The sequence below is a fragment of the Mugil cephalus genome, chromosome 9 (genome assembly GCF_022458985.1).
Source record: "Mugil cephalus isolate CIBA_MC_2020 chromosome 9, CIBA_Mcephalus_1.1, whole genome shotgun sequence".
Classification (NCBI taxonomy): domain Eukaryota; kingdom Metazoa; phylum Chordata; class Actinopteri; order Mugiliformes; family Mugilidae; genus Mugil; species Mugil cephalus.
Window position 1 is genome coordinate 3697907 of NC_061778.1, and position 126390 is coordinate 3824296.

General features: G+C 42.0%; 10 protein-coding genes and 1 pseudogene across 10 annotated transcripts; 3 read left to right on the forward strand and 8 right to left on the reverse strand.

Annotated features, from left to right (window-relative positions):
• Nucleotides 1–11250: 11250 nt before the first annotated feature.
• Nucleotides 11251–69727, reverse strand: tyw1 (tRNA-yW synthesizing protein 1 homolog (S. cerevisiae)). Its single transcript, XM_047595068.1, has 16 exons — nt 69580–69727; nt 69222–69343; nt 68943–69074; nt 68533–68634; nt 67611–67805; nt 67233–67529; nt 65115–65237; nt 55704–55836; nt 51922–51974; nt 51726–51844; nt 47766–47875; nt 43277–43454; nt 40108–40243; nt 34404–34514; nt 22004–22171; nt 11251–12627 (listed from the first exon to the last, which is right to left on the reverse strand). The coding sequence occupies exons 1-16, from the start codon at nt 69641–69643 to the stop codon at nt 12406–12408; spliced, it is 2265 nt and encodes a 754-aa protein (XP_047451024.1). The 5' UTR covers nt 69644–69727; the 3' UTR covers nt 11251–12405.
• Nucleotides 69728–70735: 1008 nt separating this feature from the next.
• On the forward strand, nt 70736–74610 carry sbds (SBDS ribosome maturation factor). The gene is made up of 5 exons (XM_047594764.1): nt 70736–70995; nt 71177–71306; nt 71412–71612; nt 73001–73165; nt 73717–74610. The coding sequence occupies exons 1-5, from the start codon at nt 70868–70870 to the stop codon at nt 73840–73842; spliced, it is 750 nt and encodes a 249-aa protein (XP_047450720.1). The 5' UTR covers nt 70736–70867; the 3' UTR covers nt 73843–74610.
• Nucleotides 74611–75023: 413 nt separating this feature from the next.
• Nucleotides 75024–77245, reverse strand: LOC125013859 (claudin-4-like). The gene has a single exon (XM_047594767.1). It carries the CDS (start codon nt 76618–76620, stop codon nt 75943–75945), a length of 678 nt encoding a protein of 225 aa, XP_047450723.1. The 5' UTR covers nt 76621–77245; the 3' UTR covers nt 75024–75942.
• Nucleotides 77246–77994: 749 nt separating this feature from the next.
• On the reverse strand, nt 77995–104209 carry LOC125013260 (claudin-4-like). The gene is made up of 3 exons (XM_047593749.1): nt 103086–104209; nt 79051–79167; nt 77995–78841 (listed from the first exon to the last, which is right to left on the reverse strand). The coding sequence occupies exon 3, from the start codon at nt 78818–78820 to the stop codon at nt 78185–78187; it is 636 nt and encodes a 211-aa protein (XP_047449705.1). The 5' UTR covers nt 78821–78841; nt 79051–79167; nt 103086–104209; the 3' UTR covers nt 77995–78184.
• Nucleotides 80467–85777, reverse strand: LOC125013266 (claudin-4-like). Its single transcript, XM_047593753.1, has 2 exons — nt 85065–85777; nt 80467–81434 (listed from the first exon to the last, which is right to left on the reverse strand). The coding sequence occupies exons 1-2, from the start codon at nt 85541–85543 to the stop codon at nt 80762–80764; spliced, it is 1152 nt and encodes a 383-aa protein (XP_047449709.1). The 5' UTR covers nt 85544–85777; the 3' UTR covers nt 80467–80761.
• On the reverse strand, nt 86353–90284 carry LOC125013263 (annotated as a pseudogene).
• Nucleotides 90866–94232, reverse strand: LOC125013262 (claudin-3-like). Its single transcript, XM_047593751.1, has 2 exons — nt 93757–94232; nt 90866–92040 (listed from the first exon to the last, which is right to left on the reverse strand). Exons 1-2 carry the CDS (start codon nt 94230–94232, stop codon nt 91290–91292), a joined length of 1227 nt encoding a protein of 408 aa, XP_047449707.1. The 3' UTR covers nt 90866–91289.
• Nucleotides 95085–98627, reverse strand: LOC125013265 (claudin-4-like). The gene is made up of 2 exons (XM_047593752.1): nt 97853–98627; nt 95085–96111 (listed from the first exon to the last, which is right to left on the reverse strand). Exons 1-2 carry the CDS (start codon nt 98332–98334, stop codon nt 95427–95429), a joined length of 1167 nt encoding a protein of 388 aa, XP_047449708.1. The 5' UTR covers nt 98335–98627; the 3' UTR covers nt 95085–95426.
• Nucleotides 101090–102219, reverse strand: LOC125013261 (claudin-4-like). Its single transcript, XM_047593750.1, has one exon. The coding sequence runs from the start codon at nt 102108–102110 to the stop codon at nt 101487–101489; it is 624 nt and encodes a 207-aa protein (XP_047449706.1). The 5' UTR covers nt 102111–102219; the 3' UTR covers nt 101090–101486.
• Nucleotides 104210–108670: 4461 nt separating the features above from the next.
• LOC125014110 (claudin-4-like) lies at nt 108671–114594 on the forward strand. The gene is made up of 2 exons (XM_047595158.1): nt 108671–109291; nt 113581–114594. The coding sequence occupies exons 1-2, from the start codon at nt 108801–108803 to the stop codon at nt 114242–114244; spliced, it is 1155 nt and encodes a 384-aa protein (XP_047451114.1). The 5' UTR covers nt 108671–108800; the 3' UTR covers nt 114245–114594.
• A 1383-nt stretch (nt 114595–115977) lies between these two features.
• LOC125014177 (claudin-3-like) lies at nt 115978–117384 on the forward strand. Its single transcript, XM_047595243.1, has one exon. The coding sequence runs from the start codon at nt 116146–116148 to the stop codon at nt 116791–116793; it is 648 nt and encodes a 215-aa protein (XP_047451199.1). The 5' UTR covers nt 115978–116145; the 3' UTR covers nt 116794–117384.
• The last annotated feature ends 9006 nt before the right edge of the window (nt 117385–126390 follow it).

Here is a 126390-nt window from a genome sequence, read left to right on the forward strand (position 1 = left end):
CGCAGCGATACACAGAATTATTACTGTTAAGGCTGTGATCCTGGATTCCACAAACACGGGGATATTACTGTCTGAGAAGAAATGAATTGTAGAAAATGCCACAGTCTGGTTAGTTGCACTTTCAGACTGAGTTAAAGTGAAACCGAACTCCGACTCTGGATCAGTTTTAGTATGAATGCGATGGATGCAAAGGCCTTTCCCAGCATGCATTGGCAAAAGGCAGGGAACACCCAGGACAAGTGGTCGGTCCATCACACAGAGACAGTCCAACACTTTCACACTGAGATTCACACTTCTGGGCCGTTTAGAGCTCAGTGTTAGTTTCCTCCCACAAAGACAGGAAGTGTTAACTGGCAACTCCAAAATGTCTGCGTTATGATTCCCGCTGCGAGGAACCAATGAATAATAAATACACACATGATGTGGGGGAAAAAAAAGGCAAAAAGGAATAAAAAAAAAAGTTCAGCCCATTCGGCTGCATGAAGGGCAGGTGGCTCCAGACCGGTCGGTCGGTATCTGGGGAGGTGAACGGCAAATTTAAAAGTTGCTCTAATTTCACGGTGGCAGGAGGCGAAGGCTGATTGAACAAAGTCAGCATGAGGCAACTGAATAATGGGGAACTTTATATTTCATAATGTTTTATATAAGACTAATATTTTAGGCCTTTGTACACGGATCAGCCACAACATTAAAACCACTGACAGGAGAGGTGAAAAACTAACCTAGACCAGACACACACACAAAAACGCTTTAGGAACAACTCAAAAAAACACGAGGAACAGTTATGCTTGATTAAGTTCTGGCATATAATTTCAGCTGCTTCACACCAGATTATTAAAAGTACTTTTAATTATATCATTCATCCCGTTACTGTGTCTATACTGGTGTTGTACAGTTTCTTTTGTAATAGACTTTTTGTTTTATTAATCTGAGGTTCATTTTAAAAGACAGAAAACAAAACAACGTGAGCCGTGCGCTTCCAGAACCATCATCATCAGCCTAATTAAAGTGGTCCTGCTTTAAGCTTCTGTAAATTCTCATGTCACATGTCAGTTACTGGCTGCCGCTGCTTTATTTAGAGACAACACAGCAGAACAAATCACAGTCATGTGGAGCACAATCGGCTTGACAGGTCGACCAGTGGCCCGGTGCAGCGGCACAGAGGAAACTAGCCACCGCTAGCATTCAAACTTCCTGCTCCCTGAAGACGGAACGAAGCCTCCGGGCTAACAGACGGCTACACGTCCTCTACTCTGTTTACTGATGATGGGATTCAGATTGAAATGATTTCAGTCGGACGTGGACTGAGCTGCAAACCGTAAAGTCGTCTCAAAGTAAATCTTGAAGCCAGTGGATAAGATGCATTGAACACTGCACACACACAGATACAGAAAAGAAAAGAAAAGACGTCCTGAGGCAGTTAGGTGTTAGTTCCCCTGCTGCTGGATCTGTAGCGTGAGCCAAAAGAAGATATTTCATACCCTACCACCTTCAGAATATTTACAGTGAGTGAGTTTCACCTGTCATTTATCCTCAGAAATGAAACATTTGAGTTGCTGCTGATTTTTCTCCAACAACCGGTTGCATTATATTATCGGCCTCGTTACAAGTGACTCAAGCGTTTCCTTTTCGTAATCAGTCAAATGCATTTCAATACATGTTGCCCTCCAGTTTATTTTAAGAGCATTATATTTAGTCAAATATCACCATACTTGAGTACTCCTGCAATCAATCCAGTTATTTTTCCTAAGTGCTTCCAGCATATGTTGAAGTGCACCGCGTCCATCAGTGGTGTTTCTTTAGATGGAGCCTCCTTTCAACACGTTGTAAGATTCATATTTTTTTCTTTTTCTTTTTAAATAAGTCAATGAATCCATCTACGCACACGCTGCCTTCAGACTCCACTCTGACATTTCCTCTACTCTGACCACAGCTGCTGATCGGAGGCCATGACGGCCGCCTTCCCGCGCCTCGGCTTTCTATATTTGCTCGGCCGTATTCCTGCCAAGCGGATTTCTCACAGACGTAGCGCACATGCATAGCATGCACGGTTTCTCCCGACAACAACGGAGCGAATGTGAGGCATCTGTGCTCTCTGACTGGTCATGTGTGCACGTCCATGTGCAAAGAAGAGAGGAGAGGAGAGGAGAGGAGAGGAGAGCTTCACGGTGCTGGCGGCTGACAGTCATCTAGAAAATGCTCGCACAGAAAGCTCAGCCTTAAAGGAATCAAATCAATCTGTGAATTAATGCAGGTTTTAAATATTACACATATTTAAAAGAGTCAGAATCAAAGAAACGCACGCAGGTATCAGGACAGAGAGAAGATTAAAGACTTGTCCGACTCATTCTGCTACGAATCTCCTCCTGAAACACTGAATTAAAACCTTTCTGCTGACTGATGACGGTTAAAAGATGAACAGCTTTTCACAAATCGGTAGAAAAACGCGTGATGAGCATGATGTATATTCATCACTTGCTGAAACGTGCAAACTTCGTAACTAGAGTACATATGTGCAGACATCTCACTATATCTGCTCGGCTTTTTTCAATATAAAATTCGTATTGACGTAATTGATGTGTACGCTGATCAGGCGTAACATTATGACCGCCTTCCTAATATTGCGTAGGTCTCTGAGGGGAGTGGCCTGTGTGGATCATCTCACAGATTCTTCATCAGTTTGGGATGTAGTGACCTCGGAGGCCTAATGTTTGAGCTGAGAGGACGTCAGAAAGAGCACAGGTGAGCCGCACGTGCGGCCGCCTCTCGCAAACTTTCCATCCGTTTGGACGAGCGCGCGCGACGCCATAATGTGTTGCATAACAGACGCAGCTCCAGTGTAATGAGGCGTAGCGCCACTAGACAGCCAGCCTGATGCACTGTTCAGTAAACAATATCAAGTTCACATTTCTATATCACCCGGCTTATAGAAATATTTTGATATTATACGGAGCCGCTGCTGCATGTGTGAGTCACCTCTGCTTTCTCCTTGGCAACCTGTCTGAAATCCATACATTCAATGAGGTTCAGGAGGCCGTGTGCCAAACCACGGGAAGCAAGAAAAAAAAAAAAAAACCTACACGCTGAAACGTTTTCAGTGGGAGGAAACCTCAGAGAACACACAACCCACTGCAGGCGAGTATAGCTGCAGTACACGCACACACACGCGTACTACATCTCAACTAAAGCGTCGCACAGCTTCCCATGACACACAATCTGTGTAATAGAGTCAACAGCTGTCAGTTTCAGACCCGGTACATCTCCCTTAGAGCCAATTCACGTGTCACGGGTCTTTATTTTCGGTCCGTCCGTGTGATGGATAATAACCGGATCAGTGTGGTTCTGCACACACACGGTGACCTGGCTCCTCGCCCGCGGTTCACTCATCAATCAAGCTCAACGGCACACGGCAGACCTGCGCCACATAAAGGTTACAGGAAAACACGGTTCGCCTGATACCCGCCGCCGGCCTGAGCCTCTCTCTGCTGGACAGAGACATCTCAGATGTAAGGAGTGAGGTGAAAAGACGTCTTTGTTTTCTGCGCCTCCGGGTTTATTTGTCTTCTCTTATTTCTATTAGGTTCTTTTTTTGCATGAAAGCAGCGCCGCGACTACTCAGAATTCATTCCTTGGAATGGATGGAAGTAAAGAGCAGATGACGGCTGTTTATTTTTATTTACTGATTAACTGTGCAACACAACCGATACGTCTCAGTCCCCTTCAGTGTAATGACGGGACTGGCAGATGTAAATGGTAAATCTTGATTGCAGCGTTCAGGTTTGTCGCTATGGGACATCCCGTCATCTTCTGAAATGCTGAATGTATAAAACAAATATAATAAACGATTTTTTTCTAGTTTCCCCACTAAAAACAAGTGTTTGTTGTAAAAAAAAAAAACAGACATAAATTGCATCCTAAAAACCACCTGTATAACTGTACAGATGTATTAAATTATAAGACATTACCATTTACTTCCATTTATTGTTCACTAGTACAACCTTACATGTCATACCACGTAGAATTATTTCTTTGTTGGGTTCCCTACTCAATGTCTCCATCATTTTTGGGGGGTCCTTGGCCTGAAAAACGTTGAAGACCCCTGGTTTATTTCGCAGGTTAGACATTTATAAGTCACTGTAATTGTACATGTTTATCCTGAATATCTGTATTTATTCTACTACTGCTACTACGACCTGGGATCTGTGTTGACCACAAGAAAACAGGTAATTAAAGCATGCTAATAAGACAGTGAAGCGCTTAACCTCGGGACTGATCTCCTAATTGCTCTGGATGGTGTAAAACGTATGCATGGACTGCGTCCTTTTATTCATGGAGGTTGTGAAACAGACCGTATGACGGCTGAGCTCGAGGAAAGAAAGAATGATCCAGGACACGCAGCAGGCAATTAGCACATATCACTCCTAAACGCTGCACCCCCTGCACGCATTTCAGCGCTCATTATTGAGACACATTCTCCATGATTCATCGCGTTGCTGTTTGATTTAGCAGCAGTCAGTTGTCAAGTGAGAATTCATGGCGCCATTAGAATGCGCGCTCCTCATTCGTTCCTAGAAAATAACGCATCAGTATGCAAAGCGATGCCTTCGTTAGACGTTCATTTCGCTAATAGAGTCACTTTGTTTAAAGACGGGATTAGCATACAAGATAATGAAGCCCACAGCACCTGCCTCCCTGAAAGGCCCCGGTCCCGGACTCAGCAACGACCCCACCGCCTTCTTCTTCTTCTGGGGACAAACGTCAGCTCACAGGCAGATGCGATTTGTGGGTTGTGCCCTGCAACGGCACCAGATGATAAAGGACGCAAGAGAATTAAGTTAGTGAACTTCCACAGAACAAGAGGTCAGGTGCGTTTGTCCGTGTTTGCTGGAACATTCGTGTTGCTGAACAACAGCTGAGCTCCGCTGATGAGGAAAAAAATAAATAAATAAATGAAATGCAGTTCAGGAGAAAGAAGCTTTCACACAGCTGGAGCGGACGAACTGTGGCTCCCAGCTCCAATATCTCAGAGTAGTGTGAATTACGCTCCACGCTACTGATGCACCAATCAGGCATAACATTATGACCACTGTGAAGGTCTCTCTTGTGCCTCCAAAACAGTTGTGACTCAACAGAGAATGGACACGGACGCTATGAGGGCGTCCTGTGGTGTCTGGAAACTAGTGACGTGCGGATCAATACAAAAGTAGCGATATTTCCGATACCAGGTCTTTATGCTCCAAAATCAAGTCTCAAATCAAAATATCGATACTTCTGATACTTAAGTCATCCGAGGTAAAGAAGGAACTCAGCGGAAAGTAACTAAAACAACTGAGTTACGGCAACAAATAAACCTTTTGAAAAACCTCAGGTTAAACCACAACACAGAAAACGAGGCATTTATGATGAAAAGGACAGAAGAGGAGAGAACAGGGTCTACGATGATTAAGATGCAAGATGCAATTAATGGTCTTTTGATGGTATTTTACTTATTTTTTTAGTGTTTGAAACAGGATTTTCACATATTTTATATGACTGTGTCTCTGTTTGGTTTTTCTGTTGTTGTATTAGCTTGAATATATAGTAAATGAGGCCACTACCTCAATATACTTCAGAGTTTAAAACAAATAAATAAATAACTCTGATGTCTTGTATTCTTTATCAAGATATGATTGATATCATTAGGGTGTGTTTACACAAAGTATCGGTATCGGTATCAGTTTGGTACCACCGATAGTAGCCAAATCAGTGGTATTGAACATCACTGGTGGGGGGATGAATCATGTCTCTCTCAAATGTTCATATAATAATCTTGTGAGTTTTTAATAATGAAAGTTTTTTTTTTAATTTTAACTTTGTCATAATTCTTCCATTATAAAGTCACAGCAGTGGTACAGGATTAGCTCGCTGCTGACTGGCAATCTATCCAGAGCTTCCCAGAATCCTGGAGCCGGACAAGGAGACCGCCCACATTATTCAGGAGGGGTGCTGCGTTACACACACACACACACACACAAAGAAGCTGTAGAGTCTGATCTGGAGGTGTAAAGTAGTCGGATGAACCCCACAGATAACATCCTGCAACACATCTACCAGACATCTGCAAGAACCATTATCACTTCCACATACCCTTGAGCCTGAAGCACATCACTATTAGGAATACACACTCACAGCAGCACCTTCATAAACACTGTATGCAGATTATTATAATTCACACGTGTTTACATCCATACGATAAGGCTGAAGCTGGACACACAGATAAAAGTAACAGATAAATAAATAAATAAATGACAGAAACAGACATTTCTTATCATTTCTGACTCAAATAGACGACATGGCGCTTGTCTTTTTTTTTGCTCTGATCCTGTGGGAGATATCCCGCAGAGATATTTTTGGAGATTCCACTTCTTACAAACTGATCCAGAAAATCTCAAAAACCAAATGCATTATTTTCTGGTTGGAGAAGTAGAAGCTTATTGGTGATTCACGGCTGTGTCAATCATTGTCAGGAGCAGACAGGAATAGAGCAGAAAATGAAAGTACTTGCTGTAATGTTGGATGAACTGTCGTCATGGTCTGGTAGTACTGTGTCCAACATGGAAAGCGTCTTAGCATTGATTAGAAAGTGCTCTCCTTATTTGACAGTCATCAGTTTTCTGTCATCTGCAACACTGTTCAGCTACATCAGGGGTCGGCAACTTTCAGCACTCAAAGAGCCATTTGGACCCGTTTCCCACAGAAAAGAAAACACTGGGAGCCACAAAACCCCTTTGACATCTAACATGAAGATTATATCGTTTTTACCTCTATGCCAGGCCTATGTATAAAAAACTATAGTGTGTCGCATTTATGAAATGAAAGAACTGCTACAGAGAAAACGAAATTGTATGTATGCACACATAACAGGGATTTATCCATGGTTGTCTTACCTGCGGTCGAAACGCCTGATAAACAGCGGGCTGGACCTGCCGACGGGTGTCGCACATCGGCAGTTGTGACGTATATTTTGAGCGACAAAAAATTAAACACATTTTATTTTAATGTTACAAGATCACCAAAAAATATATTTATTAGAATTATATGTATTATATTTAAAAAACTAACGACCTAAAAACAAATACGATTAATTGAAATACACGATAGCAAAGAGTATGTGTGCTGCAATGCACTGTGGGAGTTCATTGTTTTTGGTTGATGTTACAACCATGAGTGTGAGTGGTGTGGCATTCACTCCCATTCAGTTGTTGCGGAGCTCATCCCTATTTCACAAAGAAGTGAATTTTTGCCGCAATTCTGAGGTAATTGGGGAGAAAACGTGTACGTCATTAATCACTGTCTATGCTCGCCGCATGCAGACTCCTGAGCTACATGGTCTGCACCAACTAATTGCAACTGGCACTCAAAAAATCATAGATATGGTTACTCGTCTTTCCTGGTTCAGACACCTGCATATTTTTACTGAATACTAGTGACAGATATAACCATCATGCCAGCAGGTTACCTGATATCTCCAACTCCAAGAACTAATCTACTCACTAATGCTCCATTTTCTACCGTTCAGTGATGTTCCTGAACTTTTTGCCTACTCACATATTTCGCTCTCAAAACAAATTAACTTAAGACTCACCTAAGGCAGCAAACTATAAGACTGGAAATTCGTTATTGATATTGAAATTTGTAGAATTATTATTATGATAGTGGTGACTGAAGGTAGTTGACCAATGTATGGTATTAGTAGTAGTGCTATTGTAGTACACTTGTTCAATTATAGTGTTATTTTTTTAATTATATATAATGCATATATATATATATATATATATATATATATATATATATATATAGATATCTATATATATATATATATATATAGATATAGATATATATAATGCATACATATATATATACACACATACATGGCTTGGCTCCCCCTCCACCCTTGGTGCTTTTATAAAACATCAGCTGACAGGGAAACCAGTTGTGTCAGTTGGAGGGACTGAGTAGTTCCTAACAGAAGGATTGCTTTTAGTCAGGCAGCCTTTTCTATGAGAGCTGCTCATACCTGGAATATTATTCCAGTGCAGCTCAGGGAGAATGACACTTACCTTTCTTTTAAAAGAAATTTAAAATTATGGTTGAGAGATGGTCAAGAGTGTGATCATTTTCTCTGAAACTGTAATATATAGCATTATATGTACTGTTTTTAATTATTGTAGTGCTCATGTCACCTGCCCTAGAGACTATGGCTGAAAATCATCCAGCTTGGCTAAGCTGGCATATTTCAGAATCAGAGCAATGTAGGCAATAAGAATAAGTAAGAGAATGTAAAAAATATAAGAAATATATATATAACAATATGTACAAGTATACGTGAACCTGTGTTCAGAGTTGTTGCTCTACAGTGACATTGAATATGGGGTACTGCACAGTACTATTAGAATATATAATGTGACTTCCACTTGAGAACTACATTACTGCACAGAATGGAATGATAAATAAATCCCAGTAACCGGAATAGTACTGTAAATAGTAAAGTATTTTTACTTTATTGATTATGTCTGATATTTGATTTCCAGCTGATGTGATCGTCTCTTATTATCCCTAGGAACTGGTTTTCACAAACCCTTTCTATTTGCACCATCTATCATTAGTTGCACTTACTCTTTATATTTGATTTGATTATTTGATTTTTATTTGTTTATTTGTAAGATAATGGGGATCCATCCAATAAACAATAAACAAACCAAAAAAAAAAATCTAATTTCCTACCAAACATACTTTACACCTGCATCACATTTACTGAAAGAACTAGAGTACAGAGCATTTCAGACCAACAGAAGCAGTTTAACTCACCATCTGTCATTATTTGGGTCCTTCTTAAATTAACATATGTTTGAGTTCAATTCAATTCTCGAGGTCTGGGCTTCTCTGCTCTCAGTCTTTTAAAAATGCACACAGGCATAAGTGCACCGCTACAATCTCTCACCTAGTTTTCCCCATGGGCTCTGCAGCCATTACCCATCATCCCCTGGGACTTCTCACCATCTCCAGCAGGTTTTGTTTTCCTTTTTTTTTCGAGGATTTTTACAGTGAAAAGGATGCCTTTTTAAATTTCAACCAGGTTTTCTATATATTTATCATTTCTGGCAGAGGATGAGTGTGTTTTGCTTGACAAATAATAAAAGCCGTGCCCTTAGTTCATATTTAAAGATAAAACAACTTCAGCCTCTGTCATCTATGATTTACACCCTGACAAACATGTTCTCTCCTGTGCTTTACATAATCACACACAATTAAAAAAACTAAAGTATGCCAGCTTAAGTCAAAAAGAGAGAGTGTGCAACATCTATCTTTAAGTTCTTAACACATTAGTGCTCCTGTCATAAGTTTGATAAGTACGTCTTCCTCTTGCTGCACAGGGAACGCTCGTGCTTTTTGATTTTCGCCTCAAGTGTTTACTTTGAGGGAAACACCAACACCAGGAGTCATTAAATATAAATTACCAGAAACAGGACTTTTTTATAAGCTGTGAAATATTTTTTACCCCATTATGTGCAGCACAGTCAACTCTTCCCCACTACCCAGAGAACAACAGAAATTTAATTCTGCGTCAAAATAAGCCTCAGTGACTGATACTTCCATCTTCCTCGTTGCTTCAATAAAAGGTACCGATCAGCCACAACATTATGACCACTGACAGGAGAAGTAAATATCATTTAAATCATCTTGTGACAGTTCAATGTTCTGCTGGGAAACTTTTGGACCTGGTATTCATTCATGCTGATACAGAAATTAGATTCCAACTTTTTATTATCTATATTATTTAAGTGGATCAGGCTGTCTGTCTGGTGACGCTACACTTCATTACAGTTGAACTGCAACTGTTACGCAACACATTATCGCAGCGTGCACACTTGTGCAAATAATCCTATTGGATGGATGGCTTACAAGAGACAGCTGCATGCGGGCCTTATCCGTAATCTTTCTAACCTTTTCCTAAAACATGCTGAGCTCTGCATCTGGCTCCTTGTACAGACTGGAGCAGCCCAAATGTCTGTGTGCAGTGGAGAAATACTTCCTCTCAGCTCACACCTCAGGACTAAGTAGTTTAACAGTTTAATTTGATCCGATCCTGTTAGACCTGTCAACTTTAGTAAAAATGAAAGTTGTACACCAATCAGCCACAACATTATGACGAAATAAGTAACATTGATCATCTTGTGACAATTCAATGTTCTGTTGGGAAACTTTAGACCTGACACTCATTCACGTGGATCTAGACCAGACCAGACACAACCTCCACATAGCAATGACACTCCCGATGGCAGCAGGATGGAGCCTGACACAGACACACACACAAAAACACTTTAGGAACAACTAAAAAACAACGCTGAAGAACAGCACAAGGTGTTGACCTGGCCTCAAAATTCACTAGATCCCAAACGGATCAAGTATCTGTGGGATGATCGTAATGTTAGGCCTGATTAGTTTATTATAGTGGACTTTAATGGTCCTTTATGGACACAGTTCACCTTATAATGATGTTGCCATTCACAATGTTCATCATGAATGTGTTATTTAGCAATGTCACATTATTATTCCTTTAAATCAGGGGTCTTTAAGGTTTCCCAGGTCAAGGACCCCAAACTGACGGAGACATTGAATAGAGACCCCCTGCCTACTATATGTGTTCTATAATAAACTCAGCCTGGTGCTATTTATAAATATACAGTATCATTATCACTTTGCATTTAGATTTTCAAATAATACACAGGTTCAAATTTTCTTTTTTTTTTCTGCAGCAGTAAAGAAATTTTAATTTGTGGGGTAAAATTAAAAAATAATATATATAAAAAATGCCTTATCAACCAAAGATTGTGCGACCTCCCCCTGCAGTACCTCCCTGTTGAAGACCTGTGCTCTTGATTATTAACAGCATGTAGCCTCGTGGCGCGGGGAAGGCTGGGAACGAGGAAGTAAGAATAAAACAGTTAAGATGTTAAAAAAGAAAACGAGAAAATAAATCACATGGAGTTGCATTGTTAATGTGAGAAATTGTCTCCACATTTTACTAAGGCAGTTTCCGCATCATACTGAATACCTGAGATCATTTGTCCCAGAGGTAATTGTGAAGTGTATTGAAATAATTTCACTAATTAAACGAATGAAAGGACAGAGCAAAATAGTAACTCTCAGAAACACAGTGTGACACACGTACCTTAACGCACCGTAAGAAACACACAAGTGACAAAGCCAAATTATTCTAAACACATTTATTACAGTTGATACTTCCACACGCTTGATGTTCTCCCAACGGGGGAGGCAGTGCAACAACAGAGACAGAAGAAAACAAATCCAAACGGACTGAAACATTTATATCAAACACATTCAATCAAATAAAACAAATGGAATTGATTCTTTTTTTTTCCTACGTGTGGATTTAACGTCTTGCTCTGGCAGCTGGACTCGAGAGGACGTGCAGTGCATGAGTGACACCACCAAGTGATGTCTTCTTCCTGGAGACCAGACAGCTCTCAGTGTTGGACGAATGTTAGAAAAGTGGGAATGTGGCGTGTGTTTTTCATTTACGTGTATTCTTTCTTTTTTACCCATTTTATTCTAGTTTATATTTTAGGATTGTTCCTGGAGACTTATAACCAGCCGCAATATGTTTACAGTATTAGAATGTATGATTGTGACAAACCTACTTGTCAAAAGCTGCATATTTTCTACCGTCCCGGCTTAGAGCAGTGAAACCAGGCAAAGCAGAGAAAAAGAGCAAATGATTGAGCTTTAAAGAGACTTTCTCAGCAGCGTCACAGTCTCCATGCTCTGCTCTCACCGCCGGGTAAAAAGGTGTCTGGGGAGAAAAAAAAAAAAGATGTGTAGCTCCCCCGGATGATATGAGGGGAACTAAAAAAGGCGCTGTTCCGTACATGCTAATCACGGCTCGTGCTGTGCGGTTGCGTCACTCGGACCAAAAGAGAAGGTGGTGATGGAGCTGCTGCCAGGTTCAACTTCAACCCTGTTAATTCTTCCCAACTGGCGCCAGGTGATTATGAAAAAAAATCAAAGCCCTTGACATTTATAATGACGACCCTCAAAAAGTGCAACGCATCAAAGATCTATGAACGTGTATAAAGAAGAAGAGGAGCATTAAATTTAAAACAAGGGGGAATGTCATGGAAATAAGTGGGATTCAGGTGTTTTCTTTTAAGTTGATCTTTGGGGTGAAACCAATAAAATGCAGGATTTAAATCAAAGAGAAACGAGGGAAGTTGTGGACACTAAAAAAACAAAAAAAGTCTGAAGCTCAAAGACGACGGATATTAAAACACAGAGACCTTCGCTCTTAATCATTTTCTTAGCAATCTCTCTCTCCACGCTACCTCTCCAGCCGTCTCTCATCTATCAGCATCCCGAGATGTCTTTGGTCTTGTTGCGTCGCTGGAAGCGCGTGTCGACGGGGTCGAAACCTCGCTCCGCGGCTCCAAACAAAGCCCAGCTGGGAGTCTTGGCTACGTAGTCCAAGGCCGAGAAGCTCAGCTGTCCCCCACTCTCCTCATGGGCCTGGACCAGCTCCTGAAAACGGTCGTAGTCGATCCACGTCCACCAGTCGCCGTCCACCTTGAACTGGAAGCACAGAGAAACCAGGAGGTGGATGAGTAGTGATAAGCAGTGATTAGAGAGGATAATCATTCATTAGTTAACAATACAAAAAAAAACTATTCCTTTGTTTTGTTGTCGTCTGCGCAGCCTAAATCTGAAAACAACACAGCTACCGACCTAATATGATATAAGAATCTGTCGTGGAATGATGGGGAAGTTAAATCTCTCAGACTTTATCATTAAGCAGCATGAAATTTACAACCTGTTAAAAGACCTGCATGTATTTAATCTCTAATCCAAAAGGCGTTTAAAAAGGCAACTGGACTTTCTTGGAGTTTCTTGAAGACGTTTCTTGTTTCTTGAAGATGTTTTGCTGCTCATCCAAGTAGCTTCTTTAGTCCCAAGTCCTCTGCAAGTCCAGTTACCTTTTTCAACCTTTTGGATTACCAAGACCTGAATGACTGAGAACCTTCACAGACATATTTAATCTCTAAGTAACATTTCTTTAGGGGGATTCGTATCGATGCTCAGTACCATGGTGGCACCAGTGCTGATGCTAATGGTGGTAACGAGACCGAAGAGCAACACAGATTTTGGTGCTTCATTGCTGCTCTGTTGCTGTGCCGACGCTAAACCAGACGCCACGGCAGTTTTTCACCTGCACGGATGGAAGTGAAGCTTCAAAATGCCTAAGGTCAAACGGTCAAAAGTTTGTCTGTACTTCACCACAGAATATGCAGACTCAGCAACCTGCAATAAGTGCTCAAAGGAGATACTGTGCAAGCAGAGAGTTAAAAGCAGAGAAATGCAGCGTCTCTGATAGCCTGCCAGACCCCACGCCACTGTTTTTATTATGGTAATTATGACAGTTTGCTGTCAATTTTATTTTATATTGGTTGATTTATTTTTTAGTCTTAGTCATATTCTGCCCTTTGTCACTGGAATTTCTAGGTGAAGCCGGGTGATGGAGGGTGGAGGATCTCATCACTGCTTTTTGCGGATGATGTCGTCCTCTTGGCTTCATCTAACTACAACCTCCAGCTGAGTGCGAAGCGGCTGGGATGAAGAACAGCATCCCAGAGTCTGAGGCCATGGTCCTCAGCAGGAAAAGGGTGGATTGCCCACTTTGGGTCGGGGAGGAGGTCCTGCCTCAAGCGGAGGAGTTCAAGTATCTCGTTCGAGTATCTTGTTCACGAGTGAGGGCGGGATGGAGCTGGAGATCGACAGATGGAGCGGCGTCTGCAGTGACGCGGGCGCTTAACCAGTCTGTTGTGGTGAAGAAAGAGCAGAGCCGAAAGGCTGTGACGGAAAAATGGAGATGTATTTATATTATTTAAATTAACAATCTGTTCAACTTGCACGTCACAAAATGCCTTCAAATTAAAAAGGCACCATTTCTGGACAAAGTCTGGTATTGGATAAATCGACGCACAAACAGAAAAGTGACAGATGTGATGATGAAGAGCAGCTTTTTGCTCCACATCTGCCACCATCTTTAAATGGTCCCTTCTCCCACCAGCACTTCTTTTATCAATCACTGACTCTTACTTCTACATCCAACTCAGTAATCAGGCTTACCAAAGAGAAAAGAGTGAACTAACAGGGGAGAGAGGAGGAGGAACCTCCAAACAGCAGCTTGCATCTCTAAAAAGCCGACTAGTTTTCCCAGACCAGTGCAGAGGGTGAAGAGCATGACCTCTACTTTCCCAGCAGCAGCGCTGCTAGAATACCACGTTTCCCCACAGAGGTTGGAAAACACGAAAGCAGGCAAGGCAGCGTAAAACAAAAATCTTTATTCCAAAGTTTACAGCAAAGTTTGATCTTTAAAAAGGTCCTCGATGACTCGGACTCAGCCATGGGTATTGTCTGAACTTTTTGATTTGGCTTTAACTGGATGCAAACTGCAGCCAAGCGTGTCACCGGGGACGACCGCTGTGCTTTTAGGCATTTAAAAGCTCTTTCAGGTTTTGTGGCCGCTTTGGCCGGGCCCTCTTGAGTGTACTGAGGTTTTTAAAATTCTAGGACTGTAATTCAAAAAAAAAAAGGATAAGGAGTGGGCATGACAGCCGCTCAGAACGATACAGAATGCACTCATGAAGGCCTGACACACACTCGCTCTGTTAGAGACTTTCCTGTCTGCATTAAAGGTTCGAGCGTTAGCATTTAGACGCCTTGTGCATGCCTGGGACGTTAGCCACTGCAGTTTCTGCATTTCTAACGAGGCCTGAAAAGCAGCACCTATTGGGAGTTAATGTTTCTGGTAATAAGAAAGGATGAGACCAACTCCAGTCTCTGAGCAACGAAGCTCAAAACAAAGGAAGACGTGCTGTCTGGAACCAAAACTAGACAGCTCCAGAGTTTTAACTCACTACGTATTTCACCAAGGATCATGGACAACGCTCAGGACGGCGTCCTCACTGAGAACAAGAGGAGAAACGCGATGAATGGAATCTTATCTCTGCCTTTAAATTAAACGGAAATTAAACAGCACACTTCTTCTACTACAGACGCTGCTTTCTCTGCGAATGAGACGTTTCACAGAAAGAAAAATGCGGCCGTGCAGCAACGTGAAAGGCCTTCGATGAATGGCGCCTAGTTGTAATTTCAGCCCGAGACATTCTGACAGCTACAAGAGCTCCTACTTTGTGAAATGGACAATAGAACTGTCAAGAGACCACAGAACTGTCAGCAAACCCAGAGCAAAACCACCGCAGCCTTCGAGTTTAAATCAAATGTCAACACCAACACAAGTGAATCAACACACTTTGTGATTAAGAGGCTGGAATTGTCCTCGCAGACACGGTAAATGTTAATGGAGTTGACGTAATGGCCTACTTAATTTAATCTTGATCGGGAAGTCGGCGGCGGCACTGTCCTCTTAGACAAATAGGATCAAAACAGATGGAAGGTTGGTGAGGAAAATGGAAAGAGAAACATTGACCAATGAGAGGATCCCAGTGGCTGGAAAAGAACTGATGATGATATGACAATGCAGGAAGGATATACGGCAAGAAACAGAGACGCACACAAACCCACTGAATGAGACTGATGTCGGGTAATGCATCTTGAACTTTGTCGTTATGTAAGTTAACATTAAAACCTGGAGGAATTCTCACTGTGGATTTTATATATATTGAGGACACGGAAGACAGAAGACATAAAAATGCCTTCAGTTCCCAAAGTCTGCTGGATTACTGATGACAGCATTGTGTCGATAAGCACAGATACAGACACACACACACATCTGCAACACACATTTACACAGAAACAAGTGGGAGGTAAAAATACTGAAGGTTTCAGATTCTGATTAAACTTGAATTTTCTTCTCAGTTTCCTCCTCCGCTCTAAAGCATCTATGTCTTTACTCTAGTTACATTTAGGAAGAGATACACCAACACTAAACATTCTCTCCTGTTATTAATTCTGATAACTCAGACTGTCTACATGCACTGATCAGCCACAACATTAAAACCACCACTGACAGGAGAAATAAATAACATTTAAACCATCTTATGACAATTTAATGTTCTGCTGCAAAACTTTTGGACCTGGTATTCATTCATGTGGATGTTACTTAGACATGTAGCCCCCACCTAGACCAGACCAGACCCCCCCCCCACCCCACAGCAATGCTACCATCCCACCTAAAAACACGGTTTAGGAACAACTGCCTCTTAAAGAATTTACTCTAAAGTCCTCACCCTCGCCCTCCCCCTGGACCTGAGAACTGCCCCCTCATTAGTCTTCTACGTCCAAACTTAAAACCCACCTTTTCAGGCAGGTTTTCAACCCGTTTACCTGTTTCACCTTTAAAATTGTCATTTGTTTTGGTTGTATTGTTGGCACCTTGTGCACTTGTGCTGTGAAGGGTTGATATAGAAATAAAGTTTTACTCACTTACTTAACTAAAAAAAAAAAAACATGAGGAACAGAAGGCAATCTCTACACAATTTAAGCAAGAGGTGGTTTCATTTTCTCCCACATTAGGATGTTTAAAAGATGCAATACAATTAAGCTAAAGAGAATACGTGACTGAGAACGAGTCCATAAAGGGCAGTGAGCCCTGCACAGCTGAAGAGACTGTGATTTCACTTTAAATGTTATTGTCCTCACTCAGTAAGCAAAACTACATTTAACCACCTATTTATGATGGAGTCTCTCTGCTTTGGATTAGTGTGGGTGTTACTTAGACATGCAGCACATGCAACACCATAGCAGTGACACACAGACACACAACACAACACACAACTTCAGGAACAACTGAAAAAACAGCACAACAACGGCACAAGGCGGCCTCCAAATTCACCAGATCCCTAACTGATCAAGTATGTGTGAGATGTTCCACCACAGAGGCCCCCTCCCCTCAGCCAATAGGACCCACAGACCCCCACTAACAACACGGTGTTACCAGACACCACAGGACACCCTCTATTCTGATGAGTCACAACTGCATTGGAGGCACAAGGTGGTCATAATGTTAAGCCTGATCGGTGTAGAGTGTCCTGTAAAGATTTGTGAGTAGAAGAAGATCGATAACAGGATGTGAACGTCAAAAAAAAACATTAGAGGAATAATAATAACCACTCGTCTGCATTTAACACAAGTTAAGGTTCTAACAATGACGTCTGCCAACACACTTTTGACTTCACATGTGTGACCGATAGCTCTAATAACTTGACCTCGTATTTAAGCTGCTGCTTTACAGAACAGGAGGGGATTCCACTCACGCCCTAAGAACCTTTTAATTCATAGTCCTCAACAACCAATTGCTTTTATAAACGTGTGCACGCTGCTTGCAAGCGATCCACAGCGTTACAATTAATGACTCCAATATTCTTCATTAGAGCACTAAACAGTTTTATATTTTAACCGCCTTTCAGTTTATGCAGATGTCTCTCTCGGGTTACAATTCAGATTCATTATTACGTCTACAATAATTCACTTTCTCCCTGGCCTTTTTGTGAATTAAATTCTGCGCTTCTTTGCGCATTCATGACCTGCTGTCTTAAAAGTGAAATGTGTGAGCATTTGTAAAAAAACGTATTCGTGAATAGCCCCTTGAGATGTGCACGCGTTTGGTTAGAGAGAAGCAAACACAAACAGAAAGTGTGTTTGTGTTTGAACCTAAAGCCCACGTGCTCGTTTCCTTTAAAACACAGATGCTTGAAAAAGCCTCAGCGGAGCAGTGAGCGGTCATTTTTCACACACCGCCACCGTGCTACTTAACAGGCCGCGGAGCATCGCGCACTAATGCTGCAATCTACGTGACTAACAGCAGGAATTATTGGAAAGCGATGGAGAGAACGTGTGTGTATTAGGAAACGTAGGCCGGGAGGTGCAAACGAATGAAGGTGTCTGAAGGAGCCGCATAAATGGCTGCTGTTAGATTTGTGTTGGCAAGATAATGACGGGAAAAAAAGTAGAACGGCGAAGAGACGAGAAGCAGCAGAATGAAAGGGAGATGGTGAAAATTAGTTCAGTGAAATATTGATCCACGCTGGCATGTGACCAATGGACTGGAATTAAGTCAACAGCCCGCTTTTTTTTTTCTGGTCCCGGGTGAGTGTTTGAGATTGTGTGCTGTGCGTGCAATCACCAAAAATGTAATAATAGTCATCATGCACTCGCACAGGCTTACACGCCAGTCTGTGTGTAATGCATTTTTAGTATGAGGCATTCAGAACGTGTGTGTGCATTGTTTACAGATGAGCTAGCGCAGCCACGAGGCTGCACCGAATGCAAATACTGACAAGCTAACACACTAGCCAGGAAAACAAGCTGATGTGAACTCAGTGAAGCTGTTTAGCACGCTTACATTAGCTAATCAATAAAAACAATGAGGTTGTAATTGAGGTTGTGGTGCTGTAGAAATAAAGTGGAATTTTGTCATGATGATGAAACCTGAGGAAAAGTGGAGCTTCACGGATATTTGTGCAGTATTTGTTTAGACTGTTCCCTCAAAAACCACAGACATATCAGTAAAAATGTTAAATATAATCTTTGTGCAGGAATCCACACAGTAGTGGGAGAGATATTTTAATCTGGACCAAAACGACCATCTGAGTGACCAGGAAGAACTTTATGACTTTATGTAATCCACTCTTTTCATACAACCTTCTTCTTACTGTTTCTTTAGGCTGTCAGACAATTTTCCTAAATACTTTATAAGCACACTTTTGTTTGTTTGTTGGATGTGAAATTTAATTTAATTTCAACGTCATTTTTAATATTTTATTATTCCTGTAAATACTGTGTATATGGATTTGGTTTTGCGATTTTATTTTTAGTTTAGTTAAAAGTCCGACAGAGCGTGGCTCAGCATGCTGGAGAAAATCGATTTCCAATCTCATTATCTGGGTCTTAATCGGATAAGGAGAACTGCGATTTTAGTCGGAGTAACGCACTTAAATTGTCCAGTTAAAGTCAGATTAAGGTAATAATTCGTTTTTTTCACCTGCATGTTAACGTAGTGAGTGAAATTTCCCAGTTTGGGATGAAGAAAGTATCTATCTATCATTAGGGAAGTGTGATAACACTATTTTTCCTTTCAATCCGATAGTAATACTTGGTATCGGATTTGCAACTGCATTTAATACCTTTGCATATGATATAAAGAAGCTTCCAAATATCAGATTTCTCTTTAATCAGAACGATTAAAGAGAAATCTGAGCAAATCACATTAAAAAAAAAAATCTCTCTCAAACAGACAGAATTCCTTTTGGACCAGACAGAGTGGTTTTCAGGTTAGTACTCGACAGAACATTTCCCATTTATATGTATGTTTTTTTAAGACATAATCTACGTGATGGGCACTGTGATGTGTTTTCACCTGGACGTTGTCTGCCTGTCTGAATTTAAGAGCTTCTATCATAGAGGCATTTCCTCGCGCTTCCTCTCTCTCTCTATCTCTCTCAGATTACAGATTCAGTGTCATAAAAGTATAAATATTTCTTGTGAAATCGGACTTGGTATTGATACTTCGATCCATGCCATCCATGCATCCATCCATCCAGTAATCAGTTCTTAGTGGTTCTCTTGCTTAAAGCACTAAGCAAAATACAAATTCTTCCCAGATTAATAACCTTTGTCTGAGTGATGATAGCATCATCCTCTCCAGACTCAGACTCTATTACACACTGTGAATATTGTTGTTTTACGCTGACCAGTATCTTGCATCACATTTAACACAGAAAAGCCTCTTTCACACTGATATTGTGATATAATGCCACTAAGAAGATTCCCTCGTTATGTCGCCTCTTTCTCACAGAACCAAACAAACTCGCTATGAAAACATGGAGGTTTTTCTGGAGGGGATCAGTGTCCTGACGTGTAACACACCAGCACTGGTGTCTGGTTGTTGTTGTTGTGGCCCCGTTACTGTCTCCACCGTCGGCATGAAGCGCTAACAACCGTGCATTCACACAGGATGACGGGGTGGAATAAAGGAGCTGCAGTCTTGGCTCTTTCCCTTTCTCTCTCTGAGCCACGGTGGGCCCAGCATGAGCCTCCAGACACACATTCATCACAGAGGTAAACAAATCTGTAACCAGCCCCAAGAAAACAAATCTTCATTAAATAAAAACAAGGGAGGATTAGGAGTTAAATAAACTGTGATAATACGCGGAGCTCAGTGCACAGTTCATACTGGATAGACAATGTCGTTACTGGCTGTCTGCAAACTATTCCACGTCATAAAGAGCTACGACGGCAATTAATCATGATTCTTTAATTATCGACGGGCCGTTGTCTTGATGGGTGCGCCAGAGTAAAAACCACACTGATGGTTGCACATTTTAAGAAAAAAGAAGGGGAGATGGGAGAACAATTTAAACAAGTGATAAAACAAGACAAAATTTAACTACTAATTTAAAAACTAGGAGCCCACTGTGAGGCTCTGAGCCGCTTTGAAAGGAAAGAGAGAGGAAAGATGACCGAGTCTGAACCGAGCAAACCAAGTTCTCATTAATATGTGTGAAGGGATTCTACTGCAACATCCGCCGTCTGGGTCCAATTATAATGATGATACCTTGGGATGACATCAAATTTAATAGTGAAACTATTTATTGGTTAGTTTTGCTGTGGAAACACTGGTGTACCTCAATAATTAGAGTGTAAAGGAACCACCCCTGTTACCTCATAAACGTATGAATTCATATATGTGACCAAATAAGAGTCAATGAACTTCCAGCGCCTATAATAAAAACTTGATGTTTCCCCCTTTTATGGCCTTTATAAATTGGATATTGTCTTTTCTTCCAAGAAATGTACAAAAAAAAACAACAACTTTATGTTGATTAATGAGGAATATATAATAAATATCCAGCCCAGAGGTGCAGCCGGTGGGTGCTGCTGATAGTCTGAAAATTAATGAATCACCTGAGGGCAGTGCATGTGTCTCAAGTGGCGCTCGCATATTCTAGACTATAATAAGACCATGAGAAGCAAAGAACACGGCAAGCAGCTCAAAGTGTCTCTGCATGGATACATGATTCAGCTGAATCCATCATTAAGAAATGGGGGGTGGGGGAAATGTATAAATCTGCCCAGAGCAGGTCTCCCGCACAAACTGAGGGAAGCCACCAGGACGTCTACGAACCAAGGAGTTAAACACTTCAGCAGCTGAGAGGAGAGAATCTCTGCACACAATAACTGCTGCAGAGGCTCTTTACAGAGACTTTATGGGAGAGTGGCAAAGCTCATATTAAATCTTGACCACAGTTCACCCAAGTGCATGTGGGAGACGTCCAGTGTCAACTGAAAGTAGGTCGGATGAGACTGAGATACAGCTTTTTGGCTGCTAGACTAGACACAACGATTGGTACTGTGTTCAACAATATTAGTTTGTCTTCTGAACCAAGTTCATTGCAGGTAAATTCATTACGTGCAGGGAGTATTAATTACATCAAACACATAAGCCTTTCATATCAACATTTCTTATTTTTTCTTTTCTACTGATAAATTAAATGTCTTTCCTGCTAAACCGTCTAATGACAAAGATTCGACTTAGCAGCAATGAGGAGCGGGTTAATCTGACAAACTTTACATAAGGGAAGCTACAAATTACATTTTTTCTTCACTTTAATGAAAAAAGAAGACAATTATTTAGAATGGTGACAAATCATTTCTTTCCTATTCGACTAAAAATTCCTTATTCACCAGTTTAAATAAAGCACCACCAACCAGCTGTAAGGTATCACGGTAGAAAGACTCTGCAACAAACTGGTGCATCATGCAGGAAATGATGTTTAATTCAGGATTCGAAACCCAAAAGAGGGATATTTTTTTTTTTTTTTTTTTTTTTTAGGAGCTGCAGCCGTCCAGATGTTTAACTGGTGCAGGTCACAGATGTGTCGTGCCGTGTAGTTATGCACGACTCGCCCTCCGATGGTACAGGTCTTACCTTGGTGTGTGCGATGAGCAAACAGTTGGAGTGCTCGTGCTCGCAGGCGATCTCGTACTGAGGCAACATGTCGGCCAGCTGCTGGACGAAGGCGACCACCTCCTGGTGCCAGGGAACATTTGCCATGGTGAGACTGCTGGCAGAGCTCTCCCCACAGTACGTAACGCCCTGGACACACAAGAGCACACCATTAGAAGACATGAAGAGGAAAGACAGAGCTTTATAACATCTTTAACGGACGAATGAGAACATCAGACATCCAGTCCTATTACTGTGTACCAATCAAACAGCAGAAACACATTTTGACATTATTATTAATTTTGTAATTGCAATTTTGACAGATTTGCACCACCAGCCAGCAGTCCAATTACTTTCTGTTGCAATTCAATACCTTTTGCATATATGCCAATACTTGTATATTGTTTATTCTATTTTTATCTTATTATTTATATTTTACACAGTCCACTCTTTATTCTTGTTGTTTTACTGCAGCTGGAAACTCTGGGACAGATAGGATACGTTACACAACAGCTATTTTCTGTAGGTTAACGATACTTAAAACGTAACTGAGAATTCAAATATTAAGGAAGAACTATTAGTGAATACAAGCTCAGACACGGCACTTCATATTAACGTGAATTAACCGTCTCAAAACTTGAAGTCAGGACACTATATACCCAGATCCATATCCCTCCTTTTATCCTTGGGGTCAATTTGACCTCAATCATCATTCAAAAACAGTAGAGGGAAGGTCAACTCACTGGTAGCAAGGGGTCATTTATGTAGTCAACAAATTAACAAAGTGCCTGACACAAAAAACTTGGTCAACAACTTTATGTAAATCATTTTCTTGAGGGTAAAATGTGTTAGTAATATTTGAGGATAACAGGAGGGATGTACAGGATCTCAAAGGACACCTAACCTTGGGCTATTAATGTACTGAACCACGCTGCCAAGAAATCAGAAGAGGCTTCCAACACATAGGTCTCTGATGTGAATTTTATGCTTATGCCATAAAAAAAAATTACCCACGTAAAGAAAATGACATCGTATTTCATCTTTTTTTTTTTTTTCACCGCTGCACAAGGAAAATGATCAACTACTGCTAAATGCCATGATGATACTTCTCCACTCACTATTCAGCGAGTCTTGTGACTCATTATTGTGGCTCATTAGTTGGGCTTCGTTAGTTTTCAGCGTGCCGAAGCTGTTACCAACTCTGACAATGTACAGTGGATGAACAGGCTTTAAACGCAGCAATGACTCAACCGCTGGTTATCACTAGTGAACGTGGGAGAAACAGCATCTGTCCTTGGATACGAAAAAAAAACAATCAAAACTGAAGGCTGACTGATCAATAATGGTAAATCTTTGCTGCTGTTACGCCCTGGAACAGCAGAGACAAACTACTGACAGCAGAAAGCAATGAGGACATGTTGAAGGGTCTTTTTGTACGACCAGAAAGAACTTGAGACAAGAGCTGCATCAGCAATTTGATGTCCCATTATTTTTTTAAAAAAAAAATTTTGGACACTGACATAGACTTAAGTTTCTTAATAACTGTGTGGGTCAAACTGTTTGTGCTTTATTGGATTTTAAAGCCACACCATCACCACAGACCAAGCCAGTTAAACCAAGTCTGACCTTTTCTTTAATATCTTCTACTCACTATAAGAGCTCTTGAAAATACAGACCACAAACAGGTAGAGGTCACAGACACAAGTTACTTTTAATATGTAGAAGCTGAGTGGGTTTTGGTCAGATGTGATGCCTCACAGCAAGAAGGGATTCAAATCCATTGGCCAACTGGGGCCTTTCTGTGTGGAGTTTGCATGTTCTCCCTGTGTCTGCGTGGCTTCTCTCCGGATACACCGGTTTCCAAACACATGCTCGTTAACATTCATGGTGATTCTAAATTGACCGTAGTAGTGGTTGTCTGTCAGTACGTTTACATGCATGTGAAAAAAAAACGTATTATTACCTTAATCTGACTTTAACTGGACAACTTAAGTGCATATAAACACGTTACTGAGACTAAAATCAGGCTTGGAGATGCAAACTTTACTAGTTCCGGCAAAAGTTTCAGTCGCCATTGTTGAAAGTGAAGCAGGAAGTAGAATTAAAAATTAACCCGACTGGTTAAAAAAGATGCAGCGCAGACTAGCGTTGGGTTGATGCTATTACAGACTGATGAGTGCACAAGTGTAAATGTCTTGTACCAGCATATGTTACTGTGTCTATGTCCCCCAGTATCCTAAAAGAGTCTTTAGGCCTGCGATAACGTGGAGACCTGTCCATGGTATACGCCCCCCAGTGACTGCTGGGATATGCTCCAGCCCCCACGCAACCCTCCAGAAGACAAGCGGTTACATAAAATTAATTAATGGGTTTTTATTTTTCAGTATTTCAAAATTAAACCTGCTTTTCAGAGCCTCCTCGCGAAGGCAGAGCAGCGCAGAGGTTCAGGAAATCACGGGAGGAACTGAGATGTAAAGATGAGTGTTCATGACAGTAATTAATCAAATGTGGGCTGAGGGCACACACGGGAGTTTGGAATAACAACACTACAGCACATAATACATTAGTGAGATGAGAGGGACACAACACAGCAAACCTTCACTCAAATGATTCAACTAAAATATTTGTATGGAACCAGGTAAAACTCACCAACGCACAGTATTTATGTATTATGTGAAGGAGAACTCTTTCCCACCGACTGGTCGAATAACTTGTGAACTCTTAGATTTAGGATACGCTACCCACCGAGTTTTATTCTTCATGCAAATCATCTGGCACATTTCTCAGCTTCTTAGCCACCACAAATACAAGTCCATAAAACCAAGTCTGAACCCTCAAACCGCTGAAGAATGTCCTCCCTCCAAAACCTCTGACTGGTCCTCATAAACACAGTCATACAGCTACAATGACACATAGAGAGACCACCTGTGCGGCAAGGTGCTGTAAAGCAGCCAAGGCAGCAGCTGTGATCCCATAACTCTCTGATCTGTTGGCCAGGAAACGAACGGCGTCTGATCCTCACCCAGGTACCACACGGAGGAAACACAAGAGTAACCAGCAGCATGTCTGTGTGTGCCTGTGTGTGCCTGTGTGTGCCTGTGTGTGCCTGTGTGTGTGTGTGTGTGTGTGTGTGTGTGTGTTTATGTCGGCTGCTTTGTGGAGGGTTGAGTTTCTTAAAATGAAGTTCACACACGGAGCCATTTCACTTTTGTCTCTGATAAATGCACCGATCAGCCACAACATAATGACCACTGACTAGGAGAAGTTAATCACATTCATTCATCTCGTGATAATTTAATGTTCTGCTGGGAAACGTTTGGACCTGGAATTCATTCGTGTGGATGTTACTTGGACATGTAGCACCCACTTAGACCAGACCAGGCACCCCTCCACTCGGCAACACGGCAACTCAACAAAACATGAAGCACAGCACAAGGTGTGGACCTGGCCTCCAAATTCACTAGATCACAAGCTGATCAAGTATCTGTGGGATGATCCACAGAGGACCCATACACCCCATCCTGTTACCAGACACCACATGACACCCCCAGAAGGTCCATGTCTATTCTCTGATGAGCAACAACTGCTTTGGAGGCACATGGGAGACCTACATAGTGGTCATAATGTTATGCCTGACTGATGTATAAACTTTCCACAAGTAAGAGACTCATGAAATCTACATTAGCCAAGAAAAAAAAGGAATAACATGGTTTTTCGTCTATTTTTATCTACCATTGTACAGTAAACTTTCTTTTGACGAGTACCTGCTTGTGCAAGTGATCATCTCTCAGATTGTAAAGTCGTGAAAGTTAAATTGTTTTGGCCACTGACCAACACAAAAAAGTTTCACAGGAGATATCAAACCCATCCGATGGCTTTGGGGAAGTTCCTAATGTGGCTGAGGGGATATATTGAAGGAAACTAAAAGCTAAACTGCAATAGAAAGGCTCTTAAACGCATCCCTTTCCCTTTCTGGCCCACCTATTTCAAGTGGGCTCATTTCCCATCAATTCTACCCCGTCCAGTCCGGGGCTGTAGGGAACCTGACACAGGCTGTGAACTGCAGCCATTACCTCTGTAATTTAACTACATATGTCTTGTCGGGCTGCTTGTGAATTCACCGCAAGAAAATAAACACCTAGCCGAAAAAGTGGACCGCATCGTTCCCGGGGGCTGAGGTTGGAGACACGAATGGGGTGGCTGGAGGCAAGACAGCGTGGGACAGAATTGATGAGAGACCTTGGAGTTATCGGTGTGGCCAGAAGGCCTACTGAATAAAGATCAACTACCCAGGACTTGGTATAAATCAGCCAGGAATGGGCCGAGCAGGATGATGGTGCAATAGGAAGAGATGGCAAAAGATTGGGGATATATGGGGGGAAATAACGCACTGTATCACCTGAGGAAGCTGTGCGTTTGTGGGAGGGATGGAGAATAAGAGGCCTCCACCTGCTCGAATAATTTACGACTTCCGCTTTTAATGGAAACCATAAAGGTTGATGATCGAGGCTCCACTCAGGTGTGTGTGTGTAACATACATCTTTGTGTAACCATCTCTGTACCTTCATATTCTTGCCCAGTCTCTCTCTGTGTAATCCATTTGCTCTCTGGGCGAATGAGGGGCCAGTGGCAGGTAGGTGGTATTGATGCACCGCACAGATGATAAATCACACACTGGATAACAATTGGACAGCAGATGGTAAATTGCGCGGCCGGAATGCGACGCGCGCCACATAATATGATGAACTAATAATTAACGGGTCAACAACAAAGGTCTTGCTGCTGTGTGATGCGAGAAAAGGCGCACACCCATGCAATTCATCATTTTTACAGGGCCACACTCCATCTTGATGCAACACATACGGAACAGTGGCGCATCTGTCCAGAGAGACACTTAGATGGATAGATGGGCGACAAATTAAAGGACAAATCTGGGGAGCATGAGGAAGCTAATTATACACAGATGCCTCAATGGGGGTGTGATGGATTTTTTTGATCTACGTCCCCTTGGATGGAAAAGGTCTCTTTCAGGGAAACAATGCCCGGATCCACATTAAACTATTTAATGAGCATGAGAATAAGGTTGATCATTTGCCAAGGACACCCACAAAAACGTATAACTCTCAGCAAAATAACAACAACAACCTTTTTTATAAGAACTGTGTCCGTCCTTTGTGGAAATGAAGTTACTACTTGATAATTAATTCAAAAAACGATTTGCATTTTGTTCTTCCAAAGATTTTGGTTTGGTCTTAGATGGAAGAGGAGACACTGTCTAGATGTTTGGTGTCATAGAAGGAGGCCTTGGAGATCCACCCCACCACTTTGTGTGGTGAGGTGTTGTATTGGTCTCCAGTTGTGATTCCAATGTACTCTACAACTTTTAAACCTTTCAGTTTTGTGTGATTATTTATGTGCTATATCTTGCAGACCACACCTTCCAGTAAAGATCTAGAGGCTTGAAAGCACCAATGAAGCCATTGATGCTCTTTTAACAGCCAGAAACCTTTATCATGACACTTGTGTTCGAAGTGAAGAGACAATCACAATAAATGCAGGATTTTATCGTCTTTTTAGGTAATTTTGAAAATAATTACAATCACAGTTATGGTAATGTTTTCCAAAAATCAATCTAAATAAATTAATAACCACGTTTTATTGCCCATGAGCACCATTAATCTCTTGCAGAACACTTATCTCCATTCTCTTGAGCTTGGTTTGTACAGACTAAAGTTGTAATTCAGTTGCAGACACAAATATCTGAAGTGATTTATGTTTCTATTCTTTATCATGACTGTGCCTTTCATACTTGCTCGATGTATCGTTTAGCTTGTCTGATTCTGGTCGTCACTCTTTTGTATCTGCGTTAGTCTGTACACACGGTTTATAATACATCTAAAAACAATGTAACGGTGGCTCATCCGTCAGCGGTGATGGTTAACATGACAACGGCGGAGCAGCTCACTCTGTCTTACTGTCACCAGTCTATCCTGCGATGCACTAATTACTGGCCTTGTGATGCTGAGGTTGATAGCTCAGCCAAAAGCTCAGCAGCCTGAGGGGGTTTATCTGTTCAGAAAAGGGCCGATGTAAGTGGGAAGATGGGAAATGGAGAGGTGGAGAGATAAGATGGAGGGGATAATCAAGGGACAAAACAACAAGAAAGAGATAAGAAGTGGTAGCCTTTACCTGTGCCAGAGAAATTGTTTAAATAATTGATTGTCAGGAGGAGGAGGAGGCTTTTACTGTGGCTCAGGCTATTTTGAAGGTCAGACTTTAAAAGGATGAAACACTTCCAATTTACTTAAGGCATTCAAATTTAGAAAAGGAGATGAATAATTACCTTTCTGCAGACCGGGACGTTGGATAAATGCCAAGACAAATGTGGGTATCACATGGAAATTAAATACATCGTTGCCATTACTGCAGGTGGTCATACTGAAGATGTATATTTTTTATTAACCTCCTGAGACCTGAGCTTTAGTTTGTTATGCATTTTTAATTTCTCCTTGGTATTTGGGATGAGTAGCACCTAAGATGTAAAAAAACTAAGCATCATCTTTGAACAAGAAGTAGTTTTCGAAAAAAAAAAATGTCCTCACATGTGGACACGGGGCTTATTTCACTATATAAAACAATAAAGTCACCAGTGCGCAGCAAATTATAAAACTAGTTATTTCAAATCCTGAACACTGCTAAACAAAAACAGGATTACAAGCAATGAAATCCCAATGTCCTCAAACGAGTACTTGCTAATTAGTGGACTTGTAGCTCGTTACTGTTGATATAATTTGTAAAATGTGGAAGTCATATCAAACTATAAAAGTTAATAATCATAAATAAACAAGTTTCAGGTGTAATAATTTGACAAAGTTTTGGTCCTTGTCCACTTTTGTCTCATGACTAGTGTGTTGACCCTTTGCTACCACTAGGTGGCAGACTAAACCGTCCACTTATGAGGACAACAGGTTTAAATGAATCAGAATAAGCTGCCCCATATGTGGACGCGGGGTCTCGGGAGGTTAAACGTATAAAATACCGATAAAGAACCCGAGCCTCAAGGGTTATGTCTGAGCAGTCCTGATATTCATGTCACCAGTATGAAAATGTCACTGATAAATGAATTAACTGGATTTAGCCAATAATCAAAATTGGTGTTGACACTCACACAAAGTTGAGCGTATCTCTTTTTCCTTCACATGCACCCCCCCATAACAGCCTCTTTCCGAAGACGGCCGTGCATGAAGGAAGACAGCTGAGAGTGGAGCTTAATTACTTTAACATGTCAGTCCCTGTGTGAAGCACATTTGATGAGTAACTCTGTCCTCTCCAGAGCTCCCCGCTGCCTAGTTAGCAGCGTTGTGCTCTCTCTGGTGTAAGGAAATGCCAGGAAGTGGTGGATCGATACACACTCCTATGAGACATCTTCAATAAAATGCCAGTCATAGGGGACAATTTGGACTAAGAAGTGTGTTTGATTTTTTTTTGTTTCCCATCAACAGCTCATGGTGAACACGACCACAAAGCAAAGTTGTGATTGAAGCGAGCTGTTGATTACTTAAGTAGCAGTAAAACACAGCACTAAGTTTAATGTCGAGGAAAGAAAGGGAAGGAGATAAAAAAGGGACGGGGAAGCTTTGATTGTCACACAGCTGGTTGAACTCATTTTTTTTTTTTGGTCCAGATGGTCCAAAAATTGCTTTGACATTTACAGCAAACTGGAGAGCAGCAGAACACAGCGAAAGAAGTAAAAGCATGGAGGGAAGGAAAAGATGATGAGTTCTGTTACTACACTGAGAGAATTAATAACAAACTCAATGCACAATACACTCAATTCTACGTTCTACTTGCTTGCATCCTGACTGATAACTTGGAGTGTGTTCAGATCTCTGGCATTAGTCCATGGAGCAGCAAATTTTCTTGAGAAATTTCCAGTTGTTCATAAAATGTTTTCTTAACTAAATGGAAACATGTACTTGTTCTTCTTTGCACTAAAACAAAGGAAAATGTCTCTTATGCAGACGTACATTAACAAGGTGAACCACCTCTCAGCTTAATTTAGCTAAAACTAAAGAGATGGTAGAGGATTTAAGTAGGTCCAGGTCCAACCTGCAGCCTGCAACCATCAAGTTGTGTAGAGGTGGTTCAGACCGTCTCCATCTCCATAGGAGTTCAAGACTTTTTATTAAGTGCTGCAAACAGCTGGACATGTTCTACCAGACTTTTGTCGCTGGTCATGTCATGTAACATCATCAGATTCTACATGTTAGTCAATCTGTGTGTGCATGTTACTGGTCCGGCCCATTTGAGATCAAAATGGAGTGTATTTGGCCTCAGAACTAAAAGGAGTTTGACAGCCCTGGTTTAGATGGATGTGCAGACGTGTGTGTGAACACCTGTGAGGCCTCTGTGAACACGGCTACAACTTGCAGATCATTAGCAGAAGACAACTGCTGCGCACTTGGCTCAGACAGAAGCTCAATGTCAGACTGGAGTCAATGAGCCTCCGCTCTTAACCAACACATGTCACTGAATCACTTCCTAAATGCATAAATGAGATGAATTATAAACCTTTTTTTTTTCTTTATCTAATCAGACGCTAAAACTACAGCGAGACATGTTATAGAGTTACTTTTAATGAACTGCTGTCTAGTTCATTATTGAAACTCCCTGCAGTAGAGTTTAGCTCCACTAGACCGTCACAGAACTGGTCCCTAAAAGCCTAAGTTCAGGTTACATGTTATATATATCCGTGTCTTGTGCTATAACATGAGCGTAGAGCATGTTTATCTCGTGGATGTACGCTTCTCCAGACTGTGAGCTTAACTCCAGCTTGATTCTTTGCTCGCTCTGGGCTGATGACAGTGGGAGGAGTTGGAGCTTGTTAATTTTATGTGGGTTCATGCAGCCAGGAAGGCAAGTCTGCTCAAAACACAAAACGCTTCATTAGGAGAAAAAAATCACAGACACACATCCTCGCTGCCTGGCTGCCCTTCAGAAAGTTGTGTTTGGTTTCCCCCAAAGCTTCCAGCGCTCTGCTCATTATAGCACAGCCTTACCTCGTTATTTTGAGGGGAAAACTTGCACAATGCTGAGTTGTGATTTTGCTTTTGTGTAAATGTCATATGAACAGTGAGTCTGCACTGTAACAAACTGCTTGGTAATAAGTACACCGATCAGGCATAACATTATGACCACCTTCCCAATACTGTGTAGGTCTCACATGTGCCTCCAAAACAGTCGTGACCCATCAGAGAATGGACACGAGGGCAACACAACACAATGTGGAGACACAATGTTGTTAGTGGGTGGGCGTTGGGTCCTATGGGTTGAAGGGAGGGGCCTCTGCCGATCATCCTACATATACTTAATCAGTCTGGGATCCAGTGAATTTGGAGGCTGTTTTTTAGTTATTCCTAAACTGTTTTTGTGTGTGTGTGTGTGTCTGTGTCAGGCTGCTGTCATCAAGGAGTGTCATTGCTATGAGGTGGGGGTTCCTGGTCTGGTCTAGGTGAGTGCTACATGTCTAAGTAACGTCCACACGAATGAATGCCAGGCCCAAAAGTTTCCCACTGAATTGCCACAAGATATGATGTTATTTTACTCCTCTGGTCATAATGTTGTGGCTGATCGTGTATATGACTGTTTAGTTTTTGTGCACCTACAGCTTTTCCATACAAATGTGAGCTGTGCAATCCATCTTTCTATTTATTTTTTACCATGAAAAACACTCTTATTTGATAAATTTGTCGTCTGATTTTTGAGCTGCGTGAATCTAAATGTCCAACTGACAGTGACAGAAGTAAATCAATAGGCTGCTCGAGGCAACAGCTCTCAGTATCAGTCACTTTCGATCTCATATGCATCTGCAACATTTTTTTTTTTTTTCAACTAAATAAACTGGCTCTAAAAATCAATAGTGAAATCTGTGGAGGCTCATATCAGGAACATGATGCAAAAATAACATAAACAAGCGTGGCTGGGTGCTACGTTTTTTTTATCTAATATTTCACTAATATGTATCTTAAGATCTGAAACTAATGTTGACTGATGGTAACAGCCACACAAAAGTATTACTTAGCATCCTCCTTTACCCACATTTACAATCCCTTTGAGGAAAGCACTTAACCCCCAAATGCTCTTGTCTGCCGTGGGCTGACGGATAAGTCTGTGTTTGCACGGGGCAGATCCCAGGTGCGATTTAGTGTAATTGGGAGAAGGCTGCTCCTGGAAAAGGAGCGTTCACTTCGGCAAACCCAGCCTGGATAAATGAAGGTTACACAAAGAAAGGGCAGCAGTGGCAGAGAACAGTGGGATCCCAGAGGAGTTTGTCCAGTGGTGGAACTCTGTCGTCAGGCAGAAATAAGAAGAGCTGCGAACTATGAATGAGAGGATGGAGGGGAGGAGGGGTTCACATGTGGAAAGAGGAAGCTTGTGAACGTTTGTGGGACACGTGTAATGGGACACACTTAGGGAAGATAATAGGTGAATGTGTTCATGTGAAACTAAAACAGAATACAAATGAATTTCACTTCAAAGATCAGGGCTCGTCTAGATCAGTGCGCTGGGTTAGTTCATTAAACACTGTGTAAAAGTTACAGAGGTTGAACTGCAAAAGCAAAAAAAAAATACACTCAATTTCAGGCAGTTTTTATTCTAAGGAGGTGGAGGAGTAGGTTAAAGGTTCCTAAAGGTCTTATTACAACCCTCTCGAGCCACATTTTTAAATTCCGGTTCAACCCACCGCAAGTAAGTTATACTAATCATTACTACATTATTACATCACGAGGGATATGAGAGGAAAGGATAGGAAAAACGAAATCAGTGCAGCAGTCAGCTGACTTAGAGGTTAATTAAATTAGATTAATGTGTTTTTGGAGAATCACTTTTAAGCAACACAGGAACTAAAAACTAATAATAAGAAAAGTAATAAGAAAAATTAATATAGCATAAAACTGAGCAAAATGGTGTAAACTTTGGGCCGGGTGATGGAGGGTGATAGGACCAAAACAGTAAACAGAAGGAGAGAAAAATTACAAGATGATAGAGAATAAGGAATAATGAAGTTTTTGTGATATTATGATATGCAATAAATTGCAATATTCTACATAGTGGGAAATTTTAAATGCATTTTCAATTTATATCACTTGTACAGAAAAAGTGGTGGAAGTCACTCATGATCGGTCCAAAACAGACTTTTTCTTTTTCTGTTCAAAATCAAAAAACTATTGCGATATATTCCCATATCGACATTTTTTCCCCCACCCCTAGTAAATAGTGATGTATTTCATTTAACTTAATGTAATATGTGACCAAAAGACATCCTCAGAAACTCATCTAATAAAGAAAGAGGCTTTGAACGTTAAAACCTGGACTGTACATTCCCACATTCTGGTGAAGAATCATTTACTCTCCAACCAGTAGTGGATCGAGACCTTTTTCTTGTGCTGCTGCCACTGTTATTACCAGGATCATATCTCGATGTGATGCACTGAGTAACGACCACAGACTCAGGCACATTTGTCACTATGACAACCATAGCTCAGACCGCAGCCAGGTGCCCACTCCCACACTATTAATACCATGCCCGTCAAATGACCAGGAGAAGGTCACGTGGACCCATCACTCCACTGAATTAGCCCACGTTTATGGGGACATGGAAGACTTTAGGTTTGTTGGAGCCATCTGGGAGACATCTAATTGGCCTCAAATACACCGTGTACAGTCCTCTATTAATGGACATAAATGTTGGTTACAAACAGTAAATCCAGGATGTTGGAAAGAAGAAACTGTTTTCCTTTAGTCGCCTTCATGTACATGGTCTTCACCTGAAGACGGGGGTAAAAACAATCAAGGCGAGTTTCCTCAGTCTCTCAAACTTCCCCCGATGTTTTGGCACATACAGAGTCTGGTTCACTCATTTAATGACCAAGTCAATAATTCATACAAACACTGATTCACTTGCAGGCTATGCACCCCAGCTTATTAAATAATAAAATCCTCCAAAGCTTTTTTAGCTCTCAGTAAGAGGAATCAAGATGTTTCATATGATCTTAACTTGTGCCACTTCCTTCAGATGGTTTTCTGTTTTCAGTCTGGTGTTGCTGAACCAATACAACAGATTTTTGTTTCAAATTAAACTGGCTTTTTTTTCCCTTGTTTCTTTGCAGCTGGGAATACAACGATGCAAAAAATACCACCTCTCTCACATAATATCAGAACTACAGAAGGTGCACTTGATGCATTCATGAAGTAGGAAGTATCATGGTCTAAGGTTTCCTTTCATAGGAACTACCTCTGCATTAGGAAGCGTTGCTGGTTCATTTGCCTCGAGGCAACTCACTAATGAGGAAAGATAAGATAAGACGACATCGAATCCTACCTTGACCTCGATGAAGTCTGGCTGGCCCAGAGCAATGAGCTCCGAGTAGGCCTGCATCTCCTCCACGTTCCAGGCCTTCACCAGCGTCAGTCGGTACACCGTCCTCTGTCTCTGAAAGGACAAACAGGGATGGATGCAATGTCAAACAGTGAAAGCAAACACATGATAAGCTGCGTATATTTATATATATATATTACCAAAATAAAACTATTTATTTGCACTGTATAAGTTATTTTTATTTATTTTATTTGCACATTAATCAGCATGAGCACAAAGGAGAATCAAGTAAATGTGCCAGATGTTGCCATGCAGGCTAATTTTCATGTGCAGTCCCTGTGCAGGTTGATGGTATTAAAAATGAGCCTAAAAAGAACACAGGGAGCTTATGACACACAAGGTTTAACAAAACAAGACAGAATCAGAACCAGATGAAAGGCAACAGAGCATTACCACATTAAACCACATAAAAAAAAAGTATAGAAGTCAGCAGAGGATTAAGATTGAATATGAGCACATCTCTGGTATGTCTCGTATTTTACTCTGTTCCATGTATGTGAGGCTCGATATGAAAAAGTTGACAGTCCCAAAAAGTTTTTCTAAATGAGATTATACAGTCACCTCTGGACCCTGCTCTACTTACACTATTTGCGTGTTTTGTTTTGTTTTTAAATTTACTTAGAGGAGGTGGAGCCGTTCTGTGGAGGATTTTATAGACTACAATGCAACCTGAATATTTAATAATGTTTTTCCAAACTCAAGAGTTCATATTTTTAAGAGACTGTTTGTATGCTTTGTAGTGTTTGTACGTATCTTGAGGGTGAATTCATAAGACCTACAGCGGCAGCTCAACGGCTCGGCGCTGGCCATCAAATAAATTCTTTGACACGCTCGGATTTTATTAGACAACCTCTATTCTAGTAAAAAGCTCCATCTTTAAAATGAATGTCACATTTTCTTGGCCGTTGCTATAAAGCAAAATTGGATGAGTTGCCTTCACACTTTTTGACTGTGGTAGATGCAAGTAAACACACATTAGTATGCAATGCTGGCAATGTATTCAGTGCAATCAAACTCTACAAAAATTTTTCTGAATCCTTTGACCATGATGGTTTGTGCTCATTAACATCTGCTCTGTATCTGCTCTCTCCCAGATGGCCTGTAAGCCGCTCTTATTTTGTCTGAATTATAAAAGAGTTGTGCACGTCAATTCAATTTCAATACTCTGTGTAATACAAGTAGAACAGGCTACAGGAACTCTGAATCATTGTAAGCAACTGAAAAGGCGGCAGCGACTTGTGAACTGCAGAAACTACCTTTGGATATTGGGACGTTGTTGAAGAGAAACTACGTCCAAAAGATCCAATCCTTGGTTCAACGCGTTTATATGCAGACGATGACATTACAGGACACTAGACTACACAATTTGTTAAATACTTTGTGCATGTAGAACAATATAAACATAAAACTGAACAGTTCGATGTCCACTCGGAGGGAGGCACTGATCTTGAGGACAAATCTCGATTGCACCAATTTATTCGGCCAAACTACAGAATAATTGAGGTGTGTCCTATCTCCCTATGAATGGACACTAAATTGATATAGATGATTTTGGTTCAGCACCACGACACAAAGCACCGGGAAGGTGCATCCTCTTCAAGAACAAATAGAACTGAACAGCCTTGGATTGAGACGAAGGGCGAGAAAACTAGAAAACCTGACCATCACGGTCAACTTCTCCTCTTTGCTCACACTTCAGTGATGTAGATCCAGACTATTGTTGTTGGGATTACTGACAAGACAATGGGAGTAGAAGAGGAGCAGGGAAGACCAACAGATGAGGTGGAAGAAAGGGAGTGGAAAGGATAGGTGGCATGACAAATGGTTTATACCAAGAAACAAGTAATTGACAACGGGAGAAGAGAGTGCACCCTCTCCCCTCATTTCCTCCCTCTCACACTGGAACGTTATCTGCAACACTAGGTCCTTTCAACCCAGCGGGGAAGGGGATAATTGGGCAGTGGAAGCAGGGAGGTGAGGTATTTCAAGCTGCCTCTATTCCAACTCCGACACTGATTCACAACTCTATCAATCTCCACAGCACTGGCAGGGAGACCAGGTGGAGGAGATGATGAGGAGGAGGAGGAGGAGGAGGAGGAGGAGGAGGAGGAGGAGGACAGAGAACAGAGGGGGATAAGCGCTCCAGAAGGATGGAGGTAGACCACCATGAAATGAAGACTTAGGAATATGGAGCGGAGAGAGAAACAGGGGGCAGCAGCAGAGATGGTTTATTTTTAGAAGCACGTAGACAAACTATACGATCACACACGAGTACAGGTTAATCCATCATGATCATGTGACTATGTGCCCTCAGGCTAAATAAACATGTTTGAGGGCGTGCACACATATACTGTCATTGCAAAGAGTTTGGTTCAAATACTCAACGTTTTTTCATGCAAATGTTAGTCTGAAGATAAAATGTTCATATAAATATTTATTTACTTGCATCTGTGCTTAAAATGTGTCAAACTATAGCTCCTTCTCACAGAAGCATCAAAGAACACGACGATTCAAATAACCACTCTAACTTAAAAAAAACTAAATGCACATGTCAGAAATTGATTTCACATTTATGCATATGAAGAGATGAAGCATATGACAGAGTTTGCACATTCAGTGTCATCCTCAGTGGGTCTGACATTCGGTGTGCACACGAGAATGCTGAACCGGCTACTTTTTTTTTTTTTTGACACCTTCAACAGTTATTCTGCAGATTGATGGCTCCTCTGACTGTCAGACTGGGACCTGCAGTGTTCAGGATAATGAGATTGTCGTGAGTAAGCAGTAAATGTGCCAGCAGGTCCAGGAGGACCAGGAAATGACACCCATCTGGCCTCAGGTGGATCGACCTTTGGTCACTGAGATGTTTTACATGTTTGGGGACGTATGCAGGTAGTTCAGTGTCAGCAGTTTGAAGTTAAAACTCCATAACATTATGACCACCTTCCTAATATTCTGTAATTCTCCCATGTGCCTCCAAACCAGTTGTGACTCATCAGAGAACGGACATGGACCTTCTGAGGGTGTCCTGTGGTGTCTGGCTACACAATGTTATCAATGAGGTTCTTTGGGTCCTGTAGGTTGAGGGGAGGGGCCTCTTTGGATCATCCCACAAATACTCGATTAGTTTGGTATCTAGTGAATTTGGAGGCCAGGTCAACACCTTGTGCTGTTCTTCATTTTTTTTGTTTTTTTTAGTTGTGTTTTTGTGTGTGTGTCGGTGTCAGGCTGCTGCCATCAACGAGTGTCATGGCTATGGGGTGGTGGTGCCTGGTCTGGTCTAGGTGGGTGCTACATATCTAGGTAACATCCACATGAATGAATGTCAGGTCCGAAAGTTTCTCAGCAGAACGTTGAACTGACACAAGATGCTCAATTTTATTCACTTCTCCTGTCAGTGGTCATAATGTTGTGGCTGATTGGTGTAGACTTTAGATCCCAAATCTTACTCAAGGTCATCTGGTGGTTTTTCCAAATGCACCATTTTTTCCTGGTTTTGGCCTTTTTCCAAACCTTTGTCCTTGTGGCTGGACACAAATGGTGATAATGGACTTTCACTCTCCTCTCAAACAAATGATGATGATAGGGACTGTAAGACTTTTTAAACTGCTACACCTCTGGACAAAGATCACAGACCCAAGAGAAATGTAAACCTTCACAGAGTTTTAAAGAAATCAATGAAAAAACTTTCTCCACTTGAGAAGAATGTTAAAAGCTTCAAGAGCTCCGTCATTTTGCCATCATCACATGGGAACTGGTTAAGAGATCTTAGTCTGCGGTTTCTGGGAGGATTAAATCAATAAAGAAATATTTTATCTTTTATTATTTGGTTAATGTTTAAGAGCAAGGTGAGACAGATTTAAAAGTGAACTACAAATCTTTAATATGATTCAAACATTATAAATCAGACATTCCTGCAATCTATGGATGCAGATAAAAGAGGAACAATAACACCGAGTGCTTCAACTTCAAACGTCTGATGTTTGGTCTGAACTAAACTCACCTGAGGCTATATTTTCAATAAGAAACCATAGTGGTGAAAAGCATTCCTCATCTTCTTATCAACAACTATACACAACACGATTCCCTCAAACAAGGCCAGTGCATCAGCCTTCTCTCAAGAGACAGGGCATCAAGAAAACCTGAAAAACCCTCCAGAACATTAATGGGAAACATGATGCTTCTCATTCTTGTCCTGGAAGATTTTTTTTTACTAGTGTCAGGTTACGAACATCATACTCCACAACAGCAAATGACGCGTCTGAGAGAAAATGATGAGTATATATGCATTGCTGCGCCAACTTTGATTGGCAGAAAACTCCCAGGACGCCTCGCGGGCCCCTCGGCTGATTAAACAGGTGCGCTGTCAGAAGAGAACCAGTGTTCAATAATTTATTTCGTGTCGCTCATCAATCATCAGCGGTCATGTGCTGGGTTGATTTTATAGATTTAAAAAAAAATACGCAGGTACAAACACTGTGATGATGAGAACAGGAAAATACATGTCATATAATCAATAAAAGACCTTCCTAAGGGAGAATCTGGTCGATAGGCCTGAGATAGACCCCACTCCACCCCCCGCCACTGATCCTCAACAGGGCAACAGTTACAGAAAATGAATGAATGAATTAGGTCCATACTTAGTTACAGGCCCAACTCAGAAATATGTTATCATCAATTTAAAACAATAAAAATGACTTGATTGAAGATAATGGAGTGGATGCAATAAGAAATTCTGATCTGGGGGAATAGGTGCTTTAAGGGCAACAACAAAATAGTCCCAGTTCATATTTACAATAATGTAGAGGCTATGCAAATTTGGTTTTGTTAACCAATTATTCAAGACCCTGTTTCTTTTTTTGTGTTTACTGTACTGAAGCCTAGAAAGTAAGAAAAGCTCCGTGCCTACGGTTTAAATTGAATAAGAACATCTCTGGGGAGGTGGGGAAATAGATGATATATAAACATATACCAAGCTCCTAAGACCCTGTGTCCTCATACGGGGACGTTTAGCTTTTTGTTAGAGGCGGCTTATTCTGCTTCATTTAAACCTGTTGTCCTCATAAGTGGACGCTTTAGTCTGCCACCTATTGGTAGCAAAGGGTCAACACACTAGTGGGCGTAAGAACATGACAGCGGATTCATTCTGCAGCTGCAGTGAGGATCAAAACCTCATCAACGAGCTACAAGGCCACTAATTAGCACGTACTCGTTTGAGGACGTTGGGATTTAACTGTTTGTAATCCTGTTTTCAGGATTTGAAATAAATAGTTTTGTAATTTGCTGGTGAATTCACTGTTTTATATACTGTCAACACACATTTTTTTCAAAAACTACTTATTCGTCAAAGATGATGCTTAGTTTTTATACTTCTTTGGTTCTACTCAACCCAAATACCACGGAGAAATTAAAAACGCATAGTAAACTAAAGCTCAGGCCTCAGGAGGTTAAATATTTTACTGTGCAAAGCATCTTCTTCTTTTTTTTTTGAGCTGTGTCATTATAAAAACCTGTTAATGATACATTATTTATACTCATCTTTGTTAAGCAGATATTAGAGATGTTACGGAGGCTACCGGCTGTACTCAGAGTGAATATTCACACGTATGGGTGCAAAGAAAATTAGCTTACAGAGAGAGAATCTTACCTTCTCTCCAAGAGCCCTGAGGCTGTCCAGGAAGCGGGGCCAGAAGTCCTTGAACAGCGGTCGGTCAATCTTCTTCAGACTGTCCTTGGTGCTGGCGTCCACACTAACATACAACTGGGTGACTGGCACCAGACTCCTGAAAATGAGGAGAAATATAGATGGATGGAAAAAAGATTAATGACGAGGGTTGTTCAAAATTTAGAAAACACGTATTCTTTCATGACTGTTTTGTAAAAACAGAGTTTCCTTGAGTATCATTCAACCTTCCAATCCTCCTAAAGTGTATTTCTGAGTGCACCTTCAGGTTGGGCTGAATTTAGATTCTGCAGCTCAGCTTGACTCCGTTTCTTTCGCCATATCGAGTCAATAACACATCCAGCACGCAGAGACATTAAGACGCCGCATGTACTGGCGCTAAAGGAAACAGATACGGTGGACAGATGATGGGAAAAAAACGAGGCGAGGGAGAGGAACGAAAAAAATAAAAAATAAAGAGCACTTCTAATCAATATTAAAGAAGGAAAAGACATTAACTTAATAGAGTGGAGCTGCACTGAGTCAGAATCTGTAAGAGCAGCAAGACGCAGCAGTCGCACAATGAGACAAGTGTAAAAGATTAACACAGCTAAATCGGGAAGACCATTACATTTCCCACATGACTTCAGATGGGAGCCGAGCAAGACAGGCGATTATGTAAAGATACAAAACTAACCAATTAGCCAAATGAGCAACGAGACGGAGAATCGTGAAATTCAGCTGTTTTCTTGTAGGACACTCACTACAAGGAGAAGGCTTCAAATTCTAGTCGAGGTAGAATAAATTGAGCTTTTATCATGGGACAGAGACTCGATGACTCATATCAGACTCGTATCAGACGGGAAAAACGTCTGATGGTGGCTGGTGTCCTTGCCTTCAGCTTGCTCGAGGATAAGTAAGCCTGTGGCAGCCTAGTAAATATACTGCATGTGTCAGTATACTGTAAGTTCTGACTACTTGAAAGTGGACAGAGTGACATCTCAGGGACACGGAGCATATGGGAAACCATCTAGGAATTTAAAGTTTAAACTTGAAAATTCATTCTCTAACTTCAGTGTGTCAGATAACAATTGTCAATGATACGGCTGATACAGTATCTGCTTTAACATGCCATCTAATGCGGCTTGTGCATAGCCACGTTGCCCTGGAAACGCTTGTGCCACTTTTTCCACACACACAGTGTACATTTGGAGAAAAAAAAAATAACTAAAAGAAGCGTCAGAAAGATGTATAGAGAGCTGAATAGAAGGTGCAAGTGTTCAGAATAATGACACTCTGAGGTCACCGCACTGTGTTTCCTCCTCAGACACAAACAGACATGTTGATACTTGAATCTAAAGAGCAAAGAAAGATGTATGTTTGTGAACTGTAGGTATCGCACAGGGAAAAACATAAAAAATAAAAAGCCGACTGAGGTGGTATTGCCTCATGAATTTTTTATGCGGTTACTGTACACGGGTGAGAACTTGGCATGTGGTGAAGCTTCTGTCAAAGAAAACGTGGAGGCAGAAGCTGCGGGATTTGCAGTGCAGCAATTTTAAGGGAGTCATGCTGGGAACTGAAGAGATAAATAAAAAAAAAATATGGGTGTGGATCGTGCAAAATATGGGCCAACCTCTGGACTTGAAAAAACGAGTCAACTTGGAAGCAGTAAAACTGCAAAATCAATCCCAATAGGCCTCCACATTAAAATGTCATACAAAAGAAACGTTTTGTTCTCCTGAGCTAATTATTGCCTCTACGATGACCTTGTGCGGAGTCTACCCTGGTCTATCTGGGTCGGGGTCTGTGTGGTCGCCCATAGGTGGTTTTACCTCACCTGGGTCCTCAGTGCCCGGCCACGTTACTGGACCTTCTAACATACTGTGGGTGTACAGGTGTGAACATGTGTGGGTGTGCATTTTGTGTGCATGCATGCGTGAGTGCATGGGTCTATATGTGAGGTGAGTTTTTATTATTTGCTGTAAGGTTTTATGTTTTTATTTTGTGTAAAGCACTTTGTATGAAAAGTTCTATATAAATAAAGTTTGATCTGATGTGATTTGAGTGGGTGAGGGGTGGGAAAAACATCGATGTGGCAATATATCGCAATATTTATTCTTCTGATACAATATTGATTTTGAAAGTCCTAATATGGATTTTAAAAGAAAAAAAGAAAAAGTCATGTTTTGGGGCCGATCACGAACAACTTCGACCGCCACTTTTTTTTTTCTGTACAAGTGCAATAACTTGGAAATGGATCATTTAGATTAATATTGTTTTTTGACTCAATTTGTCAAATGAATTATCACCGTCATCTCATGCACATATAAACAATGTGTATTTTAAGCTGCATTTAACATTTACCAGTGAACTATGTAGAATACTGCAATATATCGCAATATCATAATATCGCAATAATGTATCGTATCGTGACTCAAGTATCGTATCGATACGATACATATCGTATTGTGAATTCCTTGCCGATACCCACTCCCACTGTTCAGGGGTGAATATTTATCTGAATTCTACCAAAGCTTAGAGTCATGAATAATCGGGGCCGTGGCTGCTCTGAGTGACAGGCAGGTGCCCTCACAGGTTGCCCGACGTCTCTTTATGCGTCTTCCCCCCGAGAAAGAGTCAGTCACTAACAATTAGAGTCACCACACTGAGCTCAATCTTCATATTCTGAACAGTCAATGTTCGACGTCATCTAAAACGTTATTAATCTAAAGAGACTTTCCAGCCACTTCAGGTGATTATTAGAGAGAGAATGCATGTTAAAGGGCAGCTTCAGTGCACTCACAGAAATGCAGCTCACTTTTCTTTTGTGGTATCTTGTCATGCAAAGGTTTGCAATGCAACTCAAGGTAAAGGAGTTTGTGTGCTGCACACAGTCCTCTGCAATATATCTTTCTTTTTAAGGTTCACACAACATTTCTATGTGTAAAGATTGAATATTTAATCTTGCTGTCAGGGAACGAGGGAACAGGATCTAATATCCACTCACGGTTCCTTGCTTTTCGATTCATCCCCCAGACTTCAAAGATAAGTATATACTACAGGAACATAATAAGCCCAAACAGAGGTATTTTAAGAGTAAAAAATGAAATAACAACGCCCACATGACTGTGATGTGTGTGTGTGCCCGCACCTGATTTCCTGGGGGAACTGTGCATTGGTGACCAGGAAACTGGAGATGCGGTGGCAGTGGAGGAGGCGGATGAAGGCGTTGATTTCCGGGTACATGATAGGCTCACCCACCAAGGACAGGGCACAGTGTTTGACTGCCAAGCCTTCCTCATACCGCTCAGGCTTCACCCCGGGGACACCTGGAAGGAAGAACATTAGCGGCTGAGTAGAAGAACAATAAAACACTTCTTATAAGGAAATATAAAACACAGTGTTGCCAATGCAAAGAAAAGAATGTGAGAAATAACAGCTTGAGGTCAGGTTTTGAAGTGAGGTCAAACCGGGTAATTATATAACCAAGCATGATACTCATGAAAGAGTAAAAGAGGAGCAGGAGGAGAGGTTTTAATTTAGACCATTTTTCCACCTTCGTAACACAATACAAGTATTGTGCACAGTCTCAAAGTGTTGCTGCAAAATGAAAAATCCTTTAAGAGAATCAACTCTCTGTTTCCATTAGTTGTCGTATTACCAGGGGATCAAGGGCCTGGATTGAGACCTAAATTAGATCTACTGGACATCCACTAGGAGGAGAGCTGCTGCTATAGTTACAGCACGTCGTTGACTTTAAAAGCAAATGAGGTGAATCTCTGTCAATTAATATTTTAGAAGTCTGCATTCATATTCTTTGTAAAGGTGAGGCAAATAAAGTAAATGCTGCAGAGCTGCCTTTGAAGGACAAATTAAATCCCACTTGACTCTGTTCATAAAAGCCAAACAAAGGTGCACGTGCTTGAAAAGACTCAAAGTGTGCAAACATTTAGAGCAATACAAGTAAAGCTCCTTCGTTTTTCTTTAGCACAACAACATGTGCCAACAGACCGACACACTGATATCAGGCTACTGTGAAGGTCAGAGCTCTGCTACAGCTTCTTTATGGATGTGTCTGTTTTTTTTGGGATTGATGTTGTCCTGCACAGATTGTTTTGACATCAGCTAGGTCAAACTGCATTACGTCCTCCGACTATTTCCGCCCTCAAGGTTGTTTAAAGAGTCTCCCTTTGTGAAGGATCAGAAGCTACAGACTTGAGTTATTATAAATAAATTCCTATGTCCTCTCAACTTGCCCTACGTTATGTTTTGTCAACACAAAAATTCCCAAATGGTTGAAAATACACCAATCAGGCGTAACATTATGACCACCTATTGCATGAGTCTCCCTTGTGCCTCATTAGAGAATGGACCTACAGAACCATTTTGCGTCAGGCTGCATCCTGCTGCCATCAAGGAGTGTCATTGCTATAAGGTGGGGGTGTCTGGTCTGGTCTGGTGTAGGTGGGTGCTACATGTCTAAGTAACATGCACACCAGGTCCAAAAGTTGGGTGGTCATAATGTTGTGGCTGATCAGCGTACATCACCTGTCAGCTAATTTCGGTGGTTATTTTCCAGACTTATTTCTCATCTGTTTAACCTGTTTATGTGACGTGTAATTTGGTTAAAAACAGGTGAACTGTTCCTGGTGGTTCCGTCTGCTCGGTGCGTTCGGTCGGTTAAATTAAACAAATACACAGTCTAGTGGATCGGATGAAAGGGTGCAGGGTACGAGTGCATTATGCATTACGCACGAATGGAGAGAGTCAAAAAAAAAAAAAGAAATGAAAGGGCTGCGTTTCCAGCTGAGAGAATCACACAGCATATTTAATTCAAGCGGTGACTTGGCTCCCAGAGTCAGAAGAGCCTGGAGCTTCTTTATGATACGACGATGTACTCCACAGAGAGATCCTAGTGGGTTCATGTGAATTTTAACCAGACCAGAGCACAAACTCACAAACTCATGTCGGGTGGGAAGAGCCCAAGGGCTACCACCAAAGAGGACAAACTGTAGTATATTCTATGCTGAAGGCTCTTTAAGGGAACTGTGGGACCGAAGCGCCGTAACTTACGTAAGAAGCCTATTTATACTTGTGCACTAGTCACCCTGACTCGCTCTGTAACAACACCCCCCAAACACTAGTCGGCGCCGTGTCTTTTTTTCCCCGTCGGGTTAAATTTTGTTTCCACTTCCTGATGCAACTGAAACTTTCACTGAAATTTCGGCACTCAGTTAACCTCTCTTCCTCTCGTCTTCATTGATCCACAACAATCAATTCGGAAATTTCGGAGGAGGAGAAGCACCCGGAAATACGGTACTATCCAGTGGACCAATCACAGCTCTTGCACTCATAAGTGCATACGTGCACATAAGTGTTATTTAAAACAAAATGCATGACAGAAATCAAACTACAAATAAAAATATCAACCAACTAGCACAAGTCTGCTTTGTTTGCATGTGCATGTGCATTTTTTTGAGGTGTGTACTTTGTCCAGGAGGTGATTGGTGCAACAGGTCCCGGTCCTGGATCCTGATTGGCTGCAGCATGGGGGAGCACCAGGTACATAAGAAGCCAAGATGTCGGGCCGGCGCTGGCAGCAGACGATCCCTCATCACTTCCAACGCTTCCAACTGGCGAGAGTATTTATTTCTTTGTTGGAATTACTTATTTTCTCCTGTTTATTTAGTTAGGGAGGTAAGTGCTTTGTCATCTGTTTGGGTTTATTAAGTTACTGGATTTATTTCAAGGTAGAATTGTTTTGTTATTTTGACCTTGGTCCACTGCAAGGCGATCATTCACTGACTTAATTTGTTTCATTTTTGTAAATAAATGACTTTTCTTTATATTGTGTCTTGGTGGCTACTTGGGCCCTGAGGAGCTAATCAACGTTGTGTCCCAGACGGGACATAACCCGTCCCATTAACCATTAACCACAGTGTCTTTCACCGTGTTATTTCCTCAAGAAATCTGGTTTCAACAGGTATTATATCGCACTCAGGGGAAATACTTTGGGACTTTTTCCTATAATCTCCGGCCAGGTTAAGATTAAGATATGTTCTGTGTGGCTTCAGTGGTTTCAGTAATAAAGACCACAGTGAAGTCTTTACAGGGACAAATGTCTGACAAACACATCTTAACTTGCAGGCTAATAAACTTTTTTTTCATTTAATAACATTTAAACCTGCATCAAGAAGTCAAGGCAGAGGCTCTGACTTGACTAATAACACTGAAGATTTGTCTGGAGAGTCCATTGTGTGAGGAAGCAACTGGAAAGAAGATTATGGATGATGATGCTTGTGCTTTACTCTAGCGGGTTTTTCTAGTTACAACTGTAAAGTTTTACTTTTTTTTTTATGTCAAATGTGTTTTTTTTTCTATTTTTTTCCCCTTCGGTGTGAACTGATGAAGCTTATTGTCAACATGAACGTATGAGCGCGATCGTTCCATTACAATCGTCTCAGGCAATTATATCTGCTGACGTGCATCATGATGACTACACTGAGAATGATATTAGCTATAAAGCGGCTCTTTGAAGAACATACGTCTCCAAATGCTTTTAACATTTGGCATTTATATCATTTCCAGAGTACAATGGCTTCACTGTTTTTTTTTTTGTTTTTTTTTATTTAATGGGATCAGCAGCAGCTTTGAGGTCAGGGAGGCGGCGACATGATTGGTCGCAGGATCAAGCCGGGTCTTAAATGTACTTGGCTGGAGGTGCAGTCGGACGTGTCGGCTGAGAGACCCTTGATGTCAAAGTTGGATTTGACGGCGACATTTATAAAACAGGCCACAGCGTCAGTGAGAGTAAGAGCAGCGTCTGGTTCTAAGGGAAATAAACGGCACAGACTTGTGTATGAAAATGAATAGAACCAAAAAGAAACTAAACAAAGGGTGATTTTTTTCTGTATCAGGACTCTAAACCAATTAATATCCTTCTTAAAATCTTTAAAAATCCATCTGGAAAACAGATAATTGTCAATTTAGAGTCGTTTTAATAAATGTGAGAAAAGCTGCCATGTTCCAAAAAAAAGAAAAAAGGAAAAAGAAATGTGTTGAGGGCACACTCGCTGGATTCATTCTGTTTTTACTGAGCTCTGGACGGACAACCAGCCGTGCTCAGCCAACACTAGTAGCTGCCAGAGAAAGAGTCCCAAATGCCAGCGGTATTAGTAGTAAAATTGAGCTAAAAGAAAATTGGTACAGACGGAGCCTCTTCTTTGATTTCCAACTGTTACATATTCCCATTTTTTTTTTAAACTCAGCTAACACTCAGAGAAAGTGAGGTTACAAAATAAAACAAAAAAAAAAAAGTTAATATAAAATGTTAAAGTACTGTAACGGGGCCAGACGGGGACGTGAAACGCTGTGTGGTCCGTGTGGTAGTTGAGAGGTGATTTACGAGGCCGTGCAGCAACTGTGCGACAGAACAGCAGGGACATCGGCAGCATTTTAATTTTCCGTCTGCTCCATTAAACACAAGGTTACCAGAGGTCAAACGCAGCTAAACTGAGGAGGTTTTTCTTTTTCTACACGCGGCGTGACGGCTGATGATGTACAGTTAACAGTCTGAGAGGCTGATGGATTAAAAACCAGCGGTCGCACAGAGATGACGTCTGCGCGTCTTTCTCACCTACCTCTGAACTGTCGGATCATGTTCTGGTGCTTCTCCACGGCCTCCTGGAGGATCGTCTCCGCAGGGTCCATCTTCCAGCGCCACTCTGTGCCCACGGGGTTCGTGTGGTGTCTGTTAGTGGACCACAAACAAGAGGAGATGAGCACGAATAGCATGTTTTCACTGGCTGCTGGAAGACCGGGTATCAGTCAGGAACGGGCGATAACTTATTGTACACGAAATACCACCTAAAACAATCCCCACGATAAGCTAAAATAAACTCAAGAAGATGATGTAGGCGCGTAGCTGATCCGTGGCCAACAGCTAAACGAGGCTCCTCATCAATAAAATGGAACTGGTTCAGATATCAGAAGGTGGATGTGGAACAAACCTGTCCCATATGCACAGATAATGGTTAATAAAGGATAGAAACACAACAAATTTATTCTAGCACCTGAAGTACAACCACCAGCAAATGAGTCAGGAAAATCAGCAACACAAGAAATTTATTCTACCAGACGTCCCCGATTGAATAAAGGAAAAAAAAATGTTGCACGCAGGCTACAATTATTACGGTAGTTAGTCTAACTGCTAGTGGCATCACAGACATAGCAGTTTAAATATGAATGAATATGTCAAAATAATTGTTCCTGTTTCTTCATTTCATCTTGATAACCCTCTAATATTTACATTTAAATGTCCCCAGATTTTATTTAAGAAATCTGGTCCAGTCGACTCCATACGAGAAGTAAAGCAAGAGATGGAAAGATAGAACAGAACGGAAGGGATTTTGCATGTTGCCGTTCTCTCGTTTGATTAGTCGCTACAGTTTTCTCCACAGCTTCCTACTTAAACCTGTGGTTAAGCAGCTTATTTGACTGTGGGGACCATCAAGACAGAACGTAGTGACAGACTGAGTCTGTCAGAATATTTATTTCATGACAAATTTTTTAGCCCACATCACAAAAACCCTAACAGATCATGACTTGAAGGAAAAGCTGTAGAAAAGTCATGTCCAGATGTTAGTTAATGTTTGCTTAGATGTATTTCCAGCAGTACGGTTTATTTATGCAGGAATGTAGAAACATTCCCACTATGCTGCATGGAACAGGAACAGCTCCCTATGTAGGTAAAAAGGCCTCTCATCATTCTGAGGTGATGGAAAAGCCCTGTTGACATGGGACTAGTTTAACCGGGGACCTCTAGTAATTTTACAAAAAAACTGTAAAAATTACACCTCAAATGACTCATCCTATTTCTCCTAACACAGACGACATGTGATAATATTAATCCAGCATCTCTGTGATTTGAATATGTTTATTTTTTCTGCTTCTTTTTGCTCAAGAATTATGAAGGATGTGCTTTAAATCAAAGCATGGACAAATGTTTGCATGAAAAGTCACTGACCCATTCACAGAGAAAAATTGAAAACCATCAGATGAACGAAATTTTAAAATTTAATTAATATATAATTTAATTATTAATTCTTTTTTAAAAATGCAATAAATATTATTGTAAATAATGATATAAAACAATAAATCATTTATTACTCATACCACCTCTCACATTACAAGTAAATATAATATAATATAATATAATATAATATAATATAATATAATATAATATAATATAATATAATATAATCCCACATTTAAATACTGATAAGTAGTTCATAAATTCTCCCCCGGGATAAAATCAGTGATGTTTTATTTTTAAAAATACATCATTTATTATTAATCTGAATTTTCAAAATAACCAAAGCAGTCACAAAGTCTGTCTGAAATGTTTTAGGGTGTGAATCGGACGTAGCAGAGACATCATAACCATAGAATTTGCTTATTCTGTGCAAATGCTCCATGTGAATCAGCTGTTTTTCTTCTATCTATACTAATAATGAATCCTACCAACGCGTCCCTTAAAGAAGCATGAACACATTTCACAGGTTAAAGAAAAACAAACTGCTCCTCCTTCCAGTGTTAATGACGCCTTGTAACTGTCCAGACGTGATGTCTTACGTGCAGTAACAAAATCCTGAGGCGTCACAAACTGCAGACGGTCTAATCACATGCATATGCGCACAGTAACGTCTCATACGCCACAGCTGCCCTTAAATATCTAATTCCACCTGTTGTTAACGGAGAGGGCAGCAGCTACAAAGCCTCCGTGCCCCTGGAATTTCTTATTTCCTGTCATCCCACATAGGCGCATTAAGAGCGCGCGGCATATCCGCGGTGACAGCGAGGCGGTTTCACCGTGGCACAGTCTGGCAGCGACCTTTCAGAGCTCAACACAGTCGCTTCTTTCAAAATGGAACTTGAGGGGAGTGAAAGGCCCGATCTGTCGCCGGTGTCACGATGAATCAGCGTCCACACGGAGGCCTCGCAGTCATGCTGGCCATTAGTCCTCTACGTGCAAATCATTACGCTGTTTGCCTCAGCGAGGTCTTTGGTAAAGATGTAAACAAGTCTGGACGATTTAGGCAATAATCCCTAAATGAAAGGAAATAGATCCTCCACTACTATAGATAGATTCTATTAAAGATTAAGGAACCATACACTGCACTAATGTGACACCATAAAACTAGAATTATCTGTGTTTAATCTATCAGTAAAAAACAATATGAAGACTATAAATATTAAACATCATTCACTTTAGCTGTTCTTGTTGGACATATTTGCTTTATAGTTTGGGGACGTGTGAGCTTTGTCGTCAAAATAATTTTAAAAAATACGACGGGGATGTTGCTTCTTATGCAACCAAAGGCTCCAACATGATCAGTCAATACGACTTCGACCACAAACAGAAACCATAAAGCAGAGGCATCCAACACGCTGGCTGATCATGTGTCATTGATAAAATGTTTTAGATCACGATCCTTCGATGTTTTTCCAAACTGATGGAGAGATTAAAAGGCAACAGTGGTGTCAATATGCATTTGGGATTTGACCTGGGGACTAAATATGTTTAATATGAACCTGAACAGAGTCAGCGGGTAATATGCAGCCTCGTGATTGGCTCAGCAGCGATAGGGGGCGGAGCCTACTGTGCACAGGAGGCTTAGATTGTGGCGCCCTGTGTGAAACTGTGCGTTGTCTGCAGAACCTCTGCAGACCTCCTGATGAAGACCTGTGTTTAAGATGTTAGTGCTTCATTTATCTGTTGTATAACAAACAGCAACGCAACATGCCCTCACTTCAGTGACACACATCCACAGCCTCGCACAACATCAACAACAACCCAAGACGACTGTCCGTCTTAAAGGGACAGCGTCGTTTTTCTGAAGGAGCAGAGCAACAGTTTTTCTTCTTAGAAAAATAAAAACAAAGAGCTTTTAACACTGTGTACACCACCAATTAAAAGTTTGAACACAGTTACTCGTTCAACTCAATGAGACGATGGGTTGAAATGTAAATGTGCTAAAAAATGTGTGGGCAGCCCTCCCTCAGTGAGATAAACCATTATTTAAAACAAACTGCAGGAATTTAAGTGATCGAACGCCAAGAAACTATTTCACCTTATTCCACTTTTGTTGAGTAGATTCTACTACAGTAACAAGTGATATAGACATAAAAAAACCCTTAAAAATCTGATATTAATTCATAAAATACTAGGATAGATTAGTAAATGTATGTTATCTACTGCATCTTCTCACCGTTAGAAACTAGTCATGGGAAAAGATTCAAACATTTAGTTTGAGAAGAAGATCTGTGGCAGAACGTTGAATCTAAAACGTATGACGACAGAAAAGAAGTGGCAAAGCAAAGACATATGCAACATGGGCCAATTACCTGTAAAATATTGTGCAAAAATCACAAATTAGTAACTAAGTAGTTTGGAAATGAATTGATAATGAATTGAATCAAATCAAGTCCTTGTGAATCACAAGTGAATTGTGTTAGAAAATCAGTACCCGGCTCAAGATTCTCCTTAACGATGTAAAAACTGGAAACGTAATGTAAATGGACCCAGTCCAGGGACGTACCTCCAGCAGAAGACACACTTGTTGGCGCAGGCGAGGCTGGGCGTGGTCTCCATACACCGGTGGGACTCGATGCCATAGAAAGTGTGTTTGTAACAACCTCCTCTCCCTCGTAGCATCGACTGACCAACAGAGACGACGCCCTCAGTGAGATTCATGCATTCAGTTTATACATTAAACTTAACAAAACTCCCTTTACCTTAGTCCAGCGACAGAGCTTCACCCCTGAGTGACTTCCAATCAGTTTATATCCTGCACAGAAAGAAGACGCCCGTCAGACAGTAAACACCTTGACGACAGATTTACCGCGCAGAAAGGTTTAATGTTACACTTTCTTTGAGCGGCACATCAACACAGAAGTGAATGTCGCATCTCAAGGCTGCTTAAGAGTGTGACAGGATGGACGATTAAGAGTTTCACATGCACTTTCTTTTCACACAAGTGTGCATCTTTGTGCTCTAAATACCACGAGCTGCAGACGTCCACGCTTTCTGAAGCTTTGAGACAGAAAGTGGCTTTTCAGGTGCAGGGAGTCATTCACAAACACAGCAGCCTTACAGGGAAGTCAGGTGGTAGCATGTTTTTTATTATTATTCTGGAAGCTTGGTGTTGTAGCTGCTATTAAACCCTTGTAAATGAGACAAAATCTAATTAAAACACAGCAGCAGGTAGTGTACGAGCTCTAAACGCTTGATGCTAGATGAGTCAAACGTTTTTAATCGAGGCTACTGTAGAAAAAGGCAGAGCAGTGAAAATTCTTTTATTTAATACTTGCTAGCGCGCCACTGATCAAGGACACTCTGTTGATAAGTAGTAGAGTACAAATGCGCACACACACACGAATCTATTTCTTGTTCTCTTCAGGGATAAATCCAGGCTGACCACCATCAAATAGTTTACATCAAAAATCCAAAACCACATTTAGGAGCTGGACATGTTGGCAGTAACCTGTCGTGTGTGTTGTTTCTTTCAAAGGAAAAGTTTCTTTCCACGTCCTCTGAGAAATGGCATCCGCTACTTTGATGTTTTATGTGAGATATGAGACAAAAAATCTTTTCCTGGAGGTATCGTGATAAAGCCTGAAGGTTCTTCATCCGTCCGTATGGAAACGCTTCGATATTAATCGACACGTGTAACACAAACTCTCTGTGCATCAATCAAAATGAAATAGATATTTAAAACACGGTTTGCCTCCTTCTCACCTGGTTCTCAACCAGAGGAAAATAAAATCTTTTACATCATTGAAAAAAAAGATCATATGACATTTATAGAAACAGGTTTATCTGAGTTTATTCTAGTGTAGTTTACCGTACTTTATTAACAGATCTCACTCCTGGGTTGCATTGTTTACACAAACTGCAGTGTGCATGCACCATTCATTTCTCTATGATGCTCTTATTGTGAAACATCTGCAGGGAAACTGAATAATGTGCACGTTCAGGTTAGCTCTTGAAATTATGCTAAGCTAATTTGTGATCCTCAGGGTAGATCAAAAATATGCAGAGAAAGGTTGAGAACCACTGCTCTATGAGACCAGCAGGAGAAGATGCAGTGGTAGAATATGAACAATGCGTCTGATACTTTGAGCTGAAACTTGAAAGAATTACATGAAACCTGCAGCACCTCCTAAGAACCTCTAGCAGCACCTAAAGCTATTTTTAAATCTAAACCAACTCTTGCTGCTCCTATTATTTCATTTCTCGCCTTTGCTGAAAATAGGTACACAAGAAAGTTTTAATCTCCTGATCCCTGTGGATGCCAAAACATTTTTTCTACTATATTAAAACTTTCTTGGACGCTTCTCAAGAGCGTCGGTCATGTGCGACTTTTTAACATCCAGTAAAAAAAAAAAATTGGCTTCCAAGACTGAACGCCGTTAAAAACAATGCCAGAACTTTCATCCTTTCATGCTTTTTATTCCAAATGAGACAAACTTCCCACCAGGGCTGACGGCTGCCAACATAAACACCATGAAACAGGTCAACATTTGGTCGAATGAAGTGAAGTCTCGCTTCCAGGGTCCTATTTATAGAGCGTTGTGTGAGATAACAATGGGGGGTTATTGGCTGAAAAACGCCTGGTTTGTGCCACACTAGTGAATGGGCAAGTAGATAAAAGAGCAGAAATAATAGTAACATATATAATAGTAACAGAGTCAACAATCAACACGATTAGCATTTTATCAGAATATATAAATATTAGGGATTTAATTCAGTTTCTGATATTGAGTTAATGATACGATTTTATCACTGTTCTATTTGTTACATATGCTGTTTTTTTTAAGGTCGTCATTCATTTTACATCTCAGCTGATTTGTATCGTCAAACATTTATACGCATCGTTACATCTCTAATAAATACAGAGCGATAATAAGTTTTACGCTCGCAGACAGACGACAATTTCCCACCGTTTTAATCAAAGTTAAATAATCCAATTATAAAAAAGATTAGGTGGAAAGTTAGTGTAATTACTGTCTAGTCTGGAAATGCAGATGTGTCTCCATTAAAAGAAATCAGTGTTTGCTTTTGCAGAACTGGACTGCACGACATCAATAAGTGTCATTAACAACAAAAAAAATAAAAAATACACATTTCTTAGCCTCACACTTCTCCTCATGTGGCACATTTGACCAGCTTTAAATAGCGACTCTGTCTCTGTCGGGAGAAAGGTGGGAACACGATGCAATTTCAGCACCGGAATAACTGAAGCATCTCTCCAGGGGTCACCTGTATCAGTGCCTGTGCTGCACAGAGAACATGGAGAACATCTCCGTTTGTGAGTGAGGGGAGATACTTAAAATTAAAAAGCAAACAAAAAAATATTAAACTGATATCGTGGCTTGTGTGTGTTGGGCGGTACGACCAAATATGTATATCACGGTATTTTTCAAAATTCTGACGGTATCGCGGTATATTGTGGTATTTTTTTTCATGCATAATCACGTGTTCACAACATTTTCTACTGGTTTATAGAGGAATTAATGCAGTAGATTGACTAAGGATGAACTATTTTACGATGATGATGAGTAAATATTGTAGAATAATCGAAAACTAGCAGTAAAACTGGTTTGTGTGGCACCGTGTTAGCGCTGACTGCTGATGTGGAAATTTACAGCTCAGAGATAAAAAAAAAATATATATATATAGAAAAAAAAAGAATTAAATGTTATCAAGATGAAATGAAGAATAAGGGACAATTGCGGTTTAATTTATTTTGACATATTTAAACACATTTAAACTACTATGTCTGTGATGTCAACAGCAGCGCGACCGGCTACCGTAATAACTGTAGTCTGCGCGCAACATTTTTTTTTTTGTTACTCATTCATAAAAAGATAAAATTGGGGATATTTTCAGGGACAGCTTTAGTCCGGGGACAGGTCATCCAAAACGGGGACTGTCCCTAGAAATCGTGGACGTCTGGTCACCCTAAAAAAAAAAAAAAAAAAACACTACAAGGCACCTTTTTTTTTGGCACAAGTCCTCTCACGTTTTGCCACTTCTTCATTTTTCAGACCTTCCCATCTTTACCACGCCTCATAGTGATTAGCGTGTTTAGAAGCGCTACATTGAAACAGTGTAATCAAATACACGGTGCACCACCCAGTCCTAGTGTGTGCGTTTGTTAGATTTATTGCTGACATAAATTCCAAAGATTCATGTTTTAAAGTAAAACAACGCCGATGTCCTTTGGGCAGCAGTAAGGTTAAGCATATGCCGACAAGCAGCTGGTATGAAAGGCCTGTAATGGGATTTTTTTTTCCCCAAAGCAACGCATATAAATGAGTGTGCGTCGATTACCCACAGTCACCATGACACCCACCAGATGTTCTTTTAGAAAAAGGATAACGCAGTTTAAGTCAAAGAAGTCACACGTTCATTAAATTCGACCACCGTTATCAAAGTCTTCTTAAACGTACACATTTGCTCTCTAATCAACTTTTTTTTATTTTTCCTGAATCCAAACCCACTGTGTCCTCACCTTGCTTGGTCAGTGAATCTCTTAGGGCCGGCGTGATCATCTCTCTTCTCTCCCCTTCATCTTCAATCTTCTTCACTCCGTTAAGTTTGGACAGCTTCACCATCTGTCCGTCTCCCTGGGTCTCCTCTTTGCTCTGAGGCAGAAACAAAACTGTGAGTCTATTATTATGTATGACCACGGGTTCATATATTAAGAATCAGGCTCCGCTGTTGTGATGTGATGTGACTGACATGTGGGAAATATAAAACCACTGTGTGCATGGTCTCTCTATACCCAACGACGTACATAAGGATATACCACAATCTAACAAATCCCTATTAACTTTAGTGTTTTAGTTTAAATTCTCAATAGTGGAAACCCTTTAATATCTTTTTACAGCCTTCCTCTTCTTTGTGGGTACCAGCTGGCTTCACGTTTAGATCCACAGTTTCTCAGGACAAGCCCAGGTGGTCGAGTATTATCACAGGGTTTGAGGAATCATCATTAAACTGGCGTTTGCTGCCTTAAAAAAGTCATCATTTACAACCAGAAAATAAACTGTAAAAAAAACGTATCAGCGCGTGTTCTTTTGTGAAATTTGTTTTGCCGCATATGTTGCATTGATGCCTTTTCCCTTTAGTAATGAACACAGTGCTGCCATCTGCCCATGAGTATATAAAGGGGGCAGAAAGTACAGAGCAATCTTAGTTTGAGAGCTCCAGGAAAGTTGCACAATAGGTCAACGCTGTAACCAGCATGAATGATGAACTTTTTGTTGCCAACGCTGCTGCTGCTGCATCGCGTTTGTTTGAAAGATTAACCCATTCTTCCAGGGCCGAGATCATATTACTGCAGAGTGTGGCACTTGTATATATAAGGGTGAATACAACAGAAGATTGATTCAGTTTTGCTGGAAAAAGTTGCTGCGCGTTGACTTCGGAGCAAGAATCACTTCTCAGAAAAAGTTTGACGGACAACGTGCCGTTCGGATTTAACCGTGTCAAATGACAGCTCCACCCAATTACTGCACCGCTGCCACTCCTTGGGCTTGTCTATAGGGATCTATATGTCACCTCGTCAGCACAGCCGTGCTCTTAAGGTGCTGGGACTGTGTCAGCAAACCTGGATGAATGTTCAGATGTGAAAAAAAAAAAAAAGTGACAATTCTGCTGCAGCTTCCTGCAGGGCACCAACATTTGTGCACAGAGCTGAATTTCTACAGTAAGTACAGCTATGCCAGCATTCACTCTACTCCATTTAAAGCAGCAGTTAAATATATGAGTATTTCCATCTATAATCCAGTTAATTCTCCGGGTTCCTACTATAATAATAACCTGTTAAGTCACCGTCTATAACTGAATTACGTAACCAAATGATGAGACTGTGGCTCACTGATGAAGGTATTGCAGTGTTTTTATTACGAGCTGCATGAAAAAAAAAATGCTGTATTAACTTACTGCTAATTTATTCTCCACAGAGATATAAAGATGTGAATGCATTATGCTAAATCATCATTGGATGATAGCCCATGGGTTCAGAGTTTACTGATAATGCAAATCGAACGCTGCTTGCTGCAGCAGCTTCACATTAAAAATACTTACTGCCCTGTTCATCAAATATGGAACGAGAAGGAGCAGCAACGGTGAGCAGAAACTGATGCTGTGTGCAGCGTACAATGATCTACGAAGAAAAGGCCAGACACATATCACCAGTAACTCCAGGAATCTCTGTATCCCACAGGTCTATCGCACACGATTAAAAGACACAAAGCATCACTGAGGGAATTAAACTACCACAGTAAAAGCTCGTAAAAGTCCTTGTTAGGGTAGTGCGGGAAACAGACGGTGTAACCTCTTTTTTGCCACTAATTTTTGCTTCTACTTCCTGCTTCACTTTCAACAATGAAACTTTCGGGTACGACCAGAAGTCGAGTCACAGAAGTGGCTTTTAAAGAAAGCTTCTTCAGTTCTGAGAGACTGGTGTGAAGTTGAGGTTTAAATAGGGAAAGTCTGTGGGTAAGAGAGAAGGTTTCTCCAATTTGATATTGATGGCTTCCTTTACTCCCCTCTCAAACCATCTGTCTTCTCTGGCTGAGACTCGGATGTTGCTGTCTTCAAGTGTCCTTCAAGTGGATGAGGACCGCTGAGTCGTTCCCTGATGATGTTTGAATCTCCAAACCTCCTCAATTAACCTTAATTTGATGTGTTTCATCACAATTGATCCTAAACAATCAATCTGAAAAATGGCAGAGACGAGGAAGCCGTCGGAAATACTAAAGCAGAAACTACTACCAAGCTACTAACCATTTACATCTTTTATGTGCTGCATCTCCACAACATGTAGTTACATGGGAAGGTACATGTCTGTCTACACAGTGTTAGGGTCTACGTAGTGTCTGGTCTGTGGCAGACGCCTAAATCACCTACTCTGATCATCTTTAAAAAAAAAAAAAAAGCTTCTACCTGCAGCACTGTCTGCTCTGAGTCCACAACAACTGGACCCAGATGTCTGTTGTGCATCTGCATCTACATACAAGACACTTTATAGACACTGAGACACTTTAAAATATCTACATATCTCATGTCTGTGATTGTAGACTAAACTGTATATTTTCACAATATTTTTTGTAACTTACTACCTCATTCTTACACTATTTTTAAGACTTTTTATTTTTATCTTATTCTAGTTTTTCTCCTTGACTCATATTCTTATGTCTATGTCTGGTCACATTTATGTTCTCTGTTGTCTTGAGACTCTTGGACAAAACAATTTCCCTGCAGTGATCAATAAAGTGATCTTGAATCTTGAACAATCAAACAGACGGGGTCTCTCTATAGCAGAGGTTCCTCTTCACTTCTGGCAGCAGATTATCTCATTTTTTTTAATAAACGCTGATGCTGTTAATAAAGAAATCATCGTGTCGTGTCAGCATACTGCCCCATCTCTTTCTGAGATGGAACATATCAAACGTTTGAAGCCGTTTGACAATGATATGTTTAAATTACATCATGGAATCACAACGCATGTACGTCATCCAAGGTATGAGCACGGCAACCAAACACAGGCTGTAGATCAGGGATCAAAGATCTGGCAGGCGACTAAACCGAGGCTAATATTTGTGTTGCCTTCAATTTAAATCTCGGAAGGAGATAGAATTAGATCACCACCCTCAGCCTCAGCCAGCACAAATGTCCACCTTCGCTTAATGCATCAGTGACATGTACAACTCTGACAGCACACACAACATGTAGCCAGCAGAGAGACAATCTGTCCCCGTGGACCCTGGCTATTTATCTGGCCCCGGTCTCTGGTTACCCACTGCTCCACTTTCAGCCTCGCCTGAGAGCTCACGGACGTCCAGTCAAGCCCGGACCTGTCTGGAAGAAACAGAACTGGGACATCTCACAACGCCCGTGTTGCGCTCTGGAACAAATACACAACATGGGGCTGATGCAGAAGGACAGCGTAGTGATATAACACACGGAGAGAGAAAGAGAGAGAGCACATGAGCGAGGCCAAAACATGAAGGTACACGAGGCTAAAGAGAACATGAAAGAGGGAAAGCAACACGACCTGAACAACATGAACACTGACGCTGCATGCGCTAAATCTGAGGTACCATATTTTCTGAAGTGCCTCTAATATTTTTTTTGTATACACCAATTATGACCTAACACTGTGTAGTTGTGTCTCCCTGAGGGTGTCCTAGGTGTCTGGCAACAGACTGTTGTTAAGTGGGTCCTGTATGATGAGTGGAGGGGCCTCTGAGGATCATCCCACTGATACTAGATCAGTTTGGATATCTGGTGAATTTGATCCTGAAATGTTTTTGTGTGCGTGTCTCCTGCTGGAGAGGGTCGTTGCTATGGGATGGGGGTGCCTGGCCTGGTGTAGGTGGGTGCTACATGTCTAAATAACATCCACATGAATGAATACCAGGTCCAAATGTTTCCCAGCCGAACACCGATTTGTCACGGGACGGTCAACACCATTTACGTCTCCTGTCAGTGTGGTCGTAATGTTGTGGCTGACTGATGTACATATCTCTCTAAAGAACTGTTTCATTCTTATTCATAGTAATAAAAGAGGTGCCAGGTTTGTGAGGTTCCTCGTCTTATGTCAGCTTTTTCCCCATTGGACACTAACCTGAAAACATCCCCACTGAGCCAAGAAGGACTGCGCACCCGCCCAGGTTAATGATCCACTTCACACTAACTGCCGACAGCATGCAGTGGACCTCTCATGGCAGAGTTTAGATGCCAAAAGCTATGAGCTATGAGCAAAATCAATTAGGGCAACAATGGAAATGAATCTTGCTGGAACTTGGCCGAGCAAAAACAGAGCTTCGGCCAAAGACTGATTTACATGAAGGTTGGGCCGAAGCAGAGCTCTGCACTCTGGCAGCCAATCGCAAGCCTGGCTGACACTCAGATTCAAACAAAAAAAACAGTTGTGGCAAATATGGATTAATCACAAAGTTTCAGCAGCGATCCAGTCTTCCTCATTCCAGCTTGGCTCAAAGCCCAACGGACATCTGAACCATATTTGGCTCAGCAGCTTTCTGCTTGTTATGCGTTTGGCTTCGATTAACTGACAGACGTGGAAAAAAGGAAAAGCGTCGTTAGGAAGGGTTGAGGCATCTTTTTTATCCAAATAAGAGATGATTTTTGAATAAAAATGGGCAGCTACTGACACTTTTATTTTAGCAGTTATATGACAGAAATGAACTAGAGAGAGATTCATGAGAGCAGCACCAGACAGTGATCTATACTGTGTGAAATCTGTATTTTTATTCAGTGTGAGAAATGAGTTTCCTCAGAGTGGGATTTAATGCTGTTTGCAAACCTCTCTGAACTCATTCTTTCTGAAATTAACTGATTCGTTTTTTAATCTGTTCAGTCAATATCCATGAAAAAAAGACAGAACTAAAGGTCAGCTATGAAATATGAAACAAAAAACGATTGAGTCTAACTGATAAAGGTTCGTTGAGGACTTCAGAGTTTGATACTAATTTTCTTTGTGCGACCAAATAACAGATTCTCATTTGTGATATAAGTTTTTTGTTTGTTTGTTTTGCAGTTCTTGTCATTTCTAAAGTTCTGTAACGATAAAAACTGCACCCAAGTGTGAAATACTGAATTTCCAGTCTATATTTCATGAACAGTTAAATGTCCTTAGAGCAGTCATGCAGAAACCAAGAACTAAAAACCACAGTTTAGCATGAAACAAGAGTCTGAACCTCTAATGCTAACTTGAGGCAGACAAACACACAGAAATGTTGATTAGCATGAAGTTGGGAGAGTTTACATATTAATGTGAGTGAGTTTGAACAAACTGTTCTGTAGTTTCTGAAAGCAGGGAAGATGAAGCCAACGGCACAGCTTAGAGAGATCGATGAGGTTACAGCTAAAGACTTAAAGGAATCACAGGAGCTGTTTAAAATCTGTAATATGAAAATCACTAAGCAGGATAACACCACCTGATGAAGGAACCATCCCTAGCTGAGTGGAGGTTGAGATATGTAAAAGGAGTGAATTTACAAGAATAATAACTTCAAAACCTTCAAAAGAAAAGCAGTAATGGTCAGAGCTTCCAAAAGCCCTGTTTTCAATCGACCCAGGATTTTATCAACTTGGCTTCGACGTGAACAGGAATGCCAGGTTGACCAATGACGTTGATGGGACCTGTCACATTTAGATTTTATCGATGGACGACCTGTTAGACTGTATCATCGTAGAAGCTCCAGGGCTGCAAGCAGCTCAAAAACAGAGTAAAGTTTTGATCTACTCCCGTAAGAGACCGATCTCTGGCAGAGAGCAGAGATTTTTGTCCATTTTCTCAATCAAACAAGTCAAATGTGTTGTTTCACAATCATTAATGGAAGTGTATAGATGAATTAGCCCCACATATGGCACACTTTTTTATCGATCATGGTAGTGCACTGGCCAGACCGGCGAGTTGCTCTGCACCCATGGAAAAGAGGAGATTCGGTGCAGTGTGTGACGTTGTCGACACAATGACTTATGAAACTCCCGTGTCAACCCGGAATTTTCAATTTCAGATGCTGCGACGCCAAGAGCGTTCAGTTCATAGCAGACATCCTAAGATTCCTGAAGCAGCTCTATGAGGAACAACCGTCTCAGATTCAAGGTCTGCGGGGAGCTAGGTTAAGTCTGAAATGATGTTTGGGATCATGAATACAGCATTTTATGTTTAAGTCACAAAGACTGGATGTGCTTTAAAACCATGTGCTTGCATCTCCCTTTAGAGCCAGATACAATGCGAGTATGTGTTGCACCGTAGGCAGGTTGCGTTTGTTTGCTTGTTCTTGTGACTTTAAGTTTGGATGACATTTTTATCATCAATAATGCAGAAAACCCAGGACATTCAAAGAGATGCACATATCTGTTCTCTCCACTGTATGTAATAAACCCTGACAGCATGGCGTTAAAGGTCAAAATGTTGCAGCAAAGACCAGAGGTTCAGTCAGTGACTGGGGCTTAATACACCAGAGAGAGGCTCTGCCATCACCTAGTGGCCAAACACAGACAAAGTCAATCCAGCTGCAGTTATGACAAGATGTATCTCGCACATGAGAAAAACCAGGTTCATTAAATTGTCGATCTCCAGCTCAGTTTTATTACAGAACTATGGAAACAGATGCTAAACTGTCTCATTTTCCTTATCCAGACAATATGCAGCTTGGCTAGACACTATTTTTTTCTTGGCAAAGCAAATGATCAGAGTTAAAACTAATTTCTTTCTTGCGGCGTCTGGTCTGTGCACAAACATGTTACCAGGGAGACACTTAGACTGTGATGATGCTTCAAGTGATCCCAGAAGTATAAATAAAAGTGAAGACGTCTTCCTCTTCCCATTGTGGTACAGATAAGTGAAAAGTACTGATCTGTCCTGTCTCTCTAACATTTGCAGCTGAGACGTATGAACACAGCTGTATAGGGCTTACAAAGTGGCCTGTCCAAAACTTCCAGAACTTACACTGTAATATTAATGTCACACAAGAGGGGGGAGACAAGTCACTCTGAACCTGAACACTTTTTACCACAGGGACATCTCCTGACAACTGCAGACAAATGACATATGATGCTATCCAGCGTCTGGTCCCCTCAGCTACTAAAAAACACACCAAAATAATTTCACGCCTGTCAAAACAGAATAGAAGACGACATTCTCTCACTTGTTTCTTTAGGACAGTAGGCATCTCCTTCTAAAAAAAAAAATGAGTCCAGCTCAACAGAAAAGCTTTGTGCTGCCTGAACAAAATATCAGTTTGTGAACATCTTCTTTGTGACGTGACTGGAGCTCAGAGCAGCAGAGGATGTTTTCCAGTGATGTTATAGATACAAATAAAGGATTAAAAGGTATTTATTGTGATTAAGTTGGTGCGTCTTCCACAAAACACAGATCAGACCACTGGTAGATACTTGATCAATTTGGGATCTAGTGGATATTGAGGCCAAGTCAACACCTTGTGCTGGTCTTTGTGCTTTTTTTATGTTGTTCCTTCTTTGTGTGTCATCAAGGAGTGTCATTGCTATGAGGTGGGGGGGTCTGGTCTGGTCTGGTCTAGGTGGGTGCTACATGTCTAGGTAACGTCCACATCAATGAAGGCCAAGTCCAGAAGTTTCCCAACAGAACAATGAATCGTCACAACATGGTCAATGTTACCGACTTCTCCTGTCAGTGGTTTTAATGTTGTGGCTGATCTGTGTATACAGGCCCGTGGGATCAATTTGCAAAGATTACATTAACTGCAATTTTACCAATAAAAGTAATGGCTATTCTTGGGTTTCACACAGATTTAGTAAGACTCGTAAACATAACACTCAATATGTTTACATGCACGTGAAAAAAATGAATTATTGCCTTAATCCGACTGTAACTGGCCAACTTCAGTGCATGTAACTCATCACGTTACTCCTAAAATCAGAGTTCTCCTTATCCAATTAAGATACCCAGATAATGCGATTGGAAATCGATTTTCTCCATCACGTATACGCCTTAATTGGACTTTTAACTAGACAACACGTGCACGCATGCTCCACAACCGATGCGCTGGTGTATGACCCCAGAACAAAAACATCCAAAAAAGAAGAAGAAGAAGAAGAAGAAGAAGAAGAAGAAGAAGAAGAAGAAGAAGAAGAAGAAGAAGAAGAAGGTAAACAGAGCTGGTAGAAGAACCACCTAAGGGATAGCGCCATCTTATCTGCACCATATGACGTATTAGGTCAACCGGAGTGTGGAGGAGGAGGAGGAGGAGGAGGAGGACATGCTCCTGTCAATTATTCGATTTTCTACATGTTTTTTAATAGTGCAGTTTATTAAATGAAAACACTTTCATGATGTTCTTCTTTTCACTAAAACAAAGGGAAACATTTGGTGGCATCACTATGTATAAGTTAATACACTAGGTTAGTGATTCCATATCGAACTGAGCTGAATGTAGCCCCTGAACTAAAATGACGTAACGTAATCTACACCCTCAGGACCAATCATTAAACCTTCACAGATAACTGCTTATATCTAGTGAGTGTCTGAGTCTGAGAGGCTGCAAGATGTATTCTACCATGCACTTGTAGGACTGATTGTCTGATCTAGATGTCTTTCAGCTGAAAATGAATTAAGTAGGGGTGTAAGATAAGGTTGCATTCCCCTGATATCAAGTATTTTCGTAAACTATTTAAGTTCTTTCTTAACGTAGCGTTTCTTTGTAACTTTAATCATATCAGACTGAACGCCTGTGTCCCGAACTTCCCCTGGTAGAGTTGAGTTTAACACCACAATGTTGTAAAGCAGCCTGTAAAATTAGCTTAAAATGCTTAAAATGGGTTTTGATTTCAGTGTGAAACTAGCGAGCAGCTAAATCCACAGGTTTTCACTCTGGTTGAATCAACAAGAGACCTGGAGACCTATTAGAGAGTTGGACGTATTCCTACATTGTCCTCCACCTCTCTGCTCAGGGCCAAAACAACGTGGCCTATAGCAAGAGAACAAAATCATTTCTCTTCCTTCTCGTTTTCTGCTTCTCTTGAGTCACTCATTCCTGACACGTCTGTGGAGTGGGCGTCCTCGCTATTACGCAAGCCTCCGCTTCTCGTCTGCCGGGGTCTGGTGTCTATCAACCCATCTGCCAGCTTTCCTTTTTTTTTTTTTATTTCCAACCATTTAGTGAACAGTAGAGTCTTAATGCTACGATCACAGACCTTAACCAGGAAATACTGAAAATAGAGCTGCAGTTTCAGATGATTCAATCCGCTAACCCTGATATGATGAGGCAGAGAGCCAAGCAGTGAACTCAGTGGTGATAGCCTCAACAATAGTAACCCTAACCAGGATTATCAGTTCACTCATTTCTTCAGGAAGAACTGGTAAACGTGAAGTCAAACGTGTGTCGCTGAAACAGAGTCTGACCTTTGCTTTCTTGACACTGTTCATGATGTTGCCCAGATCCTCCACGTCTACCACCGAACCGGATTTTTTCTCATCTAGCTGCACAGATTCATCTTCATCGCTGCTGGTTTCCATCAGATCCTCCTGAAACAACAAAAGCAAAATATAGGTTGAGGAAACGATGAGAGTGATGAACGGGTGGAGAACATTAACGACACTCAGAAGAACAGAGATTCACACGTGTTCTCCAACCTACGGCCAATTAAAACGCCGTCCTCGACTGTGCGATGGTTCCCGAAGCGGAACCACATTCATTATACGTCGTTATAGCTCCTCTCGGGCTGTCTGCTTTAATAACAAAACAATATGCATGTTTACGGGCCTCGGCGGGACTCATCATAATTCAGTGTTGAAGGCCACACGTGAAGGACGAGAGAAGCGATAAATCACTACGACGATGACGATGATGATGATGATGAAGAAGAAGATGGTCCCATCGGCTCAGTTCTCAGCGTCTCTTGGTTCCGGCTGAATGTCACCTCTGCTGAGTGTTGCAGACAGAGGGGAGGAAGTCTCAGCTAGAGTTTGCTCTGAGGTGCCCGCTACCATGACAACTGATCATCTGTGTGTGTGTGTGTGTGTGTGTGTGTGTGCGTATACATTTATATATATACACCGATCAGCCACAACATTACGACCACCGAGAGGAGAAGTAAATAAATTCCTGTGACAATCTGTTTGTGTGGATGTTACTTAGACATGTAGCATCTAGACAAGACACTCCTTGATGACAGCAGCCATCCCCATGATATTGTGCTGTTTTTGTTTTTTTATTTAAGTTCGAGATGAATTTTAACAATAAATACATGTAACAGACACACAAACAAAAACACCTCAGAAACATATTCTGGCCTCCAAATTCACTAAATCCTAAACTTATCACTAACATCATTCTGTCACCACTCAGAAGGTCCACGTCCATCCTCTGATTCTCTGATGGTGGTCATAATGTTATGCCCGACACCGGTGAATAAATGTACTGTTTTCATCCTTCGACAACACACTCGTCATCGCTGCTGCTGCTGCTGCTGCTAAATGACGACTTGCTAAAGTAAAACTAACACTCCTGAGATGTTTATGTTGTTTTCATCACATCGTTGAAGGAGTTCAACACGAGGCCATCAGTCAGTCTGCTTCAGATCCCTGTGATAACAGCAGCGCGGAGAAATCTGAAAACATCACCATGAGCCAGAGGACATCAGCTCCGCGTTTCTCCTTCTCCTTGAAGTCACTAATTATCTTTAACCTGCTTCCTTGTATTCAGGGACATTCGCCCGGAGTCTCAGATGTGTCGCGAGGTTTAATTCCAACCGAAAAGCCACTGAAGCTGAGTAATTCGAACGTCTCTGTTAAAACCGAGGTTTAAATGTTGGATCCTATCAGTAATGCAGAGCACGTTAAAGGTCATTTTACTCAAAGTGAAGACTTTCCTATCTGAATCGTCACTTAGTACAATTTTATGGAGTCAGGAGAACGTGTTAGACAGGTACTTTGTCCAAGAAAACCCTAGAAAGCCGACTCACTGGTGTCCTTCTAAGCTGATATGTGCAGCTGATTGAAGAGTCTGTTACATGAAACTACGTGAAACAAATCAGTAGCTTTGGGATTGTGAGAACACTAGTTCAAATCCTGCTATGTCTACACTGCTTCAAGTGCTTAATACTCTCTGTGTGCACAATGGGATGGGTTTAAAGACAAACTACCTATTTATAGATGAACAGGTTTCATTTCACCTGTACGGCAGTTATGGATCGCTTCCAAATGGCACTAGATCATTCTTTAATAACCAGTTAAGTCACTACTGCAGGACCTGACAGGTTCAACAACAAATACCTAAGAATTAGAACAACATATTTATTCTGTTGACTTGACGCTGCTGCTGGTTGATCTTATTTTTTGCAGCATTAAAACAGAAATTCAGACAAATAGACTGATGTTGACAAAATTATTTCTATTTTAAACAAATAAATAAATCAAGTTTTGAAATAATTTCATATGACAGAGCATCTAGTCTTCATCTTCGTCACCCCAGGTCTGCATATACAAAGATTCACCATTATAAAAACATCATGCTATTACCTCAGAGCTGTTGTTGTGAGGAGCAGCCTCCTCATCCTCCCCCTCCTCTTCTTCTTTCTCCTTTCTGTCTTTCTTCTTGTTCTTACAGGAGCCCCCGTTCTTACAGTTCCCACTGCATCTCTTCTTCTCGCCCTTCGCCAGAGCCTGAAGCCGGTTCAGAAACTTCACCTTCCAGGCCAGGAAGTCCGCCTGGACGCTGCCGTGGCGGCTCTTCACCACGTTACCGTCGCCCTCCCCTCTGGTCATGATTCGCATCCCACTCAGCATCCACAGCCACTTGTCCACGTTTTTACCCACCTGGAGAGGAGGCGGAGAAAAGCATGTTGCAGCTGCTCTAGAGGTTAAAAGCTGATATTCTTTAAAATACACGCTCCTCACCGTATTGTAGTGGCCGACGTAGACGGAGTTTCCCAGACCAAACACGGCGTATCTGAGGCCTTTGAGGTAGGTCTTCCCGTATCTGAAGTCAGTGGACGCCTCTTCCAGCCACTTGCAGAACCACTCAGAGTTCTCTGTGGGCTGTCCGTCCGTGTAGGTGGCCACGAGAAACACACAGACGGACTTATTGGTGCACTGGATGGATGGATGGAGAAGTAAATACAAGAGTTAAAACAAAGAGTTAAAACCGTACGATCTATTCAGAGCTTGGCAAAAATCCTGCGCAACCACAAAAAAATAAACTCCTGAAAGACAAAAATTCTATGCAACGACAAGTAATCTAGATTATGTCTAAATAAAAGAAGCCTTGTATCTTGTGCAGCTAATGGCTAACCATTGCTCCTCCTAAATATCCTCTTAAATAAATAATTATATAGTTCCTCTTGTTCATTTATCAATGTCTGTGCCCATGACTTAAAAAGATTAAAGAACACAGACCACCTCTCTTCAGCTGAGCAGGATTAGCGTCACACATTTGTCTTGTGCGCCCGAACAAAAGCTCAGTAACTGGAACGCCACCCTCTCCTCTTAAGAGAGATGCAGCAGTGAAGCAGATGCATTCATTAATCAACCAGGGGGAGCTGTGTAGTAGTGGTGAGAGGCACAGCTTGGGGTTTGAAGGGTCACGGGTTTGTCCATGGCTGTGGCGCCCTGAGCAAACCACCTGAGGCTGCAGCCCACTGCTCCAACCGTACACACTACTGTGTGAACAAGCTGTCAAACAGCAGGACAGAATGTCCCCTCGGGATCAATACAGCATAAATTATTATTATTATTCTACAATGTCCAAGTTAAAGGTTACCTGCAGGTTCTTGCTCAAAGACAAAATGTCTCTGCGTATCTGCTGCTGTCTTGTACTCACCTCGTCTGCAAGGTGATCATCTGGGTCGTAGTCTTTCATGTCAATTACTTCGGCTGGTATTCCTGCAGCCTTCACCTCCTCTGACAGGTCATTAGCAAAACCCTGGACAGATGAAGAGTCTCACTTTAAGATTATAAGAGAATTATTGTTTTACATGAGGTTATGGTATGTTGAGAGACATTCCACTTTAGAGATTTAACATAAAGATTTATTCTAGGATTTGCAAAATAAGGCTAAGTTGTGGGACAGTGGTAAGAGAATGAGATCTGGGACTTTAAGGTTCATGGGTGGAATCACCTATGTGAATGTAATGGACGAGTGGATCTATTATTTTACAGCATCATCTTGTCTGTTTGCTAACTCCATGGAGCAGTGAGGATATTTCAGCTCTTAATAAATGAAATTCGTACCTTTGCTGTTCCCGTTTGTGAACCGTAGAAGATCTTAACAACCGAGACGTGAACCTGTGGGTCTGTGTCCGAGCGGTCGCTGCTCTTTGCAGCTTTGCGGACTGACGAGCCAACGCCCTTTGAGATGCTTTTCTGCAAAAACACAAAAAAACACATGAAAGCCTCCTGACAATGCAACGTGTTAAAAGTTTCTGCACAGCACTGGAAAACCTCTCGGAGAGATCATCAGTTTTAGGAAGGAAGAAATCTCCTCAGGTTATTCCTGAAGTGACAGCTCACCTCCTTCAGCGCCACCTTCAGTGAGAACCAAACCCCAAAGACAAGTGCAGCAGCAGAGTAGACGTACAACCTGTTGTTCCATATCCACATGAGATGGTTCTGACTGCTGCCATCCTGTGAGACTGGAAGGACAAAATGCATCCAACTGAGTCCTCTGCTCTGTTTCAGCACATTTATATAAATAATATAATAGTATATGTATTTAATAAAATGAAACCCAAAACATTAGTTATTTTTAGCAAACAGGAGGCGGGTGATGGGTTAGCAATACATGCTAACCAGTAATGCTATTAACCTTAGCTCGGGCTAGGACCATAATGTTATGTTTAACTTCCGGTAAAGATTCAACCAAACTCACCTTTAGTGTCAGAGGCAAACGTCCCACCTGTTAAAAGCGCGAGAATTGCGAACAAACGATGCATTGTTGCAAATATTGCATCAAAACACAGAGTTCTCAGGAGCTACTGTTGCTGTGGGCCACCATATTGTTTGACCAGGTAGCATGCTGGGAAATGAAGTCCTTTCTTCTTTGTTCGCGTTTCTGGCGAAACTACACTGGTGATTGGGAAATAAAAATCCAGATTTTATCCTGATCAAGATCCTTAAATGGACACTTATTATTGTACACACAGCAGTGAATTTTAAGATTGATTTTGAGTATCGTTTGTGGAAAAATAGTAGTGTGTTATGTATGTGTTGGAGTTTCTTGAATGAATATTTAATGTAATATTAAATTGTTTATTTTTTGTTATGTTATTTTAATTAATAAAATTAGACTTTGAATGATACTGTTGTTTTACAAGGCTATATTACTATACAAGAAATATTGTAAATAAACCAGTAGCGTAAGCCGTAAATAAATTGTAATATTAATAAATGTGTAGACTGTCCTCAAGCGGCCACTGTGCGTAACTACATACGTAACATCAATGGTGCATACATGAAAGGATGAAGAAAAACTAACCAAAATATTGCAGTCTGTATTATTTTTTGGAGAGAACAGACTAATGCACTACTTATTGGTGATAAGATAAGGGCTGTCCTTATTAATTATACAGTAAGAAAAACATATAAAAACTTTGAGTAAATGAATAAGTGTTACACAACGATGTGTTAAGTCTTTAGGTGAAAACTCCTAAAACTGAAAAATACAGAAATAGAATTAGATAGACTTTAATTACCTACAAGGGAAATATAAGAGTACAATTAAATAATAAATAGTAAGATAAAATTACAGAATTATCATATGAACAAATGTACACGAAATAGAGACGGAAGCATATATTTATGGACATAGGAGTAATAGTAAAATGCAATAGTTAATAATAATAATAATAATTTTCTAATAATTTTAGAAAAGATTTTATTTCAAATATGCATTATTTAAAAATTGTAATGTTGTTTAATTCGTTTACTAATTATTTTAACATACGATAGGCCTACTAAATCTTCAAAAGGACTAAAGGGGAAAAAGCGAGCGGAACCTTTGTTCGTTGTCGATGTTTCGCGGCGGAGGCTTATTGAAAACGCACTCACAGGACCGTATGTGTGTGTGACGGAGTTGCATGTTGACAGCATATTTTTTGTCTTGACAGCAGCACTTCGGACGGGGATTTTCTGTCCCGTTAGACACACACAAAAAAAAAATGTCGATATTTACGCCAACGAATCAAATCCGTCTGACCAACGTGGCGGTGGTTCGGATGAAGAAAGGAGGGAAGCGCTTTGAAATCGCCTGCTACAAGAATAAAGTTGTGAGCTGGAGATCCGGAGCGTGAGTGACCGAAAACGCCCAAATTGACACCGTTTACAGCGTTACTCAATTTGCTTAACTCTGTCTGAACACTCTGTTTGTTATTTGTTTTTTTTTTTTTTTTTTTTTTTTTTAATTAAAGCTCCACTTAGGCCTTAAGCTAACGAAGCTAATGCTAGCTTGTGTTTTTGTTTTCCTCCAGAGAGAAGGACCTGGATGAGGTTTTGCAGACGAGCTCTGTTTTCGTTAATGTGTCCAAAGGTCAGGTGGCGAAGAAGGATGACCTGACCAAAGCTTTTGGGACAGATGATCTAACAGAAATCTGTAAACAGGTAAAAATATATATAAATAAAATCCTTTATTTGCTTCATCTACGCTTTCAGCTTCATTAACTAGATGTTAATCAGTGTTTCCTCTCATTTCTGTGTCACTGACAGATCTTGGCCAAAGGAGAGCTGCAGGTGTCGGACAAGGAAAGGCAGTCTCAGCTGGAGACGATGTTCAGGGACATTGCGACGATTGTGGCGGAGAAGTGTGTCAACCCGGAGACCAAGAGGCCGTACACGGTCAGCCTCATCGAGCGGGCGATGAAGGACATCCACTACTCCGTCAAGCCCAACAAGAGCACCAAGCAGCAGGTCAGGAAACGCCGGGTTTGCTTTCTTACGTCTCTGCTTTCTTTCCTAATCGGTCCAGCGGAGCTCAGCTCAATCAGACAAATCCAGAACCTTTGGTTTGTCTGTCATTGTTTAAGATGTACCGTGATCTGGACGACTCTCTGGATCCAGTCTAAAACAAAGTTACCATATTCACCAGTAACAACAACAACAAAAATCCCCTCAGATAGAGATTATAGAGAATTTAAGAGACAGAGGGAAATAAAAGATTTTACCTGAGGGCAACAGAGAAAATCCACTGTTAAGCACATGACCAGGAGAAGACAAGACGTTGGTTGCTTCCTTAAAAGTTTGTTGCTCAAGGCCCTAAACTTCACTCCTCTGTTCTTGGAACATGTTTTTATAACGTTATGCTTTTACATCTCTCATTTGCTGGGAAACAAGCAGACGACAGACAAACACATTTTCAGACTTTCAATAATAGACAGAGGATAAAAGGAGACAGAATTCAGTTTGTGGAGAAGAAGAATTCTCTGTTGCCTCCGCTTCACAATATCTGCAGTGTTCGCATCAAATTTGGTTTTGATAATTGAATGACAATAAATTTTGTTATTGTGAAAGTAACTCTCAGTCTCTAATTCTCCTTTTTATTTTTAGTTCTTTGTGTCGGCCTTAAATTTAGCCCATAATGGTCTTAACCCTTTGAATTCCACACTAAGAAATACAGTAAATCACAATTAAATGCCATTCCCTTTTAATCTATATTAATAGCGTGCACTCAGTATTTTGACATACCATTATTAGAGTGTTCACACAATTGTGTAGATTTATACAAGATAAATACTGAAGCTGTATGATGTGTGTGTTTGAGTTTTTTTCTCTTCCAAAGCGCTATGACTCAAAAAGTATAAAAGCCTCAGCTTAGATATTTCATGGTGTCCGCTTGAAAAGTATTAATAGTTGATCATTTAATTTTGGGGAAATTAAAACCCTTAGGAAGTATTAAAAAATCTCATCACTACTTTATGAGGTCTTAAAATTTGGGGTTAATTTTGAGTTCAAGTCTAAAAACATTTGAAAAAGTGTTTGCATTTATTTGTTTGTTGAACTGGTAACATAAAACGTGGATTACTACGTTTTGTGTGCGTAGAATTTGTGAATTCTGTTGTGTGATAACTTCAAGATTCCTGTATGTACTCTGTATTTATGTACATATAATGTGTTCACACATGGATGAATTTCTGTATCTTACAAATTGAATAACTAGACAATTGTTAGAGATAATGAGAGATTAAGCATTTTATCGTCTGCTGCTGCTGATCTGATCTGATCTGATCTGATCTGATCTGATCTGATCTGATCTGAACCGATCTGATCTGATCTGATCTGATGTGATCCCCTGTTTCCAGGCTCTGGAGGTGATCCGGCAGCTGAAGGAGACCATGGAGATCCAGAGAGCCCACATGAGGCTTCGCCTGGTGCTTCCAGCCAAAGAAGGCAAGAGGCTGAAGGAGAAGCTGAAGCCGCTGCTGCAGGTGGTGGAGAGTGAAGACTTTGATGAGGAGCTGGAAATGGTGAGCAAGTTTTTAACATAATGTTTATTTTATTTTCCATCGACACAAACTATGACCTCATTTGCTCAAAAACATAAAACACAATACACTTCACAGACGTATAAACACTCATTCAGAACATAGAAATAAATAATAATGAAAATAAAAGTAAATAATATAAATTAAATAGAATTTAAGTGTGAAATAATGCAGAAGACTTGCAGGTCTCCTCAGGATTAGTAAACAATATTCCATCAGATCAGACGCATAGACTTAATCAACATAATAGTAGTAATGATAATAGTAATAAAACATAAAATTATTACTACACTCAGTCACAACCTGCATCCTCAACATATCCAACCATTTCCTAGCTTCATACTAATATATGAGTAAAAAAGTAAAAGGTAGCAGAGCCTCACATGCAAAATTCAGATTTTAATTGTATTTTTGCTGTTATTTTTTTCCATGAAATATGTAGAAACTACCTTATTATTCCATTGCTAAAGTTTTTTTTTTATTATTATCATTTTAAATCTCATTTTGTTAATTGTAAAATCCTCTGTCCTCAGGTGTGTCTGGTGGATCCCGGCTGCTTCAGGGAGATCGACGAGCTGATCCGCTGTGAGACGAAAGGCCGCGGGTCCCTGGAGGTCCTCAGTCTGAAGGACGTGGAGGAGGGCGATGAGAAGCTATAGTGGCCCAGTCACTCAGGACACGTCCACCTCGTCCACCTCGTCCACCTCGTCCACACTAACGCGCTTCACGGCTGCACGCAAACACAAAACTTATGTAAAAGACTCTGTTTATGGTCGACTCTGTTTGAGCTCAGCTGTTCCTGTTTAAAGGATTCATTTTCCTGCTGAGTCGGGTTAGTGGAAGCATTTACACCTGACATGTCTTCTCTTTTATTTATTCTGTTTTTACTTTTGGAAAGTTAGCAGAAAGTTTGACCTGAAGTGACATGTGCATTGACTTTAATTCCTCCTGCACATGTCAGACATTCAAACAGACTAATTATACATGAATCTAGACCCTCCACCGCATCACACATTACTTTATGGGATATATGTAAATATGATTATGTGATAACACTACTGTGAAGCAGTAGTTTCAATTAAATTCTCTTGTATTTGAAGCAAAAACTCCAGTGAAATTAAAATGTTAAACCCAAGCTGGTGACTTTCATTGCTTCAAACTAAAATGATGAATGTCGGCTAATTAACGCCGGAGGAAACTCTCATTTTACAGGATTTAATTAGACAATAATTTCACTCCATCAGCCATTAAACAGAATGTTAACTTTTATAACCTGGCGTCGTCGACGCGTCACCACTGGACGAGGCTGTTTCTGCAGTCGACCTCCAGGCTCTGATCTCATGGATAAAGTGTTTAACATAATAATTTATATTTTCTTTTAACGAATATATTTTCTTCTGTGGCAAATAAATCTATAATCAAATATTTTCATGCTTGTGTATTTTTCTACTTTACAAAATCTGGCGTCCAAATCTGTAGATTTGGAGGCCGGGTTGACACCTTGTTCTGTTCTTCATGTTTTTATTTGTTTTGTTTTGTTTTTTTAGTTGTTCCTCAGCTGTTTTTATGTCTGTGTCAGTGTCGGGCTTCATCCTGCTGCCATCAAGGTGCAAAAGTTTCCCAGCAGAACATTGAATTATCACAAGATGGTTTAAATGTTATTCACTTCTCCTGTCAGTGGTTTTAATGTTGTGGCTGATCAGTGTATATGCACTATATTGAATATTTTACTATTTATTTTAATAATGTTCAAAAGGACAAAAGGAGCTACAGAACAATTGCATTAGTAGTAACTTCACAAGTGAGAAACAAACAAATAAATAAATAAACCAACCAGAGCAACAGAAAACAAGTAGTTTTATTTGATCCTGGGAAAGAAAATGATTCAATCGCATTTTAATATAAGAAATTCTGCAAGAAATTCCCTCCTCCTCAGAAAGTTACTGCTATAATATAAGAAGCATTAAGAGAAACTCATGTTTTATCTTTGTTTACCTCTGTTAAAGCAGAAGCGCCTGTTTGCAGCATATTTAAAGTCCTGTGAAACATCTGATAAACTCTAAAAAGTCTGATAAATTCATAATCTACTGTCTGTAGTCTTTGCACTGCAAGAGAGGAATTTCAAGAAAGTGAAAAGTGCTTGTATCAAAGATATATTCTATTCAGAGACAAGAACTTTGTGCTTATTTTAAAAACTTTGTGCCTTTTAAAAGAATTTTTCGTAAATTAAATATAAAAATATTTTGCTTCTTTCTAGTAATTCTGTTTTTGCAGAATGAACGAATCAACCACCTCATGAGAAACTGTTCTCTTTCCATTTTCACCTAATTAAAAGAAAAATACTTAAAAAAAAAAACACTTAGACTACATTCATTTCATCTTGGCTCATTTCCATTACGTGTCCCAGGAAACCACGAAGGAGGAATGCGACCAGACAACTCCGCCAGTGTGATAAATCTAACATGTCCTCTGAGAAAATGTCAGTCAGTTAAAAACCAGTCGAAACACGTGACTGAAGTCAAACAACCTCTGCAGTGTCTCTCACACATTAACGGTTCTTTATTACAGATTTTCTTTCGTGGAAAACAGTTGAAATGAGCTTTACACCGATGTAAAGTGAAGAACAGTCATTATTTACCCTTTAACACATCAGGCTGAAATCAAACAATGTAACAGACCAACAGAAGCATGAATGTAAAATTATGTGAATAATGAAAACAAGATGCACACACTCGGTTAAATATGTCACCACAGTCCCCTCACACGTCTTGTGACCTGCGTTCGTACTGGCTGTGCGTGAACGTAGTCCTGTTGATGGTGCTCAAAGGGTGGTTCGCCTCCTCCTCCAGACCCGGGTACCCGCCGCCTCCGCCGCCCTGCTCCCCCTGGCCGCCCGTGGTCGGGCACCTGGTGGTGAGAAACACCCCGCTGCAGAGCATCAAGCCGAAGGAGATCCATCCGAGGTACAGAGCAGGTCCCCACTCCCTGCTCAGCAGCACAGCGCTCTCTAGTGGCTCGCTGGTCGTGTGGCACGTCCACGCCGTGGGAATCAACAGCAGCACCGCGGCCAGGACAAAGACGGCACCAGAGGCCACTTTGATCTGTCCGCGCCGAGGGAACGCCACCAGACCCACCCCTCCGATCACCCCGGCGAAAAGCCCCGCTCCGATGCCGGCCTCCACGAGGGCCCTCCACGTCCGGAAGCGTCCGGAGAGCGACATGAGGGACTGGTAGAAGGAGCAGTGCAGCTTGCCATCGTGGCCCAGGTCCCAGTGATCCCACTGCAGCCACACCCCGTCCCAGTAGGCCGGCAGGGCGGCCGTGGTGTTGTTCAGGGTGCCGCGCACCGTCCACAGGGCGAGGCAGCGCGTCAGGACGGCGCACATCCACCCCGTCAAGGCCAGACCGAAGCCGGTGAGCTCCAGCTCCCGCCTCATGTCTCCCTCCCGGGTTCGGGCCGGGCCTCCTCCTCCTCCTCCTCCTCCTCCTGCTCCCGGACCAGAAACAGCTGGAAGCGGAGCGCAGCGGGGCTGGGTGTTATTCTAGCGTGTGTGTGCATGTGTGAGGCACAGGCTGCTTTATGTGGGTGTGTTTCCCAGATCGTCTAGCGTGTGTGTGTGTGTGTTCTGACAAAGGGAAACCAGTTCTTTGGTATTCCTGAAAAGAAGGCACGGCAGGGCTTCATCTGAGCGCAGAGGAGGGAAATCCCTCTGTTTGCTCTGCCATGGTTTCAAAACAATCCCCTTTCTCCCAGTTTCTGCGCAGAGCGACAAAAACAAAGCTTCCACTGTTCTCTCGTTTTGTCCGCCACCGTCTGCGAAGGGGAAACTTGATTTAAAGAGCCACAAGCTCTCACTCATGTTGGAATTCCTGAGCTCTCGGTAGGAGTTTTAGCCGGATCCTCCCGTGCAGCTGCTGGGTGGAGAACAAAGCACTGAAATGGGAGGAGGTCTCTTCACGGCATTTATTTAGAAAAAAATTATACAAACCACAATCTAGTATGTCAAGTATTCTGTTTATGATGCCACAGAAAATGGTAACAGACACAATTAAACACTCTACATGCACTTATATTGACATATTAAAGCAGATGGCCGATGTGATACATTTCCCACTTGAAAGAGATTAACAAGCTTCTACTAAATGGATTTTAATGATGCCGGTGGACAAAGTAACACATAGTTTAAGGTACTGGAAGATATCATGCAAGCGCCGATCAGGCATAACATTATGACCACCTTCCTACTATTGCGTAAGTTCTCTTTTTGTGAGTCTAAATCAGTCGTGACTCATCATGGGCCTTCGGAGGGTGTTGTGTCTGTAAACACAATGTTGTTAGTGGGGGGTCTTTGAGGGGAGGGGCCTCTGTGGATCATCCCACAGATACTTAATCAGTCTAGGATCTGGTGAATTTGGAGGACAGGTCAACACCGTCTACTGTTCTTCATGTTTTTTTGAGTTTTCCTAAAGCAATTTTTGTGTGTGTGTGTGTGTGTGTGTATGTGTGTACTTGTACAGCTATCTTTCTGAGAACCAGTTTAAGTTTTATACCATCAGATTGAGGACAATTGTGTAAAGTGAGGACATTTTGGCTGGTCCTCTCTTTTCTGGCCTCACTTTTCGGCTGTTTTGAAGGTTAAAATTCAGTTTTAGGGTAAATGTTACAATTAGGTTATGGTTAGGGTTAGTGTTAGGGTTAGGATCAGGCATTTAGTTGAGATGGTTAGGGTTAGGGTAAGGGGCTAGGGTTGTGTCATTGCTATGGTATTCAGGGGGGGTCTGGTCTGGTCTAGGTGCTGATCTGGGTGCTACACGTCTAAGTATCATCCACAGGAACGAATGAGTGTCAAGGTCCAAATGTTTCCCAGCAGCAGAAGATTGACGTCACAAGACGGTTTAAATGTTATTTACTTCTCCTGTCGGTGGTTTTAATGTTATGGCTGATCGTGTATATTTAAACTCAGACGCCTGCCTAGTATCATCCGCGTACGCGTTCACCCCTCACACATAGTTCTTGATGGCGTAGCTGCTGTGCGTGGCCGCCTTGGCCCTAGCGTAGCCACTCGAGGGGAACCTGGTCCTCTCTGGGGGACAACTGGTGCACAGAATAGCTCCTCCGCAGAACAGCAGCCCGGATGTCACGAAGCCCACGTATATGGCCGCCCCGAGCTCCCTCTTCAGCACCTCGGGCACTCGGGGGTTGTGGAAGTCGCTTATGACGGTGTTGGCCGTCCAGGAAACGGCGACCATGGCGGTGAGGGCGGCCAGGCAGAAGATGGCCCCGGAGCTCACCACCACCCGGGCCTTGATGCGCGGGTGTCTGAGGCAGTTGGTGCAGCGCGCTCCCAGCAGGAAGATGAGGAAGCCCAGGCACCCGAGCACCAGGCTGATGCAGATGAGGCCGCGGGCCGCCTGGAGGTCCGGCGACAGGTCCAGCAGGGCGTCGTAGAGCTTGCACTGCAGCTGGCCCGTGTACTCGCTGACGCAGGTCATCCACAAGCCCTCCCAGAACACCTGCATCACCACCAGGTGGGTGCCGATGAACGCCGTCACCTTCCACATGGGCAGGGCGCAGATGAGGATGGTGCCAGCGACGCCGGTCAGGGACAGGCTGATGCCCAACTCCTGCAGAGCCATGGGGAACAGACGCTCTCGGCCCTGGGGGAACACGGAGCGGGATCCGGTTTATTCTGATCATTTAACATGTCTAAGTGAGCACCGTTTTCATAAGTTTGTGTGAAGAAATGCTAAGATGCTTCCTGATAGATGTACAGACAGACAAATAAGAGCATAAGTGTTTATAGTGAAGCTGAAATGATTCCTGTAACTGATGTCACGAGACAAACATCTGAGGATTTTTCTTTCACCTTTGAAGCCGTGGAGAAAGTTGTCCACTAGGCAGCAGTATGTCACAGTAGATGATAATGATGATGATGTGTGTTTTCACTGGTGACGACGGGACGTCACACATTCAGGTGGAGTTTCTGGAGGGAAAATGGAAAACGTGTTTCTGAGATTATGTAAATTTTCTGTAGCCCCTAAAATGTGGAATGATTTGCATCTGCTCATTAGAAAAGTTTCGCCCTTCGTCTGTTTTTAAATCTTTTCTTAAAACTTTTCTCCCTTTGACTCCCTGTAAGACGTGGGTTTTATTTTATTTTATCTTCTGGCTGTTTGTGCTGATGTTTTATGTCTTTTTAATTTATCTCGTGTGACTTGTTATGTCTTTTATTAGTTTTCTGGTATCCTGTGGCTCTTTTAAATAGAAAAGAATTGCCATTACACAGCGTACGATGAGATTGGAGAACTTCTTCTTTTTAGTGCCAAAAAACACAAGTATATACAAAACAGTGTAAAGAAGGTACAACTTACAAAGACCTACAAGCTAAAGTTAAAATACTAATAGTACAAACAATATTGAAAATACACAAAAATTGTAAAATATATATTGGTTTTCATGGCCCTGATAGATAAAGTTGGACAAGACGGGGAGAAAGATAAGACATATTTATTTGTTTCCAGGTGTTTTTAAGACATGATTTACATCATCTTGTATAAAACCTATGTAGACAGTGTGTAAGTGGTGGTGATAACATGCATGTTTGCTGATTTATTCTTCTTTAATATCATAAAACTTGTTGTTTTTTTGTTTTATTATAGACATATATTTGATTTATAAGTCCCGGGAAACTGATTTTCAAGTATTTTCAATAATTTACAATTGCAGATCAAGGTGGAATATTAATCCCTGTCTGGAACGTCTCAATATCCATTTATTCTTAATGTCTTTTAATGCTCTTGATTTAAAGGCTTCTATCTTTTCTAATATCGTTTCTATCCTGTGGCGTCCCACGCTGATCAGATGTGCTGAAATGCTTTGTTTTGTACTTTTATACATTTTTCAGACGCTTCCTGTGACGTCTGTGGGTAAGTAATCTGAGCCTGATTCTCCCTGAATTTGCAGTTTGATATCGTGGGAACACGGAACTCTCCTGTCACAGCCGAGGTGTGAACCGAAAACATTTTAGATTCAACGTCGTCTCTGAAAAATAAACTCAAACCCTTTTTACTGTTTTGAGATCCTGAAGTGATGAATATTCATGCAGCGAACTAAAGGGGAACTTCTGAGAGCAGTTCCTGCTCCACTTAACACTTCAGACAGCAGCATTGCGTCTCCCTGAGTCACCGTTGTTGTTATCTTGATAGTGATCTCTGGTAAGTACCTGACAAACAGGTTCTCTCTGGGCTCGGATGCATTTTTGGAACAATAAACAAACATCGTCTGAGAGAAGGGGAATGTGCCACAGAAGGTCATTTATTGCGTAAAAATGATCATCACAACAACATAAAACAATGAAAACAAAAACAGTGCAATAATAAAGCGATGAAACCAAATCCTAAACAACCCACAGCGTCTATCATTTGAACTAAAAGAGAGTAAAGCAACCTTTGTTAAAAGTGTGAGTCCCGTATGGAAAGTGCAGGTTTCCTTCATTGCAGGTTGTTCAGAGCAAAAAAAAAAAAAACAACAAAAAAAAACAGTCCTGAAGCAGATTTCCTTTTGTCCCTTTAGAGAACTCAGATATACGTCTTCGATGGTGTGTCTGACAGGAACGACCCCACTTTGTTGCTTCCTCCCGACTTATTTAAGAGGTACTTCACAGATTGGATGTCATCTTTCTTGGGGGGACAGCTGGCGCACAGGAGGGCCCCTCCGAGGACCAGCATCGCCCCGGCCCCCCAGCCGATGTAAAGGGAGGCCCCCAGCTCTCTCCTCTGGGCGTCGACGAGCAGGGGGTTGTAGAAGTCCGTTATGATGATGCTGGCCGTCCAGGAGACGGGGACGAGGCAGAGGAGGCCGCTGATCAGCAGCAGCACGCCGGCCGCGACCGACGCACGCGCCTTGGCCGCCTCGTCCGGGATGAAGTTGGTGCACTTCCCGCCGGCGAACGCGATCAGGAGCCCGGCGACGCCCGTGACGATGGAGACCACCACCAGGGCGCGGGCCCCCTGGAGGTCGGTGCTCAGGGCCAGCATGGAGTCGTAGACCTTGCACTGCATCTGGCCCGTGCTCTGCACCACGCAGCTCATCCAGATGCCCTCCCAGATGGTCTGGGACGTCACGATGTTGTTCCCGATGAAGGCCGTGACCCGCCACGTGGGCATGGCGCACACGACGATCACCCCGATCCAGCCGAACAGGGCCAGCACGCAGCCCGCCATCTGCAGCCCCATGGAAGCCATCGCCGTCCTGTCGCTCGCTGCCTGCCTGTCTCGGCGAGTCTCTGAGAGAGTTTTGAGAGCCCGATCAGGTGCGTGTGTGCATCTGAAGGGTGAGGAATAATGGGAGGTGTGAAACCCCAGCGGAGGACATGCTAGACGCCCTGCCAAGGATTACCAGCCATGCAGGATTCTTTGTGTGTGAACACAATTACGTTTGGGGTTTCAAATACTTTCCTGGATGAAGATGGGGACTGAGTTACACTGTTGTCAAGCAGCAAAGAAGGACGCATGTGACAGAAAATGTAGCATAATGACAAACGGAGGCAGTTTGAGTGGAGGGCAGGGCCTGGTCTAACGGAAGACGGGCGCCCTCAAGGTTCATAGTGATTTGTGTATGTACACGCTGATATTTGCTTGAGGTAAATGAACGCAGATAGTTTGGGAGGAAACGTCTCACACGGTCGTTAAACCATAGTTTATGTGTGTCCTGCTGTAATATAGTGTCTTTTAATTATAGTTTTATACTATATCTGCACACATCCTGATGCATCATTTGCCTTTTACATGTAAACATGTGTAATAACCTTAAACTAATCTAAAAACGAATTAAAAAATGTCGCAGTACAAAGTCGTGTCTTTGTTCCTGCATTTGACTCATTTATTCATTTCAGATTTATTAATAAACCCTGAATCATTTTACTCATGCTTTGTTTTTGTTGTCTTATTGTCTGAAACAATTAATTTCTAAAACATTTGTTCATTTGCAGATTTAATAACAAATGAAATGAAAGTACAACAAAGGCTTTTCAATTGAAACGATCCGTGCTCCGAAACCCGTGATTCACGTGGGACATTCGTCCGTGATGAAATTATTCAGTCGTCTGCTCTGACATCGCCGACTCTAATCTGGAACCGGTTTGAGCAGATTCACTCAGTAATGACAGAGGGCACCGTAGGAATGTGATACCAGGCAAGGTAGCAGGGTGTGTTCGACACTCGCAGAAGCGCCCAGTCACGCTGCATTGACATCATGTTTGTGACGGGACATGACTGAGATAAGGAGGTCACTTCCTGAAAGAGAGTGGGCAACGTGTTTTTTATTTATTTTTTTTGGTAAACAAGTTCTCTGATTAAACTCGATGTGACTGTTTGAACAGAAGTAATTTGTCTGTTTCACAGATAATAACAGTGAGTTTATTAAGATTTATGTGATGGTGTCACAAGGTTTTAGTTAGAAACCGTCATCAGTGTCACAGGAATAACTTCTTGGATGAGTTTCTGGGAAGACAGAGGTTAAAACTTTCACTGTGGGCTGGAAACAATGAACAATACTACTATTAATACCACTGACACCTGACTTCGTCTTAATTCAGGACCTTAGTGACCTTAAAGCTCGGTTGAACGTAACTGTTCACTACAGGCCAAAGGTTTTCTAAGCAACTTCAAGTTTCTGTTCATAACGTTTTTCTCAGAAAACAGTTGTGAGTTGTGTGTATTCTGGGAAGTATTTGGGATGGGTGGCTTTGGCTCAGTAGGTAGAGCCGGTTGTCTATGAACTGAAGGGTTAGCGGTTTGATCCCCTGAGTGCCATATGCCAAAGTGTCCTCGAGCAAGACACTGAACCCCCAGATGTACCCAGTGCACTGGTGTGTGAATGTGTGTGTGCTTGTAAAACCCCTTTGAGTAGATAGAAAAGCGCTATATAAGAGCAAGACCATTTATTTACAGCATGATCACACTTTGCTTTTATTGACATGAACCATTTTCCTCCATTTACCTTGTAGGTGAACATTAATGTAACCAGAACATTGCTGAATAAAGGTCAGCAAAAGAAAAGAAGAAGGGCTTAGTTTTAGGGTCGAGAAGATTTGCAAGAGTCACAACTTCAGTGCAAAAGTTTAAAAACAAATCACAGTTTTAATTATTCACTTTAACTCTTCGTCTTCCGAGAGTCTGCAGACAAATATCTCTTGTGGAACGATGCCTCGTATGTGTCATGATGTTGTTAAAGCCAGAGGAGGTTACTATGAAGAAAGGAAAACTCAAACATGATAATTACAGTAAATTATTATTATATAATTATCATGTTTATTCAGATGCAAAGTTATACCAATGAAACTATGATCTTTTATGTACAAATTTGATGCTTCCAGACTAAATAAAAGTGACATTTTGGGACATTTGCTTAAAATAGATCATTCTAAAAACTAAATTTGTTACATAGTTACTTCACTACAGTATCGTTATAATTAATTATGCTCGGTTGTTTATTTTTTTCCCTCTTCGTCAACAAATAAAAATAATTCACTGTGATGCATTCAGTATTGAAGAATAAACCTCCTATTTGTGTTTTCTAAATGATTCTCCTCATTAAATGCTTTAAAATGAACAAAGGCATCAACCACACACTGAATTCAGTTAACAGGTAAACTCTGTGTGTGTGTAAATATCATCTGACATACTTCCTTATTGTGATAGGTGTGGTCCCCTCCACCTCCTCATCCCGCAGCAGCAAAACAAACACATTTATATTTTTCCTTATTTATTTCAGTTTGTTTTCTCATATTAGGAAGCACGTAGAAGTTTTTCTAGACTTTTTGCTCTACGCTGGTGCTGAGTGGGGATGTGTCTCGCTGATCCGCTGAAACTGTAACTCACAAAGCCCATTGTTTGAAAAAGGCTTGACTGGATTTTCAAACTGAGAGAAACTGGCCGAACTGGTTTGAAGTAAGAATGAAGGTCTTATGTCGTCAGCGTTGGTACTTTGAATTCTAAACCATGGCATTGTGATTTTTCTGCATGTCGTGTCTCTAAAGTAAATGCTGTCGTGCATCATTCACCAAAAAGGTTCGTCTGATTCAACAAGGTTGAGTAATGTAATAAAAAAATAAAAAATGCCATTTACAGCTCCTGCTGAAGTATTGCACAATATCTCTGAGAGGGCAGCTCCTTTCTCTGCCCCTCAAAGATCTAATCACCGATCGTAGTAAATTAAAAAGACACCTTGACAACAGCATATGTTGGTAAATAACAAGAAAGCATTTTATTAAACATCACTGATTTCATTCGATATTTGCTGTAAAAAGACATTTGTGAAATATTTAACACAATAAATGTACTGTACACAAACCATTTACACAGTTGTTAGACACAGTTTTGATTTCAGAGGATAGTTGGTTTGATACAAGCTTAATATAAAATAGTTCTCATTGCATCCAGGAATTACGCCTTCTGGAATTTTCCTGCCAGTACTCAAACACACACACACACACACACCTCATCTTTGTACGGCCTGTCATTCCTTAACAAACACTCTCTTCCTTTGCATGAAAGCGACTCTGCGTTTCTCAAACAACGAGTTCTCGATCGTTTGTCACCCTCAGCACCTCAGACTTGCGGCGCTGCCAGACTCTCAGATGGCACAAGAAACTCAGAACGAATGCAGGATTGCACAAGAATGTTAAAAAAAATAATTTACAGTCTCTCTCAGAGGAGTGGAGCTTCTCAGACGTAGGCTCTGCTGGTGGCTGTGGACCGGGCGCCGGCGTACTTCACTGGATACTCAGGGCTCTCCTTAGGCGGGCAAGAGCTGCAGAGGAGGCCGCCACCCAGGATTAGAAGCGCTGCCGTGCCCCAACCGATGTAGAGGGCGGCTCCCAGCTCCCTCCTCTGGGCGTTGGTGAGGAGGGGGTTGTAGAAATCCCTGATGATGGTGTTGGCAGACCAGGACACGGGGACGAGGATCAGAACGCCGGCAATGATGAAGACAATTCCAGCGGCGATGGCCACTTTGGCTTTGGACGCCGGGTCCTCCACAAAGTTGGTGCACTTCCCCCCAGCGATGCCCAGCAGGATCCCCATGGCGGACACGATGATGGCGATGACCACGAGAGCCCTGGCGGCCTGGAGGTCCTCGGGCAGAGCCAGCAGGGAGTCGTAGATCTTGCACTGCATCTGGCCCGTGCTCTGCGTCACGCAGTTCATCCACAGGCCCTCCCAGATGACCTGCGCCGTCACGATGTTGGCCCCGATGAAGGCCGTGACCTTCCACATTGGCAGGGCGCACACAATGATGGTCCCCAGAAATCCAATGATGGCCAGGGTGAAGCCCAGCATCTGCCGTCCCATTGACACCATGGTGAAGCCGCTTGGAGGTGATTGAAGTAGGAGAAATGGAAGAAAGTGGAAAACTCTCGGAGGCAGATCAGCCTTGACTGCAAAAAACCCGAATGAAGACGGCAGAACCCTGACTTCAGTTATAAGCCGTTCTTGAAGGTGGAGTCAGACCATCCTCTCGACTGACCTGAAACCAGTGGCACGAGTGACTTACTAGCCCAACCAGATTCTTCCCATTATCTACATATGAACAAGGCGTAGTTTCGACGAGATGAACATCACTCTCTCTCTCTCTCTCTTTCTCTTCCCCCTCTCTGAGCGACTTTATGTTAATGAGGTCGGTAAAGAAGAGGCTCCACATTCCTCCTTCCAATAATGCTCCACCATTCTCCTGGAAATCAGGTCCAGTCACTGGTTTCGGGTTTAAAAATAAACAACAACGGGGTGGAGTTTCACCGGATGTCAAAGGCTGTTTCCTTCTATGGCCCATTTTCCTACCATTACAGTAACCAGCTGAATTTATTTATCAAACAGTTTTAGGAACTGATTTGCATCCACCCCCCAAAACAGAACGAAAGTACCGTACTCATCAGTGTTACACTCGATTTAATCACTAGAGAGCCTTTGAACTGAAGTGACTTTCTCATGGTTTATAGAGAAATGACAAAGAATATGATATAAGATTGGTCAAATATAACTTATGACAGAAAATGTGTCTCTTTTTCTGCACCATATATTTAAAAGTAGAAGATCTTCAAATGAATCCCTTCAGATTATATTTTATACTATTAATAATATAATTATCAATGACTCCAAAAACAGAAAAGTTAATGTACAACAAAGATTTAATTGAAATTCTTCATTCTTCATTTTGAAGATAAAGTGGCATGTAGAGAAAGGGGGAAAAAAAAACACATTACAAATCATCACTGTTTACAAAGGTTGCTCTACGTGACAAGGAAATAAATACACTGACAGTGAATTCCTCATTAAAAGACAACGTTCAGCTTGGCACAGCTGCTGTGTGATTGTGTAAGTACTGCTCTTAGGTTAAGGCTTCACAAACTAAAAAGTATTTCTGATTTAGGGCACAAAAGCAATCCAAAAGAGCGGGAATTTCAAAGGTCACAGTCCTCAGGGTGAAGTGATATCGCAGCACAACAGCATATTGGAATACACACCATCTGCTAGAAATACAAAACATTTCAACTTTACAGTTCCTGAAGGCATCGCAGCAGAAATTTTCAGTTTTAGATATATCGTCCAGCAGAGTATGTGGGTGGTACTGCATATGGTTTGTTGGGTATGTATGAACCGGTCCCTGTGTATGTTACATTGGATGGAGGAGCATACACAGGCTGGCATCCAGGAATTACGCCTTCTGGAATTTTCCTGCCAGTACTGAAACACACACACACACACACACCTCATCTTTGTACGGCCTGTCATTCCTTAACAAACACTCTCTTCCTTTGCACGAAAGCGACTCTGAGTTTCTCAAACAACGAGTTCTCGATCGTTTGTCACCCTCAGCACCACAGACTTGCGGCGCTGCCAGACTCTCAGATGGCACAAGAAACTCAGAACAAATACAGGATTGCACAAGAATATTGAAAAAAAATATTTACAGTCTCTCTCAGAGGAGTGGAGCTTCTCAGACGTAGGCTCTGCTGGTGGCTGTGGACCGGGCGCCGGCGTACTTCACTGGATACTCGGGGCTCTCCTTAGGCGGGCAAGAGCTGCAGAGGAGGCCGCCACCCAGGATTAGAAGCGCTGCCGTGCCCCAACCGATGTAGAGGGCGGCTCCAGCTCCCTCCGCTGGGCTTCGGTGAGGAGGGGGTTGTAGAAATCCCTGATGATGGTGTTGGCAGACCAGGACACGGGGACGAGGATCAGAACGCCGGCAATGATGAAGACAATTCCAGCGGCGATGGCCACTTTGGCTTTGGATGCCGAGTCCTCCACAAAGTTGGTGCACTTCCCCCCAGCGATGCCCAGCAGGATCCCCATGGCGGACACGATAATGGCGATGACCACGAGAGCCCTGGCGGCCTGGAGGTCCTCGGGCAGAGCCAGCAGGGAGTCGTAGATCTTGCACTGCATCTGGCCCGTGCTCTGCGTCACGCAGTTCATCCACAGGCCCTCCCAGATGACCTGCGCCGTCACGATGTTGGCCCCGATGAAGGCCGTGACCTTCCACATTGGCAGGGCGCACACAATGATGGTCCCCAGAAATCCAATGATGGCCAGAGTGAAGCCCAGCATCTGCCGTCCCATTGACACCATGGTGAAGCCGCTTGGAGGTGATTGAAGTAGGAGAAATGGAAGAAAGTGGAAAGCTCTCGGAGGCAGATCAGCCTTGACTGCAAAAAACCCGAATGAAGACGGCAGAACCCTGACTTCGGTTATAAGCCGTTCTTGAAGGTGGAGTCAGACCATCCTCTCGACTGACCTGAAACCAGTGGCACGAGTGACTTACTAACCCAACCAAATTCTTCCCATTATCTACATATGAACAAGGCGTATTTTCCACGAAATGAACATCACACTCTCTCTTTCTCTTCCCCCTCTCTGAGCGGCTTTATGTTAATGAGGTCGGTAAAGAAGAGGCTCCACATTCCTCCTTCCAATAATGCTCCACCATTCTCCTGGAAATCAGGTACAGTCACTGGTTTTGGGTTTAAAAATAAACAACAACGGGGTGGAGTTTCACCGGATGTCAAAGGCTGTTTCCTTCTATGGCCCATTTTCCTACCATTACAGTAACCAGCTGAATTTATTTATCAAACAGTTTTAGGAACTGATTTGCATCCACCCCCCAAAACAGAACGAAAGTACCGTACTCATCAGTGTTACACTCGATTTAATCACTAGAGAGCCTTTGAACTGAAGTGACTTTCTCATGGTTTATAGAGAAATGACAAAGAATATGATATAAGATTGGTCAAATATAACTTATGACAGAAAATGTGTCTCTTTTTCTGCACCATATATTTAAAAGTAGAAGATCTTCAAATGAATCCCTTCAGATTATATTTTATATTATTAATAATATAATTATCAATGACTCCAAAAACAGAAAAGTTAATGTACAACAAAGATTTAATTGAAATTCTTCATTCTTCATTTTGAAGATAAAGTGGCATGTACAGAAAGGGGGAAAAAAAAACACATTACAAATCATCACTGTTTACAAAGGTTGCTCTATGCGACAAGGAAATAAATACACTGACAGTGAATTCCTCATTAAAAGACAACGTTCAGCTTGGCACAGCTGCTGTGTGATTGTGTAAGTACTGCTCTTAGGTTAAGGCTTCACAAACTAAAAAGTATTTCTGATTTAGGGCACAAAAGCAATCCAAAAGAGCGGGAATTTCAAAGGTCACAGTCCTCAGGGTGAAGTGATATCGCAGCACAACAGCATATTGGAATACACACCATCTGCTAGAAATACAAAACATTTCAACTTTACAGTTCCTGAAGGCATCGCAGCAGAAATGTTCAGTTTTAGAGATATCGTCCAGCAGAGTATGTGGGTGGTACTGCATATGGTTTGTTGGGTATGTATGAACCGGTCCCTGTGTATGTTACATTGGATGGAGGAGCATACACAGGCTGGCATCCAGGAATTACGCCTTCTGGAATTTTCCTGCCAGTACTGAAACACACACACACACACACACCTCATCTTTGTACGGCCTGTCATTCCTTAACAAACACTCTCTTCCTTTGCACGAAAGCGACTCTGAGTTTCTCAAACAACGAGTTCTCGATCGTTTGTCACCCTCAGCACCTCAGACTTGCGGCGCTGCCAGACTCTCAGATGGCACAAGAAACTCAGAACAAATACAGGATTGCACAAGAATATTGAAAAAAAAAATATTTACAGTCTCTCTCAGAGGAGTGGAGCTTCTCAGACGTAGGCTCTGCTGGTGGCTGTGGACCGGGCGCCGGCGTACTTCACTGGATACTCGGGGCTCTCCTTAGGCGGGCAAGAGCTGCAGAGGAGGCCGCCACCCAGGATTAGAAGCGCTGCCGTGCCCCAACCGATGTAGAGGGCGGCTCCCAGCTCCCTCCGCTGGGCTTCGGTGAGGAGGGGGTTGTAGAAATCCCTGATGATGGTGTTGGCAGACCAGGACACGGGGACGAGGATCAGAACGCCGGCAATGATGAAGACAATTCCAGCGGCGATGGCCACTTTGGCTTTGGACGCCGAGTCCTCCACAAAGTTGGTGCACTTCCCCCCAGCGATGCCCAGCAGGATCCCCATGGCGGACACGATGATGGCGATGACCACGAGAGCCCTGGCGGCCTGGAGGTCCTCGGGCAGAGCCAGCAGGGAGTCGTAGATCTTGCACTGCATCTGGCCCGTGCTCTGCGTCACGCAGTTCATCCACAGGCCCTCCCAGATGACCTGCGCCGTCACGATGTTGGCCCCGATGAAGGCCGTGACCTTCCACATTGGCAGGGCGCACACAATGATGGTCCCCAGAAATCCAATGATGGCCAGAGTGAAGCCCAGCATCTGCCGTCCCATTGACACCATGGTGAAGCCGCTTGGAGGTGATTGAAGTAGGAGAAATGGAAGAAAGTGGAAAGCTCTCGGAGGCAGATCAGCCTTGACTGCAAAAAACCCGAATGAAGACGGCAGAACCCTGACTTCGGTTATAAGCCGTTCTTGAAGGTGGAGTCAGACCATCCTCTCGACTGACCTGAAACCAGTGGCACGAGTGACTTACTAACCCAACCAAATTCTTCCCATTATCTACATATGAACAAGGCGTATTTTCCACGAAATGAACATCACACTCTCTCTTTCTCTTCCCCCTCTCTGAGCGGCTTTATGTTAATGAGGTCGGTAAAGAAGAGGCTCCACATTCCTCCTTCCAATAATGCTCCACCATTCTCCTGGAAATCAGGTACAGTCACTGGTTTTGGGTTTAAAAATAAACAACAACGGGGTGGAGTTTCACCGGATGTCAAAGGCTGTTTCCTTCTATGGCCCATTTTCCTACCATTACAGTAACCAGCTGAATTTATTTATCAAACAGTTTTAGGAACTGATTTGCATCCACCCCCAAAACAGAACGAAAGTACCGTACTCATCAGTGTTACACTCGATTTAATCACTAGAGAGCCTTTGAACTGAAGTGACTTTCTCATGGTTTATAGAGAAATGACAAAGAATATGATATAAGATTGGTCAAATATAACTTATGACAGAAAATGTGTCTCTTTTTCTGCACCATATATTTAAAAGTAGAAGATCTTCAAATGAATCCCTTCAGATTATATTTTATACTATTAATAATATAATTATCAATGACTCCAAAAACAGAAAAGTTAATGTACAACAAAGATTTTATTGAAATTCTTCATTCTTCATTTTGAAGATAAAGTGGCATGTACAGAAAGGGGGAAAAAAAAAACACATTACAAATCATCACTATTTACAAAGGTTGCTCTATGCGACAAGGAAATAAATACACTGACAGTGAATTCCTCATTAAAAGACAACCTTCAGCTTGGCACAGCTGCTGTGTGATTGTGTAAGTACTGCTCTTAGGTTAAGGCTTCACAAACTAAAAAGTATTTCTGATTTAGGGCACATAAGCGATACAAAAGAGCGAGAATTTCAAAGGTCACAGTCCTCAGGGTGAAGTGATATCGCAGCACAACAGCATATTGGAATACACACCATCTGCTAGAAATACAAAACATTTCAACTTTACAGTTCCTGAAGGCATCGCAGCAGAAATTTTCAGTTTTAGATATATCGTCCAGCAGAGTATGTGGGTGGTACTGCATATGGTTTGTTGGGTATGTATGAACCGGTCCCTGTGTATGTTACATTGGATGGAGGAGCATAGACGGGCTGGTACGACACCGGGTTCGCTGTGTAAGGGTACACCGGTCCTGGTGGGTATCCTGGATACGTGGGTCTTTGAGGAGGACAGGAAGTGGTGAGGATGATCCCACCGACCAGAAGAAGCGCAGTAGTGCCCCAACCGATGTAGATGGCCGCTCCCAGCTCCCTCTTCTGGGTCTCAATGATCACGGGGTTCTGGAAATCGGTGATGGTGACGGCCGCCGACCAGGTGACGGGGATGAGGACGAGGATGGCGCCCGTGATGATGAGGCAGCCGCTGATGATCACCACGTTGGCTTTTGACGTCTCGTTCTTCAGGCAGCTGGTACACCTGGCTCCGATGAACGAGATCATGAAGCCGACGAAGATGAAGATGAGGGAGATGATGACCAGGGCCCTCGCGGCCTGCAGGTCGTTGGACAGCCTCAGCACGGAGTCGTTCAGCTGGCACTGCATCTGCCCGGTGCTCTGCGTCACGCAGTTCATCCACAGACCATCCCACACTATCTGCCCCGTCACGATGTTGGCTCCGATGAAGGACGTCACCCGCCACATGGGGATGCCGCAGGTCACCGCCGTCCCAATGAAGCCTATGAAGCTTATGACCTGACCTGCTATTTCCTTGCCAACCCTCCCCATGGTGAAGAGGCTTCGTCCGCGGCAGGAGAGCGATCAGTTTCCAGCGTTCAGTTCTGGTTCCCTCTCGGAGTGATCCGTCTCTCTGTCACCTTGTTGTTTGTCGGAGAATGCGAAGGAGGAGCTCTGAGCAGTTGTCAGGTGAGTTCCTCCGGCTCAACTAGATTCTTGTGAGAGCTGGAGGAGGGGCAAAACCTTTAAGACAATGCCTTGAAAAAACAGCACTTTCATATGCAGATTTGCTGCGTTGGGTGGAGTTCCTGAAAGCAACGAATCAAATTACTTCTGTTTTGGGTTTTAAGAAAAAGTTAAATTTAACACTGTGTTGGCTGGAAATTAAAATATAGATGAAACAACTTTAGATTAGATCAAATAATCACTGTTAATGAGATCACTTTTTTCTTTTCTTTGTTTTAACTTTAGTGTAATAATTATTATTAGAAAACCTTTATTTGTCCTGTAATGGAGAAATTGTAGTTTGCAACAGCATATATAGGGACAGAAAAATAACAAGGGTAAAGAGTGAAACTGTATAAAAGATAAATAATAAGATAAAATATATAAGTTTGGGCAAATATACCGTAATTTAATTGCACAGATAATGATTGTGGGATATTGCACAGAGGTTGTACACAGTACAAAGTAAATAGTGAATCGTGAAAGTGAGTAAAAAAATAGCACAATATTCTAGATGGTGAGAATGCAAGAGAATAAAGAGCCTTTAAGATTTATTGTATCAGCTGCACATGGGAACAATAGTCATTATTCTTTTCATTTAGAAAGAAAAAATGTTGCTGCATTAATTGTAAAAGTAGCTTGTTTAGTCTCCTAATTATAGTTTGCAGCCAAGGTTTTTAAAATACAACTAGAGCAAAATTATGATTCACAAGATACAAAAAGACAAAAAAAATCCTTTAGCTTGGACGCCTCTTGTCCCCAGGAAGTTGCTGGGAAACAGTCGTGCAGCGGATGAATGCCAGAGACAACAAGTCTGCACCAAAACTAGGATACAACACTTTATCAGCTCTAAGCACAGGAGGAGTTCGTTTACGCACTGAAAACAATCTCATTAATGGAGTAACAGAAAATGCAAGTGATACTTTTCGCTTTGCATTAAGACAAAATACCCACTACTTCCCAGGACAGATGCCTTTGTTGGGTACAAAAAGGTGATAATAGACATTACTCTGTTACCTGATACTGCACTACCTGTTACTACCTGTTAGTTCTTACACACCCAACTCTTAGTTATGTCATATTTATTCAAGGTTTTAAAAGAACTTTTAAGTAACAAAGAAAAGGTATATAAAAGAGATGTCACATGGGGAATTTTTCCAATTGAATGATGCGAAAAATTGTGCATCTCTAACAGAGCCCATTACAATTAAATCCAAAGATGGTAAAACAAATCCACATGGTTTATGATTTGATGATAATGACGAATTATAAAGCAGTTACTGGTGAGTATAGAGTCATTAAAAACCTTCTTTTATAGTATAATGAGGATTTATACGTCTTGTCTTATCATTCCCTTTGAATGATATTCAATTCTTTAATTATATACTTCATATAGGATTAAACTGCGCAGTATATAAGAGTTTCACCTCATGTCTTCTTCCTGAAGACTCTTTTATCTTGATTTTGAAAAACAACAAACATAATTATTTGTGCACCACCCAGGATTTGAAGTGCTGCCGAGCCCCAACCGATGTAAAGGGCGACTCCCAGCTCCCTCCTCTGGGCGTTGGTGAGGAGGGGGTTGTAGAAATCCCTGATGATGGTGTAGGCAGACCAGGACACGGGGACGAGAACCAGAACACCGGCAATGATGAAGACAATTCCAGCTGCGATGGCCACTTTGGCTTTGGACGATGGGTCCTTCGCAAAATTGGTGCACTTTCCCCCAGCGATGCCCAGCAGGATCCCCATAGCGGACAAGATGATGGCGATGACCACGAGAGCCCTGGCGGCCTGGAGGTCTGGAGGCAGAGCCAGCAGGGAGTCGTAGATCTTGCACTGCACCTGGCCTGTGATATACACCACACAGCTCATCCACAGGCCCTCCCAGAGGACCTGCGCCGTCACAATGTTGGGTCCAGTGAAGGCCGTGACCTTCCATTTTGGCAGGGTGCACACAATGATGGTCCCCAGAAATCCAACGACGGGCAGGGCGAAGCCCAGGATCTGTCGTACCATTGACACCATGGTGAAGTTGCTTGGAGGTGAATGAAGTAGAGAAGTAGAAGGTCTGAGAGGCAGGTCAGCCTTGGCTGTAAATAAATGAATGAAGACGGCGGCACGCTGACTTCAGTGATAAGGAGGCCTTCCTTGAAGGTCTAGTCAGACCATCATCTGGAAAAGCTTGAAGAGTCTTCGCATTCCTCATGCAGAGAATGATCTGCCAGAACTGATTAGTGGGAAATCAGGTTCTGTCATAGGTTTCATGTTTAAAAATAAACAACAACATGGGCGGAGTTTCACCGTGTGTCAAAGGCCATTTTACTGCAATCATCCCCATTTGTCCATCTAACAGTTTCAGGAATTGATTTGCATGAGATGAGCATGGGAATTAGCATTATTTGTTTGAATCATAATCTTTAATAATGTCTAAACTGTAGGATGTCGTGCATGAGAACCGGGATACAAGACGCGTTCTGGTTAAAACACTTTATGAACTCTAAGCAGAGGAGGAGTTATGGCTTGTTCATGCACTGAAAACAATCTCGTTTATGGAATGACAGAATGTGCAAGTGATACTTTTCACTTTGCATTAAGACAAAATACCCACTACTTCCCATGACAGATGCCTTTGTTGGGTACAAACTAGCTGATAATAAATATTTCTTTGTTACCTGATACTGCACTAACACTTGTTCTTACACATCCAACTCTTAGTTAATGTCATATTTATTCAAGGTTTGCACGATATTCAATTCTGTAATTATATACTTCATATAGGATTAAACTGTGCAGTATATAAGAGTTTCACCTCATGTCTTCTTCCTGAAGACTCTTTGATTTTGATTTTGAAAAACAACAAACGTCATTATTCATGTGTTGATAAAAAAAAACTTTATTTACATTTTCAGACCAGCATAAAACACGGTTTAAAATGTAATTGTTAGCTAAAAACAGTGCATCAAAGTTAATGTTGTTCCAGGTGAAAGTACACGCCATCTTTTTTACTCCTACTCATCACACCTTTTTTTTTTTTTTTTTTGTCTCAGGAAACATTGACAGGTTTTTTTGGGAGTGGCACACATCTCTCCTCCTGAGCTTGATGCAGCAAATCTTGAAATGCTGTAACTCAACCGTCAGCCGTAAAATCACTGTAACATCATTCAAACCATACTTAATGTGGCAGCGTGAATCAGATTCATGTGACACCAGGTGTTTGCATCAAGACTGCTTTGAGTCTTTTTGTTGTTGTCTCCTCCTCCGACGCACTGTGCGTGATGTGCTGGTGGCTGTGGACCGGGCACCGGTGTACTTCACTGGATGCTCAGGACTCTCTTTAGGCGGGCAAGAGATGCAGAAGAGGGCACCACCCAAGATTTGAAGCGCTGCCGAGCCCCAACCGATGTAGAGGGCAGCTCCCAGCTCCCTCCTCTGGGTGTTGGTCGAGGGGGGGTATGAATCCCTGATGATTGTGTACGCAGACCAGCACGCGGGGACGAGAACCAGAACACCGGCTACGATGAAGACAATTCCAGCGGCGAGGGCCACTTTGGCTTTGGACGATGGGTCCTTCACAAAGTTGGTGCACTTTCCCCCAGCGATGCCCAGCAGGATCCCCATAGCGGACCCGATGATGGCAATGACCACGAGAACCCTGGCGGCCTGGAGGTCCAGAGGCAGAGCAGCAGGAGAAGCATATTCTTTGCACTGCAGCTGGCCTGTGCTCTGCACCACGCAGACCACCCACAGACCTTCCCAGATGATCTGAGCTACCACAGCGTCAGCTCCGATGAAGAGTGTGGTCTTCCATATTGGCATGTCGCACACCAAGATGGTCCCCATAAATCCGACGACGGCGAGGGCGAAGCCCAGGATCTGTCGTACCATTGACACCATGGTGAAGCCGCTTGGAGGTGAATGAAGTAGGGAAGTAGAAGGTCTGAGAGGCAGGTCAGCCTTGGCTGTAAATAAATGAATGAAGACGGCGGCACGCTGACTTCAGTGATAAGGAGGCCTTCCTTGAAGGTGGAGTCAGACCATCCTCTGGAAAAGCTTGAAGAGGCTCCGCATTCCTCATGCAGAGAATGATCTGCCAGAACTGATTAGTGGGAAATCAGGTTCTGTCAACGGCTTCACGTTTAAAGATAACCAACAACATGGGCGGAGTTTCACCGTGTGTCAAAGGCCATTTTACTGCAATCGTCCCCATTTATTCATCCAACAGTTTCAGGAATTGATTTGCATGAGATGAGCATGGGGATTAGCATTATTTGTTTGAATCATAATCTTTAATAACATCTAAACTGTAGGATGTCGTGCATGAGAACCGGGATACAAGACGCGTTCTGGTTAAAACCATAAAGCCAATGGTTCAAACACAGGAGTTATGGCTTGTTTACGCACCGAGAACAATCTCATTAATGGAGAAACAGAAAGCGCAAGTGATACTTTTTGATTTGCGTTACGACAAAATACCCGATACTTCCCATGACAGACGCCTTTGTTGGGTACAAACAAGCTGATAATAAACATTACTCTGTTACCTGATACTGCACTAACAACCACTCTACTTGTTCTTACACATCCAACTCTTAGTTAATGTCATATTTATTCCAAGTTTTAAAAAACAGAAGATTAAAAACTTAATAAGAAAATTTAAGTAACAAAAAAGAGAACATTTCCATGAGGGAAATATCGCATAACACAAAACACTGGGGGATTTTTTTTCCTATCAAAGGAAGTGAAAAAGTGCATCTCTAACAGAGTTCATTAAAACTAAACGCACAAACAGTTTATCAGCTCTTTATCCCTGGATTAATTTAATTATCTCAGTGTTTCTTCATCTTCATGATGCAAAGGTCTGATTTACACAGTAGAAAAGAGGAATCATCCAGTAAGGATATCATTTATTTACAATATTAGTACATTACACGGTACACAAGCAAGTACAGGATTCATAAAACAAAACTTCTATGACAGATGCACACAGGATGCAGAGACACTGAATGTTACAAAGACAGACTTCCTTTTACTTGAGTTTTATAAATTTTTTTAAATGTCAATCACAATAATAACATGATACATCCTTTAAATCTGACTGAATATTTACAATGGTTGATTTTTAACAGTGATACATACAAATCGTAGTGATTCCTTAAGCAGCTGCAGCTTCAAAAATAAATTTAAAAAACAACAAAAAAAAAAAAAACAGAAGAAAATTCATTCCATTTAATTGTGTGTCTACTCAACTCCAGGAGGGGGAGCAACTGAACAGCATCCAGCCGCTGTTCCATTAGTCTGACACACGTCTGCTGTGGGAAGGGTCACTTTGACAAAGAGCTGTGATTTAACTTCATATTTAATTTGCCTGTGAACATACGGCATGTCTAATATATATATATAAGTTCATATAACATAATATATAATATAACACATATGTGTTTTAAAGTATCGGCTCCTACTGTTGCAGTCCCCACGACCTTGAGGCGTCCACATCCTACACGTATTCTCTTGACGTGGACGCCGACTTCGGCGTGAATTTGGGTACGTAGTGCGGGTGCTCGTGTTTGGGGGGGCAGTTCCAGCACAGCAGGCCCCCTCCCATGAGCAGCAGCGCGGCGGCCGCCCAGCCGATGTACAGCGCCGACCCCAGCTCGTACCTCTGGGCTTCGACCAGCAGCGGGTTGTAGAAGTTGGTGACGATGGTGTTGGCGGACCAAGAGACGGGGATGAGGCAGAGCAGCCCGCAGATGATGAACAGAATCCCCGACGCGATGCTGGCCTTGGCCTTGGATCGCTCGTCCTCGATGCAGTTGGTGCATTTCCCGCCGGCGATCGCCAGGATGATCCCAAAGATCCCGACGATGATGGAGATGATGATCATGGCGCGGGCGGCCTGCAGGTCCTGCGGCAGAGCCAGCACGGAGTCGTACACCTTGCACTGCATCTGGCCCGTGCTCTGGACCACGCAGTTCATCCACATGCCCTGCCAGATGTTCTGGGCCGTGATGATGTTGGCGCCGATGAAGGCCGTGACCTTCCACGTGGGCAAGGCGCACACCACGACCACCAAGAGCCAGCCCAGCACGGCCATCAACAAACCCGTGATCTGAATCCCCTGAGAAACCATCTCGGCCGCCTCGGTCCTCGCGCAGAATGAAAGAAAATAAGAAGGAGCCGGGAAGCCGTCGCTCGTATTTATAGGCTGCTGCGTGAGAAGACGAGACAAGAGGCATGAGGGTATGTGATACCGCGGCCCTCATGCTCCCATTGGCTCGCAGCAGTTTACACACAAACAGAAAGTCAGTGACCTTTACTGGTGCTGACCTGCAAGAATTTAGATTGAAGGTCACATTAAAAAAAAAAAAGAAGAAAGAAATAAAAAGCTGTTTGTCAGTCTGAAAATGTTAAATGTTTAGAAACAGAATCTAACCCGGTCCTTCAACCGCCCAAACAACCTACACTAAGTTTCATGAAGAATAATAATAAAAAAACTAAAAAAACAAGCTGTATATGAAATTTGAAGCTTGCAGAATTAGTGCTATGTGTGAGTTTTTACATGAACATGTGTGTGAGAGAGAAAGTTAAGTTTGCAGTATTTGCTCTATAACTAGGGGCAGTGTTTGACAGGGAATTACTCAGTGTTCACATCACTAAACAGCTGATCATTTTAGTCTGGGGGTCACAATGGACCAGAGAAGTACAAGTAAACTTGGACTTTAATAATCCACAAGGGAAATGAAGTGGTCACTTTAGCTTAGATGAGCCGTTATAGTTGGATAGACTGAAGTATAAAGTAAGTTCTGTAGATGAATCAGTTTGCTGGAGGATGAGCTCCTCTGCCTCTCTAGTGTTTGGTGTACAGATCCATTTGTTGATCCTACTCATGTCTTTGTTGCTGGTACTAATCACCCAAACAAACTACAGCAACAAACAACAGACTGGCAGAAATACTCTAGTAATCTTATCAAATGTTTACAACTATCCTTCAAAAAAAAAAATGATTAAGATTAGAGATCTAGATCAGACTGACTCACAGCACCAGGGCTCTAAAGTTTTTGATTTAGCTTGGAATGAGATATTTATTTTACTTTTTACATGATTCATAAGCAAATATCCTGCAGAGTTCCTAGAGTGTAATAAACAACCATAGAGTGTTTATGGAGGGTATGTCTGTGACGTCACAGCCAGCGAAGTCTCCATGGTTACGGCCAAACGACAGTGACAGTTGAACATGGAGATTAGCAGCATCAGTTTGACTCTTAGGCTTTAATAGCGTCTAAACTGTAAAATTAATTAATGAAATGTGAAGAGTTGTTTTGCAATTGACTAAACCAACAGATTTGAAAAGTGTTCAGAAATATATTCTCTCCGACTGCCGAAGGAAATAGAAATAAACTGATCGCTGCATTACAGAGAAACAACTGGAATCCAGACACAGAAACCTGGTGTTGTGGTTCACATTAATTTATGCTGTATTTTTTGATTAAGTCAGACTTTAAATTACTTCTTAAGTTACGTCCTGGAGGGCTGTCAGGTAAGTTTGTGGATGTTGTTGTTTTGTCATATTTACGTCCCGACAGTAACTATTTCAGTTCCAACAATAAATGACAATAAAACAATAAACTGAATATTTGCGATCACTCCTCTTCATCCTGTATGAATGACGTTACTTCTTAGTAAAGCTTTTAGCATCTTTCATTTAGCTACATTTGTCATAACTGAAATGACCTAAAACTAACTTAAACTAAGTGAAACTGAGTCTAGTCCATTTTTCCAAATCCACACTAGCTCGTATGGATCATTGTCGAGTCCATTTGTCCTTAATTTGATTTGATAATCCACATTTTCCCCCGGTCTCACTGACATATCTCACAGTTTCGGCCACTCAAAGGGGCGTGGCCCCAGGAGGCAGTGACGTCAGTGCATATCCTCTATTGTAAAACAATAATAATAATAAGAATAATAATAAGTCAGATAACGGACTTCCACTTCCAGTTCTTCTTTGATGAGCGCACATTGTCGGGTATTTGTGGAAGGCGTGGTTACTGCGCTCCTATTTCACCTGGCAACCAGAAATACTATTTTCTGATTGGCTGATTGACCGCTGATATTTTCTGATTAATCTCTGATTGAAGCCGAGCATTCTGCTTTAGCCTCATGTATTCATAGATTACTAATCTCTGTGTTTGGCGAGTTTTAGCGTTTTTCGGCGTGAGAAATGTCACGTGTGGCGTGTAGCGTGAGAACTTATTGAAATGCGTGTGTCTGCCACCACGGAGGAACCTGCGTGTGCAAACGGAACAGGTCAGAAGAAGTTAGATGTTCCTCTGTCACGATGTTACGAACCCAGCTCGTTTAGGGGAAAGGGGAAGAAACACACACGATTTGATGGATGCAAATGAAATGTGTGTTTATTTTTTTAAGGACAATGTGCACTAAAATAAAGTGGAGCTTTTTGTTCCGTGACTACTGGGACGTATCACTGACAAAACAAACAAAACATTATCTGACTACTCTTACAAAAAAACACACAAAGGATCAGCACCTGCTCTCCTGGTGTTTTTAAAGAATGGTAGAAAAACTCGGACTAATTTCCCAAAGATGGTGGAACAAATGCGCACAGAGTTTTATAATTTTATGATTTGGTGATGATGACGAATTATAACTGTTACAGTTACTGATGAGTATTAAGTGATTAAAACCCTTTTTAAAAATCGTCGTTTATAGTATAATGAAGATTTAGACATTTAACAATTGTCTTATTACTTCCTTTGCATGATATTCAACTGTTTAATCTATTTCTCTATATATATATATATATATATAGGGTTAAACTGTGCAGCATATAAGAGTTTGAAAAACAACAGAATTATTTGTGTTGATTAATAAAAAAAACTTTATTTACATTTTCAGACCAGCATAAAACACAGTTTGAAATGAAATTGTTAGCTAACAACAGATGAAATGAAAAGAAAATGATGTATAAAATAATAACACAGTGCATCAAAGTTACACGTTAAACGTTGTTCCAGGTGAAAGAACATGCCGTGTCTTTTACTCCTACCGATCACACCTTTTTTTTTTTTTTTTTTGGACACATTGACAGGTTTTTTTTTTTTAGGTGTGGCACACGTCTCTTCTTCTGAGCTTGACGCAGCAAATCTTAAAATGCTGAAACTCAGCCGTACCGAACGTGGCAGCGCGAATCAGATTCATGTCACACAAAGCGTTTTGCATAAAGTCCGTTTTGAGTCTCTGTGGCGTCATTCCCTCCCCTCCTCAGACGTAGTCCTTGGGTGCAGATGAACGAGGGGCCTTGTACTTGGCAGAATAGCTATCCTTGGCGGGGCAGTTGGCGCAGAGGATTCCCCCGCCCAGGATGAGGAGTGCCGAGGCTCCCCAGCCGATGAAGAGTGACGCTCCCAGCTCCTTCTTCATGGAGGTCGTGATCATTGGGTTGTAGAACTCCTGGATGACGGTGTTTGCCGTCCAGCAGATGGGGACGAGGCACAAAACCCCGGAGATGATGAAGACCACACCTGCAGCGATGCCGACCTTGGCTTTGGTCGTCTCTTCCTCCACGCAGTTGGTGCACTTGCCCCCCGCGATAGCGAGGAGGATGCCCATGACGCCAATCAGGATGGAGATGACGGTGAGAGCGCGGGCGGCCTGGAGGTCCTGGGAAAGGTTCAGCATGGAGTCGTAGACCTTGCACTGCATCTGGCCCGTGCTCTGGACCACGCAGGTCATCCAGATGCCCTCCCACGTCGTCTGGGCGGTGACGATGCTCTGGCCGATGAAGGCCGTCACCCTCCACTGGGGTAGGATACAGGTAACAATTACCCCAATCCAGCCAATGATGCCCAGGGTGATGCCCAAAATCTGAAAACCAGCCGACAACATGTCTCCTGTAGAAAGCTTCTTGCAGTCGTCCAAAGAAAAAAGAAATAACAGTCCGTGAAGTGGTGTTTTTCTAAGTGTCGCTTTAGATCTCCAAGAGTAAATGTGTTTGGCTTAGGTTGCAACGGGTCTTTTATACACAACTCAGGAGGGGCTTGACATGTGAACACAGTCACACCGGGCTGTGACGTCAGCGCCCTCGCCCCCACTCCCCACACCAGGCATGTGTCATCATGTCAGTGGTTTTTGTCAGTTAACAGGCACAAGTGGAAGAAGAACACAGTGACTCACCGGTATTCAGCTCAACATAGCAGGAAAAAAAAAAAAAAGCATCAGCCACACCCTGAAAGTATTGGTATTGGGGTATTTTTTTTTTTTTTACTTTGTTGCCCACCGGGTGCCATGGTAACGGTGACACGTCGCTGGTGTAGGAAGTTTTTAGAGCAGGTGAGTTTGTGACGTAATTATTTTGCATCTGTTTTGATCGAGTGATTTAATTGATTTACTGAATATCTCAAACACAGTAAAGTCACAACTAGTTTACTGACATTGTCTGATCATTAGGTCTGAATACGATACGTGTAGTGACAATATATTAGTATTTAAGTGCATGGAAAGCACATATTTTTGACGTTCAAAGGTGAAATGCAGCTCGAGACTTGATTCACTTATAGTATATAGTAATTTTCATTAAATTACTTCACTGCTCTACAGCTCTGGCAAGGACAAGTTCAAGAAAACATAAGTTTTGTCACAAACATAAAGAAGTAAAGAGCTTCATCCCCACAGCCATATCTGCCCTGAACAACCATCATATCTCTCATGCAACTGTTTGTAATATTTGTGCCGGGTTTTATATGTTCCTATAAGTCCCGTGCGCGCAAACTGTAAAGCAATAAAGCCTGAAGTACTCATACGAATCAGCATGAACGGAAAGTAAATAAGCTGCAAAGAAAGAGAAGAGGAATCAAAGCTGACCTTGCACTGATGAAGAGCTGCTGTGTTCTCCTGCAGGTTTTTCCTCAGGAAAGAACTTTACAGTCCAGGCGCCGCTCGAGTTATCGATAGATTTCCACGGCGGCGAGAGGACGTCAGGAGGGGAGATGTCGGGGAAATAGCGAACATCACGCCAAGTGAGTCCAGATGACAGACTGTCCCAAAAAGAGGGGATAGCGAGACGGGGGGGGGACACGGAGGCAGAGAGAGAATCAGATTGTTTCGGAAATGAATGGAGGCAGTGTTTAGGAGCCAGAACTGCCGTTAGGACTATAATACCTCTATTTTATCCGAGGTAGGTTCATTAAAGGTACTTGAGCCTGGCTATGGAGATTGGGTTCCACACACAAGGAGCCACGGAGGAATTTCCACAATTAAGACTGAGGAGAGATGGTTTCAGTGCAAGCTCTCATGAGCCTTCCAGAGGCCACAGTCGGCAAAAACGGTCGCACACTTTCGGGAGTGTGGGTGGATTTTAGGACTTTTAAGACGGAGGGAAAGGTGAAGTCGTGTTAAATGTAGGAAACAACCTTTAATAGCTTGTCAGAAGCTTTGAAAATTGATCTTCAACCCTTCAGTGCAGCTATGGTCATATTTGCTACCACCAGAACAGAAGACATAGAAAACAAAATCAAAAAGGATCCACCCAAAGTGTCCCTATGGTTTAGTGATCGGACAGTTGGAGAAAATACAATATACTCTCGGGAGTTCTGAGGGCAAATACTTTTCTGGTGTTGAAGCACTTTTGTAAACTTAAAACTATACCCAGTTAATGTTTGTCTTATTTAGAGCACAACTGCAGAGTTGGTGAGCCGGCGCATAAGCTATTTTTGTGATATATGTGTATATTATGTATCTGTTTGCATGTATACTATATATATTATTTATTTTTTATTGTGTTTTAATTTCTGTGTTTTTTATTTTCCTTATGTGTCCTTACAGTATCATATACTGTACTGTGTCTATATTATAATCACTTAGTATCTATATATTATGGTTATTAACAGTCTTTTTATTTAATGTCCTGTGGTGCTGTTACACCAGGTAAAATTCCTGTGTACATTTTGCCAATAAAGAGATTCTTATTCTGATCTGATGAAACACAGTGTGTTTAACTGTGCCAGAAAAAAAGAAAAAAAAACTCAAACTCATAACAAAGAGTTCAGGTCTCCAGAAGGCAACAGTTCAAGTTTTGCAGCAAACGCTACGAGACTCGACTCCAGGAGACCGTGAGAAAACGCCGGAAGGAGAAGAAGTGACATGTGTCGACAAGAACTCTGAGGCAAGGCATCAACGGCTGCGTTTTGCCTCTCGCTCAGCAAAAGGTCCAGCAGTTATACCGGCTGGATCCTTTTCAGTGCCTGGAGGGAACAGCTCAGGATTTAGTTCTTTAACTTTATTAAGTTAATGGAGTTAATGTTTATTACAATTCCCCCGTTTATATGAACCAAACTTGCGGATTGGTTTTTAAAATAGGAGGAATTATATCATATTAAATCCAGTGTTAATGCTCAGTTACTTTCAGTGAAACTGTTTATATGTTGTGGTGTGTGGGTTTCTGATGAGCTAAAAATAAAAAAACCCACAAAAAAAAAAAACCCCAACACATTCAATTATCTGTGTATCTTAACGTCAAGTGTGCGTGTGACGTCATCACAGCGAGCCCTGAGGACATCGTCCCGGTACAGTCACAGTTTCAGTAGACAAGTTAAGGACACCGAATGCCTTTGTGGTTCATGCGTGTCGCTTGACTCAACACCACATGATATGAAGTGGAAAATGAGGCAATTAGAGCTCAGCAGTGGAGCGGACGTGGTGATTTTAAAGCTGGGATTAAACGATAGGGACATATTCTGTTCATTTATATTGTGTTGTAGAGTTTTCTATCTTTGTGTGTGTGTCTGTGACATGGGAGAGGATGCGTGGTTCGGCCTGGGGGACTTCCAGTTTAGTTTGTGTACAATAGAGATTTCACGAGAGACAGAGATTTCTTTTGTGGTTTCAAAGCAAAGGGACGATTTATATTATCATTTATTTAACGTTTTACTTTGAAATCACCACTTCACAAGCTTTGACACACTGAACTAAATGAGATTTAATAGTTTTTTTTTTAGCAACACACAGCTGATGAGATTAAAAAAAAAAGAAGAAGATACAGAGAGATTTCAAAAACCTACAGTGAAATAACTTCTACCTGCAGCACCTCCTCCTTAAAACTGGTCAGACTGGCTCCCACTCCCACGGCAGGTGAATGTTTACCGAGGACATGGTGCAAGTCGCTACATGCTTGTTCCCTGGAAATGATCCAGTCAAGTTGCAGCACCTGCTGCAAAAGTGCTAAACTCCTTAAGTAATCGGGCGTGGATCCAAACATCCCATGTCCTGTCTGTTATTTACAGATAAAGTGTTTAACTCATTCCATCAAGCAAACCAGTAACTAAAAGTTGAGTCACTCTCAAACGTATCTTTATTTTATTTTTTGTTTCACTTTGACTCTATTCATATTGAATGTAAGAAGAGTTAGTTGAACATCTTCTAATGAAGTCCCGCCCGAGGCTTATCAGACCTCAGCCTGTGTTTGAGCGGCCTCCTACTACCTCAACTCCTTTACTTTCAACCAGAACCAGCTGCTTATTGCTGCTGAGGTCTGTGAAGGTTCTCATTCATCCAGGTCATGGTTTATATCCAAAAGGAGTTTTGTTTCGTTTTTTTAAAAAAAGGCAACTGAAACCTGCATGGATTTGAGAAGACGTTTCATCCAAGTAGCTTCTTCAGTTCTAAGAAACTGGTGCAGGAGTTGAGATTTCAAAAACCATCAGAAAGTTGCTTTCTACAGACACAAGTCATCAGTTTCCAGTTTCTGATTTAAACCTCAACTTCCCACCAGCCTGAACTCTACCACGTGTTTTTAATGGCCTTAAAGGTTATTACACTTCCCTGTTTACAAGAACCAAACCAGCAGATTGGTTTCTAATATTCAGCATGTTTGTGGGTTTGTGTTTTTTGCACAATAATCTGCCTTTTTTGTGCTGCCTATCATAGACTAATTCCCCCAATGTCTACATTCGCTGGGCCTAGCGATTAAATTACAAATGTTTTAGCATTTTTGAAATTCCATGCCCACACAGTCGCCCCCTAGTGGTGGTAAACTACCTCCTCCACCATCACCACTTCAAAAGTTTATTCAGTCTGTTGCCGTTCGCTCAGCATAAAGAGAGAGAAAGATTTAATATGGGTACAAAATATATAAGTTTCCTTACATGCAACTCATGTAATATGAGTAATATGATGAGTTTTTTACACAACCCAACACAGACAGTGTTGTTCTACATACTGCACCTTGGCACCTGTGCACTTGTTGTTCTCACGTACATTTGTATCACGTGTCTAATAATAACAAGTGTTTCCGTGGCAACAGCTGGCAGCTGGCGGGCTAATGAAAAATGCATTGCCAGCATTCATGTGTTTGAATTGCGTTTCGATATATATCTCGCTTTGAATCGCCTTCCTTCCGGGAGCATCCAGTCGTATCCAGTTATACGTGACCTCATCTGATAATCAGGGGAGTTGTGATGTTTCTCAGAATCCAGTTGTCACAGGCTGCATGACACATGTGAGTTTTATTTCTCTGAAGAGGAACTCCCTAATACTGAGTACTGCAGGTACACGGATTGCCGCAACCTGCTCATTCAAGTTTAAAAGCAGGTAAACAACGGGGGGTCGGTTTTGTTAGCTCCGAGCACTGGGCTCATTTTAAGATTTTTAGAAAAAAAGGGAAATAAATACGGAGGAAATAAGAACACAATGAAAAAAAACAAATTGCATACACAGAACAATAACACAATGAACTTAAGTGTTCAGTGTAAGAGGAACGTTTATTGTGTCATATCAAAAGCACACGATTCATACTATTAGACACAACCTAGACTCTCCGACAAGGTGTGTCCTGCAAATCCAGTCAGACACAACGTGCACATTTCTACTAGTAGTAGTAGTAGTAGTGGTGGTGGTGTCTCCCCCTGCCTGTAACAACATGAATTAAACAGTATAATCCTCAAGCTTTTGTGTTGTTCAGGGCGTTGTCAGTGCAGCTGTGTGTAGTGTCTGCTGTGATTCAGGCTGAATGGGTTTGAATTGAATCATAATACTTAATCTGAGGGAATGACGTGCTCATTTTCTTATAAATGCTCAATGCCACAGTAATGCTCCGAAAGCTTAACTTCCTCTCAGGCGTGTGTGGGAGGACGGGAGGAGAAGGTTGTGTGTACACTACAGACCAAACGTTTGGAAGAAACTTCAAGCTTCTGTTCACAATGCCTTTCTCATGTTACCAGACCGACTGAGTAAATGTCAGCGAAAGAAAAGAAGAAGGGCTTAGTTTTGGGGTCGAGAAGATTTGCAAGAGTCGCAACTTCAGTGCAAAAGTAAAAAAACAACAAAAAAACAAATCACAGTTTGCATTATTCACTTTAACTCTTTGGCTTTTGAGAGTCTGCAGACAAATATCTCTTGTGGAACGAGCGCCTCGTATAGATCAGTGAACCACGAGATTACAGGGATGCTCATCTCGACCACTCACCTCTGGCGACCTCGGTTATTAATTAGAGGAAAGCTTTTGGTGGCACAGCCCCAAAAGTCCATCAGATAAACGGGTGTATCAGGTTAGTAGAGAGTATTCACTTATTCTTTGATCAGTGTGACCATAGAGAGCTGTTTTCTGAATGTTAAATAAAGACCATTCTTGTCTGTTTGTGCTTCAATGTTTCCAGTTTTTGGTATAAAACATAAAATGAGCCTCCACTTGTATTTTTTTTTTTTAAGATGAGGAAAAAAAGCGCCATCTTTCCTTTGAGGCAGCCTCAGAAAAAAAAAAAAAGTCATCAGATACAAAGGGGGTATTTGAGAGGATTAGTTACACAACACCTACCATTAAGTCCAAAGTATGTATTTAAGATTTAGAGTTTTTGCCGTGGTGTGCATCACGGAAACTTAAAAGAGTGTCGTCTCCTTTATGCACTCTGTTGTTCTCAGTGTGAATAAAATAATAAAATGCTGCCTCAAAGGAGAAGATTCTTACTGAGACCTGACTTCTTCCCAGACGGGATTATGTGGCCGACCACCAAAAAAAAAACTAAAAACAAAGAATGTCATTGTTTTTCTGGAGCTCTCATTCAGTGCGTGATTCAGCTTTTTGTTCCACATCACAGATACATAGATTCACATGTTCACGCTAATTCAAACAAAAAAAATAACATAAAAATGTGTAAGAAATGTTGAGGCAACAGCCTCTAAATGTTGAATATAAATGAGAGTTTTCGTTCAGTTTGGGGACAATACTTCTTTCCAATGTTATCACAGAAAAAAGGCAAGTTCAGGAGCTACATTTTTTCATTTCAGGTGTTTTCTACATAACATTAATTCCAGTTTTCTACAAATCGGTGCAGATGCATCCCCCCTGTGCAAGTCTAATTTGAAGGTAAACATGATGCCACCTTAAACTGACTCCACCTTCAGTCGTCTAAGCTGTATAAAGAATCAGTTTCTCCCTCTCTCTTTCTCTCTCCCTAAAAGTCTTAGGCAGGACTTTGAGCGACAGAGATCCGATATCGCCTTCATCTCAGGAGGGTTGAGCCTGTGGACACAGAGGGCCCTTCTATCCCACAGAGCCCGGCTCCTTCTCCATCCCCGGCTCTAACCATGTACTCCACCGGCTTGGAGATCCTCGGGATCATCCTGGCTGTGGCCGGCTGGCTGGGGGTGATGGTCACCTGCGGCCTGCCCATGTGGAGGGTGGCGGCCTACATCGGCCAGAACATCGTCATCTCCCAGGTGATCTGGGAGGGCTTGTGGATGGACTGTTCGGTGCAGAGCACGGGTCAGATGCACTGCAAGGTGCACGACTCCATGCTGGGGCTGCCGGTGGACCTGCAGGCGGCCCGCGCCTTGGTCATCGTCTCCATGGTGCTGAGCATCGCAGGCATCGGCCTGTCCGTGGCCGGCGCCAAGTGCACCAACTGCAGCCGGGACGTGAGCAGCAAACCGCGGCTCATGGTGGCCGCCGGGGTGACCTTCATGGTGGCGGGGCTGCTGCTGCTGGTGGCCGTGTCGTGGACGGCCCACGCCATCGTCCTGGGCTTCTATGACCCGATGCTGGAGGAGACGGGGAAGAGGGAGTTCGGTAACGCTCTGTATTTCGGATGGGCTTCCTCGTGCCTGCTCATTCTAGGGGGGGCCCTGCTCTGCTGCTCCTGTCCGCCCAAATCTGCTGCGGCACCGAGAGGCGGCGGCGGCGGCTCTGCGGCTTCCCGGGTGGACTACTCAGCCGTCAAACCTCTGTCAGTCAATGGATACACCAGGAGAGACTATGTATGAACGTGTGATGGCGATATGATGACCAGCGATAAATAATCTGTGGTTAGTAGATGGACTTTAAGTATGGATGAATGTTTCATGTTGAGCATCTCTTGTTTTGCTTTCAACTATGAGCTTTTAACTTGTTTAGTTTCATCTTCAGAAACTCAGCAATTTCTGACTAAAGCACGTTTTTTACCACACTGTAAATAAAGGAGAAAAACTTTTCAAGAATTGTTCCATTGTTAAGTTTTGTTCAAAGAGGAGACACGGTTTGTAACTGTGCTCTTTTCAGGCCACAAAGATCTTTGGTATGCAGAGGCAGGAACGCACGCCAGCTGTAGAGGTCAGCAGCGTCCGACCAATAAGAGCAGCGCCGGTGCATGCCAAATTTTGGTATTTTATTTCAATGCAAATGGAGGAAAAGGCACAAAGGGTTGCTTTGTTTCCAAAGAGCACCTTATGCTTCCCTGCCAGTGTAGCACCGTCCTCCATTTGCAAAGTGAAACTGAGTCAGAGATAAAAGTGTCCACCTGCGAGGGGACGTAACCTGGACTGTAACCGAGTCCGGGCCGAGCCACAAAGACCCCATTGATCTGCTGCTGTGCAAACTGTTTGCCCCCCTCCTCAGGTGGGACTCGCTCAGGAGAAACTGTGTCGAGCAGCGCGACGTGTGGAAAATGCGATTTGAAAAATAACAAACGGGTAAAATGATAATAAGGATAAACTGGATTCATGACAGAACGTTGATCATTTACAGACTGAAACCAAAAATCTCAGAAGTCATCAATCCTTAACAAACACGACGCCACCACAATATGTAGTTTGTGCATTAAATCTACAAATTAGTTCTCTTGGTTTACAAGAACTACTGAAAAATCATTTTCTTTGACCCGAGCAGCGAGGTTAATGATCCAAGGAACTGGCTTCTAAATATGCAGGAAACTCCCCCAGGTCAGACCACAGGTTCTCGCAGATTGTGTTACCGTGAAACAGTCCTCCTCCAGACAACATTACACAGCACCAACACCCCCTCCCCCCTTCAGGGGAGTTGCATCAGTGTGATTACTCTCGATATAGAGGCTGAAACATGTAGGAGTGAACAAGCATGAACGCAACGTGGAGTGACTCAGAATCTGAAAATAATCTTGTGTGTTTGCACAAATTCAGTAGCGAAGCAGCTTGTCTTTTTAAGTCTCTTCCTTCCTGGTGAACTGATGAGGGATTTTAGGGGGATTTTCTTTGTGAGACATATTCAATAAAGCTGGACATCCTGATGCAGTGACCTTCAGAATAAGGACGCTGATAAGAAAGCGCCCTTCCCCACCGATCCAGGTTCACAATAGTATCAGCTCCTCGCATGTTTGCCCATTCTCTCCGTGCGTGACTTTTCCATGAAATCACCACTAGAAGCAGGTCTACTTCCTGAGAGGAATGTCAATGTCCATGAGGCTTCCACCCCGCGTGCTTACAGGGGGTTTGTGCTGTTTGCTTTGCAGCTCCCGCATGTGGTCTCGCTCAAAAACTTCCCACAGCGACCGGGAGGCAAAGTCTGCTGAACTATTTTGGGAAAATGTGGCAGCACACACCCGAACGCCACTGCGTAATATTTAATCATCCCTTGGCTTTAAGTGTTAAACTGAGATCTGTGGACAAATGTCTGCAAAGTTCATCAGCAGTGACTGAACGGAGGCTACCTCTGTTTAAGGGCAGCGTGCTAAATAATGAGGTCATCCTTTACAGCGATGGCTTGTGAGGATGTCACTAGTTCGGGTGCCACATACCAACACAATAACCTATAAGTTATGACAACTCCAGATTTTTGCCATTTGTTTTAGTGCAAAGAAGAACAAATAAATTAGGAGAATGTTTACATACAATAAACTATCCTTTAGAAAAATTTCTTAACCAAGTTTAGTGTTGTTTGTTTGTGTTGGGTCTCATTGGCTGCGCTTCCATTCCCCATAGAAATGTGCAAAACCTAAATATCGCAATAAAAAACACCTACATTTTGAAAAACCTCTTAAATATCTAAAGCTGAAAGATATTTATGCTTCCACGAGGAAGTTTTTCATACCTCAAAGTAAAGTCTTGTGTGATGAGAACTGAAGAGAATTATGGGATATGGCGACATGAGACTTTACGATAGTTAGGCCGCTTTCACACCAGAGCTGTTGGGTTCTTTAAACGGACCAGAGTTTGCTTCATTTGCTTCGTTTGATCGGGTGTGAAAGCTCAACCGAATTCAGGTGCGAACCAAACCAGTGAACTCTGGTCCGCTTGGAAACTTGGGTCTCGGTTCACTTGGTAGTGAAGTAAACAAGTAAAAACGAGACCAAATTCAGGAAGCGACGCAATCACAGTGCGCCTTGTGTGGCGTTAACAATTGACAGCTGTTGTATTGAAGCTAAAACACAACTTGCTACTGGCTAACCTCCACTTGTATTTTGTCAAGAACCCAACTTTTGTTTGAAATGCGACAGACACACATGTAGGACCTGGTCATGTTCTGTTATTGTTTTATGCTATTTGCACATTTAAAAACAATAAAAAACTTGAGGGAAAAAAGCACTTGTTATAACGGTAACGTTACTTATCAGTTACTGGTGCACAATCCCCAAAACAGCTAACGTCATATGGTGCTCCATGTTTACCGTTTGCATTCAGCGGCACTGACTGCCGACTTTCTGTACAGCAGTAACTTCCAGGTCTGAGCGATGAAGCCCATGCGGAAGTGCAAGACACTGCAGTTCATCAAGTGGCCACCAGAGGTTCCAAAAGGGGAGCAAATCCCTGTAGACCTCCATGTTAAAAAGCCCAACTTTACAGCCTTATTAGACATGTTTACAGCCTGGTACAAGCAACAATTCTGGTCTCAATGTTTTTTTTTTCACTATTCATGACAACTGTACGAGGAGTGAAGTTTTTTCTAATTCATTCTTTCATTTTTTTATTAAGGTTTAAAATTCTGCATAATTAAGGGCGTTCCCGCTTTGAGTGACAGGTAGTAGCCTGAGCTAACAAAACCAAAGTGTGGGTGGAGTAAAGCTCATCCAACATCTGACTTCGGGCTTCATTTTCAAGGTTCAGAATCCAATGGGTGACGTCACGATGGGTTCATCCGTAGTATGTACAGTCAATTCTTTCCTTAGACGCGTTTCAGAAACTGCAGTAAGAAAACAGAACTGAACCAAATGACAAATGAATAAACTAAGTCCACGAGTCCTCTTGGTCAGAGCTCATTCGCAAAACACCTTTCAATGGAAACACGTACAAATCGAAATTTCAGAAATATTGCTTTTATTTCAGAAACGCAGCTAGTGTTGCGTTCTGTGTAATTTTCACAGTTTGCAAATTTATGCCAGATTTTACCGTGTTGGGCCACTTTTGGCCCACTGGTGGGCCGTACGTATGTTAGACACCTGTGCACTAGAGTTTGTAAATGGAATTATGATCTTCCACAAAAATTAATATGAAGTTGGTGTTTTTTTAATTTGTTTTTATCAAGTTCCTTGGAAGGATATACGTGCTCCACTTGACACTCTGAAATACACCCTTTCCCATTATCTACTCCCACTGGTTTCCCAATAACTATCCCACCTACACCGTGCCCCTCCTTTCCTGCCGCTCAGCTTCCAGTTCATGCAAACAACCATAATGTTATTCACGAGCCCTATTTTCAAACTATATTTATGACTTATTGTTGCCAAGATTCCTTTATTCTAGTCCTCCACTCACGACCACAATGGGACACTTTCAGTCATTCATCCACTGGTTTTTACCGTCTCTGTTATCCTTTAACTTCTCTAGACACGAGACATCCAGACCCTCTGTTTACTCCCCCCTCACCCAAACAGATGGGAGAGCTACCGGGGCCGTGGAGGTTGAATGATTAAGCTCAGGCCGTTCACATGCCAAGGTTGACTTTTCTTTTTTTAGGTGCTGTTCAAAATGAGGTGGGACAGTAGATCATTCGAAATCCTCACCAGCCAATAACCAAGTGACTCCTCCTTCCAGTCTAAAGAAATCCGCTGCTTATATGAACATCCAGCCCTCCGGAGCACATTCACTCTCACCACTTTTTGACCACCGAGACCGGACCGACGTCATCTGAACCCACGCGGAGCTCGGACATGCCTTCAGCGGGATTAGAGGTGCTTGGAGTGACCCTGGCCGTGGTGGGATGGGTGTCCGCCATCGTGTCTTGTGCCTTGCCCATGTGGAGAGTGTCGGCGTTCATCGGCGTGAACATCGTCACGGCCCAGGTGACCTGGGAGGGCATCTGGATGAACTGCGTGGTCCAGAGCACGGGGCAGATGCAGTGCAAGATACACGACTCCATGCTGGCTCTGAGCGCCGACCTCCAGGCCGCCCGGGCCCTCTCCATCATCTCCATTTTGGTGGGAGTCGTGGGACTCATGGTATCCATCGTGGGGGCAAAGTGCACCAACTGCGTGGACGAAGAGGCAGCTAAGGCCAGGGTGATGATAGCCGCCGGAGTGGCCTTTATCGTGGCTTCTGTGACCCAGATGATACCCGTGACCTGGTCGGCTCACACTATAATCATGGAGTTCTACAGTCCGATCATACCCGAGGCTCAGAAGAGGGAGATAGGTGCGGCTCTCTACCTGGGCTGGGCCGCAACTGCTTTCCTTCTCATCGGAGGGGCCATCCTCTGCTCCAGTTGCCCCAAGCAACCTGAGAAAAGATACGGGCCTCCGTCCAAGATGATGTACTCCCAGAGCAGGTCAATCGTCCCGAGTGGATACGACAGGAGAGACTACGTCTGAAGCCTTTTCACACGTGTTTGCCACCATGGAAAAAGACAGTTTGGAGTATTTGAACGTGTGAAACTTTGTCATCGTCGCAAGCACTGAGGCTTAAAATGATCAAATAAATAATGAAATAACTGTACAATTTGTGATTGAAATGTATAGAAAATGTGCGTTGTTTGTGTAGTGAATGTATTTTTTTTTAAAGAACACCTCACATTTGATCAGGTCTTCTGAAGAACTGTGTCGTCGCGTAGCCTCAAAACTGCATATTTGTGTTATCCGTATGCTTTGTAAATCAGTTCTTCCGGTGTGTGTTAATGTGTTTCATGTTCATTTTTAAATAAAAGCCATGTTTTTATACAGCAGTAACTCTTGTCTTCTTGTCAACTACCGTTTGATTCATTCTCAGTTCAATCTCAAGTGGCTAAACCATTTTCAAAATCTGAAAAAGATAAAAAGTTTTCAGATCGGAGACCACTAGTTGCCATATGAAATGTAAATCTTTGTGTGCATGACGAGTTGTGAAGTTTTTTTAAACTTTTCACACAAAACGAGCACACACTACAGGAGAAAAGTTTGGACGCAACAAGTTTATGTTCACAATACCTTTCTTAAAAAACAGCATGAGGGATGTATTTGCTACATGATAAGACTTAATTTTTTATATATGAACCATTTTTCTCAATTTACCCTTAGGTGTACATTAATGTTATCAGACCATTGCTGAATAAATGTCAGCGAAAGAAAAGAAGAAGGGCTTAGTTTTAGGGTCGAGAAGATTTGCAAGAGTCACAACTTCAGTGCAAAAGTAAAAAAAACAAAAACAAAGTTTTAATTATTCACTTTAACTCTTTGTCTTTTGAGTCTGCGTACAAATACCTCTTCCAAACATTAGGGCTGTAGCGTGAGCCTAGCTTAGAAGTTTTCTTCACATCAACAGGTGCATGGATGAATGATTACACACCAAGCTGTCTCTGCATCATTCACCCGACCGTCTCCCCCCACATATCTGTTGGCCCAGTGATAACAAGAGCAGGTATGCCGTCAGTTTCCCTGCAGTCAACCTCCCGAACAATGGATCCATTTCATTTCTTTCACAGCCAGACCGGGGGATGGGGGTGTTGCACTAGTTCTCGGGGGCCGGAGGGTGGAGGGTGGGCGGGGGGCATTCCTCAAAGACCTCAAAGTAATTCAAGGACATTCTGCAGACAGACAGTCTTTAAGGTCCATCAGACATAATGCTGCTGTCATAACTCCACCTCTTAGTGGTTATTAGGCAGTGAGGTGGAGAATGGAGGAAAGTGGCGTCATGCTAATCATCATAAATTATCAAAATCTCCATTATCTGAATTTATATGTGAACTGGAGCTAAGTTGGGAGGAATGTTGTATTATATTAAAAAAAAAAAATTAAATTTAAAGTTTACAGATGTGAGATTTTCACAGAAATGAGGTCAAATTGTGTTCATTCATTGACCTTTCTTGCACATGGTTCGAACATGAATCCGTTTCCAGTCATACAATGGTTCCGAATCCAACTTAAACTGGTTCTTCGCCTGTAAAAACACACTTGCGCGCCCCTTCAGCTGTAAAAGGCCTCTTTGTGGTCAGGCCCATTGTGGAGTCGGCCATGTAAGCCGATAGCGGAGAGTCTTGAGAGCGTCCAGGTCCTTCCTCCCCTTCTGGTGATGTCAGCTGCGTCTAGGACTCCTCCCCTCCACCTGATCGGCCCTTATAAAAAGGATACTGGTGGAAGCCGAGGTAACAGATCATCACACGCTCACAGATGCGAGGCCTGAAACTAATTTCACCACAAACCGGGTCTCTGCGCGACTCCTTCCAGACTGCCTCCGTCATCTAATCTCAAAAGGTGTGACATATATTCAGCGGCAGAGGAAGAGCAGAAGAGCTTCCAGTATGTCTATAGGGCTGGAGCTGATAGGCATTTCCCTGTGCATTTTGGGATGGATCATTGCCATCGTGGCGTGCGCCCTACCCATGTGGAGGGTGACGGCCTTCATCGGCAGCAACATCGTGACGGCTCAGATCATCTGGGAGGGCCTCTGGATGACCTGCGTGGTGCAGAGCACGGGGCAGATGCAGTGCAAGGTCTACGACTCCATGCTCGCCCTCTCCCAGGACCTCCAGGCGGCGCGAGCCCTCACCGTCATCTCCATCCTGCTGGCCATCCTGGCCATGCTCATCGCCATCGCCGGGGCCAAGTGCACCAACTGCATCGAGGACGAGGCGTCCAAGGCCAAGGTGATGATCATCTCCGGGGTCTTCTTCATCGTGTCGGGGGTCATGCAGCTCATTCCCGTGTCCTGGTCCGCCAACACCATAATCAGGGACTTTTACAACCCGCTGCTCACCGACGCCCAGCGGAGGGAGCTGGGGGCCGCGCTGTACATCGGGTGGGCAGCGGCCGCGCTCCTCATTCTCGGAGGCGGGCTGCTCTGCTGCTCCTGCCCGCCCCGCGAGACCAGATACAACCCCTCCCGGATGGCGTACTCAGCCCCGCGGTCTGCAGGTGGCCCGGGACTGGAGAGGAAAGACTATGTATGAACGCGACGAAAAGAAAAAGACTCAAATTTTGTCCCCACGTCGAAAGAAAAGGAAACTGCTCAGTGGAGGATGTGTTTGGTTTTGCCTTTATGTATCTCTGAATTATGATTTTTTTTTTTTTTCAGAGACAGAAGAAGCACGCAAAGGGACGCGTGTGTGTACATTCCTTGCGTGTGTGCGACTCAACGCGCTAAAACATTGTTGTCATTGTCAAATTATCACCCAGATTTTATGCAGACATAGTTTCTCAATGTTTACGGCAAAATACTGTAATATTTTTTTTCATTGCTGGCTTCGCAATAAGGCGCTGTTGTGTACAAAATGGATGAATCTGGAGGGCTGCATGTTGTAAATACTGTGGAATGAGCATCATTAATCCGCTGTAAGAGTCGAGACAGATTACGACTGTATTTAGTGCAGAGAGGAGAGGACGGGATGGGAGCCGTGTCGGGGTTTCAGTGTTTTACAATGTGCACTGAGGCAGCGTGAGAGCATCCTGGGTTCATTTAGAACTGAAGTTATGGTATTATTATATACAAACATATGTATTTCACAAGTTTTTTTTTTAAATAAACACGACAGTTTTTAAGACTTCATGTTTCATCTTATTTCCCCGCAAAGATCACGTCAACTTTCCGCGTGAGTCAGTGACAAAAATGACAGTGTTCCATCCATGACAGTGTCTCCGTAAGAGTATCCGTGAAATTCGATGCCGAGGACTATGTTACCTGCAACTGGCAATTTAACCACACACGCTCTGAACAATTAGCCACAGGATCAGTTACCGGACAGAGGCGAGAAGTGTGAGCAGGGAGGAGTGGAGTCGCTCCGGTCGGCTTATATAGGATGTTTATTTATTTATTTATTTATTTGCTTTATGATCCACTGCACTTCTCTCATCCCTGGATGTTTGGCTGTTTGGTGGCTGTTACATGTATTAATTCGTGGGGGAGTTGCTTTAAAAATGAATCTGCTTCATGTTCGAAGCCTGCTGGGATTTTCCTGGATTTATTTAACTTCCCTTCAATCATTCACTGCCTGTTTTTCTTACGTGTTGTTTCAGAGATCTGCACGCAGTTATCTACACTTCATAAAACCTCCGTGATAATTCACTTGTGGCCCGAGAGCCACGCCTCCTTCCCTTCTTTACGGTTTCGCACGCAGAAACAGCCGCCGTGAAATATTAATGAATATCTCAGAGTAAATATGGGAGAGGTCCCTAGATGTCGTATCGCGTTACTTCTCAAACCGTTGTCAACATGTCGCATATCAGTGTCGCCTCCGACAAAGGGACGAGGAACTGCTTGACATCTGGTCGCGGTTACAGTAACTACAGATTAGAGCTCATTTAAATTACAAAGACAAGTCGGAAAACGTCACATTTGAGGGTTTGTTTTAAATAGAAAAATATTTGAAGCGCATCAGCCGAGCTCTTTCCCCCGAGCATCGTGACGGGGGGAGTCTTGTTTGTCCGTTTCCTGTGTGCTGTTCCAGTGACTTGTCAAAGACCCTCAGGCTTGTTTGGTCATTGTTGATCTAATGATTGACTCCTTGCTCCTTCGTATTCTCCAGCTGTACAAAGACACACAAGGTTCCACATGAGTTCACTTTAAGTATTTGGTGTGATTGAGAATGGAAAAGGGGGGGGGTTGCTAAAGTTGAAAAAAACACACATAAATAAATAAACAGCGCGTTAAGAAAATCAATCTCCTCAAGAATCTAAACCTGGATGATGATGTTGATGTTGTTGATGATGATGATGATGATGACGAGGGGTGAAAAAGGAGAAGAAAGGCCGTTCTGTGAGTGGATCTGGTCGCGCTCTGACTCAGGCCAAACTCTGGTCACGTGACCGATACTGGGGAATGTGAAGGGCACAGAGAGTTGCCTGGCACCTGTAGTCAGGGAGGGGGAAACAGCCCCCCCCACCCTCCTCCACCTCCTCCCTGAAAATAACACAGGTTCAGTGCGTCCACTCAGTGAGAACAGAAACTGTCTGCAGCTTTTAACCGGCAAAGGAATCACAATTTAGACCCACAGATAATTTAACTTACTGGTTTCTCCACAGAAAATGTAATTTCTCACGAGCCGTCATCATAATATTATACAGGAAGCCGTATTATCCTTGTAAAGGGCTTCTAGATGAAAGCAGGTGTCTTTTTTTCAGTTCAGTTTGACCTAAACGTGAAGTTTCTTCCACATAAACCACTAAACGAATGTGTATAACAACCAAAAAGTGTCCAGCAAACAACAACAATAACAGTTCAGACCTCCAGGATCATCAGTGCAGACAAATGCAATTCTTAAAATGCTATAAGGACGCAGCTCAACCCTTGTAATATGTAATTTTCTTCTGATTTCATTGATAAAAGTCATTATAGGATTCAAACAATGCACTTTTTCAACAACTTCTTCTTTTTTTAACTGTGTGCGAACTATGATTACTCAATAACAACATCACTTAGAGTGACTTTTGTGACAGAAACGTCAAAGTCTTGGCTTTCAAAAGAGACCAGGACCATGAATGAGCTCCAAAATGTTCATGGACACCATTAAATTTCCTCCGTGTTTGTCCTAAATAGATGTCTTTTGCAAGAAGGCCGGAGTGGAAAGAGATTTAAAAAACAACTCCCTTCTCAGCGTTCCTTCCGTGTACCGTAAAGTTTCCCTGTGGAGTTTTTAACCTCAAACAGCTTCACACCGACGTCCTCAACAACAGGCTGCTGCGTGGTCACGGTTCACGTTACGAAAACATTCAGTAGCAAACGATGTGTTCAGTGTGTACGAGAAAACAAGAACAGCAGCAGCACGTCACATGCTTCCTTTCCAGAGCTTAGGCGTGTTCCTGAAAGTGTTTTGGCAAAGTGGTCAGGTGAAAGGTGTTATAAACAAAATAAAAGTACACGATAGCATCATTATCTACTTTGTTGAGTGACTGGGTGGATTGATATTACATCCCTGATCCAGAATCCTCATTCCACTTCATCAAAGCTGTGTTTTAACGCAGCAATAACAGGGAAGAAGGAGAACGTAAACAAACGCAATGGACCAAACGCCGAACGGGATGAGGTTATGTCTTCACCAAAACATTACGAGGGAAGTTCAGGATGTTCAAGCTGGCGGACGCTGGACGCGTGTTGAGCTGTAGGAATGTCAAACCGTTAGCTCGCTCATAGGTCAGGCAGATATGAGGCGCTGATGAAGTACCTGTTGATCCCTCCCTTCATGATTTGGCGAAACATCCTGCTCAGAGGAGATAAGGGCCGCTCACTTACTAACCACTGTGGGAGATTCAAACAGGTCGGAGCTAGTTTGAAGAGGCAATAACTCAGAGACAGAAGAGGCTGGGTCAGCATTTCTTTCTAGGTGAGAGAGTAAAAAGAGTAAAGGCAGTAAAGTAAATAAATCAGTGAGATGGAGATCAATCAAAGTGCAATTTAAGTACAGACTTGTTTTAAATAGGCCATTTTGTTTTTCTTATGAACGTTATTGTAAAGAAAACATGAGGATACAGTTGAAGGAGTCTGCTGCCCTCTAGTGGTCACATGGAAAACATGCGAGAAGATTTGAACGGTAGCTCCTGGCTAAAGTGGTTCAAGTATAACAACAATAGAAAGCACTAGAAATAAAATAATAATAATAATAATAATAAAAAAATTAGAATAGCATCAGTTTCCTCTGTTAAAGTTGGTCAGAGCTTCATCCTACAGCAACATAATGAGCCATAACTTTAATCCAAGCTCTACCAGAACTACCTCAGGATAAAACTAGATGGAAAGCGTGTAAACATAAGAGTGGACCATGGTTCAGTCTCTAGACTTTAACTCTGTGGAGCTGGTTTGTGATGAACTGGACAGAAGAGTGAAAGCAAAGCATCCTACTGGGAACTTCTGCATTGATTCTATGATTTTTTTTCTATTTATTTGTTAAACTTCAGTTGTATATTTGAGCTTTTATTTGAGTGTAAAACGAGACCTTAAACGTATTAAAGTGCATAAATATCAATAAAAAAGAAAGACATACGGGGCTCTATTGGCGTGTGAGCATGGACGGGGAGTTTTACTGTTACTGTGCAATAATTGATATAACTGAAAGCTAATTAACTCTATTCTGATGAATGAGAACTGAACCTTCTTTATTGGCCCTGAAAAGTTCCAGTGTGGAATAAATTGAAGGATTATCTTATCTAGTCTGTTTAACACTAGTTAACACAAGCTGCTAACTGGAATTTTGACATGAAATTCAAATGTAAGGTTTTTTTTTTAAACATATAGTTTTTAATAATAAAACTTTAATGTTAATGCTATGGATTTTCTCACCATTTTATTCTTTAAGAGTGATATAGAACCCCAAAATTGTATATTATCCAATGGTGAAATCAGAAATACAACTGACTTACAGCTTCATTTGCACTAATCTAAAATAGCTTTGCAGTGTCTTTTTAGATATTTGTAACAGGTTTTGTAAAACATCCAGAAATCCAATGAGAAATTAGCCCACACACAATATACCCTGAAGAATAAAAAGTGCAAGACATTGGGGTTTCTAATTATGTCAATAAACACTTATTTCCTTATTAGTTATTTCCAAACGTGAAGAGAACGGTTTGAGTTTGTAGACACAAGAGGAAAAAAAAGCCTCTGTATGGTGGTGGTTAGGGTTAATAGTAAATGTTTATCTCCAACATCGGGCTGAAAGCAAATGACCAAATCATGAGCAAATCAAAGTGGACAAAACGCAGGAAGTAAAACCAAACAGGAGAGACTTAGGACAAATTTTATAAATAAATAAAAACAAGAAACACAAGGAAAAACAAGCAGGGACCAAGATGACGGCAGAGATTCTAGTTTTCTAAAAACTAAACTGGCTTTTTATGTTGATAGTGTGCAGAAATGATTTAAAACAACGCCAACATGTGTATATAGGTTTAGTTTTTTTTAGTATTACAATTTCTCTCACCCTCTTTTTTTAACGTGTGAATTAATCACATGAGGATTGAAGATACAATTCAGGCAAAGGTAGGTCTTAATTCATTCCTTCGCTATAAGCTGGATTTTTAGTGTAGTTAGTAGCATTATGTAGCATTTTAGCATGTTTGTATTCCACTGTACTTCACTGTGCTTTAATTTATGACATGCTACTTTATTTTTCATCACATGCTAAAAGGAGCCTGTGTGGTTTGTGCAAAACACGTTCCTGGTAAAAATAAAACAAAAACAATGCCACTGTGCTACATCTGTAACAGTTAATGTGGTTTAACTGAACGAAACAGCCTCAGTCTGACATCTTTTCACTCTAAATCCCTCTGCTTCTATAGTCCAGTCCACCAGACAGAACCAACCTACACTGTAAAAAAAATATATAAATGAGTTCATCCTAGTCTTAACTTTACATTAACTGGACTAAAACTGTTTAGTATTTCTGGAAATATGATAAGGTATCGGCTTAAACTAAAAAATATTCTTACATTTATTGTGTGAAGTTGATCTCACTACATATTATGTTTAAGGTTGAACACGCGACCCCTGGTGGTGGCTCGATGTAGCTCTCTGAGCATGCGCAGTGTCACGAGAGCTTTACTGCGACGCCAATGCTTTTCTCTTCGTCCCAAATACCAAGGCTAATTAATCAATTAATCTCCATTTATACAGCACTTTTCACACAAAAGACAAAGTGCTTTACATAAAAACTAATGCAGATTTAAAAACACTGAAGAATTAAGAACACTGAGGAAACACTATCCCACACTCACCACTTATGGAAACACTAGAAAGATTAATAATAATAATAATAATCATAACTGTATAAATTGTAAGTATAATTTGGTAATTACCTAAAAAAAAAATAACATTCAATCAAAAGCCACTACAAAAGGTAAAAATAATAAAATAGGTAATATTAATTAAATAGATAAAATTATAAAGTCCGATCAATAACCAGATTAAAAATATTAAAATAATAAAATTATTTTAAAAATAAAATTCTGTTAAAAGTCAGATTAAAAAACATAAATTGATAAAATAAATAAAATTCAATAAATAACCAGACTAAAGGGTAAATAAAATTCAGCTTCAACTAATATTCCAGTACTGACAGTTTTAGACGTCTACTTGAAAATGATGACTTTTACAATGAACATTTACCAATGTCAAAATCAAGTTAACTGAATAAAATACAACTACAACTCAAAGTATTAGTACATAGAACTCAACATTTTAAGTTCCTATTTACAGGAAAATCAAATTATCTGAACACAACATAATTAGTTGTTTTATTCAAAACTTAAAAATCTATTACACAGTCGCCTTAAACTTTTGAGTTTAGTGGCTTTTTAATTTTTAACAGTCTCAGATGAAACTCAGAGACTGAAGTTAGTGTAAATATCACCTTAAATACAGCCCACCTGTCACACACGCTCTTGTCCCATAAACGACTTAAATAAAGGATGTGATTGTTGTTTTCTTTTGTCCCAGAAACATATAGTTAGTATAGGATGTAACCAAAGCACTGGACAAAACCAAAACACACAAATGAAATTCAATACTTAGCTTTTTTTAAACTCTGAAATGATAATATATCAAAGAACCAACAACAACATTTAACAAGGCTGGTTGTACTAGCGCCTAATATGGCCACGTTGGTGGAATCTAGGACAAATACACTGTGTCTGTATAACAGGAACATGTTCCACCTCTGCTGCTTTGGTATTTCATTTCATTAACACGCTCCACTCTGGTGCAGGGACACAGAGACAATAAACAAGACTGCAGGAGCTGGGATCATCAAAACCTCATCACGTTTTTCTTTTTCTGTTCTTTTATCATCATCATCATCATCATCATCATCGTCTCTGATACCGAGTGTTAATGATGTGTTTCAAACACTGCACCAGACATAAACAGAGACAGAAACTGACGCAGGTTCATGGAAACACATTAGCGCACGATGGCTTTTTTTTCATCTGTCGTCTAGATAGATAGATAGATAGATAGATAGATAGATAGATAGATAGATAGATAGATAGATAGATAGATAGATAGATAGATAGATTTATGTAATATCACCACCAGTAAAGTCTGCGCAGAACCTGTCAGGGAGGATTTGAGGGTGGACGACTGGGCTGAGGGCGTATTTACACAGAAAATAATCAGATTAACATGACCATCCTAATATCAGACGAGACCAAAGGCAGTAATGTTGTGTAAATACTAACTTAGTAACCCCTTTATTTCCAAGCCGTCGGGGAGAAACGATCTGAAGAAACTGGTGGAGTGACTTTGAGACTCACGCTGAGGCAACACTATATTTGTCCCATTTATTTGTTCTCGACCGAGTCATTTCCTATTAATCATCATTCTTTTGTCCCTGGCATGTATTTATATGTGCGTGTCTGTGTGTGTGTGTGTGCAGCTGAATGCATACAGTTCATCATAGTCACCATTACACAAAAACACAGGATTTCATGGTGTAACAAACTGCAAACTGCAAAGGAAGAGTCAATAAAGTCTCTCCTTCTTGCTCAAATATGTCTTCAATTGGCAGTGATCAGCTTCTACACACAGCTGTTCCAGCTGTTCCAGCTGTGTATGGCAGTTCCAGCTGTGTATGGCTGTTCCAGCTGTGTATGGCAGTTCCAGCTGTGTATGGCAGTGGAAAGCTGGAGTTCACCTACCAATGGAATGAGAGTAAAAGATCAGACTCAGTATGTATTTATTTATTACTTGAAGCCCTGAATATGGTTCTTTTATACGCTGGGAACCATTGACTTAGGGCAGAGGTCTTCAAAGTTTTTTTCAGGCCGAGGACCCCAAACTGATGGAGAGATTAAGTAGGGACCCCCTCCCTACTATATGTGCTCTATATTAAACTCAGCCGCCTAGTGCTATTTATAGATATACATCATTGTTATTTCGCATTCGATGTTAAGCTATTCAAATAACACTGGTGCCTGTTTTCATTTCGAATGCGCAACAGCAGGCCGACTGTGCAACTGCCTTAAAAATAAACACACTGTTAGCTTCTCTTCTGCTGATATTGCGGCATGCTTCTGGATTTCACCTACGGACTAGTGGGATTTTGCGGGAAACCTGACAGATTCGGCGTGTAACATGCAGCCTCGTGATTGGCTCGGCGGCAACGGGGACGGGGCCTAGTGTGTACAGGAGGCTTAGATGACGTAGACGGACGACTTCTTGAGGATCTAGGCCAGTGAAGATCAACGTCATCTACCCGCCAGAGCTCCTCCTCCTCGCGCTTTATGATCTCCCGTCAATGAAAACATAAGAAAGGGGGCCGACAGGTATAATGGACGTTCCGTGGGGAGTACCTCGTCCACCTGTCCCAACCTGAGAAAGCCTCCCTGTGTATTCAAAGCTTTAGACTGTCTCCCAAGCAAGTAAGCGTAAGCGTGGGTGTGTGATAAGTCAACACGGCCTTTTGTAAGAGTCGGTCTTGTTATTCTCTGCAGCAAACCGTCAGATTTGGGATTTGTGTTGACGTTTTGGTCTGGAGATGCTCAAGACTCCACATGGATCACGATGGGGAAGGACTAAGACTCCTGTCAGAACAAAGAATCCTCAAGGTTGAGCAGTCGTAGAAAAGGGCTAATTAAAAACGTGGCGCAATCACAACTGAGCCATAACCTCCTCCCAGTTTTTAATTATTTCTGTTATGGTTTTTCTCAGTCACTTTGGTCCAGTTCTCAAATCATCCTTGACATTTGCAATCCAGTGAGTGCATTTCTCAAAACGCCATGGATTACCCATAAAATCCAGTCACTTGCTCAAAATCCTTAGTTCATTTCTCAAAAGTAAATATCCGTGTCAATGGACATGACATAAGACAGTCACGTCAATATCGCAGTGTTCTCTGGAGGAGGGACGTTCTGATGTAAACTATGGCTAAAGTTTTGATGACAGTTAGGGCGTATTCACACCAGGCTTTTTTAGTCCACTTGCAACGGACTTTTTCTCTGGTGCGGACCTTTTGGGTAGGTGTGAATACGAGTCAGCGGACTCTGGTGCCGGACCAAACAAGTGAACCGAGACCAACCTCTGCAGCTGGGACTCGGTTCACTTGTTTCGTCCGCACCAGAGTCCGTAACAAAACCTGGTACACTTTGTTTGTGGTGTGAATGCAATCTGAACCTTTTCCGAACGCCGCTTTTCCGGCCTTTTTTGGAATAAACGGGCTTCCGTTTGTGACAATTCACCTTTTAAGAGACGAGTTACATACACACAAGGGAACGAATTCATCCTCACATGGAAAAGAAAACCTGCCGTTTTCCTATATCTTTCATTTTACTGGGGCTTTAAGGGCTACTTTCCTTTTATTTATTTATTTTTTGGTGACACCGTCACACGTTATTGTTAAATGCGGCAATTTTCTGAATAAGACTGTGGAAGTCATAGGTCGTTTCATTCATTCGTTTCTATTTTATACCAAAAATGAGCCGTGGGTCACCGAAGAGACGCACTGCCTCCTCGATATACAGTCGGAGGAGAACATATATATCGGCTGCTCGAAAAAGACGCACAAAAATGCCGTTGTCTACGTCCAAATCGCAGAGAGAATGTGTGAGATAGGCTTTACCCAGAG

Bases quoted from the DNA above. Each gene is read 5' to 3' on its own strand.
- LOC125013859 (XM_047594767.1), bottom strand. From the start codon at position 76,620: ATGAGGCGGGAGCTGGAGCTCACCGGCTTCGGTCTGGCCTTGACGGGG.
- LOC125013260 (XM_047593749.1), bottom strand. From the start codon at position 78,820: ATGGCTCTGCAGGAGTTGGGCATCAGCCTGTCCCTGACCGGCGTCGCT.
- LOC125014177 (XM_047595243.1), top strand. From the start codon at position 116,146: ATGTCTATAGGGCTGGAGCTGATAGGCATTTCCCTGTGCATTTTGGGA.
- sbds (XM_047594764.1), top strand. From the start codon at position 70,868: ATGTCGATATTTACGCCAACGAATCAAATCCGTCTGACCAACGTGGCG. The intron at 71,307-71,411 runs GTAAAAATATAT...TGTCACTGACAG, and splicing joins TAACAGAAATCTGTAAACAG to ATCTTGGCCAAAGGAGAGCT. The intron at 71,613-73,000 runs GTCAGGAAACGC...CCCTGTTTCCAG, and splicing joins ACAAGAGCACCAAGCAGCAG to GCTCTGGAGGTGATCCGGCA.
- LOC125013262 (XM_047593751.1), bottom strand. From the start codon at position 94,232: ATGGTGTCAATGGTACGACAGATCCTGGGCTTCGCCCTGCCCGTCGTT. The intron at 92,041-93,756 runs GCTGGGAGTCGC...CCGCGGACGAAG, and splicing joins ACCAACGCCCAGAGGAGGGA to CCTCTTCACCATGGGGAGGG.
- LOC125014110 (XM_047595158.1), top strand. From the start codon at position 108,801: ATGTACTCCACCGGCTTGGAGATCCTCGGGATCATCCTGGCTGTGGCC. The intron at 109,292-113,580 runs GTATTTCGGATG...ACCCACGCGGAG, and splicing joins AGGGAGTTCGGTAACGCTCT to CTCGGACATGCCTTCAGCGG.
- LOC125013261 (XM_047593750.1), bottom strand. From the start codon at position 102,110: ATGTTGTCGGCTGGTTTTCAGATTTTGGGCATCACCCTGGGCATCATT.
- LOC125013266 (XM_047593753.1), bottom strand. From the start codon at position 85,543: ATGGTGTCAATGGGACGGCAGATGCTGGGCTTCACCCTGGCCATCATT. The intron at 81,435-85,064 runs GGGAGCCGCCCT...AGCGAGCGACAG, and splicing joins AACGCCCAGAGGAGGGAGCT to GACGGCGATGGCTTCCATGG.
- LOC125013265 (XM_047593752.1), bottom strand. From the start codon at position 98,334: ATGGTTTCTCAGGGGATTCAGATCACGGGTTTGTTGATGGCCGTGCTG. The intron at 96,112-97,852 runs GTCGGCGCTGTA...TTCACCTCCAAG, and splicing joins GCCCAGAGGTACGAGCTGGG to CGGCTTCACCATGGTGTCAA.
- tyw1 (XM_047595068.1), bottom strand. From the start codon at position 69,643: ATGCATCGTTTGTTCGCAATTCTCGCGCTTTTAACAGGTGGGACGTTT. The intron at 65,238-67,232 runs GTAATAGCATGA...TTGTTGTTTCAG, and splicing joins CTCACAACAACAGCTCTGAG to GAGGATCTGATGGAAACCAG. The intron at 51,975-55,703 runs GTGAGGACACAG...CTTTCTGTGCAG, and splicing joins AGATTCACTGACCAAGCAAG to GATATAAACTGATTGGAAGT.